The 144,179-nt window shown below is 41.2% G+C and overlaps 4 protein-coding genes across 8 annotated transcripts; 2 read left to right on the forward strand and 2 right to left on the reverse strand.

Moving 5' to 3' along the window:
• Nucleotides 1-3,396: 3,396 nt before the first annotated feature.
• On the reverse strand, nucleotides 3,397-34,422 carry xxylt1 (xyloside xylosyltransferase 1). Its single transcript, XM_071521658.1, has 5 exons — nucleotides 34,300-34,422; nucleotides 33,007-33,681; nucleotides 27,375-27,522; nucleotides 18,238-18,370; nucleotides 3,397-6,149 (listed from the first exon to the last, which is right to left on the reverse strand). The coding sequence occupies exons 2-5, from the start codon at nucleotides 33,544-33,546 to the stop codon at nucleotides 5,753-5,755; spliced, it is 1,218 nt and encodes a 405-aa protein (XP_071377759.1). The 5' UTR covers nucleotides 33,547-33,681; nucleotides 34,300-34,422; the 3' UTR covers nucleotides 3,397-5,752.
• Nucleotides 34,423-35,266: 844 nt separating this feature from the next.
• LOC139645810 (serine/arginine-rich splicing factor 11-like) lies at nucleotides 35,267-43,420 on the forward strand. Of its 4 annotated transcripts, none has more exons than XM_071521654.1 (12): nucleotides 35,267-35,615; nucleotides 36,622-36,755; nucleotides 38,735-38,844; nucleotides 39,345-39,455; nucleotides 39,549-39,595; nucleotides 39,694-39,827; nucleotides 40,160-40,241; nucleotides 40,364-40,477; nucleotides 40,753-40,842; nucleotides 40,973-41,044; nucleotides 41,162-41,339; nucleotides 42,459-43,420. In XM_071521654.1, exons 1-12 carry the CDS (start codon nucleotides 35,494-35,496, stop codon nucleotides 42,663-42,665), a joined length of 1,401 nt encoding a protein of 466 aa, XP_071377755.1. In that variant the 5' UTR covers nucleotides 35,267-35,493; the 3' UTR covers nucleotides 42,666-43,420. The 4 variants fall into 4 exon arrangements, with proteins under 4 accessions (XP_071377755.1, XP_071377756.1, XP_071377757.1 ...); XM_071521655.1 differs by having other exon boundaries at nucleotides 39,351-39,455; XM_071521656.1 differs by having other exon boundaries at nucleotides 39,366-39,455.
• A 111-nt stretch (nucleotides 43,421-43,531) lies between these two features.
• On the reverse strand, nucleotides 43,532-80,203 carry LOC139645807 (ankyrin repeat domain-containing protein 13C). 2 transcript variants are annotated; one of them, XM_071521649.1, is made up of 14 exons: nucleotides 79,771-80,203; nucleotides 79,561-79,662; nucleotides 77,443-77,484; nucleotides 69,757-69,861; nucleotides 63,342-63,427; nucleotides 61,349-61,394; nucleotides 58,849-58,915; nucleotides 54,603-54,747; nucleotides 53,836-53,967; nucleotides 52,310-52,471; nucleotides 48,385-48,464; nucleotides 47,447-47,545; nucleotides 46,625-46,725; nucleotides 43,532-46,324 (listed from the first exon to the last, which is right to left on the reverse strand). In XM_071521649.1, the coding sequence occupies exons 1-14, from the start codon at nucleotides 79,955-79,957 to the stop codon at nucleotides 46,194-46,196; spliced, it is 1,485 nt and encodes a 494-aa protein (XP_071377750.1). In that variant the 5' UTR covers nucleotides 79,958-80,203; the 3' UTR covers nucleotides 43,532-46,193. The 2 variants fall into 2 exon arrangements, with proteins under 2 accessions (XP_071377750.1, XP_071377749.1); XM_071521648.1 differs by having other exon boundaries at nucleotides 79,561-80,203.
• A 7,066-nt stretch (nucleotides 80,204-87,269) lies between these two features.
• Nucleotides 87,270-99,237, forward strand: LOC139645808 (cystathionine gamma-lyase-like). Its single transcript, XM_071521651.1, has 12 exons — nucleotides 87,270-87,522; nucleotides 87,876-87,957; nucleotides 88,098-88,193; nucleotides 88,400-88,509; nucleotides 89,379-89,513; nucleotides 89,654-89,711; nucleotides 89,903-89,980; nucleotides 91,081-91,233; nucleotides 92,397-92,518; nucleotides 94,053-94,105; nucleotides 94,918-95,056; nucleotides 97,520-99,237. The coding sequence occupies exons 1-12, from the start codon at nucleotides 87,352-87,354 to the stop codon at nucleotides 97,535-97,537; spliced, it is 1,215 nt and encodes a 404-aa protein (XP_071377752.1). The 5' UTR covers nucleotides 87,270-87,351; the 3' UTR covers nucleotides 97,538-99,237.
• Nucleotides 99,238-144,179: the final 44,942 nt, after the last annotated feature.

The following is a 144,179-nucleotide window of genomic DNA, read 5'->3' on the forward strand; positions in this document are numbered from 1 at the left end:
CACACTTGTTTGTGCGACAGCTGCGTTTCAGGACCAGAAAAGACATTAGTTTTGGATTTGACATGGTCTGGATGTTCAGATGTTCAAAGTCTGCAGCATTTCATTTATTTTGCAACGTAAAAGCCATTTCCTGCCTTTCTGCCATATTATCTCCCAAGCATACGCCAGCAGTTTGAAATGTTGGGTTTTGTGTGACGGGACACTGCTGTGATTTCATGTTTGTCCTCAAGGCACCTCAGTGTGAGGTTTCTGCTGATAGTAATGGTTCTGTGCTCTCAGCATGTTTATCAAGAACTGTTTGTGTGAACAGTGAGTGAAGGAAGGAAGGGATGAATGCGTCGAACATTGCTTTATCATGCTAATGCTAGCACGCCTCCTGGGGAGTAGCTCCAGGTTTTTGTAATCCACTGTTATTCTGTCTGGTGGCTGACAGCAGGCAAAACAAAACTTAAGGTGCCAAACCCAAACAAACAAATAATGTTTGATATATTCATTCACTGCCTCTTTTTTGCAGTGATGGATTGTACCTCTCAGCAAGTAGTGGGAGTCAGCAATAGTGTGTGTGTGGAATGGGAGTTCCACACTGGGAGTCAGCAATAGTGTGTGTGTGGAGTGGAATGGATTGGAAGAGACTGGAGGTGACGCAGACAGTGGATGTGGATGTGAAAGTTAACAGTGTTTTTCCTGTTAGTACAAAGCAGCTGCAGTGTTTAGAACCCTAATAATAACAATGATAATAAATATTATTAATAATAATAACATTAATATGAATACTAATATTACCTCTTACCAGCCACCAGAGTTTCAGTATCATAGCCTACTGTTCCAGTCCCTCTTGGACTCAAACATTCTTACACATGCCCAATATGTACTAAATAGACCAAATCTGAGTTTGTAAGTTGATAAGTAAGTGATCAGCTAAGTGTGAGTCATTAAGGAACCAGTTAGGTTGGCAGATTGGCTGCAATTTCTGAGGGTGGAATGAGCTATATGTGTCCTCTTGCTTCATCTAGCCAAAACCCAGTTTAAGTGTCATTATGTGGATATGTAACAACAATCAGCTCCTAAACACAGGAAAGGATGCAAAACAAATGTTGTGTTTGCAAATAGGCCTGCTGTCCATGGCAATTAGCTAATGTTACCATAAAATGCAACATGGCTAGTAGTTTAGCCAAGCTGAGCAAGTGTCATATCAGCAAGCATGACAGCTGGACAGCTGCAAAGAGACAGTTCCAAAGATATACTCAGAGACATAGCTATGATAATGTTGCCATTTTAAGATACTACTGTTACTGTATTGTTGCTGTCAGCTAGCAATGCTAACATAAAGACTTGCAAAACTTGCTAAATGTAACGTTACAGTATCTGTGCAAAGATGAAGGTAAAACTATAGCACCGAGATAGTAAGGCTCAGGAATTAATTGAATGCACTTGGAAAAAACAATGACAAATCATAGAACAAAGTGAAATGTAATTTCAGCTTCTCATAGGCAGAAACCTTGAAACCACACCAGGTTTGCGTGTGCATCTCCCACTGTTTCCAAACAAGAAACCCATCTATATGTCACCTGTATGAAATCCTGTTTTGGATTTGTTTGCTAGTAGCACTTTGTAAGTTTGTGCTTAATAACTATTATGTGCGCAAGCTTCTCCAGTCTTCCAGATTGAATTTGTGTTAAGAGCCAAATCAATTTCCAAAGTGAGTCATGATGTAGAGTCTAAAATCACATCTCTTCTTTTGTCCTAACCTGTTTTTTGTGTAGAACTGGGTCACAGCTTCATGGCCAAGGTAAAATCTGGTCCCGGAGCAAAAGCACTGACTGAAAAGCACTACTGAGATCACAAACAGAGGATTTGATTGAGTTGGATTTGGTGCAGCAACAGAGTGTGTTTGCTGAATGGTTAGTAGTCACCTTGAGAGACAAATGACTAATGGTAGGAGCCGAGGTGTGTGTGAGCATATGCCCATGCACGTGTCCGTATGCCGTCCAATTTGTTTGTGTGTACGTCTGTAGGAGTATCTTCATGTGATGTTTCTGCTGGCCTTGACTGCGTACACGCAAGGCTTTGATGCAGAGTGAGTCACTCTATGAATAGCACTTGCAGCAGCAATGGAATCTGTGGAGCCTTGGCATTGCCTCTCCTGTCACAATCTGGAGGAGATAGAGAGCTGCAGAGAAACCTTTTAACTCTCACCAAGAGCTGGATCAAGCTGCATGTGTTTCTTGGCTAAAGCATCAAGAGAGCCAGCATGGTGTTCTGTTCATTCTGAGGATAAATGCACACTGTGTGTTTGTGAATGAATCTCTGGACTTTACGAATCACAGCGCTAACCTGAACCCTAACCCAGACTAGTAGGCTAGATAGCCTAGGGTTATGCCCAACCCAATACAACTTTATCTTTGGACTGTAATACAATGCAGTGGACTGGAACTTCAAGGTAGACATGTGAGTCAGAGTGTAAAAAGCCACTGTTAAAGGCACAATCCATAGCTGCAGTATGGCATCCTCCTGTCTGTGATACAACTAGCAAGGGCACACAAACAGGTGATAGACAGTTTTGACACAAAATTGGAAATATGGATACACTTTTCCATTTGGCCCAAGGCGTCTGCCGTCTATTTTGTCTGACGAAACTGTATCGACAACGCTTCTCCTCAGTCGTTCCTCATTTGCCTAAATTAGGCCCATTTTCCTATTTTTTGTGTATGTAAAAAAAAAATGCAGTTTCTCAGAGTGCTTGCCATCATTCAAAAGAATGTCAATATTACTAAGGGAGGTGATGGGATCTGCTTTTTGTGAGGGAGAGCAATCTCATTTCAATATGGACAAGACACAAAAGATGCACATTCATGCTAGATGTAAATATAATCCAGCTAATCTAGATATGAGATGCTCTAATCACAGGTGTAAAGTGGGCACAAAGTGTTTGCCATTTCGGTGTCAGCCTGTGCGGGGGTCAGGGCCGATTGATCTTGTGGGTTTTCCATTACCTATGGATGGGCGACCTGCCTGTGTCTGTAAAAATGGGTGAGGGAAAGAGGTCATGTCTAGCATTGTAACAGAAAAATGAGTACGCATGCATGGGTGGGCACATTTGTATTACTAGAAATGCAAGAGTGTTCTATAGACTTGCATTCATTCCCTTGCATGTAATTCTAACCCTGACCTTCAAAGGGTGCACTTTTTTAAAATGAAAACTGACAAAATGGTACTCACAAGGATGGAAATGCTCTCTAACAGTTCCCATCCCACCCACACAAACAAACCAAAAGACCATCTTGTAGGTGAGCTCTTTAAAAATGAAAGTGAAAATAATACAATTAATGTTAGTATGTATATATATAGATATATATAATTTATTTAGCAAAGAAAAAAAATACAATATTGCTTTTACAAATTTTGAAGAGTAACCATACCGGACACATATACACAAGTAAATTATAATGAAATAATGTAAAGAAAGAAGTCTGAACAAAATGGAGTGAATGCTAAACTTACAACACAATGGGCATGTGCAGTAACTCTGTTAAAGGTCATCGAGTTTTTAAAATAAAAAATTAAAAGACTGTGTAAGGGAAAGCATTTACAGTATAGAAGGCTGCTCTTTGTCGTGTCAGTGAAGGAAACATGGCACCTTTGAGTTCTTACAATGAATGTAGGAGCATGCTCATCCACTTACTGGTACAGAACAGGCATACCAACACATACAACTTGTCATGGACACATACACGGGGACAAGCATTGGACAAAATAAAAAAAGATTAAAAAAAGTTATATTCATGAATTAACAAAGAATGAATGACCCATAATTCAGAAAAATTAAATATTAAAACCTATCAACCTTGAGTGGACAAAACCCTTCATGATAAAACATCCAAGCAGGTCCCTGAAGTGGTGAAGTGCAATGAGGAATTAGGAGTGGAGGATAATATAATATGAGATGACATGACCTGGCTTCATGTTTGCTTCCCACTCACACAGTTGTACGCATTCACACCTGGGAGCTGCCCAGAATAGCTATCTTCAACTGTTTGCCACTAAGCAGCTCCAAAGGAGAAAAAAACAGGGTTGAAGTGCCTTGCTCAAGGGCATCTCCATGGTAGTTGTTGAGGGAGGAGAAAGTGTTCTTCATTCACTTTAACCAACAAGCTTCCAATCACACACCTGCATCTGTAACCTCTTGGCTACTGCCTAATATTAATGAAATATATACCCAAATTCATTTTTTATGCTCGATTATGTATTTACTATCATAACATATCATTATCATTTCCAAATATCTTTTAGATTATTTATCTGGCTACAGAATTGCATCCATCAACCGCACCCCAACAACTACTGACTCACCTTGTTCCACCATTTCTACTGCTAGATAACTGCTGTGAAGCATTTATTCCAAGAATCCAGAAGAAGAAAAAAAGAGGTCAGGTTCAGAGTGAATTCAAGGAAGTTTAGTGATTTGAAATAGTCATTAATCGCAAATGGCCTTCAATGCCCCGTATAGATTCCTTTGATGGTGCAAGCCATTCAGGTGCTTTATTCTTACTGTGAGTGTGTGTATGCGCGCATCACCTCAGACAATTTTCCCCAAGTGCTGTCTGATGAATATTGAGTGTTGACATTTCTTTGAAAGAAAGTGTCAGTTCAGTGAGCACAGCGAGGAAGCTCAAAAGTGGGTCAGTGTCTGAAGTCACGCGCCTAGCCGCATCGCTCTTTCTGAAACGTATGTGTGTGTGCTTTTGTGAGTGTGTGTTTGGCCGCAGGTGAACTGCAAGTGCAGGGTATCAACAACAACTATCATTGCCATCATTGCTAACCATTCTCTCCCCAAGCCCTCCTCCACCTACCGGATCTATTTTCTTTCCTCTCCTACCTACAGAAAGACAGGCTTGAATGGAACGGTGCCAGTGTGTTGTGCCTTGAGCCCACGTGGCTTCGCAAACTGGAATCCAGCGGTGGTAAACAAAAGCCCCCTCTTCCTCCACAGGCCACCTGGGTGGGAGGTGAATGGCAACAGATTAGCCCTCACCTGGTGTGGTGTTTGAGGAAGATAATATGATGCAAGGGGAACCTGGGCCATTGAGAGAAAGCTTGAGGAAGTGAGAGACAGAGAGCAAGTGGAGTGAGGGAATCGGAGAGAAAAAAATATGCGTCATCTGTTTATAGTGGCTGCCAAACATTAATTAACCTCATATTCATTACAGATAATATTTTGACTGATGTGAGCAATATAAATTTCCAAGGAATTAAATTAAATAGGAAATAATTGCACTATTTGGTAGTGCACAGCATGGCTCAGTGCTCTTTTTGGACTCTTCCCAAAACAATCTTGTACCAAAGTCAATGAAATCTTATAAGGAGTAATGAACAAAAACATGAGAAAAACAAAAGAACTAATTTACTTGACATAAGAGCCACATTCTCATTGTACAATGGTTTAGGAAGGCATTGATGAGCTGTACTGTCTGTACATGCCACTGTACTTGTGTGCAAGTGTGTATGGAAGTGACTATGGTTGATGCTGTCTGGTTTCTGAGTCTTAAAAAAAGTGAAACGCTTCAGTAGCCCTCCGACCAGCAGGGGGCAGAGCCAGTGACTGCAGAGGCAGTAGAGTGATCAAACAGGACAAATGTATAATGTATGCATAATCCTTCCTCTCAACCCAAAGAAATATCTGAGAATTCCCTTCAGTTTTACTGCAGTAGTCCATGAACTACTTTTTAGGTCCAGCACCAGCCCAGTCCACACCTCAGTCATCTGGTATGGGGGTGTTACAGTTCCCATGGTAGATATAGACAGGTCCGTCACAGCGATAGTACAACTGAAACACGTCTCCGTATCCGTGCTCCCTCCACCAGGTGCACAGCTGGCGGTTCCAGCCACAGGCCAAGGCATAGAACAGTTCAGGGTGCTCCATGCCGATCATGGTGAAGAAGTCCTGATCCCCAAGGTGGCCCCTGAAACGGTACTGGTCAGCTAGCTTGGCCACATTGCCAGGCTCCAGCAGCTGGTTGTAGAGGGCTGAGGCCCTCATGGCCCCCAGGTCCAATAACATCACACCGCTGTTGAAGCCAGGAAGGCCATCAGGAGGAGGTTCCCCTACTTTGCTCTGGGTGTTCTCCTTACGATACTGCCAGAAGGTGTGTCTGTGGGGGAGAAAGAGAGGTGTAGGGTTTCGGTTAGTCGTGGTGATATTCCTCAATCAAGGAAGAGAGGATGGCACTAACATTTCTAGGGTTAAAGGTTCCGTCCATGGCACCAGCACTGCCAGGGTTAGGGTTAGTTTGATTGTCTCTGGAGCTACTCTCTAAACATATATGTACTCATGCTGCTGTAAGGCACTTGGGAAAACATGTTAAACTGGGTAATATAAGATGCAGTAAAAATCCAATAGTAGGCTATGACTTTAACATACAGGTGCAGAAAAGTCAAGAACCAAATGGTTAAAAAAAGGTATCATGCCAAATAGGCCTGAAATCAGGAAATCTGAACTCAAGCCCTTCTCACACTGTGGGAAACTTGTAGACCAATGGTGAAATGTCTCATTCACGTGTGTTTGGGCTGATCTACAGTCAGAGGAGTGAAGGGCAGCTCTGTTTCTGTCCAAGCCTGCTGAACAAACAGTACTGCGGCCCAAAACAGGAAGAGAGCCAGTCCAGGAGCAGGTTGGAGTGCCAGAGGCTCATGCCAACTCAGCACCCAATTCTGCCAACACACCAACTCCGAAGTAGCTACAGCACTGGACATACAGTGTGTGTGTGTGTGTGTGTGTGTGTGTGTGTGTGTGTGTGTGTGTGTGTGTGTGTGTTCTATCACTACTACATTTCTATTACTGACAGATATACTGAACCAACAAAGTGTCCTGGTGGCTCAGTTGGCTAAAGCCTGCTGCACACTACATAACTTTAGGCCCAATTTAGCTGTCCCATACAGCTAAACTGTGTTTTTCTTTGTTTTGCATGTTGGCTTGACTGGGTTGTGATTGACAGAGGGCGGGTCCTAACATAACCGCAAACAATGTTAGCTATTGGTTGAAAGATTTATTTTGGAGAGGAAAACGTGAAAATCGGACACATAGTGACCCAGAAGCATTATCTTGCCTCCTCTTGTTTACAAGCAGAAACCTGTGTACGGAGCTTCTTTCAAAATGTAAAAGTTTATAGCTTGCTATTAGCATTCTGATGCAACTTTGCAAAATGTGATTGTTGACTTTTCAATCACAGTGATGTATTACCTTTAGCGAGTGAATTTTAAGTCTCAGGAGTTGTTTTCTATGCCGCTTGGAATTGAATGGGAGTGAATAAGACTGATTTAATAATATTTTTAATTGTGGTGCATGCATGTAATAAGAGTCAGAATTAACATTAAAAAGGGATGGAAAATGAAAACAATGATCAAAAAACTGCAGGAATCACGCTGGAGTGTCCTTCAAGTTATGACTTAAGTACTTAACCTCCCACCTAACATCTATAGAACTGGTTAACAACTAGCATTAAGATTACTCAAAGAATCTAATCTTCAAGGGATTTATTGTCTTTCTGCAGCAGCTCCAGTCTAGGAGGTAAGAAACTTGGTAGTCTGGCTGTGTGTGTTTGCTCAGCTGTGGTTAGCCTAAGGGACCAGACTGTGACTTTCAAAAAGTTCAGCTTCATACCATCCCCTATGGCTCACACAGCCTCAACCTCCACCTTCCTCCAACATTCATCTCTGCACTTGATGAGCATGGAGCGAATTAAGGCTACTTAAAATGGATGAAGAATCACTTCAATACCAATAAGTCAATACCATACGTCAATACCAATAAGCGTAGCCCCTGCTCAGCAAACAAATGCAAAGCAAAAAAAACATACCTGCCAAGAAGGGTCTCATAAGCATCATGTCTTTACAAGAAACAGCCTGGGCCAGTTAGGCCAGGAAAATCCTGGATAAAGTGTAATGGATGGAGATTCATCGGTAGGAATTTAAAAATGAGGGTAAATTCCATGATAATGTCCACTGCTGGTGTCACAGCATTGAGGGGGACAGAAGAAATCAATAATTAAGACTAACTGACTTTGAAGTGAGTGACAAGAAATGACATAAATGTGTCATTTGGTTGATGATTTTAGCCAATAGTCTTATAATAGGCATGAATGTATATACTTTTAGTGTGTGCCACTGAGGGCACTGGACCTATATCTCTGGCCATGTGCTAACTATTGAGCTATACAGGAACATGAGGAGAATTTGGGAAATAATGGTTACAGCACCACTTACAGTGGGGAGTTTCCATGGCTGAGTTAGCCACTGATCTACAGTACAAGTTATGCGGTTATGGGTGTGGAGCTTGAAAGCTTGCTAAATGAGTGGATTTTCATCATGGTTTACTTATGTTCTCAAGTTTTTGCATGCTCTTAGGGCAGAGGTTTTGTCATTTGAGAATGTAGCCTGGAATCTCTGGTATGTTTGCATGGATATGCACACTGACAGGCACACTTCAGTTCTGGTATATTGGCTGAGCGAAGCCAAACATACCGTCATCCTGCAGAAAGTTTGAAGAAAAAGCAGTGAAAACACAGGGAGGGTGAAACGCAGTGCATCCTTCATGACCTCTCTCTATGCATCTAGCCCCTTCCTCACTGTCTCTTATCGATGTTCTTAACTCCCTCTCTCGTCCTTCTTGAAAGGAGGCATTGAGGACAGAGCTTCAGAGGAGCAGTAGGGCTCACAGGGAGATTGACTCTTAAGTTAGGAAAACAACAGAGCCTGCCCTTAAAGCACTTTACTCTCAGTGGACATCACTACAAGCTATACTGCACAAAGGGACCTGAGTGGCGATTGGCATGAAAACATGTTTTACTTTGTTGCTGCACGTGACTCCAATTTTGACAAAGAGCTTCTGAGCATCTCTCAGGCACTCCTGGGTATGGTCTTCTGAGCATCTCAACTGTATATACCCCTGGGTATGGCTGCTGTGCTTTGTATCACTAAATACACCAGAAATTTCCCTTATGATCATCATATTTCATCTTCCCCTTGAACTTTAAAAGAGGATGAAAAAATTAGAAAAGGTGTGAAAACCAAGTCATGGTCAGCCATATAATTTCTAGCCAGCATCTACTAGCTCAATTCAGATCAAAAACGTCTTAATATTTAGGATGAGCAGAATAAAGCAGATGCGATTCAGAGAAGGGCAACTACTGCTCTTGCTGATAGGAGAGACATAATGGATTTGTCTAAAACATGCAGAAGAATGAGGTAAGGGTGTGCAGTAACACAAGAGGCTTAAAAGACTGCCCAGATACAACCCATTAATACAATGAGCAATCTCACCACAAGCCTTTTTCTTTTAGCACTGAATGTCAGGGTACCTGAGCAGCATTTGTTCCTTGATAAATGTCAAAGCTATTTATCTTTGAAAATTAATGTAATTCTAATGGAGTGAAAAAAGCCTAAATGGAAAAACACAGGGTGACATGATTGTCTACGCTGGTCATTTTCACACTGTGTTCATGATTCCTGCAGTTGATATATTTCTATCAAGACCATGGAGACCGTGGGTTTCTGTGCTGTGGGTGTAACTTCAGTAGTTTTTTTTTTCTCTGGCTTTCTTGAAGTGTCCACTTCAAGAAAGTACAAAATGCTCTATTCTGTGTACTGGCTTGCTAAAAGCCAATGCAGTGAGATTTTTTCACCCCTGCTGAACACAAGGATGAATGGGGAAAAAAGAACCTCTCTTGCAAGCATGCACATGTTTGCCCACACACACTTCACAGTATTGAAATAATTCTAAGTATAGACCGACCCTCTGGAAAATCTTCTGAGAATGAAATATTCATGGATAAATGCTCTGGCTTAAAACACATGGGGATGGAAGATTGATATCATGGTACAGTACAGATGAGCAAAGCTGTTGCAGGGCAGTCAGCAACTTTGTTAAAGAATACGGATCACCTCTTAAGTCATCTTGTTTCTAAAGTGAATGCATAAGTGAAATTTATAAGCAGCCACCCTGTTCTACATGCAAATTAATTGGCCTAGCCTTCTTGGTGCAAATAAACAGCAGTGGGAAAATTGTGAAGAGGAGGATGATTAGGCTTCTTACTGTACATGCGTCCTCACTCTGCAGCTAAGTCAAATCTAGTGGGACCAGTGGATTCTCTCCGTCATGCTCTGCTTTTATGGCTGACCTATATATAGCAGCTCCACTGTACTTGTTCACATAATCTTACAGTCTCTTGGTTTGGTAGCTGGGGACTTGTGGCCCCCATGGATCATTTGTCTCTCTTAAGTCATGCGTTGGGTCTACGTGCACCGAGACACATTTAGGGTGAGCACGGTCAGCAAGAGGAACGTTTACACAGCCTCTTCTCTTCGTATGTTGAATGTGCTTAGTTCACATGACAGCTATATTTGATTTATACCATACACGGGATGGGAAACACATCAGATCCATACTGTCACAGAAGACAGCGAAGCAGATGTAAACAGAGGCAAATTGGGTTAATATTTGAATTTCCGTCACTCAGGCTGAGTTTGATAGGGAGGTTTAACACAAGATTTGCTGTTAGCACTGACTGACGCTGACTGGCTGTACACAAATGATTCTGCGTAATGTTCATGATGACAGACACATTCCACACACACCTGCAGTAAAATATCAGAGACTGCAGGTGGGGAATGTCTTTCATCCATGTGACATTATGCAGCATCATAATGTTAGACACTTTGTTTTTCTACAGTCCTTGAGTGACTGAAGAATATTCTCCAGAATATTCCCCAAATGATCTTTTAAATATGAAACTTGAAATTTGACATCTATTGACATTACTGCAAGCCTTGTTTTAAAAATGTACAACACTTCACTTCAGGTACAACACTACGCTTCGATTACAGTTCAACTTTAACATCACAAAACAGCAAAAATCTTTCATAAATCTGCTCGCATTTTCTAGGAATTCGGATGCAAAAACTTCATTTGCAGTGAGCTCATTAAAATATATCAACAGCACAAAATGGACATGAAAATAGTTCCAATAAAATTCTTACATAAGGAACATCAGGAAGTGTTTACAATAAAGGACTGCAGGCTCGATGCACAAAGGCATGTGTTTACAATTACGAGTGTACCAGAACCCTCTCCCTCATATCAAATACCTCTCTGTTGTTTTCATCCCAAATTCATGAAGCAATGAAGGAGCCTGGACAGAGTTTGCCCAACATTACATAACCACAACCTGTGTGCTCACATAAAGGGACATAGGCTGACTGCAATACATACACTACCAGTCAAAAGTTTGGACACATACATTTTTCTTCATTTTTACTTCCACATTTTAGAATAATAGTAGAGACATCAAAACTATGAAATAACACAAATGGAATTATGCAGTGACCAAAAAAAAAGTGTTAAACAAATCAAAACTATCTTATATTTTAGATTCTTTAAAGCAGCCACCATTTGCCTTGATGGAAAGGCAAAAACTTTCATACATAGGCATCAACTTCTCTATTTATATTTGTCTAAGAAACAAATTTCAAGCATTTAAGCATAAGCCTTTAGATCAAACACAGTACATTCAATAAGATGTGTCCAAACTTTGACTCTTGCACATTGGTCGTGTCCCTCCCTGTGTGCGTTCTGATGTCTGATGCTGGAGTACTTTTCCAAACTGGTCACCTCGACCTTTGAGTAATAGCTTGATTTGAGAGACTGGGACATACTGCAGCACTGTTCCCTGGCAGAATGTCTTTATAAACAGCATTTTCTGTTCCTCTATGGCTGTACACCCAAAAAAGTTTCAGTGTAACCTCTTAGCTAAGATCGGCATTCCTAAAAGTGCCTCCCCCTGCGGTCTGCAAGTTCACAGAGCCATCGTCGCCTGCCTCTAATTTTCACTGCCAGCCTCTCAAGTGAAGTGTCCCTCTCACTCCAAAAAGAACGGCAAGCATTAGCAGGCGACAGGGACACTCTGTGCTGCTACATCATCCAAATCTGTCCACTTTGTTCAGAACGAGAAACGGCCTAATCTCTGAAAGCTGCTTAAAACACTCCTGCTGATAGAGGGGGGTCTGGTTCGGGGGTAAACAAATGAAATGTCTGGTCCTTTTCATCACCGAGCCGTTTGGCAGACTGAAGCAGGTATATCAGAGTTCCAGCACTGACAGGAAAGGGAAGCCATTCAGCAAGAAAGCCCGAAGGTGCTGGCGCCTACTTAAAAATCTAACTTTACAGAATCGTTAGCTACAAAATCAAGCGCTTCCTGACCCCCAACACAAAAACAAAACCCTTTCAAAAGAAATTCTCTCGAGCCAAGTTGGAGTGTGTACTGTGAAGTGTGTCATGAATCAATGCAGTCATGGCACACATTTTAAAAAGTTGGCTTATTCTAGTGTATAATACATCTTATAATCTATCCTGATAAGTAAGGGGGCTATGTGATGGTACAATCTTTACAAGACCACTATGTGTCCCACTCGCAAAACCCATTTCACAAATAGATTCAAATCAGAACAAGGATGGAGAAGGATGTCACAGCTTAGAAAGATCTGACTGTATAAAATCTGAAAGATATGCATCCGTCTTCAAAGTGGGAAAACGTGGGATGTAACATACGACAGAAGCTCAAAACCAAAACACATAAACCAAAATAAGAAACGCTGACATGCATCTGGCTATTGTCTCTCCATTGTCAGTGTTTGTGGCTGTCACTCTGACACTTACGTAAGCGGGTCTTGTCTCTCGGGTTTTAAAACGTTACGGATGCAGCTACAGGAGGAAGAGACGGGGCATTTTTTCCAATAATGAACTTTTCATTGGCAGGACGTGCGCTGAATGCAGCTGGTGGGAGGATGCCTTCTCCTGCATAATGCTCTGTCCATTAACACCAGACACGAGTGCGAGCTGAGAGCCCTCTCCACTCAACACAGGAAAACACTCCAGTGGAGAGGATGCACTAGCTAGCTAGCTCACACAAACCAAGTTTCAAACTTAAGATATTACATAATATCTAGTAATTTCCAGTGTATTGGCAATGCTTTAGAACTATCTATATTATACAGTATTCAACATATGCTTTTGGATACAGTTACTCAACAGTGAAGAAATTATAGGCTAAATCACATTTCAATAGGTAGATGATATTAAAAAAGACATTTTTATTGCGCATGTGATTCACTCGATTTATTATAGCTAATTTGGAGACTACTGCTGGCTGGGCAAATAGCAATGTCCTTGAGAGAAACTGCAAACTTCAAAATGTGCTTTGCTGTCAACACATTTTAATTTATTTAAAAAAAAAAAAGGGAATAAAGCAATTGCTGTTTCTGCAATGTGTTTTAAAGCTCCCTTCCTTCAAAGTCTCATTGAGCCCGCTGAACTTGGACAAATAGGCTGGCAGAGTGAGTTATCCTTCATGCCACTGCTGAATGTGCACACTCACAAAAACATACCAACACACACACACACACACACACACGGCCTTGTTGGTCTAACAAGATGGGGAACCGGTTGTGACTTTGGGTTTTGTTTAGATCCCGTAAATCAGCTAGTCAGTGAGGCTGTTTGTGGTAAGTGGCGTGAGCCCCTGCTCCGCTGCCGTGTGTTTTGAGTGTGTGTGTCCGGGCAGACGGGGAGAACATTAGTAGGGGCTTCCCCCGGTCAGTGGACCATTGAGCCGCTACAGTGACAGGACTATGGAGAGGGCAGAGATACAGATCAGTTTGGAGTTCCTGGACCCCTCCGAGGCCTGCCAGGAAAGCCCAGGCTGCATTTCTGAAACCACTTCACCAGAAATATGACATCATCGACACACAGTACACACAGTACACACACACACACACGACAATCTTTAAGTTTTAGGGATATTAGAATTAATTCACATCGAACAGTTCCACATATAATGGACTATTTACTACTGTATACCTGTATATGCAGTTCCAGTACTTATCTGCTGGTGGGCGCCCATGTGTAACCATGCAATAATTAGGATAAACTGCTACATGGGCAAAAAAGTTAACTTGGAAGTGTTTAGATGTTTCTGAAACCTGTGTAGTACCTGGAGAGTAAAGCACTCAGCCTTGTAAAACACTTCTTTAACCACATAATTTACATTAATGCAAATTTCTGTGCAATAGGTTCTTTTGAACGTTAAGCTATTGAACAGCAGATGGAGGAACATTAATCTTATCCATAGGCGCCTCGGGACGGAGAAGAACATGAAACAAAAAGTGCTTTCAAAGCACGTGCAAGATTGATGATATGCAACTCAAGCTAAATTGGATTCTTTCCCTGGCCCTCTCCCCCTGTCTAAAGTATATTGTTTCATTATTTTCCTTTCCTCTGAAGAATGTCCGGAGAGAGGAGTTCAAAGCGCTAGAACAAAAGGTTGTCAATTAAGGCTGGAAGTTTCCTCTCTGTAGACTGGGACAGTGCCCTCTGACACTAGAGTTGAGGTATGAGGGTATATAGAGGGCGACGCTGTTCTTTGCCATTGCAAATTAGGAAACTGGAATGGAGAGACGTGTGTTCAAAAGGGCCGCTTTTGGCACAGAGCACAACCTGTCTCAGCTAAAACCATATTCATTACTGCGCATCCATCACTCTGAGCTCTCTCTCTCAATGTGTGTGTGTGTGTGTGTGTGTGTGTGTGTGTGTGTGTGTGTGTGTGTGTGTGTGTGTGTGTGTGTGTGTGTAGTGGTAGTGAATTATGAGGAAAATTGTTGAGAACGAGTAAAAAGACAAACTATGAAAGCGCCATCACAGCTGTTCACTTACTAACCCCGCCCCCCTTTTAAATTCATACAAACACAAGCAGATTCTTTGTCTCATACACACACACAGTCTGTAAAAACCTGGAGGAGACCACCTGGCTGTATGTTTATCGCAGTAAGCAGCTGCTCCACTAGACAGCCCTTGTAAGCATGACACAGCCGTGGTGTAGTCTTACTCTCCCTCACACACACACACACAAAGTGACGTCCTGTTTTGATGCTGTGCCTGCGTGGAAAGCGGCAAAGCAGTCTAAACGAGCCAGTCGTGTTTGTGTTAGTACCTCTGAGAAAGACAGAAAAATCAGCTGAGGAACAAAGAGCGGGAAAGTCAGAGCCCCTTGTTTACTGCAACACACTCACACACACACACACACACACACACAAAGACAAACATACACACACATCATCTGCTATAGGCTGCACTCCAGAAATCCATTTTGGATATGTGACAGCTGACGTCATGGTTTGATGGATGAAAGTGGTTTGCAGGACTCTTAATCAGACCCGTCTCTGATCATAAGTTAATAAAGGGAAGAAAAACTGGCTCATAGGTGAGCTGAAGTGGGCCGAGACGTACGGGAAGTTGATCCTTACTCATTCGCAAAATGTGTGACTCACTAATTGCCTGGACTTATTTGAAAAGACTGACTGTGCCAATAGAGGCCTAACTTTATCACAATTGTGACAAAGTTAAAAGTGAGACTGATCTCGATTAAGGCTAAACCGGTGAAAAACGTTACCTACCTGAAAACAAGTCAGAACGCGTTTTTTCGCCAAATAAGGTAGTAAATGGCAAAAACCACTGTGAGCACTCATTGACTCAAGATACTGCTGTTTATGGCTCTTACAGACAAGTGCCAGTACACACACTGCTGTGGCACGAGCTGTGTTTATAAAGGAGGATAAGAACAATGGTCTGAGAAAGCTGCCTATTCTTCCTCTTGAGCTGGCGCGCTGCTGCAGGGCTGAGGATGTGAGGAGAGGAAGGAGGGAGGGAGGGAGGGAGGGAGGGAGAGGAGGACAAAAGCGGCGAGAGAAAAGGGAAGAGGAGAGGAGAGGAGAGGGGAAACTGGAGAAAAACAAACAGAAATCGTCGATAGAAAAAGTTCGGTCTCCAGCTCTGCAGTGCCACCAAGGGGTTGCCATGACTTGAAGGCAAAGTGGGCTCAATGGGTCGGCTTGATTGATGTGAATTTTGCAATGAACTCAGGTCAGAATAACCTGGCAGCTGGGATGTAGAGCGTAGCCAGGTGAGAAAAGGTGAGAGGAATCCCATCGGTGTCTTGCAAATACAGTATATTCTTCTACCAGCCCACAGCGCAGCAGGGATGAGCAGATTATTTATTAACTCCAGCCAGGTGTGACATTTCCTGACATGGAGCATCAGTGGCTAGTTAGAGCCTGCCAAATCTTCAATTATTGATCTTGGCATGAGAGACTTATCTACTGAAACTGAACTAGCTTAGTCATGAAGGCCATCCATCACCATCTTTATGCTGCCAGGTAATGGCATGGTTCTGAATTGTTTATGGCTGTTTGATGGCAAGATTTCTCTTTTAATTAGGGGAACGCCACTCAATTTCATACCAACTTAGTCTTTATGCCTGATGACATTAGGGTTTCAAGTCTTAGTTCTCTGGTTTTGGGAGAGATTTATTTAAAACACTGACACTGATGAAGCCCTGATGGGCAAAACGTCTATTGAATAAAACAGACTTTTTATCAGCATGAATGAATGCGGGCCTCCTCTATTTTTGATATGGAGCTACACTAGGTCAACGCACATACTTATTGGACTGTCCCAGGCTGAAGGAATATTATGTGATTACTTAAATTAAGTGCCGTTTCCCTTTAAGTAGATTGTTTCTCCGGGGCTTGACGCATGTTTAATGTGAGGTGACAAATGCCTCAGGGAGGAAAAATGATGGCTGGAAAATGAAGCAGCTTGGGGCCGATGCAAACACACAAAGACCATACAGTACTTCCACTGGCACACAACCTTTTTAAAATGCTTCAGAATACCCAGACAAACCAGTATCCTCACTTTAGAAAGTCCAGACTTGCAGCATTCAATAATCATCAATATTACAACTGAAAGAATAGTCTGTATCCCATTATTTTGTGACCCACATCAAATCCCTCCCCCTACAGCATCTCATTCAGTGAGGCAAAGCGAGAGAGCTAGACAAATGGAGAGTGAACAACATAGAGAGAGGTGAAGAGCAGCTCTCAGCTTCCTGTTGCTGCCCACCCCCCCTCCAAAAAAACAAAAAAAAAGCAAAACACGATGACCTTCAGAACGTTGCAACACTCACATGGAAGTTTCCGTTAGAGCTAGCAAACCTCGCCTGCCCTCACATCCCTCGCCTGCCGCCAGCCTCTCCAATACGTCCCCAGCACCACACACACACACACACACACACACACACCCCCACACTTCACCATTACAAACTCCTCTCTCTCTTCCTCCTTGTCCCCCACACCTTCTTGGACAGTCCGTCTTCCCTTCTTGCTCCAGCCCCCAATCCTGGGTTTATATTTAAAAGTCTTGACAGCGCAGTTCATGGATCTCTCTCTCTCACACACACACACACACACACACACACACCAGAGAGCGCTCCTGTCACTGTCACTTTGATGAGAACCTGAGACTAGTGAGCTCTCACAAATCAAAGGTGCCATCTCCTCTCAGCTTTTAGTGGGCGCCCTCTGACACTGATGGGCCACGTGGCTCCTATCGACCAGAACTCAGACCCACTTCACCACATCTAAAAGCCCTGTCCTTGAATAGGAACACATGGACGACAACGTTACAGGGAGCCCAGGTTTTTTTTTTTTTTTTTTAATATTGCAGCTAGAGGTTTTGAGTTTTGAGTTTTTGTTTGAGGTGTAGAAATGACATGCTGGCAACATCCTCAGTGTTCTTGTGATTCAGTGTCTGAGACTGTGTGAGATACTTCTGATGTTCTTTCTCACTTAGAAACTGCGAGAGAACGTGAGCGAGTACGCGCAAGTGAGACCGATAAAAACTTTCATTTCAATCCATCTGGGGTCAACAGAGTGTGTGAAATTTGTACAGTGGATCAGAAAGTGAGGGAGTGTGTGCTCAAAGACAGAGAGAGAGAGGGAGTAACAGAAAGGACATTGCTAATACGGATGCACTGATCAATAGCCAAGATATAATGGGCCATGCCAAGATATAATGGGTTGTCGGCATTTGAGAATTTCCCCAATACTAAAATTCGACATCAAAAGCCAGTAACATGTCGGAAATCAAAGCAAAGAGACGTCATTTTCTTTTAAATTTAAAATTTAGAAGATGCCATATAAAAAAAAGAGATTATATCACAAGTAGATCTCAAAGTAATAGATTGGTTTAGCGCTCTACAACAGCTGACACAAAGTTTAGTACTTGGTATCAGCACTGAGAAAGTGGCATCAGTGTTTCCCTAATAGCTAATGTGATGAACCAAACCAGCCTACCTGTAGACTGGCTGCATCTCTCTGCTGATGCCTATGACCGCTCCGGGAGGGAAGCGATCAAACTCTTGGAAGAGATCCCTGATGTTGGTCCTGTATTTCAAGTCCAGGTCCAGCTGCACGATGCGCGTCAGACCTGAAAGAAAAGCCCTCCGTTTAAAAAACCATGAAATCATTTTTTATTGCAAAACATTTCATACTGACCTGCCAATGTAAGAGGGAATTTCCAAAACTCTTACAGCAATAGCCTAAAAAAACAAACCAAGATAACCCACAACCTCACCTGTAACTTCACCAAATTCTTACTGAAGATGAGAACTTTGACGAGTTTAAGATTATATAAAGTGCTAATAAACTACAAATGGTCTAAAACTAGAAAGCCCTAGAAAGACAGACATAACTGATGGCTTTTGTTATGTTTGCCAAAAAACATGCAACCAAAGTGACTGATGATGACAGTTGTTTAAGGCATAATATGTGAGCTGTCTATTTTCTAAAATTGATGAGACCAGGAAATGTAGGCCTATTTCTTTTCTCACTCAACACTGCAGGTAGGTTGAATTTATTTTAGACGAATACTTCATTGACAAATAGTACACCATCTAGTGATTAACAGACTACTTACTTAATCATTCTCATACGTAGTTCTAAGACTCCTTTAAAAACCACAGGGTCAGTAAGATTAGACTCTGGCAGACTCCTGAACAGCTGAACATGCTGAACATATGGACTATACAGCAATATATATTAGGGTCATGCAATAGATCATGGACTATGCAGCAATATGAGGGTCATGCATAGGTATACTTGTCTTTCATGTTATTTATATTGTTTACTTCACAAAAGGAATTTCCATGAAAATGTAAAATAAATGTTAGAAATGTGTAGAAAGACGAGCATAGCTGTACATAGCACAAAGTTAATGTTTGGCAGCTGAAAGCCTGCGTACAGTGAAGGATTACCAATGTAACTTGTTCTTTGTGGATAAAATCATAACACCAGTATCCAGGATACACAGACCCTCATCTGTTCATTGTTCCAACTTCCTGTGTTTTGCTGGTTGGCATGGCGATGAAAGGTTGGGAAACACTCAGGGTGCTGGGCTGGTGTGCCATGGACACAACATAATTATTGCATTGATGAAGCACTTGCCATGCCAATTTGAGAGGGACTGTCACAGATGATAAGTAATGCCTGTAATGCCCTGGGGGAGGGGGTTTGGATCTGGGAAGGGTTCGGTGTTAAAAGACATGTTCAAGGAGACTTCAGAGGCTGTTGAGGGAGGGGAGAGCTGTATCCACTTTTGGCATCCAAAATGTCCAAACCAATCCAGCGTGTCAAACTGGTAACATTTGAGGTTCAAAGTTTGTACCTCTAATCTTTAGGCTACTGTACCATCATCCAACCTCTAAGACGGTTTCCTAATATAGATCATCCTCACTTTAAGGTCACAAGAAAAACAACATTCCAATGGTGTCTTGCTTCTGATGTATTTCTGGTTGAAATAGGCGGGACATAAGGCAAGAAGAAACCGTTTAAACGTGGGCGGGTTGGACCATAATAAACATGATAAACATAATAAACATGCTTTTATTGTGAGCTGTCAAAAATCCCAGATTCTTTAAAATGAATATATTCCAGCTACCAGGACACAATCATGGTGTCTTAGGAAGAGGAAGCAGGGTTTTTGGGGGGTGAATATCCAAAAATGCCCCTCCGTACCATGCAGGTTGCAGGTTTTATATGATAGGGGGGGCGTAGGGTGAATTTTTTTTTTGCAATGGTATTATAGATTGGAATTTCTATGTACACTTACTGGTTTGCCATGAAGAAAGACTTTTATTTTTTTTTTTTATTTATACAGCACTTGTCAAAACAAGTGTTACAAAGTGCTATGGATACGCCAGGAAGTAAACGTTATGGGATTTTGATCTAAAAAATAAATAAATAAAAACTTTTGCTAACTTTTTGCCATTTATTGTTAAATAGGCGAACATTATGAAAAGGAGAATTAGCTAACAAGGTGAAAAAGTTATTTTTCACATCATTATGACAAGCTCCTAGCTCCTTCCCGGTAGTTCAGGCCACATGTGTTTTTTGGCTTCACCTGAAAGAAGTCACACACTTTCATGGTGTCTAGGTCTCATTCTGGTGGGGCCACAATAGCCAAGCAAATTCCAAGGCACGACCTGACTGTAAGGGGTGAAACATCACAGGCCAACAGCCTGCACTTGGGGAAAAAAGAAAACACTACCTTGGCCTAAGCTAAGCTCATTGAAGCACGAAACAATACGGGGTGACTGAGGGGACCAGCAGCTTGGTCTGGAGAGATATTTTAGGGCGCCGGTTTCTGTTTAAACAAGTGACAGAAAAAGAAAACTCAGCGAGACAGCATCAGCCTGTTTTCGGTCCTCTCCAAACAAGGAAGCAGCCAATCACAATGCCCTCATGTGCTATGCCAACAGAAAAGGGGCTCGGAAAAGAGTCTCCTCCGAGTGGTCAGCGCTGTTCGTTTGTACTAACCGGCTTTAACAGCGGTAGTATAGCAGGAAGCGGCTCTCTGGCTGTTACAACACTGCGGTATGGTGGGTTTGATGTTATATCTATGACTCAACACAAAGTCCCATGGAGGTGAAAGATCACATGCAATCCAAACCATTCTGTGGCTTCCATCGTGACACCACATAATGCTGTTGGCAGAACGGGAGGTCCTGTATCTGTGACTGAAAGATCACCAGTCAGAATCCCTGGACTGGCTGGGAAACTAGGGGCAGGTGAAGTGAACGAGTAACAATCTCCCCTCCCTCAACAACGACCATCATAGTGCTGTTGAGCAAGGCACTGAAGCCCGATTGCTCAGTAGTGGCAGCTCGCAAATGTGGATGTACCTAAAAATATGAAGCAAGTAGGGATGGGACAATATGCTTATCTCACAATATGATTCGATACACGATACGGGGGTCCACGATTTGATACGATGTAAACGTTATGTGCAGGATTCTGTTTATTTCTGAGCCACACATCATCTAGCAATGGCACTGGTCATCACAAAGTTCAACTAATGAAACTCATTTGTGATTACTAGAGCAGAATAAAATGTAGCTAATATCGCAATTCATTTTTCTGCCACGATACGTAGTGTCATATTTGTGCACTGCGATATACTGAGTTTCGATATATTGTCCCATCCATAGAAGCAAGGCATTGCTGACAAAGAGCATGTGTCCTAAGTGAAAACATTTCATGATAAATGGAAGGCTAGAAAAGAATAATTATCTTGATCAAACATGCAGGACAAATTCTGTAATGTATAGTCATGGTCAATATACAGTGACGTTGTGGCCTTTGTGGGTTTGACTGGTGTTTGCGCACCTTAGGGTAACATTACAGCATGCAAGGTAATGCATGCATGGGAGAGAGAGAGAGAGAGAGACAAGACAGACAAAGAAACAGAAAGAGCTTTTCCCAGTGACAGGGTGGAGCCCAGTAAGAAGACAGTGGACTCTACAGTGCAGAAGACGGACCACACACACAGCACTGCTTTGTTTCAATAATACCTTAACTACTATAGTCTGTGTCTGGAGGAGAACAAGCTTCTCTGTTATCAAATCAGTTCCAGACCAGTTTGGGGATAAAGCTGGAGAATGTTTTTTAAGTACACCATTTGTTAAAACGAGAATAGTCATTTACTTTTGTCTGGCAAGCATGTGTTCCTGTTTGGTTGTTTTACCTCAACTTCCTTCCTCAACCATAAAATTTGCAATTTGACCTCGCCATTTGACAAGACTCCTATTGAATGAAAAGGGATGAGCAGCAATAACAGGGATTTAAATCAATCTCAGCTTTTGATTTTCTCATGTTGTATTGGCCACAGGCCAAGTGGTTTGTGGGTGGTGGAAATGTATTGGAGGAATAATGTCGTTAGGTGGCTTGTAGCTTGCCTGAGGCACTGACCAGATCACACAGTTGTCTTGCGTTTGTCTAAACACCAAAACGGCAACAGCAGAGACAATGTTACCTAACATTACTACAATTTTTTCAGGAAGAAAGTGGGTCAGCCTCATCAAGCCCTGACACTGGTCTTTAAGTGAGCACTTATAGCCTACATGCTAGGTGCATTTAGAGGCTGAGAAAAGCCCTGAGCGCTGAAGGGGGTTGGTCAAATTACATGGACCAGGAGCTAATTTGAACACATTAGCGGCTTCAGCTAATAGCTACACTTGGATAATCAGGGCTCATTACTGTAAAATAAATCAATGTGAACTGTCTGGTCGAAGCAAAACCATTCTTTTCAAATCATATCCATTTCTCCAAATACATAAAATATGGCATCCCATTAGCTTTGAAGTACTCTTTCTTGGCATGCATGAAGTGTAATCTCTAGAGTGGATTTCGGCCAATCTGTTTCGTGTAGCAACATGGTGTTTGTGGGCAGAGGAGGGAAGGCTAATCCAATGTTCTCTACTGAAAGGCAATCTGCACATAGTACAATCTTTATCCTGTGAAGTTCAAGTCGATAGTGGTTAAGGGAGTGATTCTAGATGTCATTTGGTTTGAGACAGATAAATGAGTCCACATGGTGCTGAATATTCACAAAGTAGGGGTGGCAGTGGGCATAAATTGACAACACAGTACTTTCTCCAGTTCATTTTGAGTGAAGGGACTCTATGGACCGGTCACTGCAGAGAGCAGGCTGTATGTAGGTCAGTGAACGCGCCTCACTGTTAGATCAAGGATGAGGAATGGACCGATTCCCCTACTTCCTTGTGGTACAATTCATGGTACAACATGATAATCATAATCACTGAGACCCTCCAGACCACTAATGTATTCGTGAAGGGAATAAAAGAACATCAGAATACCGATACATTTCAGTGATGCCTTTCAGGTGGATGGTGTCATTTCAGTGATTAAGGGTTTGTGGTACCATTTCATTTTATGAATAGTTTAGTTTTTATCCAGTGCAGCTGTGTTCTTGAGTGTTTTCTTCAAAGATATTTGCACAAGCTGATTTTTTCTCTTTTTTCTGTTTTATATGATATCCATATCACAATATTAGCACATGTTAAAAAAAACCAGCATCACATTATGTGTGCTAATAAATAAACAAATAACAATCAGAAGTACGATAAGAATGACCTGGCCAATATTTCAAACCTTGGCTGTATTTGACAGGGCCAACATGTGTTCTTCATCACTGAAAGAGCTATACTCATCCTGCCAGGCTGTGTCCGAATATAAAAAAAAAAAAAAACACATTTTCCCCAGATTCCCCAAATGATTCGGTTCACAGACCGGATTTCCTATATTCAGGTAACTTTTTATGTATAGAATAACATTGAAAATATAGTACAAAACTCAATACAAAAATCAATAAAATGGAGACTGCATTTTTGTTGAAACGCATTTTGTTGACTGTTCGGAAACAGCAGTGGTAGTATAGGACCTAGATTTTTTTGTGTAACTATTTTTTAACGAACAGCCTATTGTATATGCACAGATTTTTAAATTTGATCAAAATATGGGAGAAAATGGGGAGAAATGAGACCACAGGCGAACACCACGAGAAGGGCATGATAATCAGGAGTCTCCCAGGAAAATTGTGAGGGTTGGCAGGTAAGGTGCTTGGCAGGTGTTAACTTTGGACACTGTCGCCAGGTAAAGCCATTGAGCCTGGTCCAGTCCACCAACCCAGTCATGTTCAGCCCAGGCCCGCTATTCTACAGCAATGAACCCACTGGGAAGAGCTATTAGATCTGTATGGGAGAGGGTGGATGGGTCCGCAGATACCGGGTGAACGCGTTTTGTTTAGTTCTCCAGCAACAGGTCTTTCATCCTTACCCTTGAAAAACATGAAAAAAGCAGCACATGGTGTGTATTGGTGTATTGGAAATACGAAAATGTATTAAATGGTCCTCTAACCAAGGGCAACTAGGATGTTTGCGTCTCATCTCGGTCACTGGCAAGGGGCAAATAAAGGTAGAACCTGTGTTGTAATAAATCAGGTTTTTAGACATCTATCTGCAATGTAACTTTAGGCTTGCGCGACAAGCAGCCACCCAGCTACAACCTCATTTCCACGTGTCATCATTCTCACTTTAGCGAAGCAATTCACACATTTGCGATGTCATTCCTAGGCTAGGTGGAAAATGAAGGATGGGGTTGCGAGGGACAGTCAAGCCGCAGCATGCTGAAACCTCTGGGGCTGATGCACAAATATGGAACAGTTATCCATTAACGCACACAATGTGTCTCTTAGGGACTTTATCCGGGATCTAATCATTAGGAAATTAATTACAAGAGAGAAATATTTCCATTGTGCATGTTCATTTCCCCTCCGTCACGGGCAGATGGTGTCACACTTGAGCCCTATTTTTAAGCTGTTTTTCTACCTGACATCTACCATTATGGGCCGCGGTAGTTCTCGCCAAACTATGGCTCAGAATAACAGAATTAACATTTATATTAATTTTGATGATTTTGATGGAAAAACAAATCTAACACTAAACCATATAGCGGTGGGCATACTATCAAACTACTGAATTATCCTGACCAAACTCAGAATGACAAACAAAACACAATATCTGAAATGTGGCTATATTCTTAATGCATCTTTTTAATTGGGTTGCAAGAAGCCAATTCTGCCACTCAGGAAAAGACACACACACCTTGTATGCATGCTCACACACACACACACACACACAACAGGGGGTATGTGTGCAGTAGTCTACACTGGAATGTGTGTGTATGCATGTTCACACACACATTCCAGTGTAGACTACTGCACACATACCCCCTGTTGATGCAAGCATTCTTTGAACAGAAATGGATAAGCAGCTCTGTGTTTTGTGTTGGTTGTCTGGCTAGATTTGAATGTTATTGCTGGACTGCAGACTTTTTTCTTTTAGTTGTTTAAAAAAAGAAAAGACTGCACAGACCCTGAAAGAAGACATATTATATGTCATTCATGTAATTGTAATAATGTAACTGTTATCTCAATGTAAATGTCTGAACAAAAACATTAATTAAAAAAAAAAAGAAAAGAAATGGATAAACACATAGAACAGACATATGGCATGCTAGGTCAGTCACCAAACCAAATCTGGTTGTGTGAGAACCCAAAAAGAAACACACTTCCAATTCAGACAAGTGAAGAATGCTCAAAAGAAAAATAAATTCAACGCAATGGGAAAACATTTTTGATTGTCATTTCAAGAAGCTAGACAAACTCCCAATGTCACATTGACAAAAGTTTTCAAATCGAGCAGAAATAACTCTGAACTCCCATCTTTGAACCACAAATGACTTTTCAGAAGTGACAGCTGAGTGACAACACAACCATGCACTCAAACATTTTTCCTCGGGCAGAATATGAGAATTTTTTCACTTTAAATGACTTTTTTTGCCTAAAGAGATTCATCTTTTTCTTCACAATTTTCCTCTTCTGCTCGTCAAGTGATATCCTACTTACCCTTCTAACAGAAATAGCATACTTAGGTATTCTATGGAAATATTTAAAGAAAGCCTGAACTTGACCTCGGGGTGTGCGAAGCCTGCAAATGGAAAACTAATAAAATGGGGAAATTCAGGTTCCTGCTCACGCTATTGAATTGCCACGCGTATGAAATCTGTTTTATGCATATGAATTCTATTTTAGCAGTGTGCCGAATAAAATGGTGAAACTGATTGCTTAGAAGTGGAAAACAATTGAATAAAAGGAATATATTTGAGCTTCACAGGCACATGCCAAGGAAATGCACCCTCTATTCAAATCTTTGAATAATTATCTCTGAATCTCAACATGAACAGAATATTAGGAACATGTGATGATCTAAATAGCTCACCACATCACACTCTGAGCCAAAGTTTCAAAAATCTCTTCCTCCGGTGGGAGTGCATCACACTGTTTGGAAAACTTTTGTCTGGTTTCAAGGTTTTGTGAGCATGGCAGCCACAGAAAGGTGTCCTGTAGTGAGTTATCGATTCAACCCCCAAAGCCTGTTGCTCCATTTGCAGAGTGCCACCCCATGCTGCACATCCACCGGGGTGTGAAAAGTGCTGGACCACAACACCACATGGACAAAAGTGGAGACCGCTGCCATCAGTCAGTACAAACACGGGGGGCAGCGATGTGGGTAGCAGTGACGGAACAGAACACATCCTGCCTCCCCAGCTCCCCAGGGCCTCTCCAGCCTGCCACGTGTCTGACAGATACCTGGCCATGCTGCCTTTTCCAACTGTGCACCAACACTACTGGGACAGAGAAGTGAGCGCCTGAGCCAGTCTAAAATAGGGTCAACCTGAGAATATAGATAAGTGTTACATGTTTAAACCTATACTAAGATCTTTATGTAAAAATATACCTGTCTTATCAGCCTAAATCACAAAGTGGGGCAATAGAGACGACCATGCCATCCCCACTAACTGACATCTATATAGAAGGTGACATCCCCGGGTACCAAAGATCAGCCAATAGCAGATGGCCAGTTCCCTACTTTTCATTAGGTCTCAGGCTTCACCAGAGATTTGGGTTTGGGGTTTAATTACTCTGTAAGAGGAAAAATACCAACTGTCTCCTAAACAGCAGCGAGCGCTCCATCCAGAGAAAGTTGGACTCACCAATGTTAGATCTTTTGCCTCTCTTGTCCCTTTGGATTCCTTTGGTATAAAGCATCACAGACTGGACAGGTTGGTGAATATGTGTGTGCTGTGCGCAGTTTACTTGTCATGTTGCATGATTTAAAATTTTTCACACAGTTACCCCTTGCTGCCATTTGGGGCAGCCAAAGTGCAAAGCTGCCTTGTGTAGCTTTAAGCTTAAAAATAGTGTAAGCCATCCAAGTTAAAATCACTCACCGGTCACCTTTGGAAACCCTTCAGAGGCCACTTTAACACTCCTGCCTACACTAATTAAATATAGCAGTTCTAATGCACGTTTCTCCTCCACATCCCAGGTATTAAACTGCCAGTTCAATTTTAGGAGAGCAAATTTGATTCAAATGTATAGTTATAATGACAGGGCGTAAATTCTTAACAGCCCTGGGTTCAACCGGCCAAACAAAAGTATTCTAAAAGTAAGCTCAACCAATAGTTGATCAATTGACTGACTGAGGAAGTGTGAGAAAGTGCGTGAGTCTTACTTTCAGGCATGATGTGGTGCATGGCTACAGACAGGAAGAAGATGGCGTCGCTGTAGTAAGCCCCAGAGCCGGCGCTGAAGTGCTTCTGCATGGCCTCGACGATAGGGAAGAGCTTCTGTGTGAGGGCGACCACGTCATGGAACACCACCTGCATGGGAGATTAATACAGAGGAAACATGTCAACTTAAATCACAACATTGACTACTGCAACTTCCAAACTGCAAGAGCATCAGCGAGATTCCTAAACTTGATATTCTGGTGTGTGTGCAACATCCAAGGCCAACACACAAACTGCATCTCAGAGAAAATCTTTCATTTTATTCAAACTGAGCAAATCCTAAAATCCCATTTTGTTTTTCCATTTTTGAGCGTTGAAAATTAAATTATTAGTATGGAGTTCGTCTGAATTTTGTGGAATTTTTGACAGATAAAATGAAATACAAGGCTGAAAGGTGTACAAAATTAATGCTTGTATGAAAATGTATTCTACAATATGCTGTAATGTCTAAGTTAATTTGCAGTTGAAATTCCAATAATTTTGGACATTCATAGAATATTAATTTTGCATCAGGAGTCTACAAATTTTGACTTTATCTTTCTCCTCCGACGCACCTGGCACATACATACGGTTGTGCAAATATAATGTGTAGGATAGAAAAATACAAGAAAATCCAAAATAAAATTAAAAAAATCAGTATGTAGTGTTAAATAGGTGTATATTATGATGTACACCTAAAAGCTAAAAAAGTCATTTCATTCTGACTTACAAAACAATAGCGTGTTATACTGAGTAAATGGTAAGCCTGACTAGAGTGAGTCTCTAGTCCTATTACTCATGCCATATGACAAAACCCAAATCTTCATTAATTGAAGAATTGACTGAGTGCAGAGGGTCTGCCACACAATCATCCTGATCCTCCACACAAATCCCAATGAATGCCATCTTCTCATCTACAGATTCACAGCTCCCTCAATCCCATGAAGCAGCAGTTTCTGCTGTGATCATGTACAGTAGATATCTCTCCAGATTACTGAAAGAGGATTGAAAAAAATACAGTAAGCACCGATTCCCATTAAAGCTTTCATTCCTACAGCAAAATCAACAAATATGTTCGGGACGTATTCCAGATTGGACGGTGGCCTTCTCTGGTTAAGCCCGACAACTAGATAGAGGGTTTAGATAAAACCTGGTCAATATGGCTGTCATATTTTAAATCAGGTCCACGTGTCTGGGATGCCAGACATCATTTAATGATCCCTAAAAGATTAAGGTAAGCCCCTGGGCTGTTTTTGGAAATCAGTGTCCTGGACTGCTGTTGGTATTGTGCTATAATGGCACACAAATCATTGCAGTTGGCTATAAAACAGTTGTATTTCCGAAGCCCCTGATGAAACCCTCACTCACTTAAGATGCATTGGAAACATTTACATATTATGCCTTTAGCAGATGCTCTTGCCAAATCCAGAGTGACTTGCTTTATGTGCAACGGTAGAATATGCTTCAGTTCATGCATCATGGATTATATGTGAAGTGTAACAGATAAAACTAGTACCAAGACAGGAGAATAAAATGGAATAGGATAAATGCTCAAAAGATTGATGGTTGATTCTTCCCTTCTCTCTTTAAAAGCAGAAGCATTACGTACGCTTATTGCTCAGTTATGGACTTTCATTGTATAAAACTGTGGCTTTGATAAAATTAGACTTAAAATCACCAATGGGCAGGAAAAAAAGGTTTCAGGTGACCATGGAAAATCTGGCTTCCACCTTTATAGCATGTGTATTTCTTTCTATTTCCTTGTGTATTTTATAGACTGTGTTGGTTTTTAAGAGCTACCCATGAATAATTCAGAGTAAACACAGCAAAACCAAAAGTTTACTACTTTCAATAACCCTGGCACAATAAATAATGCAACAAGGTCTTAGAAAAGCCTATTTGCTTTACAGCTATCCAACGTCTGCCTCAATTTAGGCAAATGGACTAAAGATTTGACATATGGTGATGATGACAAGGTTAAAGAGCAGGCCATCCAGCTGTGCTGCAATGTGAAAAACTGAACGGATGTTAAGTTTTTCAGTTAGGCTAGGAGTGGGTTTTTGTCTCTTACTATGTTCTTGGGACATTCACGTTACTGTGAGAGTCTTGAGATCAGTTTCAATTAACAACATAATTTTACTGAAGAGAGGTGAAGCCGTCACCACTACTGAAAAAGGAAGGAACATTAACAAATAAAAAGGCTAGCTGCTCTATTCTGGCACAAGGAAAGCTAATCAGTGAGTGCCAATGTGAGAGTATGCCTTGGGCCTGAAAGATTGACTGACCACACCATTACACCATTCAGACTGACATGTACTGGCTGTTGACTGTTCTCTGCACAGTGCAGGATTGCACGCTCCAAACAGTAGCTAGGAGAATGGATGCAATTAGGTGAGAAGAACATTATGTTTTGTTTACAGGCTATTGCTTTTACCGTTTTAGTGGCTATGAGATCACATTGTCTTTTGATTAGCTACACACTGGGCAGTCACAAAAGCAAAACTTCAGTTTGACACCAGTGGACAAAAAAGACTAGAAGGCCTAGCTATGCTGCAAATAATCCAATTAAAGTTTTTCCCAGATATTGCTCTAGTGACTTATTAGGAAGAAAAAAAGGTCACCTATTTTTTGGACACACTGTTGAGCTGCAAATAGCCCAGCAGCATTTTCTATTAAAATTGGAATCTGCTCTGACAAGAAACCTTCTCTCAGCAAAAGCAATACAGCTGGGCAAGTAATATTATTAGCTTGAGTCGTGAACATAGCCTAAACTAACCTAGGAAATAAAATTGGAGCTGCACACAGCTGATTTGAAAAGCTGGACGTGTTTGGTAGCTGCTATTGCGTTGTTGACCTGCTTTTTGAAGGGAAGCCCATATTGAGCAAAGTTTCCTTTTTGACTTTTCCAGCCTGGCTTGTCTGCCACAATCTCTACTGAACAGGGGATGAGAGAGGGACTTGGGTCATGAACATTCACCCCTCTACGTCATCAAACCACGGAAGGACAAATTTAATATGGAACGCATCCTGGTCAGTGGTGGAAACTGTTGCTTAACTATCTTTCACACAAGAGGACCATCATAACATATTTCTTTGTCAATAAGACTCCCCGAGTGCGTTCAGGTTTTAAAATTAGGAATCATTTCTGAGCAAATTACTTAATTCCTGTCAATAGTCTAAATAACGCACTGCTATTTGGGAAGCAATGGGGACAATTTGGCAGTCAAACACTTCATGAAATCATAGCTTGAATGCAGAAAGACTCAAGTGTGTCGTGTCATTGGAAGTGTGTGAATGATGGTCAGCAGTAATGAGCATGGCCCTTGGGCAGTGTGACTCTACAGGCTGTATGTTCCGAATGTCAAGGGGGTCTTTGAATTTGCCACTGTTGGAAAGTCATGGAGGTTGAGATTCTTGCATAACCACCATCTTGTCCTCATGCTCCCCCGAGATGAATAATTAAAATGAATGAGGGTAGGGATGAGCAGACGAGGATGTCAACATGCTCATACACTGCCCAAGTCAGCCCTCGGGGAGTTCCCATCCCATTTGTAACTTTGGCAGGACTTTGTGTGTGTCTGTTATGTGCATGTCAGCAGAGACAGAACGTGGTTGTGCCTGTTTCAGTGGTGGCAGCACATTATTTCATGCTTCATCATCTCAAAAACTCCATGTTTGAAACCAGTGGTCTGGAATGACACCATGAGGATGACAAAAACATCGGCTCGCACAGGAAATCACTGGGTATGCAGCCTGCAACTACGGGCTGGGCACAGGCTGTTCCAGTGTGTGCAGCATGTAACTTTGATAAGGCAGCAAGCTGTGTAAGTGAGTTATGAGCACAGATTCCCCGATGCCAGTCTGCACGCCTGGATTACTGCATGGAGGGCAACTGCTACCAACCACCAAGGGCATCAGAGCGCTGGGCTGGTGTGCAGATAAACTTCCAATATCTCATTAAATTCAATTGGAAAATGTGTCATTGTGGACACAATTATTCTGATAATACACCCTAAATTTGCAAGTGACATCTTAGTTATTCTTGGTGCTTTGCTGTGGGTGTTCCATGCAAATTTATGTACGCTGTGTTAGCAATTTGCACTTTGTTTACTGAGCGGTGTTAGTTTCCTGCCATGCAACTCAGCCTGCTACACAGCAGTGCACTCTGCTTCTATGCACATGATGCCTTTGCTGATTGGCCTCTTGTTGACTGCTATTAATGTAAACATAACCGAACAGAATTTATGATATAATGTTAATATAATAAACAGCCAAAGTTATGAGCCCTCATACTCTTGTATCTGCTGTATTATTTTGTAATATTCCAAATCCTACTGATTGTCACCAGTACTTTGTAGTCCTCCTCTTTAACAAATTTGCATTGCATCTTGATTAACTTCAGTTTGTAGTTGTACATTGAAAAATTGTTTGTATTGTTTTGTTTGCATAACGTATCTGAAGGGTGGAGGGTGTTAATCCTAGGGGGATAATCTCTGCATGTCACTGTGGTCTCTCTTTTGGAGGACCTAAGAGATTTTGTCTGGTCATCTCCTTAGATATCAGTGTAGCTGCTCTCACCGCACTGCTCCATGACAAGACAAATCTGAGCAGTTCATCACGGCTTGTCCAGTACCCTTCATATTGCATTACACTGTATTACACAGTTCAGTGGCGCTCCTAAAGAGAGTTTGAGCAGGGTTTGACTTGGAAAGTGGGGAGGGTGAAATGAACAGGGAGTAATCTGACCCTCTGGCTCAAAACTGCCTAGATGCTAAGCTGAGCAAACCTCTAGTCAATCCAAAGCAGGCAGAGGATCAGCCTAAGCTAACGCAGAGCTGCGACATCCCTACCAGATGATGAAGATGATGAGATATTCCTGGGGGGGGAACAGGGCTGGAAGGCAAGGGAGGATTTGGGAAGGGATAAGCAAGTTGTAAACAAGTTTGTTATCTTGTGCTCTGTGAGGCATACAAAAGAAGGGGGGGGTGGGGCAGGGCATCGCATCAAACAGAAAGAGCAAGACAGAGGCGACATAATCCTCTCTTTTGGCAGAAAGAACACAGACGGGGAGGGATATCTCCAACAGTGAGGGTAGTTTGGCAGGCCAACACTGCCCCCGTGTGTTTCAAAACACATGGCATAAATACGCTTTGGTGCAATCTCCAGCCAGTGTGTTTCTCCAAAAGGAGGCTTATGTTCCTGAGGTTAGAGCCTGGAGTCTTTAATTGCTGAACCCTAAAACAGCGATGTGCAATGAATCTACATCAGTACAACTACATCAATAAACCAGTATGGCTGGGTGTCACTGGAAAGATCCAATTACTGCCTCTAAAATTCTATTTTTTCCAATATTGGTCCTTATTTAATGACTGTACATTTCATTATGCTACAGAGTAAATTATCTGTTTCACTAAATAGAAAAAGACCACACTCAAATGATTTCTTCAAAACAAAGCACCGATGAGAAGAAGAAAATTGTAGTTCTCGTTGTAAGAATCAAACATTTCGAAGATTTTTAATACTTTGAAATTGATAGATACCCGAGATTGGTACAGTGCCAATAGATATTGTGTTAGGATACCCAACCCTACCTACCTCGTACTTAAATGTTGCGTCCAGGAGAAATTCCAGCAGCATCCTCTCTCCCAGTTCTTGGCTGGCCTGGTCGCTCACAAAGTGAAGAACGAGCACCTCTCCCTCCAGGAAGCGGCCATGCTTGACCATGGACAACATGGCCACCCTGAACTTCTCCTGCAGGCTCCGGCTCTTGTCCACCTTGGTGAACATCATGAGCGCGTGGTAGTGCTGGTCGCCCACAGCCTCACTGTCCGCTCTCCTGAACCTGCTGTCCTCGCTCTCTTCTCCTGCGTCTCGCTCCTCCCCTCCTTCCTCTTCAGATCCGTCCGGGTGCGGCAGCCTGGTGTCCAAAGTCAGGTCTGCGTCGTTTCTGTTGGCGTTGTGGCTGGCCTGCGTGTGCTTGATGCGCTTGGTGGTGCTGGAGAAATTCTGCTTCTCTGAGCCAAAGTAGTAAAAAGCTACAACGGCAAGCGCTGCGGCCAGAAGCAGGACGAACTGATAGGACTTGAATGTGCTGATCCTACCCATGGTGCCGGCTACCACTCTCAGGACGCCCATATCTCCCAACCACCTTGTAATCCTGTTGATGTCATGGGACGGGAGATGGGAATAAACCCACCATCTTGTGTCTTTCTAGTTCACTGTCATTTTTCAGAAGTAAGCTTAGTCTTATCAACAGAGACAGGCCTTTTCCTGTAAGAGAAAGAAAAGTCATTTTCAGCCCAAGCCTAGAGGGAAGAGGAGTGGGACAGACAGAAGTAACACTTGGTGCTCTTGTGGATTAAGAAAACTAAAGTCCTTAAATGTATAGGTGCTCATTGGGAGCAGGATTCACATCTATAGAAAACTGAGATACTAGCTCGACGATTGAAAACCTCCACTGAGAAAAAAAAGTAAACTAATCCAAGGCTCTCTAAATCCAGTAAAAGGAGGGAAGAGACTAAAAGCTTGAAATTTAAAGAGCCTTTATTGTCAGTTATTTTCAGTCCAAGCCTAGAGGGGAAGAGGAGTGGATTTGGACTTGTTTAACTTGAATGCAAAAGCAATAACAACGGCTCTAAATTCGTGTCTTGACATGTTAAGCGTTATCTACAATAACTTTATTTGCCAGAGCCCTGCAGCCAGGCAGTGTTGTAATTTCGCGCCACGGCTGACAGTCTAGACAACAACATGCACAGTACCTCGATTACGGAGTTTGGCTAAATCAGTAACGTCAGTCGACCCATGCACGTCGATGCTTGCAAATCCGTGAAGTTATTGCCATGCCCAGAAAATAAACCGTTACTAGAAGAGTAGTAGCCATGCACTCACCTGTTTCAAACCGTAACGTTAGCTCTCAGCAGTTTCATCTTGACAGCTTGCTCGGGCTTTGGCTGACTTACAGCTTTCAGGATTCCTGAGCTTACGAAGCAACATGTTTTGCTAGTAATGTATTACAATGCATTTTTATTGTCGCTGCCGTCCGTTACCGAGCACAAAGCAACCCCCAGAAGAAACAACCACACTGCAAAGCTACACAACGCTGGGTGTTGACAAGCTGGCTAGCTACGATGCTAATTACAAGCAACGGCAATGCGCTTATGTGCGTCGCTGACTTGCCCTCCCCCCACTCAGTTCGTTAAACCCAATTCTACGAGGGCCGTATGATTGTTTAAAATTGGTGACAAAGATTTAGACAGTTATATAGTTTACAACTATTACTTGGTTTGAATATGTATTTAGTTGGAGTAAAAATAAATGGTATATCGGGGAAACTACTACAAAATATGTTGTGACACAACATTAGCCACACCCACTTTTGGTTCAGCCGTATTCCGATTGTCATGCTGCCTTTCCGTGCTGTCGGAAATGTTGGAATTATAAGTGGACCGCATATGAACCACCCATCAATGACTGGGAAAGTGGGAATTTTGCAGATATGCGACGTTTAGCGGGCGGGGACCATGGAAGTTGTGTCTACAAGTTATGGCAAAAGAGCAGCATTTCATTATTTCTTATTGTTTGGCATTCCATGCGATTAATTACTAAATATATTTTCCTCTTTTCCTGATGCGCATTTTCTCCTCTTCGTTCTGCATCTGCGGCGCAAAGTATCACTGAGCTGCCTGATTTCTAAAATAACACAATTTCCCGAAAACTACGTTTGGCACATGATTCATTTGCTATTACTCTTAACCAAAAGCACGTGAATCCAAGTCGTGTTTACGACGTCAAACCTTAGAAATATGAGCTTACGAGGAGTACATGAACGCAGCATCACTTCTCACGACATTGTCGACAACGGCATTGTTGCTCCATGCTCACGGTAGTCGTCTCTAGCTAATGTTAGCCACCTTGTATTTACAAGAAAGATGCTCGTTTTTGTATTTGCCTGATGTTTAATTTTAGTTTGAAGACGTTACAAATACTTAAGTATTGTATACGTTACCTAGCTTGACTTTTCTGTGTTAAAATTAAGCTACATCGCTAGCAAAACGCAAGCTAGCTTGCTAACGACTCGCGAAAATGAATTCCAACACGAACGTAATTCAGGTGACAAATGTCTCTCCGAGCACCACGTCCGAACAAATGAGAACTCTGTTTGGATTCCTCGGAAATATAGAAGAGCTCAAATTATTTCCACCCGAGTGAGTATTTTGGACAACAAATGAGTGAAATGGTTTCTCTTTCGGCTTACGCGGCTCTTGCTGTTTTGTACTTGAGGCCTGTAGCGGCGAGCTGGCCTTGTTGCACGCAAAATGTTTGCCCGCGCCTTGGTGAATGCAGAAGCTAACATAGCAGCTAGCTAGCTAAACCAGAAACTGCTCAGACTCCTTGCACACGAGGGACCCATAATGAGATGTTCTCCTTAGAATATTGTTGTTATTGATGATTAATCTAGTACACAGTTGAACATCGATCTCCACTGTAGATGCCTGAGATAACAAGGACAGAGAGTTAAAGCTATTGTTAAAGCACCATAGCTAGTACATTCTCTCTTTGCATGTATGCTAACTTTTATTAAGTAGAAAAAGTAGTGGAATACAATTTCATTGTGTCACTGACCCCCTCAACAACCCCTGGGGATCTCCGGGTCCCACTTTGGGCACTACTGAGCTAAACTGCAATAGTTAATTATGCTTTAATGTTTACATTAGCTAGTTACAGCAGGGGATAATTAAGTGTTCTCTGCTTTGTTTTCCCCCTGTCGAAATACACCTGGCTACTCTGCAGGTAGGAAATGGGAGACTGCATTTTGGCGGGAGGTAGATGGGAGGACACCACTAGAAAGATTCAGATTTTATTTACATTTTAGATTTAAGGTATTTAGCTGAGGCTCTTATCCAGTATTAATGCAACAGTATGAATAGCAGCTAAGCCTCAATTTCAAGTACACCCACATTACAAGCAGCCAACAGGAAGAAGGTCAAGGGTCAAAGTCTTAGTGCCCTGACAATATTCCTGTGACCCTGAAATGATTATGTAAGAGTGCTAAGGATGGGGTTTACTTCAAGATGAACCATATTAGACTGAGTAGAGGATGCATTGTCCCCAGGGACTTAAACTCATTCATCCTTTGAACTCCGTTTGAAGAGGGCATGTCGGGTATCCTTGTTTGTATTCTTTGCACAACATATTTGTATTTTCTTCCAGTGACTCTCCCTTGCCTGTGACTTCACGTGTCTGTTTTGTAAAGTTCCATGAGTCTGAGTCGGTGGGAGTGTCCCAGCACCTGACGAACACCGTCTTTGTGGACAGAGCCTTGATTGTTGTCCCATTCGCTGAAGGTGGGTGCTTATTTTGTTCTTGTCTCACTCACTTGACTATCTATGAACATACAACACAAATTTTGTAGGTGTATTTTGATAGAATTGCAAACACTATCTGAGCCATTGTGAATTATATTGACCAAGCAAAGTTAGCTAAGCTTTTCATTGCTTGGCAGTTCTAGGTTTGTAAAAGGGAAATGTACATTTGTGCCCATGTCTTACAATCTAGCCTTTTTTGTAAACTTCTCTCTCTGTTATTTGTGTTGTGGTTTTCATAGTGGACAAGTCATTTGCAGAGAGCCCCTTCCTTGCTGGCTGAAAGTGGTCCTCTGCTGCCATCAGGAGATTAGAAAAATTAATGGCACCAGGCTCGCAAGCCCCTTCTCACTCTTGTTCTTCAGTAAAATATTAACTGTCTTTTTTTCTCTCTGTTTAAGGCATCTTTTCATAAAAAGATTAGCCACACAACTCTAAGCAAAATGGGGGGTGCAGGGCAATCAAAGTACCTCACATCTGAAATAAAGGGATTTGAAAGATTTTTCCAAATTTCATTTGTTTCAATCAGTAGGCATGCACCAAACACAAAGCATGCAAGGTAGATTAACTAATCAGTTATGCATGCTAGAATGGATTTGGAAGTTGTGTATCATTATCATTTAGTCATTTCCAGCAGATGCTCTGGAAGGTTATCATCACATAATTTGGCTATTAATTATAAGCACTGCCTTTGGCTTTTACTTGCTTCATGTGCCAAATTCTTATAATATTATTCTACACTGTGCATCTATTTTCCCAAATTTGCACTAACATACTGGAGGTAAAAGTAGTCTTAAGCCTCTGCTTGATGTTGCAGTGAAATGCTTTTTATTGACCCTCTCCACACATGACTCTGAAAGGGTTGAGTGAATCTCACGTTTAACGGTGGTGTTTCTTTTGTTGTTGTGTTTTACAGTTCTTTTTCCTGGTTCAGCCAGCCCTATATACCAGGCCCTGCTGAAAATGCCACCAACAGTTTTGTCTTCTGCAGCCTTATCCTGTTTCTCAAGTGTCCTTTCTGTCGTGTGTGTGTGTGCGCGTATGTGTGTGTCTGTCTCTCTCTCTCCGTTAAAATCAAAATTGTTGGATTCGAAAATAGCCTGTTTTCAGATTGCACAACCATGGATCACCATCTCCATAAGATTTTCCCTTTGATTTTATTGTTCTGTGTTTTGTTTCTCTTCAGCATTGGGCACATTGTTTACGATTCTATCAGGGCTTTTGCTGGAAATAGCCCTTACTTGATAGAACCTGTTCAGTGCAATTTATCCTCAACTTTGTTTGCTGTTTTTTAGCAAGTTACTGTTGGCTAAAACCTAGCAGTACTATATCTGCTTAGCACTGTATATGGATGCCATGTAAGTGTTGCGGTGGGCAAAGTACAAACTAGCCACCAGCAAAAGCCCAGAAAAGGCAATATGACTGAACCTTTTCTGTTTTTTGTATTGGTAATGGTAAGTGATGCACCATAAGTGATGAATTGTACCCTATTGTCTACACCCAAATCATGAACTTTGTTTTCTGTATCTCGATGTTTTTTGTGTGCTTTATAGCGAAGCAGCCGGCGCGAGTCGCTTGTTCATAAAACATCTAATGAAAGTTGAGAGCACATCCCACTGGACAACCGGCTGTGCTTGCTTACGTTTGGTTCATGACTTAAAAAACAAGTACAGGTGATAAAATCTTGGCAGTGTTGACCACAGTGTGTATTGTGACTTTTGAAATCATAGCTGCTAATCCTACAATCATACTTTGAAGAAAAAAAAAGTCAGGGATCAACATTTACAGACAAGACAAAAAACTGGAATGTGTTTTGTTTTGGTTTGTTTTTTTGTTTTTTTTGCTACATAACTCTCTCGTGGTAAGAGTAGTTAGACTGAGGTGGCTTGTCTGTAAGTCTTGTCTGAGTGTAGTAGATGTTGGCTTGGAGCGTGCACTGATACGTTGTTGTTTCTCTCCAGGAGTTATTCCTGATGAATCTAAAGCTCTGTCGCTGCTAGCTCCAGCCAATGCCGTGGCAGGAATGATGCCTGGGGGAGGCCTTCTCCCAACACCCAATCCTTTGGCATCAGTAAGTGTTTACATTCACCTGTCTTGAAAGCCTATGTTGTGCTTATGATCTCTGCGGACAGGTATTTTGGGTCTCTCTTTGACATAGCTTGAAGTATCTTGGAAATATCTAAAAAGTATATCAAAGTGTCATCCTATATAAAGGTTATTACTAAATCTAAGCCAGATTTGTGAAAAATCGCCTTTATTGCCAAAATCATGTGATGTTGATTTTTCATCTAATTTTCTGTGATGCATGCAAAGCAAAATGTAATTTCTATCTATCCATTATTCAAGGTTTGGGTGTAATTAATACAACTTAAATTTCTATAAAAATCCACAGGACTTTATAGAAGGGAGAGGGGGCATATTAGAAAATGGGTTTAACTTTCACTGTAGCCAGAATTAAACTTTAAAGTCAAATTTCTCACAGTACCATAAGCACAAAAAATGCAGTTTTTTTTACTATGGGTGGCCCTGGAACCCATAACCATGATAGAGTTTGCAGTGTTTGTGTGTTAGTGTCAGTATCAAATGTTCCAGATGGGAGGGACACCATTTGGAGGTCTGGGAGGTCCCAACATGGAGCAGATGGCTGCCATGGGAATGCCTGGACCAAACATGAACCCCCAGGTTAGGACTTGACCAGTTGCATTCATAATCACTGCAGATTTGTATTAAAAAAATCTTATATCAAATGGATAATATCCTAATTCTCTTCTTCAGGCTCTTTCTGCTGACTTCCTGAAGCTCATGCAGTCCATGGACCCCAAGTAAGAAACTAATAACCTCCTCATCCAATGTTTTCAGTGCAACGGGCCTCACCTAAATATTTTTAAGACAATAATCCAATTCATTGATGCCTCTGCAGATTGAATCCCATGGCAGCTGGACTGAACTTGAACCCAGGGATGAAGGCCGACGCGTCCAATAAGGAGATTGAGGAAGCCATGAAGAGAGTTCGAGAGGCTCAGTCACTCATTTCTGCAGCTATTGAGCCAGGAAGTGAGTACTGTGTCTCTTTTAGTCCCCCACTATGAGATCGGGTCCAGGAACTATAGTTTGGTCTCCATCTTGGCATCCATTTGTCCGTCTGTCACGCACAAAGTCTTAGACACCGCAATCCAGATTTTGTGGTTATTTTATGGTGTATTTATGGTACATTATTGGGTGAAAATGTTAATGTCTTGTGTTTTTTTTTTATTAAACTGTGTGGATTATGCTAATAGAATTTAGCTCAGTCAGATGTAGAATATTTGTTCCGTTATGTGGGCGATCCCACTACCTGGTAAATATACTCATCAGTTCATGCTTTTGTTTTATCGTCGTTTTTGCAGATAAGAAGGATGACAAGCGTAAACATTCCCGCTCCCGCTCCCGGTCACGACGCAGGAGGTCCAGGTCTCGCTCAAAACACAGGTGAGACCGCTGTCTGACAAGTCCTAGTTTCTGGTCTATCAATGCAATGAAACAAATAACGTCTTGTGGTGTGTGCACCTGAAAGATTATCATATGGTAAAACTTTGTCACCTTTGCGGCAGACGATCGAAGAGCAGGTCTCGGCGGAGGTCCCACTCCAGAAGCAGGAGGAGGTCCAAGAGCCCACGGAGGAGGAGGTCCCACTCCCGAGACCGAAGCCGCCGCAGTAGATCTAGGTCAGTGTCTCCTCTCTTGTCCTTAAAAACAAGATAACTTCCATTTTTGATGATGCAGAATTTGACCTGCAGTTTTAAGATGCAGTTTTGCTACATACATAATACTTCATCAACCTGCTACACATTCATACAGTTACACACATCCACATGCAGATCAAAAGTCCTCTACTGTTTGGACACTGAGAAACTTGGGCATTTGTTCCACTTGTCTAACAATTATATATAAGTGCTCTTCTGATTCTATTGTTTTCCTTGCTTGTGTCTTCCTTGTCCAGGGACAGGAGGAAGGAGGAGAAGTCTAAGAAACGGTCGAAGACGCCTCCCAAGAGCTACAGTAGTGCTAGGAGGTCTCGAAGCATCAGCCGGTGAGTGGCACAGTGTGGAACAGTGTTTTTATATGCCGAAATGCAGGCACACCTCAGTTTGAACTAAGACAACAATGACAGGGGTAAACAATTATGTGGGTGTTTTGTTTCTCTTAATTGCCCTACCCAGGAGACGCAGGCGAAGCCGCACCGCATCTCGGTCCCCAAAGAGGAAGCTTTCCAGGTCGCCATCGCCCAGACGGTGAGTACAGTACAGTCTTCCTTCCTTTATTTGGAATACAGGAAATAAATATAATATCAGTATGGGAGATCCAGTGGTTTTTCAACCTTAAAGATCATGTATTTGTCCTGTACACAGCCACAAGAAAGAGAAAAAGAAGGACAAGGAACGGGAGAAGGACCGGGACAGAGAGAGGAGGGAGGACAGGGACCGGAGCCGAGACGAAAGAGAACGCTCCACCAGTAAGAAGAAGAAGAGCAAAGACAAGGAGAGAGATCGGGACCGCAAGTCTGATAGTGAGAAAGGAGATGTCAAGGTTTGTATGAGAGATGGGGTTTCTTATTATATTTATTGGCAGTTCATCTAAAGTCACGCAACTGACTGGCGATAAATTAGAAATATGTCAAAAACTCAAATAATTGACAGCTCCCTTAAGCCAGACACACTCTTCATGACCTAAGATCTCTGTGCCGCTCGCATCAATCAACCGTCTGTCCTGTCATTTCTTGTCTCGTCGATTGTAGTATCGCTGCCCTGCGGAAACGAGTGAAGCATGACTGTTTTTCGCCTGATTGTGCTAAAAAATGGAGATTAAGAGGGAAGAGCAGTTCGCAGCACTTACTGTGTGTGCACTCATTTGTTCTGAAAAAGAATAAAACTAGACGCCAATTTTGAGGAGAGAATGGCTGGGGAGATGCAGGCAGCCTGGGTTGTCTGTGCTGCAGAGAGAGTTGGAGGTAAATTATAAAGTGCAAACAAAATAGGTAGCTAGACTGCATTGTTTGATGTTCTGACACAGTAGGAACACAGTATCGGCAAGGGAATATCATTCCATAACAAAATATTTCTCAATATTTTCACAAAAGAAAAAAGAAAAATAAATTAAAAAAAAAATTTCTTCCACCTGGCCCCCTCCTCTCTAGTATTGCAGACAAAATCAAACATGTTTTAAAATCTACAGAGGTCTGAATGGGTCAGACTGCTTCTGTGACCGGCTCGAGCTTAAGATTTGGCGCTCCTAGTTTACTCCGGAATGAGGATTTTGTCTCGGATCTCAGCTGTCTGGGACAGCTACATCGGGCCTAAAGTCATGTAGTGTGTGCCTGGCTTTATCGGTACACACCAGGAGATGGATCATCGCATGGTTAATAAATACAGTATATGCAAGTTGCCCGTTTGCATTCATAATGATGAGCCATGATGGGAAATTAGTGTTTTGCTCAGGCAATTCTATATGTAATTTGAATTTACATACATATTACATCTAGTATTTTTTTCAACCAGTGCCTTATCCAGCAATCCATTAATAGTTCTTTAAATGTTCCCAGTTTTATTGGATTCTAAATGCAACATGTAATGCAACACTCCCTAAAGTAGAGTTGTCATGTTCATCCACTGTGAAGCTCAGCCTTTAACCCTCTTTTTGTCGGAACAGGTGACCAGGGATTATGACGAGGAGGAGCAGGGTTACGACAGCGAAAAAGAAGGAGAGGAGGAAGACGACGAGAGGAAGAGCGACTCGGACTCTGCCTCGTCCCCCAAAGCCCCGGAGGAGCTGGAGAGAGCCGAGGGAGAAATGCCCAAGAAGTCCAAACTAAACGGAGACGATCACCATCAGGAGGACATGGAGATGAGCGACTGAGAATATCCCAGAGGCTGAAACAAACCGCAACTTTCCACTGTCCTTTTTTTTTGTTTTGTTTTTTAAAAATAGGCCACAAAACTTCTGTGCCTGATCACTTAAAGTTAAAAATGTGATTTGTAGTCTTAACTGCAGAAGGGGGGGGGAGGTGTACAGGTGTTTTGCATTTTAGATTCTCTCAACAGAGAAATGATGTTGTTTGGGATAGTCAAATTTATCTCTGTATTGGACAGAGCGTCTAGTGAGCATGTGTAGGAAAACGGTCACAAATAACTTTTTGTAAAGAAAACGGTGGGAAAAAACGAAGAAAAATGAGTAACATTAGACATGGTTTTAAATTGTCAAATTGCTGTACTTGTTTGTTTTAAGGCCCTATTTAATTTTTTTTCCCCCAAATTTCCATTTGTCTTCAGAACTTTTAGTCATCCTGACAGAATATACAGCATTTTCTACTGAAATGCTGTTTCTCTCAATATTTTACTAGACAGGATTTCCCTTGCCCATTCAGACTGTTATCAAATAACGCCCAGCACCACGTTGCATTTGGTGCAGGGCAGCTTTTTTATTTTTTTGCTCTGTTGGGAGGCCTAACCAATTTGCGTTAACGGTAATTCACTCGATCCTATTGCAGCTGTCCCACCTATTTCACAACCCCCTGTAAATGTACACTGTAGATCAAAATGAGTGTTGCTGCAATTAAATACCTTGTCTGCAATATGTTTTACAAAGGAAGCTAATAAAATTGGGTCAAACTATCTTTACTTGTGTGTTGGTATGTGATAGAGGAAAGGAAAATTAGCTCCTGCTCATGCTATCAGTGATGGTCAGGATGTGGAAAAACATGGAGTCCACAGGTTCCATTCAGATATGTGGGATTTTTATTTTAGTACATTTTATACGAAAATAGTGTGGCAGGCTTATACAAGGGTTCTTGCTGTACAACTGGCATGATGTAGATGCATGAATACATAAAACATGTAAGATTCAAGCAGCTGAAGCCGTAGGAAGGAGCATAAAATAACATGTAAAGCGTACGTAAGTGAGGAGGCACACTTCCATTGGCTGCACTAGCCAGTAGTGAGGAATGGAATCGTGATGGGAGGAGGGGGGGGAAACAAAAAGTACTGTATTTGGCTACACTGATATTGAATATGGATATAAATACGCATGTTCCACCATGAGTGCCTGGCTGCTGAACAACACCTTGGAAACCAAATTGTCAGTTAGGACTCCAGCGGCAGCCAAGCTTAGGAATGAACTAAAGTAAAGCATAACATTCTGCAGAATACCTATTTGGATCAGCATCGACCGTTTCAGCAGCTAAAAAGATCCGGTAAAGTTAATGATGAGCTCTTCCTGCCCAAGTCAGTGTCAACACTTCCTGGACTGCAAATTTCTACTGGATGAATTTCCCCAGGAACCTTGGTGCTTTGTGCTCTTCTCCCTGTGGAAATTTCACGGTTCCATACATGTGAAAAGGGGGTTCATAAAGTTTATCAAATGTGGAATAAAAAAAAAAAAAAGGTAACACAATACGAGAATTAATAGATTCTTTTTTTAAACCAGCACAAAAGTATGTACAAAAATAGCAACTGCCACCATGGTACAAACCAATAAACTCTTGAATTAACTCACATGACACTTTACATTAAAAAAAATCCACAACTCTTCCTCTTGCAGAGGACACCTTAATCCCATCAACATAAGGAAAATAAGAAAGGAGAAAGTAAAAGACAAAAGCAATAAAAATCCATAAAACCGATGTATTTACACATTGCGCGGGGGAAAGGCCCGTTTTTTTGTTACGTGTAAAAATGGCATGAACATTGTACTTCAACATCATTCACTCATTCCCTAATGTCTACAGATAACTGAAAAAAAATGTACAACCCCCTGGTTTGATTCTTTTAGCTGGATTGTAGTTTGTTACATAGTTTACAAAGGTAGAATAAGAAGAAAAAAACAAGGCTTAGACGTCATAACTTATAATGCCACACTCGCTGCCAGTCAAACAGAAAGAGAAGAAGACTCTGTGGTACCATTAAAATTTGCAGCATTTCTAGCGTTGCCTCGATGAAACTAGATTTCAAACGCAGTACAAAGGGTTGAGGATCACACCATGACTGCCATTATGAACTCAGCTGAGTGCAGAGTAGCTGTAGTGAATCTAAATAGTGCCCAAAAGTTCAGTGATGCTACTCCACGCTCAGGATAGTCCTTGTTACACAAAAAAAAAAAAAGCAAAACAGTTTTGTATCACTTGTGGAACTCTAACTTTTAGGTTGTTAAGCTGCAAAAGTAGCTGTTTTATTAAAATTCACCACCGTTTATTTTCATTTTTCTGACTTTTCTCAATGAAAGTCTCAATTTGATGATGTCACAGGATTGCATTTTCCGTGACGTTAAAGTCACAATGAAACTGCATTTTGAGAGTATCTTGCTTCCTTAAATGTGATGGATTTCCTGTTGAAACAGGATGTTGGGGGCGGGACATAACGCAGGGAGGGACCATTAAAAAGTGTAAAGTGTATCTGTTAGAGAAAGGCAGTTGTATTTGATAGGAAGGACAGGGGGGGGATTTAAAAAACAAATCTGTGATTGTTTATTGGTTGGAAATTTGGTTGGAAACCACTAAAGGTTTTCCATTTTCCAGGAAGTAAAAATAATTAGATTTTGATATAAAAAATCCAATAAAATATATATTTATTGTTTCGGTGCGACTTTAAAGCTAAAAATGCAAATCTCAAAACGACAAACATCTTGGGAATTTTTCCGGAAAATGCCAACTTTTGCAGAATAAAAACCTAAAAAGTCAATTCTGGTTTCAAACTTCCTCTTCAACATCCCACACACAGTAACTTCAGTGCTTCACTACAGGTCAGTTAAACACAATCCCTTTATAAACATTACGTACATACTTACACACATAGCATCAACTGAATTGGTACTCCCTCTCCTACTTAAAACCCTCGTGCAGAAAATGTGTCAGCTCCTCCGTCACTCACTGTAACTTCAATGCCCTTTCCTTTTCGTGGACGAGGCGTTCAGGCGCTCTCAGGTGTCCAGTGAACGCGGTTACATGCACTCCCTGCCTCCTGTGCTGGGTTGAACCGAATCCGAAAGGTGAGAGCAAATGTAGAACCTGCAACACTATGATCCAAAACACTTTTAATTCAATACAAAATGTCAACCTCTCCTGCCACAGTCTGAGATTATACAATTTTTTTGTCATAGAAACTGTATTTTAGGTCTGGTTGTCTTGCTGCTGTATTATGAGGCATCTGCCCTGCTGAAGTGTCCTTGAGCAAGGCACTGAATCCCTACCAGCCTCAGGTTGCTGCTCTGTAGCCGAGCCTGACCTCTGACCTCCCTGGGGGAAAAAAAAAAAATCTTTGTTGGGGACCCATAAACTGCCATAATTATTTATTCTTTCCTCTTCAACTCGGTTTTTCTTTTGCATTAAAACAAAGATGTTTTGGAGCATAATGTTCTACGTTGGCTTCCTTGCCGGACGTCCAGCCTGAGAGGTTAAAGGTCAGGGAAGCGGCTGGGGTCTTCTTTGTACTCGTTGGGGATGGTGAAAATGGACTCGTCGAACTCGTCGTAGCGAAACTCCTGAAACGTCACCGTGGCTGTGATGGTGGGAAAGACGGGGATGTCTGCGGGGAGGCGGGAGCGGTGGCAGAAATTAGACTTTTATAGATCTTAAGAGGCGTACTTTGACATTCTGAACTATTCTAATTGGTTTATTTTTATTCAGACACCTGTCAAGGAAATGCTTCTATATTTCTCCTTTAGTTTCTTTAAAGTAATAACTAAACTGTGAAAGACTCGACTAGAATTTAAAGCATCCCTTAAAACATCCCTTTCAACCCAATTACCGCATCGTTTCAGTACGCTGATCCCATATATATTCAAATAACCATGCAGATATGCTTGTTTGGATTACATCAACTTACCGAGTTTGACAGGAAAGCCGGGGGGGAGCTTCATCTGAACAAACTCCCTGAGTTTATTAAAGTGCTTGAAGGGTGCAATCACCTCCAGAACATTTAATAACCTGAGGGGAAACACATCCAGCAGACGGTGTCAGACAGACTCAACTCATTCTGAGCAAATATCACACACGTATTGCGTCATGACTGCAAGTCCAGAGCAATTTAAAACTACTTTCCCCGATGATTAACCTTAAGTCGTGTGACTGTAGGGCTGAAATTATGGGAAAAATGATAATGCCGATTATTTGGCTAGATACTGTAATCATGATAATTCATTTCGATGATTTTAGGCGCAAAATTTTACATGTTTTGCAAATTCTATAAATTGCGTGACCATTTTAAACTACAGTGGACATAGTAAGTGAAATCAAATGTTGCTGGTTTAGCATGATGATTATTAACCATGGAAACTAAAATTACAAAATAAAATTATACATGATTAATTATGCAGTCCAATGTAACTGACTAGTCTAAAAACAGAATGACATAAATGACAGCTCTTACTGAGTTTGTCAAAAACATTCAACCCATTTACAACCGATGTGATGATGACTTAATTTCTTGTCCATTAAGTTATTTATAAGCCCTTGGCGTCTCGCTGTCTTTTCTACTATGTTTTATCACTTAAATTTAACTAAACTAAAACCAGCCCTAGCACTGTCCAAACATCTTAAGTGTCAACACCGGTATCATTACCACCCAGGTCCCAGGAAAGAATTAACATGAAAGTTATCTTGCCGCCTGCTTATCAATAACTGTCTAGACTTTGAGAGGAAGACTTACGATTCAATGCCCAGAGGGAAGTCTTGACTCATGGCTACCGTGGCTTTGAAGTTCTTCTTGCTCTCTTTGCAGACCAGCTCTCTGCCGAGATGAGGCGCTCTGAGGGGGGAGAGGAGAGACGACCTGTCAGAATATCATCCCACAATAACAACTCACCAAGTAGGACTTTGAAGTTGCTATTCTGCAAAAGCGGACATATTCCTTAAATTTTCCAATATTTATGACAGTTTTATGAGTTTTGACTGATACTGTGAGTTATCAAGAAGGGAATAATTGTTCCCCGCCCTCTGTCTTCATGTTCTTTCTCCTAAACCAGAGGTGTCAAACTGCGATCCTCGAGGGCCGAAGTCCTGCGGGGTTTTTGATCTTTTCATGAACTCGAGGACTGCAGTTTGAAGGTAACTACCATAGCCTTGATCAATTATGTAAAACAACCGACCCTGAACGTGACAACCATGATACACAGATGTTTGTAGGTGAACCTTTAGGGCTCTATTTTGGTGACGGGGAAGTGATACTTTGATATACATTCCTTAAACAGGAGAAAATAAGATACATAAATATAAGATTTTTCATTCTTTCTAACTGTATACACACATGTGGCTGTGGCTGAATGATTGTTATCCAATGCAGAACTGTCAGTACACGCCATGACTTCGCTTTGAGCCGTGTGCCATTGATTCACAAAAATATACAGCCTTTACGTGAAATCTATTAATCAATTTGAAGAAAGTGACACCAACTCTTGCCAAATGACGGACCAAGTTAAAATAAATGAAGGTACTTGGTACTACAAACAACGGTGACTGGAAGGACAACAGGAAATTTAAGTCCTCGGTTCACAAAATGATAACACTTCTACGAACTTCAGGTAACTTCTATAGCTCTATAGTGGACGGGAAATTACCCCTCATTTGTTTAAACACAAAGATACCTACTTTCCATTGTCAGCAGAGATGTATTCTTCCCAGGAAATAGTGTTGGGTGACGGGGGAGTTAGAGATTGCCTCCTCGCCGGCTGAAGAGTGCGGAGGAAAAAACAACATGTCAAGGATAGAGCCCAGACTAAACAACTGCAGAGTCACACATAACAAACACCACAAGGAGAAACAAAAGGCTCACAGCAAGGTCGAGACCAGACAAAACAAAAACCACAACACAACTCATCAAACTCAGAATCGGGATAATTTGAAAGAACCAGTGTTCTTGCACTGGATTGTAAATTTGTAAAATATGTAAGCTGCAAACATCTGTTCATCTCTAAATCTGTCAATAATCACACAAGGAATTCTCAAAACACTATATTAGCATTATGCAGACGCTCTGTCTTTTGTTTTATTGTATTTATATTTTGTTCTTTGCTGCTGAAATGACCCACTTTCCCCTCTGTGATCAATAATGTTAAACTTATTTTAACTGAGCAATACAATGCACAGCACAGCTCCGACCACTAGATGGCCTCAGCGCATCACTAAAGTGACTGAACTCTTGTGTAAAAACTGTACAAAGTGTAACATAAAGGACTGAATTACTATGCAGCTGAAATAACACTGTGTATAACTAAACATCAGTGGAGGCAAAATCCTTAGGCAGTTTCAACACAGCGTGTTCTTTGTGTCAACTCGGTTCACATTTACTTACATACTTCCCCTTAATCCTAGTGTTTTTGCATTCAGCCTAGACTACCACTTATTCAAACTGCCACTGCATGACACATTGTACCAGGCCACAATCAGTATGCTATAAACATAGCATAGTTCAGTCTAACTTCAGTAAGTCATTTCACCTTCTAATCCATATTTATAGCTGCAACATGAAACAGTTTTGACACTGAAATAATAAATGAATCAAATACATTACACATTATTCTGGCTAGATCCGCCCGTTTGCCTGAAATTGGCTTTTTGATGATGTTAGGGACATTTTGGTGTCTGTACCATTTGCTGTGAGTGTGTGTCATATGGTTGTGGCCAGTGGTGAGTTGTGTTGTGGCCATGAAGGAGAGGCTAGCGCCCATAGCTACAATAGCAGAAAGTAGTACAAAAAGAAAGTAAAGCTTAACTAAACATGTGGTAAACAAGACCTTTTCAAATAAATGGTGAACATCAGCGTTGTTGTTTTTTTTTGTGGAGCCTGTGGTGGCTTTACAGGTGCCAGCGACCTCAGCTACCTCAGCCTCAGGCTAGAGGTAACTGGCTTTTTCAAGTTAGACAGCCTCATCAAAATGGGTCACAAGTGTTGGAGCGGGAACTTGACTGACTGTGGGGGAGGAGGGTGGGACTGACAACACACTTTGCTGCCTCGAGGTCGAAAAGTGGCATTTGCTATCATTAGTCACTGCATAATTCCATTTGTGTAATTTCATAGCTCTGATATCTTTACTATTATTCTAAAATGTGGAAAATAGTAAAAATAAAGAAAAATGTGTTGTGTCCAAACATTTAACTGGTAGTGTATGATAAGACAGCAGGCAGACGGCCCTCTGCCATCAGCTTTCCCTCAATCCTAACTACACTGCAGTCACCACAGAATTGTTTTGGTGTTTTCACGGTGGGCCGCGGCCTCACGAGCGCTCGCTCCCACGCTGTGTGTGACCGCTCCGCTGTGTTGTTGTGATGAGAACAGAGTACACACCGCCCGCGGGGCCCTGATCTGCTGGTATGCCGGTCCCGCCTGCCGGCCTCGCCCCCTTTCTGTCACTCCGTGGCACCAGTGGGTTTTAGCCTTCATCCGTCTGATCAATAGTGCCGAGCCCCGTCATAAAGCCCCCCACGCTTCCCTGTGTCCACAGGCGCGGAGCTGACCCGCTCGCCCCTCTCCGCCCCCCCGCCCCCCCGGCTGCCCTCCATTCGGCCTCCATCCCTGCGGTAAACACAGCTACGTCACAGAAACTGGCCTGCCCAGCTATTTTTCTGTCACCTACTTCCATCTATCATTTTCCATCGAGGGCGGAAGAAACAACCGGCATGGCATCGACACTAGAGCCCACAAAAGACACACATACACACACAGGATTTAAAGGCATAATCAGCTTTTTTTTCTTTTTTTTTCTTTTTTTTCGGTAAAACATTAGGCCAGTGGGTATTGATTCAAATAGACACAGACTGTAAAGAGACTCTGACATACAACAGAACACATTGATGAGACAAAGCCTCGCACAGAACAAGGAAAACAACCAAGCAGTTAAAAGGCATCCATTGAGTGTTGTGCGGCTTTGTTTTCACTGTGTGACTGGCTTTATGCATAGTGTTTAGACAAGGGCTTGCTAAGCAAACTCTGGAACATACTGCAGTGAAGGGACGGTGGGTGGGAGCATCAGCTCTGTGAACAAGCCGCAGCTGTGCCGCTTTCACCGCTAGGTGGCGACGCTACGCCTCAAATCCATGCAGAGTGGATAGGGGAGGGGGTCGTCCTGTCTCACAAACAACGGTGACTGGGGCAGCTTTTCATTTCAAAGTTATGTCCGAAACAAATAAAACTTCAAAGAAACAACAGCGGGGAGTCAGACGGAGGTATTTTTTAATAAACCATGCAAAGTTGATCAAAAGAGTCTGGTGTTGAAGGTGGAGACCAAGTCCATGCTGTTTCTACAGGTTTCATCTTACTACAGATAGAGCAGTGAGTGTTGTGAGGTTTATTTGTCTGAGATCCTACCCCAAGAGCCCAGCGGGACAGGACAGTTTCAGGATTGGACTGGCGGTTACGCTGCAGGTGCAAGTAAACAGGATCTTTACACACCAACTCGCTAATAACTTCCTACCAGTGAGTCACAAAGTAACTGTAAGAGTGGAGATGCATATACACATTCCTTCAGTCCAGGGCCGAGTGTGAGTTAGCAAAAACTCGGTAAGACCCGCCCCGCACTCTATTAGCTGCCTCTTCTTCTTTCATAGTGACAAAAACTAAGGCAGACAAAAGATCTATTTTGTAATCTACCCAATGAAAATCCACCTCGCCTCTGAAACTTTGTCACTATAAATGGCACAATAGAAGGCAGATAATATGGTGCGGTTTTTAGCAGATTATTCAAACTCTTTACTCCTTTAGTTCAGATCATTTGGTACAGGTGAGAACAATGCCATTCGAGTGTGACTGCCACCAAATAAAGACACTGAGACACCTGAAAACACGAGTCTCAGTCCAAGAGAACTATGGTGCGGTTTACTCATTTTACGACGGTCTCTCTCTTAACTGGTATGAACACCAGAGAAGGTAAATTACAGCAAAGAGCACAGACAAGTCCATCATGCTTAGCTAAAGTTACAGGAAATCGGATTTGTTTTGATGTTCTCTAACCTCGTGCCATGACGGCTTACCAAAACTTGTGAGTCCATGTGACTTTTGCTTACAGGCCCTGGTTTGCACGTAATCGGGCAGTGTGAACTTAAAGAAATCAAAAATGCAACAAAGTAAACGTTTCCGCTATGGTTTAGACCAAAGAAAACAAACTGTAGGTGTGAGCTGCTATTTAAAGACATGTGTAACTGCAGTGCGAGTGTTATCGTGTTGAAATGACATGTTTTAGTCACTTTTTGGGTTCAACTGTCAGACAGTGTGTTTGCCCCATTGATGTGTGTCAGACAGCAGCGCTCCCGGTGCACTGAAGGTACATCAAGCTCTACAGTGAAGTAAGTGATGAAAGTTTGAACAGAATCAATCGTCATGATGGCAAAAACTAGGAAAATAAGGTCCAGGTTGAAAATAACCGGAATTATCCTTTAAGCATGGTGGATGCCTGCCAACATGGGGGTTTAAACCCCGATCCTCTGGCTGAACAGCGGTCTCCCTACTCACTCGCCACCCTACTGCCCTTTGACAAGTGACAAAGATCATGAGCCAGTCCATGGAAGTATGAGGACTCACCTCAAAGTTCTGCTCGATGAGGTTCCCTCCTTTGCTCAGGCTCTCCATGATGGCTTTGTTCCTCAAGATGTCCTCCTCGCTCAGGTGCTCCCGCCTCTTCCTGGACTCCAGCACCAGGCCGTTCACCGAGTAGAAATCCGCCAGGAAGTTTCCCACGCGTTCCTGCAGAGACGGGGAACAGCGACAACAAGCCCTCCTGCTGAGTCACCAATTTCCCCTTTAATACATCTCAAAAGGACAAAGGACAGAGACGAGAGAAAGCAATAGCCACATATCACATTCGCCGCCTCCATGCCCCCCACCCAGTTTGTGTTGTTTTCACCCCCTGAGCCTATCACCTGTAGTTCTTTCCTGGGGTTTCACTGCTGCTCCTGTGTTTAGGTTACCGTCTCTGCTGCCTTTCAACTTTGTTTTTTTGGGGAGGGAGATGTAGCAGGAAATATCATCAGGAATGTAGACATTCTTTACAGCATTGAATAACAGTTACCAAACAAGGGGTCACATAACTATTTGAGTAGAGGGGGGAGAAGACGAGAAGAGACAGATCTGCTAAGTAACATTTGTACGTCATACCAATAAAAGCATAACTGTGGCAAAATTTGTATGAAACGAAAATAGGTAGCCGAAAACTGTCCATTCTAGTCCAGGTTGAAGACCAGTTGTGCCCACTGGCTTTGGAACGGCCTGCCTGAGGAGCTTAAACTGGACTCAGACTGCAGGACTTAAAAAATCCCACATTTACAGAATCTAACCCTTCCTTCCAGTTTTCTCTCATAAAATCTATATTCCTTCAGATTTGTATGTAGGGTTTGGAACGTCAGACCTATAAATGCTACTTATTCCTATTAAAGGCTTAGCTGATGAAGACTCTGATATACAGCTGGTTTGAATACTGTTGACAAAATGCAGTAAGTCGCTTTGGACAAAAGCGTCTGCTAAATGACGTAATGTAATGTAATGTAATGTAATGGACCTCTCAAATCATGCAAACACATGCATTCTCACGAAGTGTTCTCATGCGGAGACAGGCTCAAAACAGGCATGGAGACAATACTGAAAATGTGTGCAATTATAACCAGTGAGAAAGGAAAGAAAAGGGTGGAACGCAGAGTGTGGATTAAAAATGACAGGCCAGACACGGGCAGCAGAGGCTATCAGTTCTGCAGTGAGAGCTGGAGGTAAGTCCAAGTTGTGTTGCCTTGTTAAAATGTAACCGTTAGCAAGTGGCCTGGTCAGCCTTTGGCTTGTTACAAAGTAGCAAACAGGGATTTTCTTGTTGTAAATCATCTGTTGTACAATACATTCTGCTATATTCCCATTAAGTGACCCATTTGCAAAATTCCCTGGTACTCCCTGACTTCCCCAGAGAATTTAGCGATTCCCTGACTGAATACAAAATTCCATGATATTCGAGAATTTCCACAGTCAGTTGGAACTGTGAGAGCAGGAGTAGTGTTTGTATAAGTAGTACTAGTAGTGGTGGTGGTTGTAGTAATAGTATAACAACAAGAACTACTGGCACCAACCGTCTTGTCCTCTCTGAACAGCCAGCCAGTCTGCGCCCTGGAGAAAGTGATGGACTTGGTGGAGAGAGTGGCGGAGTACACATCGCTGCTCATTAGGATGTCCACCTCCTCCTCCGTCTCCATCTCTGACTCCTGAAATTAAGGTTGGAGTTAGGAAACTCTGGAGGCCTCCACACACTCAGGCTGTCAATGACACAAAATTTAAAAGAACACTTAAATATTCTAAGTTTGAGTTGGTCACTTTTTTTCCCCTGGACACTCGTTAGGTTGTGCAAAAAAAAAATCTAGCGGTGCCCCCTGGTTTCCATGAGGAATCCTATCAGTGCTAACAAGCCATTCGGGAACCTTAAGGGCAAAAGTAGAAACGTGGTAGAAAGTGGTGGAAAAGACTAAAATTCAAAATGTCAAAATGTAATCCTTTAACAGCTTTAAGCCACTGACCAACAAATAAATTAGTTCATTGCTTTGACTGTGACCAAATACAGGGATTTGTTTTCACAACTGAGAACCGTTTGCTTTTCTCCTGCCTAAAAAAACATTTCTGACAAGTGCTAACAGGAAGCTGCCACCTATTTTTTTTCTTTTAGAAATTTTCACCAGGGGAGGAGACAGGAGACTAACAATTGTGTCCAGTAGTATTATTTTATGTTATATAGTGACTGGTACATCTCAAAATTCATCCATTCATCAATTTCACTATTTTTCCAGCCAATTGGATATTCAAAACAGAAGTATTTTTATGGTATGTGTATGGTGTGGATATGAACCTCATGGTGTATCCGCTGGTAGACTTTCTGTTCGTTGTCAAGCACCACGAAAGACTCGGAGGGGATGGCATCGCCGTTGAAGATGAAGCTGAGGTCACCACGCTGGCACTTCATATCCGTGAAGTCTATCAGGGTGGTGTCCAGTCTACACACACACACACACACACACATACACGGAAGAAGAAGGTAAAGGGGTTTACTGTGAGGGCATTAGGAACAGAAGATGAGGAAAGGAAAATAGAGGAAGACAGCGAGAGAGGTCAACCAAAAAGCGTAAAGAAAAAAAAAAATGTGAAAAGTGAATGAAAAAGATATGAGAAAAGGGAGAAGGTGAGAAGTTTAACTGTGATCTCAAAGCCTTTAAGAAACAGCAACACAACACAAGTGTAAGCAAAAGAGAAAAAAAAAAAAAAAAAAAAAAACGTTTTCACTGTGAGGAGAATGTCAAACTTTGGCTCAGAAAGCTGAGAGGCATCGTGTGTGCTAATCGTTGCCATGGGAGACGTACAGCCCATTTCTGTTTTCAACGAAAGCTTCTTTTTCTTTTTTAACTTTGTCAAAGCCGGTAGTCGTGGAACGAGACGTGACAGCAAAGAGAATAACTGAGCTCCGTGTGAAGACCAGACACAAAGTGGTAGGTATGAGAAGGGTGACGGGGTTGACACACTGTACCGCTAGAATGTAAATGAACTCGCGGTGATAGTTTCTTTCAGTCTCCCTCTGTCTGTCTGTCTCTCTTTCTCCCTGCAGCTCCGGGATAATAAGAGGACATTTTGAATACCAAATGAGACAGCCAGGAGCGCTTCTGGAGAATGATGACAAGCTCGGCATCAAGGCTAACTGGCACAGGTATGTGTGCCAGGCCAGCATGCAGAAACACACACACACACACATACACACACACACAAACGCTGGTTTGGACGCTCTCATGTACGGAGTTAACTAAAAATTTCCATGTTCAAATTTTGTTAATTTGTAAGTTAATTTAAGTGACCTAAATATAGAGAATGTGAGTGTGTGTGTGTGTAGTTTGTGACCAGGGAGCAATTTGCATTTTTTGCACTACCTCTGCTTTTGATTTCCATACCTCTGATCATCAAATTAAACATTAAAACATAACCTGTCAGTGAATAAAATACATTGATTTCTCCAATCTGACAGTAGCTGGAGCAAACAACTTCCAAAAAAACATTGTGGAGTTTTTCTCCCTTTTCACGCATCACGATTATAGAAGTGGGCTAGTTTCCAGCTCATAATTATGCAGAGATGTGGATAAAAGAAGGGCGACACTCTGCCGATGAGCCATCTACAGGGAAAAGTGTAAAAAAAAATAAAAAAATGAGGAGGACCATCATCAACGCAAATTGTTTTGCTAAAAGAATGGCAAGCAATAAATCTTACGCCACAACTGAATAGGCTGTAAATTAGTTTTCATTTGACCATACAACCTTGTCTCTCCTGATTGAAATTAGGCATAATGAAAGCCTATATGCTAAATTATCGTGTTAGATTGGCTAACTAGCCTTTTTCTTATTCAGTGCCATTCCCGTATTTGGCATAAAGTGAGCATTGCTGCTGTCCATAAACAGACTGACACTAGCACACCATAGCCGGCATCACCTGGGGCCAGAGGCATCACACTGTGGATTCAAGCATCCTCTAACAGAGCCACTGTATCATTACACAATGCACCACTATACATTGTGAGTCATAACAGCCTATCGATTGATCACATGAGTAGGTCTAATTTATGATCTTATGTGCATTAGTCCTATGCCCACATTACTGTTAAGATATGGTGACTTAATAATGTGTACCGTAAACCTATTTAGTTGTGCTAGAATAAATATCAGGCTTGCAGAAAAAAAAGGATGTTAACGCACACATCTATGAATGTTACATTTATCTCTGCTGAGACATAATGGTGCGCTGAAAAGATTAAGGCTCAAAATAAAATGTTGCCCAAATTCCCTCCCCTTGATATTATGCATCTATCTATCCATCTCATCTCCATGTGCATCTCCATGTACATAAAGGATTGTTGTTGTTTATTTTCAAATTGTATGGATAGAATTCTTTGGGGAAAAAATAATACATGTATGATAGGCATTTGCACTTGTATTTTTCATTTTCATACCTCCTTGTGTAAAATATCGCATGATAAAAAAAAATGCATTCCAAAAATACTCCCCTCGCTCCGTTTTTTTTTTTTACAAATCGCGCACCCTGCATGTAACCTAGCAACAAAGTTATTTTATCTGTGTGTGTGTGTGTGTGTATGTATGCATGTATGAATGACAGTGTGCCATAGCTGTGTGAGCTAAACCTCAAGGCTGTTGAACGGCGCCTGGTTTTAGCTTGTTGCAGCTCGGCGTTCATTACCAACAACCAGGGCGGGAAGCACACCACCCCGGATCTGCCGCTGTAGATTCATTGTTGTGACCGGCAGTCAGCATAACAGAGTGTGACGACTTTCTGCCGGCGCCCATTATAAGTGAAATGAGTAGCAGGTTAGACGCTACAGTGAGTCTCTGTCTAAGAGGCTCTGATTTGAACAGGAGCGCAGAAGTAATAGATCTGCGAACGGAGGCCGGGCCGCTCAGCTTCACCGATTTCACACTCTAGTTAACCAAACTAGGTTGTTGCAGGCGCTAAAGGCCATTAACACAGACAGAAGAGGGAAAAAAAAAAGCAGGGGGGTGGGAGGGGGAGTGTGCAGCACAGATAAACTACTATCTCTTAAAAGTTACAAGGTGCCTCAACAAAGATATTTTCTTAAGGTACAAAGCTTTTTACTGCGATAGCACTGTGGGCATTACTCCAGGGAAGCGGTCATAGGGCCGGGTGATATGCTTGAAATCATTATCACAATAAGCATAAGGCTTTCCTTCTACATCAATACACATCACAGTATGGCTCAAGTATGCAAAATCACATGTTGAATAATCAAACTGATGTTCATCCCATTGAACCGAATGGTAATGTTAGGGTATGATGTCAATCAAAACTGAAATTTTCAAATAATATTCCTTAAAATGTTTCATACCTCATTTTGTCAGAGTTATTAAATAAAATTTGCTTGTTATCATCAAATTAGACGACAGAACTGTGTGTCACAACTTCCCAAAATCACCTTATCATGATGAAATGATTCCACCGAAAGACAATAAACAATAATAAATTATCGCCCAGCCCTAAGTAGTTGTATGCAAGAGTAGCTGAACTAAGCTGGTTGTTGAAATTAGACTGACGTGACTCAACAGGACAGCATATCTATCTGTTGTCAATCTATAGTGGCTCAAACAAAGACAACCTTGTTTCAGGGCCAACAGGCTGAGGAATCCTTGGAATGTCTGTTATTGTGTTATGTTATTGTTCAAGCCTCAGGAGAGTTGGCTTCAAACGGTAAAAATGTATATATGATATTACGGTTACATGTCATATCAAAGGAATAATTCGCCCCCGAAATGAAAATTAATCAGAAATTCCACTGAAGTTTGCATGAAAACCAGACACAGCGAGTTTGCCCGCATAGGTCTGTCTCGGCCTTCTTCCAAACATTGTCCCATATAGTCTGGAGGAAGGCTCAGATGGCACTACTACTGTGTCTGTTTTCACTGACATGGGGGTGAATACTGAATTTTCATTTTGGGCTGAACTGCTCCTTTAAGCAGCCAAAAACCCCCATTAATAACTACTATAAAACACAGCTGGAAAAACAGCTCATGTGGTGGATCAGACCATTTTCTCAGGCGGCATCAGGTCACGCTCACATCTCCCTATCCATCTCACAACAAGACCAAAGAGATGATGCAATGATTCAGCTTTATCTTTACGAACCTGCAGATCCAGATTCTCTAAATAATGAGGAAGAGGTTATTTAGCCCAGACACCATGGTAGGAAAGACACCCGATCTGTACCCAAAGCTATCATTTAATACTGGTTCTACACACTGAAACTATATATGAATACTAAAAGATATTATTGGTATCATTGCTAACATTGGCTGTCTCCTTGTATATCTCTGACTAATTTATAGCCAGTGTCAGGAAAAGAGAAACATGTAGATTGATACGTTTCAAAACTGGAATGTAATTGAATTCTCATACTATTTAGATGCTTTTTATATGCACACAAGGCCGCAAATCACATATTTACAAGCCAGTCGTGGAACTACCTTTCCACGGGCTTTCAAACATCACTCATCTTTCTTGAAAAGCGTTAGATTTCGTTGACTTGACTTGCCTGATGTTGATGCCCTGCTTGTAGATCTTACACGCGTCTGAAGGCAGGATTCTGGAGAGCAAAGGCACTGCAACATGAAAAGAGGACATGTGAAAATGCAGCCTGAAAACGCCTAAATTTAGAAACTCCACTTAATAATGAAGATCACCATCCACTTCAAAGCTTCTATAGTGTATAGCCCTGTAGACTGCAGGGGCCATATAGCAGCAATAACTTCTAGTTCTGTGGCTAAATATTTAATAACTCTCACAACCCTCGCTGGGGTAAGTCATTGGGAAAAAAAAAACGGTTTCTTTACTTCTGTGCCAACATTGTACAAATCTCAAGACACAAAAAGAGGAATTCGAAAAAGTCCTAAATAATTCTGTCAAGGACTGCATCAAAGAACAAACTTCTGTTACAAATCCGAGCGGCTCTTCCCAGCCCAGCGCTGTGTAGCACATGTAGCCTAGTTAGGCCTGAAGGGGCGGGCCAGAAATCCCTCTGACGGCAGCACAGATCACTAGACTACGTGTTGGTTTAGACCCGATTCTTCTCCAAGCACAGAAATCATTTTGTAGGCCTCCCCGGCCTACAAATACAGTTTTCAGATCTCTATCCCTGCATCAAAGCCTTTAGATATTTTTTACAACATTTCCTATGCAAGAGGGAAGACTCGTCCTTCCTCACCGGGGTGGGGGATTAACCGCTGTTCGCTAATGCTGGTAAATCTCGACTGTCTACCAGACATTTGGCAGGTGACTGACTGCGGTTTAGAGGTCTCGTCTAAAAATACATTTGGCTGATAAAATAGCAAAAGTGGCTGGTGAACAGCCAAGGGAGATTTAGAAGTTGCCTTTCTGCCCTATTCCTCACCTCACTTATTTACCAGTCTGCAAGGCCTGGCCCCAACTATTCAACAAATGGGAAATTTGTTCGTTAGGTTGACATTCAAATCTAAATTTAGGACTCCAGAGTGATTCTTCTTGGCCTATACAGCTTCTTTGGTCATCTAACACAAGGCATTGAAGCTAGAGATGCAAACGCAAAAAGTGTGTGGTAATATTTAGAAATAACAGGCGATAAGACGTAGGTTCAGTGCCAAGTATGCGACCCCTGATCAATAATCTGTCATCTGTAAGTACTGGTGAAGAAAAATCTGTTTGTTCAATAAAACATTGTTTGAAAACTAAGTTACGTTGTCATTTCAGCTTTCCCATCAACATTAAAATAAAGGGAGATTGTAAATCATTCACGTGGGTTGGTAAAGTGTAAGTTTATCCGCACAACAGTGTACTGCTCCTAGATATTTATTCACTAAATAAATATCTGCGTCAGGTGTGTCTGTCACCTGCAACATTACCAATACAAAGTCTACACTCACTGGACGTATTTTTAACTGCAATAATTAACTTGCACTTCAGGCTTTGAGGATTTGGTAGCAATGCCTAGTTAAGAAACGTTTTGTTTTTTACATATTATTGTTTTGAACCAGTAAGGCCTGCTACTGAGAGCGACTATTCAAGTGTTCGTTCGTAGTATTCGAAGCTTGTAAAATGGCATTCGGGCCCCTCCACCATCATCTGCATTGTTCTATACTCCTCCTCTTCCTCTCTGTCTATCTCATGCCCATGCTCTCCATGACGATGCATAACCACACTCTACAGACACGTGTTTGTGTGTGAAAAGGGTGGGAAATAAGCAAAGTGCGTGCCCATTATATAACCTTCCCAAACACGTCAATAATTTACAAGAGACATTGTGCACACAGCGTTCAGTCCGGGCTCGAACTCTGAGGCCCGACACATGCTGCAACACTGAACGTATACTTGTAGCGTGCTTCTGTTTAGTCTGCTGTCACACAGTGTGTCTTGTCTGTATTACATGCAGAGTCCTGTATTGTGTAAATGTCTGAGAATGTGTCAGCAGCACCCATTAACCAAGGCAAATTCCATGTGCACCCAATGCGAATTGTGAAACAACTCTGGTTCTGATCTTTGCCTCAATAACTCATCTACTTCTAATGAAATGACCTGAGTGGACATATTTGAATTGGATATACTTAGGACGACAGGAATCATACAACATAGTAATCTGTCTCTGTGGGAATGCTGCATTTCCAAAGCTTTTTTGACAGAAGCATGCATGTCAGGAAGAACATCCACGTTGGAAGGCGGTAATGTCTATCCACAGCCACCAGGGGGAGCGCTCTTCAGCATGTAGCCACTGGCCACTCCCACAGTGCATCACCCTCAGGGCGCCAGGTAAACAACCTCTCACAACTGTTTCCTTATTAACCAGATGGCCTTCTGACACCGACAGCGCTCGTGGACTTTGACATATTCCGTCACATTTTCCTCTTCAACACACCCATGTATTGGTATTTCAGACTAAACTCCTTATCTAGGACACACAGGCCATTTTCCAGTGTGGATAATGTCTGTGAAACAGACAGTCTGGGAGTGTTTTCTGTCTGTCCACCTCTTGATTGTGGGATAGCAGAAGGGGAAAGCTGACTCACCCCAGCTTTGGAAGTCCCAGTGAAGCTCCAAGTAAAAGTCTCCAAGCTGCAAATGAAGAGAAAGAAAAGTAAATCGCAAGTAAAATTGTATAAATGAGAATAAGATGGAGAAAAGAAAAGAAGAAGACATGCAGAGCTCTAGATCATTAAAATGCTGAATAGTTGCTCATGTTAAAAGCTCTTTGGGAAACAGAAAATTATAATACTGACAACTGGCAATGCCTTGTATATGGAACAAAGAAAGAGAAACGGGTCATTCTACAAACAATAAAAAAGACAACTTTGTGAGGTGGAAAAAAAATAGTGTACCAAAGTGTTTCAGTCTATATGCCATTATCAGGGTAAACTAAGTGTGTGGACAGCCTGGTGGCAAGCAGCTTTTTTTTTTTATTTACTTAAAAAAAAAAGCATAGATAGCATTCATAAATTCATCTCATCATCATCGCTGGTCGTCTCAATCCCTCTTTCAGTGATGATGATGTAATGCTGGAAGAGCATCATGGCTTCTCAGATCTATATAATCCCTGAGAGATGATGATGATGATGATAATGCAGAGAAAAATCAATCTCTGACATCTCAGCTGCATCACCCAGGAAGGATCGCATCATTGTGTGTCTGAGCAGCGCGGGGCGGGCTGACCGTCGGGCCAGGACCGGTACAGAAGACTACATTCAGGACTAACACTGGCTGGGTATTTGCGTCCGGGCCCCTGGGCACTGGAAAAATGGTGGCATCTTTTCAGTGACCTCTTTAAAACACACAGGGTGTTACAGAATTTGTTCTTGCCTTTTTTATGTTATATTATTTTGTTTTATTTTTCTCTGGCACCTTTATTGTTCATCTTAAAGTGATTCTGATTATATACAAATACATTCATTGAACTTAGCATTATCCTCCACCAGTGTTGGGGTTGTTATATCCCCCCCAAGAAAAGTAATTAGTTACACTACTTGTTATATTACTTTTGCGTTACACCCTAAAGCGATTGCACTAGGCTTACTTGTGTTCATTGAGCCGATAAATACTGACCTTTCAGTGATTACTGAAATTGGAGCAGTAATGCCTCACTTTACTCCGTTACAGGAAAAAGTAATGTGATTACAGTAACGCATCTCTTGTTAACACGTTGCCCCCAACACTGTCCTCCACACAGTGTTTCTCCTTTTCCTCTCTGCCACTTGTTTCCTTGCTCCCTAACTCTCCTGGGGGAGGGGGGGAGGGGGGAAGTGGGGCTCAGCTGACCTGGCAGTGCTCTGTGCCAACGGCTCCAGATGATTACGCCTACAGTTTGGCCTCGATAACGTCATGCCAGCACTGGAAGGCACTCAGAACAGCCTGTCTGTCAGTCTGCAGGCGCTTAAATGTTTACTGTGTGTGTGTGTGTGATGTTCTGTGTGTGACGTCAGGCCAGACAGCCACAACAGCACCGGGGGGCTCCTTTTAGTGTTGAACACATGTCTGAGAGTTGGAGCAGCTGAACACTTTGTGTGTGTGTCTGTGTGTGTGTGCGTGTCCTGTTCACGACTGTCCCTCCCGGGTCTGCTTTGTTGTGATGACAGTAATTAGTGAATAAATGACTAACTTGACTGGCTCTGGGAGGGATGTTTATACTTGTGGGTCTGTGAAACTGTCTGTATCTGTGGATGTGCATTTGTACATCTGACCGTGTGTGTGTGTGTGTGTGTGTGTGTGTGTGTGTGTGTGTGTGTGTGTGTGTGTGCTTTCACTGCATGCAGCAGCAGCCACTGGGACAGCTTGCTAGAGTTCATTTGGAGAGGAGAGGAGAGGAGAGCAGGAGGAGAGGAGAGGAGAGGAGAGGAGAGGAGAGGAGAGGAGAGGAGAGGAGAGGAGAGGAGAGGAGAGGAGAGGAGAGGAGGAGAATGATAAGTGAGAAAAGCCTATGACTGGGGAAGAGAAGGGTGGCAATAGGATGACAGGGGCAGCAGCATTAGAGAGAACAGAGAGCAGACAGCAAAGTAGAGGACTGCGCACTTCTTTCAGGGCTTTCAGCAGCTTGGGCCTCTTGTCCTCCACACTCTCCCTGGACTGCTGCTTCAGCTTCCTCAGCAGCGCTGTGACTGAAGGACAGAGAGAAACAGAGAGAGGGAGAAAAAGAGACGCAGAGGTGAGATCAAAAGCATCAATGATGACTGGCTTTTTCTAAGTGCTGAAATGAAGAGGAGGGATTGTTACAACGTCTGAATGAGACTGCAGTGTGTGTGTGTGTGTGTGCTGCTAGAGTTATAATTAAGATTAGGTTTATGTTAGGGTAAGGTTAAGAAGGTTAAGGTAAGTTTAGGGTTAGGACTTGGGTTTTGAGTTAAATGAGAATACCAGTGTCATTGAGAGCTATAGTCCAATTACTACTGTCTTTGTCTAGTTTACATTTCCCTCATTCATTTTGCAATGCATGCCATATGCAATTACATTTTGTACTATTTACTCATTTTTACAGTGGCAAACCTGGCTTGAAAGTAACTGCTGTCCCGGCTAACAAAGACACCCTAAATAAAAAGGATGTGACAGTAAAGTTTGTAAGGCGGCATGTTTTGAGGGATTATTTCCTGGAGGAGACTTCCATTTCTTTTTGTGGGTGTCAGGCGACTGACAGTAAGCAGAGTGTAATGCAATGCGTGCTTTGACATGAAAACACTCAACTCAGCACGATGACATAACGACAGAACAGAAACTCTGACAAAACCAAATTAAGGCCCCATGTTTACTGTGATGGATTGTCTAGCTCAGGCAATTTTCAAGTGTGCGGAAGTTGTATTTCATTCTGTACAAGGTCCTCACAAGTATAGGAATACAGACTATGCATGTGGTGTGTATGTATGTCATGACTGTAACAGCTGTAACAAAGCATCACACTACACAAATCACACCAACACTGAGATGTGTGCTGTAAACAAAGGAACAGAAAGTCCACACACAGTAACAGCAGCAGCTGGTTCAGAGATACGCTGACTCCCTGCAGCCAGATAGGACACTCCCGGCTGCATCGGGCCAATCCCAGCGCACCGCCTGCAGGGATCAAAATGCTCCAGGAAGTTCAAAGGGATCGAGTCCGGGAGATGAACATATAAAGTTGCCCGCTAATGAGGTGCGCCTTTAAGCTCCTTAATGACCTGGGGGAGCCACATACTCACAGGAGACTTTTAACCACGACGGTCCAGATTAACAAGCTTTCACAGCGATTTAGCCCATTGGCTGGCTGCGTGCGAGAGGCTTGCTTGTTTTTATAGGAGTAACAAGGCTAAAGAAAAAAAAAAAAAGGGAGCCACACCCAAGCGTTTATTTAAGCTTTAGGGGTGTTTATGAGGGAGTGGGGGCATCAGTTGCTCAGTAGAGCTAATTGTGCTGCTTTGAGGGAGCCGGGGAGGATTAAATGACAACATTCTGTGCCAATTATAGACTAATGGAAACAGAGGCAAAAAAAAAAAAAAAAATGTTCAGCTTGTGACAACCCAGATCATCCTACACTTCAAGTGAAGGCAGATAATGGGACTAAAAGGAATAGTGGATATATGCCTCAGTCATTGCATGCAGGGAGCTCCTGTATGCACGTGTCGAGTTGACGTACACAAACATGTTGTTCATGTTGTCTAACTGGTGCGCCCCACCGGGCTCAGGGGAGCGCACAGGGGGCTGGGGACTCAGTGCTGACGCTAAAACTAGGCCAAATGAGAACACAGGCACACACACACACAAGCAGATACACCAATGCACACTGACGCGAACACGGGGCGAGGGTGTCTTTGTGGCCCGGCTGCCTAATGAGTGTGGACAGGCTCCGGATGGGGGCTCCTCCTGATCCTCGCCGCCTCTCAGCAGCGCAGGAAAGGGAGTACAAGCTCACCATCTGCCCACGGACCACCCAGCGAACACGGGCACAGAGGGACCACACACACCGTCTTCCACGCTAAACCAAGCCGACTCTCGCCACGTTGGCACAAAGTCGCCCCGATACTGATTAGGGCATTTTCCTGGCATTAATTAGGTGAGTGATCTCAGCAATTTCACCCCTACACACTAATGGACAGAGACAGAGTTAGGACAATGTTGTTCGAACAGTCTTTGTATCAGCACAAAGCCCAACCATTTAATAATCAGGTCTTGGCGTGACTGGACAACTGCTGCTGGCCAGTTTCAAAGAATTTGAGAATAGTCACAACAAAACTGTGTCAATATATTGACACAGGTAAGCTGCAGGGTCGCTGTTTGATAGAAGCTATGATTTGCTAACAGTAAGACAGGCAGGCCTCTCTGAATTTAGAGCCGGGCAATAATACAATACACAACATAATAATACAAGACAATAATCATTGTTCATCGTTTTTCAATAGAATACTGTTGTGAAATAATGATATTGAGTTACCCTGATAAACAATTCTATTGTCTATATTAATGATAAAAAGCAAATTTGATTTGACAAATTAGGGGGAACTGAAAATTTCAGTTTTATCATACTTTATAATACAATGCAGTTGAAAATGATGAACATCAATTTGATTAGTTAACATGTGATTTTGGATGTGTTAGCAGTATTGTTATATATCGATAAAGAAATAATTTCTCATGATTATAGTGATATTAGTTTTGCCTGTATTGACCATCCCTAGTGGCATTAAACCAGGCCTGTAATACAAGCGAAGGACAAATAGACTTTCAGAATAGAAAGGAATCCTCAAACAATGGTTGTTTACCTGCCAAAGTGGCTGGAAGAGTAGACAAACTGACTAGACAATGAAAATCTATTAGGGCTTGTCTAGCGGTGCTTGGTGATAATTTCCCACAGATCAGGTCCTGGGTCACCTGGCCTGACCCGGAACTTCTGAAGACAAATATAACGCTGCCATGTTTCCCCCGACTGAAGTCCAGACTTTGATAATTAACCATGGCCTTAAAAACAAGAAAGCTTCCTTTTGGATAAGTTCATAGCCACAGGGTTACAGTGTGCCGAAAACTATGCTAAACATCTAAATGAGAGTCATTTGGTGGCTTTGATATCATGAAAGGATAGGAAGCAACAAAAACATAAATTTTTTTAACACATTATCATGATGATTTAGATAGTAGGCAAATATTATCCCAACTGAGGCTAAGGCAAGGAGGAACGGAAGAGACAGTGGAGATCTTATGAGACAGACTAGGCCTTCTGAATATAGAGAAAAAAATATTAATTATGAGAAATTAGTGACAGTGCAAGTAAAGGCTTTTTCTTTTGACAGTTAGTTATAAAAAACCAAAAGCTAGTTATAAAAAACCAAAAGCAAAACCATATCTTCTTAGTTAAGGTCCATATGTTACGGTGCTTAGCTTTCACACCACTATTCAAAGTACTACCTGCTGAAATTCAGATTAGCTCAAGCTACGGTTTTCGGCAGCTAGCCTTGGGTCTACTCCCATACCTGACAGCCAAGCACCAAGCCCGTTACTGTCTGACACCCACATGGAAAAATAGTTCCCTGTCTAATAAACACCAACACGACTGTGACGGCCTTCAGATGAGCTCATGAAGCTGACAACACAGCTGTGTGAGGAGAAGGCAACTGAGGACAGAAATAGCTCTTCCTGAACAAAACACATGACAAAGTCTATTTCCAAGCCACATTTTGCCTCCTTGCTCAGATGTTCAGCCATCAGTGACAAAACTGAGTTGACAAATTATACGTCAAATTAGAACAAATAAGGGTTGACATCGAATTAGGAGGAATCAGAAGCACGGGCTAAGAATAACACAGCAACAACCCTGAGCTAAAGTTTTCAGCTAATCACACTCAACAGACTGTTTGTTTAATAAAGAACCACTTACACTAGACTGACAACACTCATTGAGAACTGCTGAAATCCAGACCTCTACTCCTACATAAATGTAATGCTAGCAGCTTTCAGTGCTTTTACTGGCCAGGACATTAGCATGCCAGCAAAGCAAACAAAGCTCCTAGGTCCCTACTTCCCTCACACACTCCTGACAAGCGCTGAGTCAGCTCATATTGCAGAACTGCTAGGCAGTGCTTTGCTAGGCTAACCCTATAAAAGGACTCAACGTTTATTGCGCTGAACAGGGAAAACAGCCACAGTTGCCCTCACCCCTCTCCTCTCATGCCATAATGGCAGCCAGGTAAAACTATATAAGGCCAGGCCAAGTCCAATCGTTTTACAATGTGCAGGATCAGCTGTTTCCGAGTGAAATGCTGGGAAACAGGGTGATTCACTGTAGCTGTGGTAATAGAGGTAATTTGGAGATTCAAAGAAGAACTAAAAGCAGGCGAACAGAGTTCTGAACAAAGAGAGCTAGAGCTTTCCAGCCAAGAAAAAGCAAGTTGCATCACTCAAAATACACGTCTTGTGACTACATTGCATTCTGGTCTACTGAGGCTACTGTCAGTGGATAAACTGGTATCTCTGCCTCTTCTGTGATGGATTTCTCCCTGTATGATTGTTGTCGGTGCCCGTCGGTGCAAAGAAGCCCTTGCTCTTGTATTATGAGGGACTGACACCAAAACCTGACGTTTACCAATTTTCAGAGTTTTTACACTATTAAATCCCATTGCAACTCCGCTGGAAATATCTAGATTTGATGTCATGTCATCTACACTTGACGAGTCATCCACGGAAATAAGAAAAATACACCTTCAAACAACAAAATGCAAGGTACATCAACAATAGCTTATGTGTTTTTTTTCCTTTAACATGTTAAGAGTGTTGACTGCACTGTGTTTATACAACATCGATTTGCTATATTGCTATATTTCTGTGCTGTATCCCATTACCATTTGCTGCTGCACTGACCCAACTTCCTATCATTAAAGTTTAATGTTATCTGCTGAAATAAGAGCAAAACTGAATTTTTCCAGATAATTCCTCTTGGTGAGGGATCAAAAGTGCGGTCGGAGTTCAACAAGTTTGCGGTAAAAAGTGGGACTTCTACAATGGCTACATCTGAAGCTTCTTGGTTTTGACCCAGCGGGTGCAGAGGAGGGGCAAACCTCTCATCTGGCCTCTCCAGAAAAATCAAAGCCGGCCCAGGGAGGAGTAGGAGGCGGCCAGGGGTTTTTAGGATCTGAGACCCAGTGTTCCTCGAGTGTGAGAATGGCCAGTCAGCTGAAAACGGGTGATGCTGCCAGGACTCCTACCGCTGCTGTGGCCCACACAAGTTCACAAGGCCAGAACACAGTGAACCTGAGAAGAAAAGCGGCTTTGATACATGCTTGAGGCATTCCCCCGTTAATCCGGTATTCATTAGGTCATTCAATAATTACTTTGATATAGCCGATTTAAACTAACCACCTGCTGACTGACACCCATTTTGTGTGTTTCAATGTCTCTTCTTGTGGAAAATAAGATGCAAAACAGAGGGAGCACAGCAGCTGTCTAGTTTGGGAGGGTCAGGGTTCGGTCCCAGGCTGCGGGACCCCTGTGACGCTCCCTATGAAGCTCAACCACGTAGGACAACAAAACCTGTTTTCATGCCTCCCTGTTCCCATGACCAGCATGTCAAGAGCTTTAGAAAGACTGGGCAAAATGCACGTTTCCATGTAAAAATATGCCAGAGAGTGTCAAAACACTTTGCACTTTACTCAAAAGTCTAACACAAAGATTCGAAAGAGGGAAGGGGGGTGTTACGACTGATAAGATGGAAAGGAAGAGTTCATTTCCAAAGCACTATAAATCAATTTTTGGAAAAACTCATTACCAGAGGTTCATCATTCAATATGTCTAAAACAGGAGTGCCACGCTGCAAAAGTGTTCGCAATTTGTCAGCCAAGGACTCCATCCATTACCTACCATCCCGCAAAAACTACCAAGATTGGCTTTAATTTTGTGTCATTGATCATTTTATAAAGGGTGACGTCACTAGTCATGGTGGACATGTCATTTTGGAATGAAACTCCTCTCTTTTTAAAAACATAATACATTCCAGGGGCTGTTTAATCACAGTTTAAGCTGGGCTGTGACTGTGGGTGGAAAATGGGCAAGAGAGGGGCCTGACAGGAACCAGCCTATGAGGAGAGAGAGGAACATCTAATGAATTGCCTTTCATCAGAGTACAAAAGCCAGAGAGCCTTGAGGAATGTCCCCTCTCTCTCTCTCTCTCGGGGACAAAGGGGGGCAGCTCTGCTTCACGGCCACACTGGGAGGCAATGACGTGGAGGAATGTGCAGAGGCATTTGTTGATTTGCATCTGTTGATCTGTCTGTTTTATCCCCTCCCTTCGCCGTTTTCACACAAGCAGTGCATCAAGCTGCCTGTGAAAGCTAAACTGCCCCCTTGAAACCAATTCAAGCTAGATTGTTTTCGATAAGTGAGCTGGCCGAGAATCATCGTCTAAGTCTGAGGAAGTGGCAGGGGCGGGGTTTCCACGCCCTGCGCTCTCAGTGCATCGTCAGTCACGGATGCTTACTCATCTGTCGGTCTCCGTAGCTAATGGCCTCGGCGAGGGGACTCCATCCCTGAGCGTTCTTCACCTTCACCGGTGCATTGTGGGCCAGCAGCAGATGGGCGCACTCTGTGAGAAAGACAGACAGACAGAGAGACAGATGATAACGTAAATGATAATGATAAGTTTACCTGCGCAGCGCTTTTCTAAAAAAAAGTTTACAAAGCGCTTCACAATCAAGATGAACAAAGGACACAGAAACGTGGTTACACAAGAAAAGGACAGCCGCAAAAACAAAGATACAGCAGTGGCAGGGGAAGCATCATTACATAAAAACATGGCTGTAGCAATGGGAGGGCATCCCAAAGAGTAGGCGCTCTGATGGCGAACACCAAGTCTCCTTTAGTCCTAAGTCTAGATTTAGGAATGACCAGAAGGCCGCTGCTCAGGGATCTACGGCTGCGCTCAGACTCATAAGGGGTTAACAGGTCAGAGATTTAACTGGGTTCAAACCTATCTGTGTGTTAAAAATGATCAGCAAAGTCTCAACGGTGGCTCTGAAGCTAATTGGTAACCAGTGAAGTGATACCAGAATTGGGTGATTTTTTCTGTCTCTTAGCACCAGTTAAAATCCTGCCTGCTGCATTCTGCACCAGCGGGAGGCAGTGGAGACACTTTTGATTAAGGCATGAATAACAAGAGTTGCAGCAGTTTAGGTGAGAGGAAATAAAAGTACAAATGACTTTTTTCTAGTTTGCGGAGCGATAAATGCGGCTTAATTGTGGAGATAGTTCTTAACTGAAAAAAACAAGACTGCACGACTCTTCAAAGCTTGGGCCGGCATCCTAGGATTCTGGCAACTAGACCGGCTAGAGACAGAAAGAGAGACAGATAAACAGGTGGATAGACAGAGAGAGATAGTAATTCACTCAAATGGCCTTTATTAAAGGTCATTAAACAGAGCTAGGGAGTACAAAGATGAGGACAGCGCCAGTGTGGGCGAGTAGCCTAAGTTCTGATGTCTCGCCTAACGGACAATTCATCAATAGCTTATCTGATTTGCACCACATCCGCTAGTAAAGCCTGTGCGGATCTGCAATGACGACATAGGCAAAGCAAGGGAAAGCAGCAAGGAGGTAGTGAATGCACATCCAAAACACCGACCACAACACAAAAGGCGACAACATAGAACAAAGATAACTGCACTGCTTCTACATCACAAATGTACAGCCAGGCAACAGCAAACTAACCCCCAAAAATCTTTAAAAACAAAAGTGCTTCTGTGTTACTTTATTTACTATATCCTGGTGCCTCAGGGAAGTTGATACTGATGAGTAAACATCCCACATTTACCGTGAGCTACTTCCTGTCAGCTCTCCTGACGTTGCCATGGCGATACAAGCATTTAATTCAAACTCAGCAGCACCCCATCAAACAGACAAAAATGCCAGGGAAACTAATTTTAACTCCATGCCAACACTGTGCCCGTGTCATAACGAGCTCTAATTTTGTGTTCGACTTGCCTTCCCGAGGGAACACAACCAAAAATGAAACGTCTGTGGTGCCTCCTGGCTTCACTTCCATCTTCTCTGCTGTCCTGCTCAAACACTGTCACGTTTTGCTATAGATTTAATACATTTATTCCACTTATCCGACAACTTTGCAGTATATTCTGATGGTGCAGGCTACTAGCTTTAAATAGGTATGACAGAAGTTTTGCTGTAGCATTTGATCAATGATCTAAACTTAAGCCTGGCGTTATGGAGGGACAGACTGTGTGTAGGATTGAGATGAAAATAAAACTGTTAACCAAAGGGCCATATGGTCCCTACTACTATACGAGTTTGAGCAGCATACAATCTATACTGCTCTAAAAGGAAGGAAGGATTCTGAGGAATAAAATGTCAAAGATCACAACGTACGTCCCCTGGGATTCTGTGGAGTAACTGTCAGAAGTCTGCTTGCTATTCTGTCAGTGGGAAAACAGCCAGGGTCTTATCCCTTTTCTATGGGAAGATCAGCAGTGAGTGTGATACAGAATCCCTCCACTTTCTGGGCACCGTGTCAACAAACTACAGTGAGCCAAAATGGAGCTTGTTGTTCCAGCTCAGCTGTCAGTTTTGTCGTGACATCATTAATTAAAATGGTGGCTTCTGTACAACCCAGCGCAGGGCAGAAGCGGTCAAAGTCTGGTGCCAAACAGGCGGGTCAATATGCATTGACAGCGGTTCATATGCAAAGCATAGGCTAAGTGGAACCGCTAAACAGTCTGTTGTTGAGTGGATATCTAGGTCACTTAATGTGGCAGGAACTTGGGCCTTATCACTGCTGTCTGGCCAGGCGTTTCAAAGGACGACTCTGATCATTTAGGGCAACAAAAGCCACACGGTGCTCTTGTGTATTGTTGGACAATACTGTCTTTCTTTCATCGCAGGCCTTTGGACAAGCCCTATTTGTCGTCTGAACAAATTCAAAATGGTAATGGCTCTCATGTTCAGACTTGTTGCTCTGCCAAACATCAGTGGCAATGCTATTAAAAAACTGCCTCAAGTGATATGCTCACAGAACCTCAGGTTTCGGTGTCAAGAACTAGTGTTGTAAGATAAGATTTTAAAAAATAACCTATTGTCTATTGAAGAGAGGACATATCCAACCCTTAGTGACATTGTCCCATAGTCTAACATGCCACATCACCCACCTGATCTACATACCCACTATGTTTTATTAATGACGACCAGGCCAGGGTCTCATGCATTCTTTATGGAAAGAGGAATACATTTTGAAAGTCTTCCCAATTAAACATATTATACATTCAACAAAGAGCAGCATGGGTATCCCGAGAGTGTAATTACAAGCAAATAAAGAGAAATGCTTAAGTTGGGACGGCACCTAAAGCGGTTATATTCTACAGAAATTATCAGCACAACTCCAAAGCTGCAATGTACAGTTGGCTTCAAGGTGGGAGCATGGGAAGCATTGTTGCCGGTGGAAATAAACCTGAAAAAAAGACCCAAAAGCCCAGTGGGATTTCATTGTGTTCACACCAGGGGAGCAGCCAGTGTTCAAAGCCTTGGCCTATGCCGAGCCTGCATGCGCTTTCTGCTTTAATTTCTAGCTAATTTTACTTGAAGTGTTCTGCATGTTATGTGTCGAATATTGCCAATGGGCTGACCACTTCAGACAGAGTGGTTAATATTGGCCATAATGTATGCTTCAATGAAATATAAGTTGTGTTGGCACCAGACGAGGGTGGTTGCAGCTGTGTTGCAGCTCGCTAAAAAGCCTTGCATCTGCAGAAGAGAGAAAGCAAATGTCCGTGCATGTGAGCGCTGCATTAGCCCGCTGCGTGCCGGAGCGGCTGATAACAGAGGTTAACGTGGAGAAAACGCTGGCGGCTAAATGCACAAGCACTCCGTCTTGCATTAACCCAACCCTCTGACCTATATCTCACCCTGCTGAATCCAGTGATTGTGTAAAAATAATGACAACATTCAGCAAATATACATTACATAACCATATACTGAACAGACACGACATGTTTCCTATGATTCAAAGCTGCTAGCTTCAGGTCTGGGCTTGGCGTTCCAGGGAAAAGGAGTTTTCCATACTTTAAAATATATCTCAAAAATTGCATGAGCAGGGTTCCAGTGTTTAGGATCTGCCCCGCTTGACTTAAATGAAAGGCTTTCTCCTGAAGTGCAACTCAATTTGTAGGCCAAGGATTTTGAAACTGAAACTCCTCACCCTCTAGAGAAATGACTGCAGCCATCTGCAATTTGGGAACTACAATAGACAATTTCAGTATGTTTTCAATTGACTGTGCTGTAGGATCGAAACGTTGTCACTATTAAACTTTTGTGGCATGGAGCAAGTGTGCAGGCGTTACTCCTCCTTTCATTGACACAGTTTTCTGATAGCCTTGCACCTACGTGATGTGCGTATAATTACTCTCCTGTGCAGCCATACAGGCTACTACTGCTAGGTGAGAGCGACATTATCTAGGTAAAAAGCCATCCTAAAACTGATTCCCTATGAACTTTGACAGTTTGATCAATATCTGTGAACATAAACACTTCTGTCCCGAAGCCACAATCCAGAGCGCCAAGCCCCTAATCTTCAACATCATCAACAAACAAGAGACAAAGCTGCTCCACTGACAATGAAATGTAAACTGACTTTGGAGAATGTTTGTTTGAGCTTCAACATCCAGATGAACAGTTCATTGTAGTGGTAATATTTATGAAGCAGAAATCCTGAAATTATGAAAGCCTTCATCTCCATAAAAATCCAAGCATAAAAAAGAAATCTAGGTTGTCATTAACAGTTAGATCTTGTCATATTGTTTGAGCTTTGACATCAGGATGAACAATTCATTGCTTATGTGGATGGAACAATTCACTGTAGTGGTAGTCGTCATGAAGCAGAAAATCTGCCTACATCAAATATGTTGTCATTTACAGTTAGACACTATCATACTGTGTAATGGCTGTTGTGTGTGGACACCAGCAGAGCTAGCTGACTGTTTAGTGGCATCAGGGAATCTTTAAATAAACATCATCAAAAGAGTCGTGGCTTCCTGATTTCTAACTTGGGGACAACTCGCTCACATTCCTAAATCTAGACTGAGCGGTGCATGATCACAGGAGTGAGATGTAAATTATGATTTAGAATAGATTTCCCCTTTCAATAGCAGAGCAACTAAAACCGTTGTTAAGAGTTGGTGCTTTCCTTACAGGATCCCTGGCAAAAAAAACAAAAAACAAAACAACTGCTGGGCATTAACTTGAATCGAAAATAGCTGCCTCGACACATGAACATTTTGCCTATAACTCATTAGCCATAGCCTGCTTTCCGTTTCAATCTGATCTGCAAGTCGTGAAAGTATTGATAAAACCCGAGTCCCCCGTGGGTCTGTGTGCTGATTGTATGTGCGGCAGCTGTGCGCGGCTCCTGACCGAGCCAAACGCCAATCTGACAGGGGAGAGAGGGAGGGAGAGAGAGAGGGAGAGAGCAGGATGGAGGAATGGTGCGCTAATCTAATGCCCTCACGCTACACTACGTGCATCGGCTGCAGATGGGACACTTGTCAAGAGGCTCCGTAGGCTGTGAAGTCCCCCCGCCCCCCCACCCCCCCGTTTCAACAGAGGCTGAGCACATCCACAAAATGGCTTTCTCGATCCTAAAACTGCTCTTTTTTTAGTGACGACCTGATAAAATACACTTTGTGCGTCGTTGCACTGGAAATGTACGCTGACTCTGCCTGGCTGGCACACGCCGGCTTATCTTTGTGGCCAAGTAAGCACTGCAACAGATGTCACGACCGGCGGCCGCGAGGAAAACGCGCTCATTTTCTATCCTTTGGAGGGGAACGCAACAGAACACAGGCTTCGTCTCATGCCTTTGACAGTGGCGTCGCCCCAAAACTGAGTGTGAAATATTTACTGTGCTGGTATTGCCTGCAAGATCCAAATTTCCACAGATTGCATTCAGTCCCTGATGGAAACAAAGTGTCACATACAGCACTCCTCCAGAAAAAGCATTCATTACAAAAGGAAAAATCCACCCTTGGCTACTGTTAGATATCATCAATCTGTGATGTTCAGTGCATTGCAGGAGTTATTTTGTGGTGAAGAATTGTTTGCTTTTTTGTTGCGCCCACTTTCCCTCAACCTGCCTTGTGTACACTTCAGCTAGTGATTTCCCAGCAATACTTTCAAAAGAAAACCCTAGAGAAGGAGGTTCTCTACATGTAGGTGGAGAGAGTGACAGCAACAGTCCAGTGAGTTTTTACAGTCAACAAAGAAATGAGCATGGAGAGAGAACAATGCGGTGCCCAGTTGTTCACATTCTGCAAAAGCCATCAAAGAAGGCGTTGTAGTGCGTACACTACCAATGACAGATCCACCAAGATGGAAGCTGCAGCTGCATTGCATTCTGGTCTACTGATGCTACTGTCTCCCTACTGGAGAAATTGGTATTTGTGCCTCTTCTACAATGGATTTCTCCCTGTATGATTGTTGAATGTCGGTGCAAAATGGTGAGTCTAGAAACGGACACCAAAACCTGATGTTTATTGCTGATGTTTTAGATAGCAGAAAAATTGTTTTACTATCAAACTCCATTGTAGCTGTACTGCAAGTATCTTGACGTGACATCATATTTGGCCAGTTATCTGCAATAAGCAATAAGAAAAATACCCCACCAAACAACAAAAAGGACCAAGAAATGCAAGGTACATCGCTCAGTTGTTTTTAAACAGTGCTGTTTCAGGGTGGATTTTTCCTTTGAGAGACTAGCAGGAAAAACAGCAATCATCACATCACTGGCCAGCGACTCATCATCACAAACAGACTATTGACATGCACCACTGTAGTCTGGTGCACAACACACATACACACACACACACAAAGGGAGTGCCTCTTGTCCTTCCCATCCCAACAGAGCTGCCACACCCAGACTATGATCTCATGCTGTAGCCTTTAGCATGTCTGGCCAGTGCATCCCTGGAGGACGGGGCAGCCGCACCAGCTACAGCTAGGCTACCTCATTAGCACAATCAATGCCATAGCGTCCCATCCGCCACTAGGCTTCTATACTCCACTAACAGAGTTTGTGATAGGCGGTGACAGGGCCTATACTCCGGCGACAACAATTGAATTTTGCGAATGTGGAATCAATTGAAACCCATGCTCCAATGACAGACACTAAACAAATGGGAATAGGCAGCACAAGTAACCCTACGCTCCAATCGTTCGCTGAGAGCCCTCTGCAAAAAAAAAAAAAGGGCATTAATTTTTCAATAGCATGTTCTGAGTCTCCTGGAGAAATTAAATGTAGGCATCAACTCACAAAAGGGCCGCTGCATTAATATTTTATGCGCAGGCATGCTTTCAGTTGAGCCGGTGTAACTCAACTGAAAACAGATTTGTGTACTAAAGGCTTCTACAGAGCCCTGAGAGGTCATAACATATTCATCTTATGCTCTAAACTGTTATTCCAGGGTCTGTTGTGTAAACTGTATCATGAGTATTAAACATGCCAAAAATCAGCATCATTTTTACTTGCAGTCACTTTTTTGTGATTAATTCATACCCTACTCAATAACTTCCACCTCATCATCAAGAGAGATTACAGCTGACAAAAACTGATAACACTATGCACTGAGCACACATTATGAAAGTTGAAAATGACCTCTCTTATCTCAACTAATTATCCTCTTTGCCATCTTCAATCTGTTACAGCGTTTGCCAACGGTGCCACATCAATCTCAGCGAGAGACTGGAGCCACTGAAAAGATCCTCTTTCTTGCAGTGTAATCATTATCTAATCCCCACTAATGGAGACACAGTCCGTTCTGACATAGACCACTGCTTATCTGGTGGCATTAGAGGGAAGGAAGTTTAAAAAAAAAAAAATAAAGGTTTCCTGTTCACTCGCATTTTTGACCAGGCAGAGATCCACAACCTCAACCTCTTTATACATGCATGAGCATCTTGCCTTCTGGGCTTTGTGTGCTGATCTGTGATAAACGTCTGGCGGTGTTTTGTCAGAAAAATATTACAGACAGAGACAGACAAATAAACTCAGACAGACAGACAGACAGAGACAAACAAAGGCAGGCAGACAATCAGAGAGAGACAGATGGAAAGGCAGAGAGAGATGGACAGAAAATGGCGAAAACACAGACACGCATCTGTAACCATTACCCACCTTTGTGGCCCATCATGACAGCGAGATGCAAGGGTGTGTTTCCTGCAGCGGGCAAAGAAAAAAAACACAGAGAGATTATAGGCTGTCTTTGTTACTCACAGTAAGAAACAAAAGTAATACCTGTGACAAGCGCTTTGTGTTTTGAGCTATCACACTCAGGGTGAAATTGCAGTTTAAATTGAGAGGCATAATCCACTAAATTGCAAGTGGTGTGAAAGGCATAGGCTTAGTGTGTGTGTGTGTGTGTGTGTGTGTGTGTGTGTGTGGCCTACTACCATGACAAATATTACACGCCTAAAAGGCAATTACCCTACTGCACTCCAAAACTCAGTTGCATTTAGCAGGAGGGGGCATGGCTTGTCGAGAGGCACAAATTAAACGCTGATAGGTTTAGACGCAACAGAAGGTGTGAGAAATCTTTTCTACAGAAGGGTCAGATGCTAAAGGTGCATTTGGGGGAAAATAACAAGTGTATCGGGTGTGTAACGCCACGTCTTTTCTTCCCAGGATGTGAAAAATGCCCCGTAAGCACCGGAGAATCCCTCAAGAAGAGGAAGCCAGAAAGAGCCAGATCAGCTCCACCAAGCTTCTCCTGCCTCAGACCTCCAGCTGGAGAGAGCGGGCAGCCGTCCAGAGCCGAGCCGGCCCGCGCTGCAGAAACCCTTATGTGGGTGAAAATTCAAGCTGGGGATTAGCCAGCCGTCCCGCTGGACACTGGGATAAAACTGCACACAGAGAGGGCATTGGCACAACAGAGGCCATTTCAGGCCACAAGGATGTGGAGTGTAGGCTTGAGGTTAGGAAGAAGGATGGGATTGTAGTTCAAGAGGCTGTCCCAAACCAGAATATCACAGGTTGAATCCCAGCCAGTGTGTGTGTGTGTGTGTGTGTGTGTCCTTCAACTGCCATTTGCCCTGCCCAAATATCCCTAAGGAAGACAATGAATCCCTCCCTGTGCTGCCACTTTAGCTCAGATGAAGAGCATCAGCTACTGTATATGCATAAACTTTACATTAGATATATCTGCTTAATACATGACTAATGTTGGGCAGATGGGAAGAACGACACTGCCTTATTTATTCTTCTAGACCTGCAAAGCGTAAGTCAATATATGACAACTACACATTCACACGGGAAACCAGGCGGACTCCCACTCCTGAATATTTACTATAAAAGGTCTTGTTCTCGTGGATCCGGTGAGCTCGGCGTCAGCCCTGCACTCGCTGAAAGGTGAACTGATAGGTGAGTAAACAAAAAAACGATGCCACTGGGCCATGCCGGCCGCCGTCAGGGTCGGAGAAACTCTTGGAAAAAAAAAAAACATAAAAAAAATACAGGCTTGTGTTCCAAAAACAACACCGAGGCGGACGTCCCGACACCTGACTGCATCAAAGCCTTCGAACTGAGCTATAAGACGGACCGCATTCAAGGCATTCCATTCGCCACAGTCAGCAGAGGGTAGGCCTCGTCTTTTGTTTTCGGGGAGTGAGGTGGATCGGCTGCAGACGCCCCAGAGGAACAAACGCAAGCTTCTCCAAAGAACCAGGATCAGTCAGGGTGGTTTCTTTGGGGAAATTGTGGATGAGGACTTGGCTGGGCTTTTCGCCTTGGAGAAGAGGTGATGTAAGTCAGAGGCTCACAAAGTCTTTCATGCAAAGAAACCCCAACATACTGTAGACCCATGTTAGACCACAGACCCCCCATTTCATAAGATTTCATCCCAAGGAACCCTATGAGAAGAATTTTGTCTGATTGAGTAGTGGATTGCACTGGTGTCTGTGGGGAGGGGGCAGTGAAACTTATGATCAAAACAACCATCCTTGTACATTTTTCATTGTGTTAACCTATGGGGTGTTAAATCATAGTGAAGTTAGACTAGTCCTCATTTTGCCTGGGACCACTTGGAGACCCTCTCAAGGCCTCCTGGAGGTCTCCGGACCCCACTTTGGGAACCAGTGACCTAAGGTGTTGGCCCTCGCCTACCTGCACTTCTGCTGGAGACTGCTGGCCTATAAAAGTGAGCTTGTGCGCTCGCTGAAATGGGCGGACTGTGGTGGGTTTTGCTATAGAGATCCTGTCATTTACTGGGCTGCTGTGATGAGCAGCTAGTGGACTCACCATGGACATCTTTCTGGGCGATGTTCTGCGTCCGTATGAGCGAAGACAGGCGTCGGACATCTCCTTTAAACACACACTCGTGCACTGGGAAGTCTTGCCCGGTTCGGATGATGGGGTTTTTGTTGTTGTCATCGACGACATCGGCCGTTGACAGTGTGTTTGTGTTAGCATTTATCTGCGACTGCTGATTCTGGTGTTGCTGCTGTTGCTGTTGCTGCTGCGTGGATGGCGACTTGATTAACTTGTGATTGCTGAAGATCTTACTCGCTCTGCTCTTGTTATTCGTCTTGGTTGCGGTGAACGTCCCGGTTGCCGCCTCCTCGTCCGGCTCCAGTAAATCCTCCTCCTTGCTCGGTTTGTGGTCCTTGCGCAGGGAGCGGATCTTCTCTCCGGTCATTTTCTAAACAGTTGACGGTGAAGCAGAGGGTGCCGTCGTCGACGATGACCCTCCGGGCGAACAGATGCGATTCGCCAGTGGTACTTCACGCAAAAACTGGAAATTGCACAACATGAAAACAACTAATCCTCCGCCGAACATACAAAAACAACACGTCAGTCGGAGACAAACGAGTAGCAGCTCCCGCTCGCCTGTTTTAAATGAATAGAAAACTGTTCGCTTTCCTCTTGTTGCCGAAACTGTCCCTAGTTGCTGCACAACACAAGCGACTCCAGCATCATTTGACTAGTACGGAAGATTCATCTGCCGTCTTCCGCCTCGCAGTATCGCGAGAGTTCGCAAAGGTTACAATCGGTCATGATCGCTGTAATACTCCTTTGATACAAAGTATCCAAACTCCTATGACACAATGTATTCAAACGTATAATACTAATAATGATAATAACAATAATAAAAAAATATATAATAATAATAATAATAACAACAACAACAATAATAATAATAATAATAATAATAATAATAAGTATTAATAATGTAAAATGATTATTTGTACAGGATGTGATTATATCTGTGTTTTACTATATTGCTGAGCAATACTACTACTACTAGTAGTAATAATAATATGTATTATTGATTATTAATAATATACAATAATTATTTGTAGAGGATGCAGTTATTTCTGTTATTTAATACTACAACTTAATAATAACAATAACAACAATAATTTGTCTTATTAATTAATAATTTGCATAGAAACATACATAGAAATTATTATTAGCAATAGTAGTAGTACTTGTATTAGTAGTGGTAGTAGTGGTGTTGCTCAATATTTAAAAAATAAAACACACAGATGACCATATCCTCTAAACTTAACTTTAAACTTCCATACCATTTAGTAGTGAGTGTTTGCATGACCGATAAGCAGCTGGAGTTTTAGTGAGGAGGCAGAGACATCTGTTGAGCCAAAACTGTGGCATTTATTCACCATGTCGACAACATTAATCAGTGCACACAATGAGAGCAATGAGGGAATTAAGACCACTCCTTACCAAACAGACTGTCTGTTTGGTAAGGAGTGGTCTTAATTCCCTTCACTACTAACAACTGATAGAATTTCCTGCGGTAAGCTGACATCCCACATGTTCTACAGAACTGTGAAACCTGTGTGTACATGCCTGGCCATGCAAACCGACTAGCAATCGGGACTTCTGAAATGTGAGGCACCAACCCGTTGCCCAAGGAACAGAATCACCAAGTTCCGTGACTTTCTGCCTGACACTGTGTGGTAATGCTAAGGATTCAGGACCTTTCCTTTGTGCTGATAGAGAATGCCATTTTTGATGTAGTTCAAGTTCAATAACTTTATTTGTCCCCGGTCGGGCAATTGGTTATGCAGCAGTGGGACACATACATTTCACACACATAAAACACAGGGCACATAAATACAGCCAAAAGACATAAATACACAGTAAAAATATGCAGTCAATTAAAAAGATACAACGTTATGCAGACAACTACCTTTTCCTCCTAGAATTAAGGAGGGAGATGGCAGAGGGTATGAAGGAGTGTTTGTATCTGTTGGTTTTAGCTGGTGGAAGTCTGAGGGGGGAACCAGATGGCAGAAACTGAAACTGTTGATGTAAAGGATGGGAACAATCCGACAGGATGGATTCTGCTTTCTTATATAACTGTTTGTTGTCCTGCAGAGTTTCCTGTGCAGTGCCAGTTATTTTGCTACAGACATTAACCACCTTAGTGAGTACATTTTTGTGTTTTACCTTGAGAGATTGATACCAGCAGATAAAGGAGAAAGTGAGCACAGACTCAATAAAAGATTGATAGTGTCGGTAGTGTCCTCAGTGTGACCTATCTCATTGCGCTGGTAGCACCTAACATCTTCCCTAGACCTGGATGTAGATTTCTTTAGTAGAGGCTTGCTAGGAGTGAATTGCTTGGTGCTACAGGAAAACTCCTACCCTGTGCTTGACTACCCCTCCCACCCCCATGGACTTTACTCTGTCTGGTGAGCTTGCTGTCCTGGCGCTCCTGCTCCCCTTCCTGGCTGACATGAAGGCTTTCGCTAGACGGGCAGCCTCCTCTGCACTCTTGGGGTCAGTCTCCTGGATCCAGACCTCCAGCTCCAGAAGAACCATCCTCAAAAACTGTCCCAGAATCATAATTTCTGAAATGTCTTTAGTCCTTAACAGGCCTGTATCAGAGGGTCTAATCATTTATGCCCTAAAGCTATAGAATATGATGAAGATATATGAAGACACTTAGCCCCTTGTATGAACTTTATCTGAGACTGTGGTCTGTGTAGATTTTGTTTATTTGTTTGTGTTTGTGTACGTTTTTATATGTTTTGTTTAAATCTGCTGCTCAGGTGTATATGTTTGTAGTGATTACTTCTTGTAATACCTGTTTGAATTTTGGTAATGCAATAAAAAAAATATCTATTTTAATGAACTGTGGGTGGCAGCAATACACCTCGTTGTATATAATCTGCTGAAAACTGACAAGAAGAAGAAGAAGGCGACATCTTTTGCCTGAGTAGGAGACAACTAGCAAATATGCTGCTGTCAACATTGTCATCATCATCATTATAACAAGCAACAACAATCAGAATGTAGCCTACAAAATGGCAAAAAGAGTCAATAAATACACCTACAATATTAATCAACTTGTGCAATTACTCTGTGTGAAAATGTTCAAGGGAGGAAGTAACAAATTACATTTACTCCAGTTGCTGTAATTGAGTAGCTTTTTTGTGTACTTTTACTTTTGTGAGTATTTTTTGAAGTCAGTAATTTTACTTTTAATTAAGTACATCTTAAGTACATCTTAAGTAGTGTACTTCATGACATTTTAAATCACATCTACAGTGTTACAGAGGACACAGCATCAGACACTGGACAAATTGACAAATTGTGAAGCCATTCACAGCAAAGAAGAGAAGAGTAATCTGGCTTTACTTTGTGCAATTTATTTTGTATTTTCACATTTTTCCAATTAAAAGAATGTAGTTCAGATTCTGTGCTCTCGTCCTTTTATTTTCAATTGCACAGAAAATATCACATCTAACACATTCTCTTTTCTAATAGGTAACTCGGTAACTTTTACTCAGAGTACATTTTAAATTACCTGATTTGTTATGTGTATTACAAACTATTTAAATGTTAGAACCAGAGTGAAATTCTGTTCTTAAAAAGTTATGAAAACAATACTGAAGCAGACTATTTTTCCAGTGGAACACAGATAATTGCTCAGCCCAGATTTCTGCCTTTTGAAACATCTCATGTACAAAGCAATTGTCATTCTCTTTTATTCAGTATAGAAGACTTGAACAAAGTACAGTAACTGCACTGATACAAAATTATCACTTTGTGTGCGTGTGTGTGTGTATTGTCCTCTGTCTCTGTGTGTAGTGTAATCTTACAAAAAGAAACAACACCAGCAGTACGATTCAAAGCTAAAGTGCCATGCTTAGATAGCAGACTAAACTATGAGAAAAACAAATTATTCCATTTTACAGTCAGTCAGTTTTCTAAAGATGATTTTGTTGACTCAGTCACTATCATCTTTTAAATCACTTACTTTTTACTTTTTATAAAGGTCTTTTATAATCTTTGTCTTTTACTCTTTTTTTCTTGTTGCCTTGTGTTACTTTACGTGTTCCATTTTTTTTTTTATCCCTATGGCTGGGAATATTAATTTACTTTATTTAATTCCATTTGACATATTTATTCATTAGAACAGTTGGGCACAGATGTTATCCATCTCTTTCCCATACCCACTGTTACAATCTACTTAACGTGTTGAAATTGTTGGCAGCATATGTTTACATCATCCGACATTTACTTACAGTGTATTGTTTTTATTGTTTGCTTATTTTATTATTTTCTACCATTTTACTTCATCTTTTTATATTCTAGTTGTGTGCTTGTATGATATTTCCTTTTCCCCGGTGAATCATAGCCTATTAGTTTTATCCAAGCCCCCAGGAACAGCTCTGGGCTGTGCGGCGATTTTGGCGTAGTGGCCAAGCCCGGTATTGCAAGTCACGTGACGCCATGGGGCCCAAAAAGACTTTTTCCCATAGAGATACATGGGGAAAGAAACACCTGTAAAACTCCGGGAAAATTTTTCTAGGTGTAGTACATAGTCCAAATGGAGTCTTTGAATTATCAATTTTGAAATCATTGGGTCCATTCTTCCTTGGAAGCCACCAAGAGCTGTATAAAGCTGTATTTTCTGGAGCTCCGTGAACGCGCCTCTAGGCCACGGGAACGCTCCGTGCGCATTCACCGCTTCTACTTCCACTGTTGACAAGCTATCCAGCTAGCTGATTGTTAGCGGAGGCTTTTAGCTGCATGTGATCAAACTAGATCACATTAAACTCAACCTACACGTCCGCCGACACTTAGGTTTAACAGGCAAGACTTAAGAACAATAACGGATGGTTTCTAATTTGTTTTTGTTTCTCTCTTGATTAAATAGGTCGCTTGCAAGCTAGCTAACGTTATAACATTGCTGTAGTTAACCAGCTACATGTAGCATATGCAGTTATATGCACCTACTTACTATTGTATATTTATTTACATCTCAAAATTCTCCGTTCACAGACTATGCCTATGTACTTTTCTTTATCCTATTAAAGTTATGAATATATTTGGGCTTTGATGGTTGTTCTCATTTCTATTACTGTCTGTAAATTTATATTTAGATGTCCAATTTGAGTTAACCTGCTTGAGTTACTGATAATGTCTATTATGTAAATGGAATTGAGTCTTCTTCCAACCAGGTGTGTTTCTGGGCACTGCATAGGAAGATCAAGCTTATAGAAATTTTGCTATGACAGTCTAGATAGTGTAACACTTGCAAACTCAAATAAACCTTGGTGTGACACAACAAACCTAGAATATTCCCAATGATAATAATTTAACTGATTTTTTTTTCACTAGCAAACCTTACATCTAAGTTGCATATTGCAAACCTATCTTCATACACTGTTCATATAGGACTGTGTTTGATAAGAGTACCAATATTTATGTCATGACTAAATGTTGTGAGGTGACCCACCTTTGATCCAGTGTAGTTCAGTCCCATGGATTAAATCAATACATGCAGCAGAATAATAATGGCTACAAGTAATACTATCTATACACTGAGGCAACAGCAAGTTGGTTAACTTGGACTATGTGGTCTAGATGTGTGGCTTTAGTCAATATTGTCAGAAATTACTCACACTGTTGTAAGTGTAATAACGTAATTGTAATAACCAAGGTAAGATGGAGATGGAAAAGTAATTTGAGGGCAATGGACTACAGAGTGATGACATCTAAGACTTATTTAAGAGATGATCCAAGACAAACTGTTATATGTAAAGTAAAGATTTATTTCAAAACACGTTCCATTCTACATGTTAAATACATGTAGACATCATAAATAAGTTAATTTCTTTGGGAGCATTTTCCAGAGAAGTGTCAGTGGTTCTTGAAGAGCAGGAGTTTCTGTAACAGAAGAAACTGCAGTAAGTATCTGCGGCTCAGTGTCTGACAGAAAACAGTTAGCATACATCATCATGATGATTACAGCACAGGGTGAAAAGTACTTAATTTGTGAAGCACTGGCTCCAGTAGAGGTGAAAAAGCTACCAAGTCATTACTATCTATGACCGATGTGAACCATCTCACATCGATAATGCTCTAAATTAAGTTCAAAATAAATCTCCTCACCTGGTTAAGCGAGAGTAAACCACTGACATGGACCTGGCTAGCGATGTGTAGCATGAACTTGACTCCCTGTGAGAAACACAAGACAACGTTCAGCACAAGTGGAGCAACACAAGTGGAGCATACATCACAAATGCAAAGTTTAGTCTATGATCTAACCAACATTTCTATGTTTAACTGAGTTTAATTTGTTTAACTTGCCTGACGTTAACCCATGGTTATGTTAGCTGACTCCGTCTCGTTATGCTAACCTTTATTACCATCGTTAGCTTAGCTCAACTTTATCCAGACTGAATCACTTCACATCGGATGTAAGATTTATACAAATAAAGCAAATGTTCTGTGATTGAATAAATGATAGAGTCATACCTGGACGACGGTTTCCCCGAAGAGCCGAGTCTGCAGCAGCAACAGTCAATCAGAAGCTAGAACCTAGAACCTAGAAAGCTGCACATGAACGCGCCGTTGTCACGGACGCTACGAGAACGCCGCTTGACTCGTTCATGTGGGATAGGCGGGGCCAAGAAAAACACTACTGCGCAGGTGCTGTCGGCCACGGAAGTAGGAGTCGTAGAAACTTTTTCGGCGTATGCGCTGGGTGAGCAACTTTCATTGGAATGAATGGGCCGCCATCTTTGAATGCCTCATCCATAGTTTAATACATCCATGGTTTTATCGCTGCGGTGACCTTATTTCCCCACGGGGGTTTCATCTTATCTCATGTTTAAATACACTGCTCTGGATGTGATTGGCTATTTGTTACAAACTCCGCCTCTTTCATAGCTGATAGGTAACAGAGCCAGTTAATAAGCAGTTATCCGGGGTCGCCAGTGTTAGGTTTTGTGACTGTGTTGATGAGACACAGGCAGCCTGGCAGGAGCCGGCGGGACTGAAGCAGAGCTCTCGCTCCCCCTATGGACCAAAAATGGAAATATTGTGAGGCGTTATGAAAAGATTTCTTGGTTCTGCTATCCTTGGTAAAGACTTGCACAGACAGGAAATAGTTTCACTGTGAAGGTCCTCATTTAAATTTAGTAAAAACCACTGGTCAGAAGAGTAGGCTCCATCAACTGTAGGCTATCCTATGTCAGCCCCTCTCTCACTGGAAGACTGAAGCAGGAGTTAGTAGTTTGGATTATAAACCTGCTGGTTTGATATTGGACTGTTGCTTTTTGGAGTGCTGATATAGAAATGTATTGCTTTGTTCTCTATTTTAAGACTTTGAGTGGATTTTGACTTTATACATTGTTGCCAAGTATGTTGCTGGTCTGCCACGTCAGTGTTTGTCGAGATGCTTTTTTTGGCCAGGCCCAACGAAGTACCGGTTTGAATAAAATGAAATAAGAATAAGACACGTAAAATAAGGACATGTCCCCTTCCTGTCTGTACCCGACCTGACTCAAACTATACGTATATTGCATCAGTGCTTTATAAAAAAAAAATGCATGCAAACAACATGTGCGTTAGCAGGGGTCACGCGGGTCACGCCCCTATTCAACCACCAATCAGCGCCGCCCAGTCCTTGTAGATGAGCGCTGATTGGGTCAAACGCGAGTAGCGTAGCGCTCCTCTCTGTTAAATCACACTTACCAAGATCACTGAACGGTAAAACATACACATCCTGCTCTCTCGGGGGGACCTGGGCTGCATTTTGGGGAACACATGGCTTCAGAACACAACGACCTGTTCGCCGGATTCCGGACGGCCTTTAAATCGTTTGCTACAGAGGCGATCCACGTCGGTCAAGAGCCGGAACAATGGAAGTCAATGGCCGTGGTGCCTCCGATTTCCCTTTCTACCACGTTCAAGCAGTACGGACCTGGAAACCATGCTGTAAGTAGGATCTGTTCACCCGCTGTCTGTCCTGGGTATTTTATGGGGCATTTCCCTGGCCGGCAGCGCGCGAGTGTGAAAGCAGCTGCTCCGCAGACTCCCCCCTCCCTCCGGTTAGGAAGCGTTTAAAGAGATCCACCAGTGGGGATTTAATGGTGACAAATAAACAACGAAGCATAAAGGCTTTTTCGGTGTTCTAGTGCTGCTGGACATCAGAACATAACGATGACCTGCTGCTTTCTATAACAGCTCCTTATTGACGATATGACAATTCCCTGGTCGTTGGAACATAATTTGTTACTAAATAATTCATGGATTTTCGCTACTGATGGTATGCTGATATTATTCTGTAGGGATTTGAATACAGTCGGAGTGGAAACCCCACAAGAAACTGTCTTGAGAAGGCTGTGGCAGCTCTGGATGGGGCAAAGCACTGTAAGTAAGGCACTCATGGTCAATAGCGATAAATGCAGACAGAGACCACTGCCCGATTAGTCAGACATTTGAATGTCACATGAGGGCACAGTGGCCTATGTGTTGTCTCTGGATGTATCATTAACCGCGTCTCCCTGCAGGCCTTGCTCTCGCCTCAGGACTGGCAGCAACAATGACTATCACCCACATGCTCAAGGCTGGCGACGGTATCGTCTGCATGGATGATGTGTATGGAGGTAAGGGATGGCCTGATGTAGCTTTGAGACTTGTGTAAAAAAAAAACTATGATTCGTTCTGAAATGAAATAAAAGTAAAATACACTTATTCCCCTCATCTGTGTTTTTGAAATATTGACTGAATTTTTTTAAGCATGTTTCCCCCCAAAATGTATATATAGCCTAAACTAAGGGGGCAAAATTTTAATGACACTTTTTATCACTAGGCACAAATCGCTACTTTCAAAGGGTCGCTGCTCCACTTGGACTGGGAGTGACTTTGGTTGATTGTACGAAACCGGAGTTGCTCAAGGCTGCTCTCAAGCCCAATACTAAGGTAAGGCTGGGAACTGTGCGGTAGGCGATAGGGTTGTAATCAATATCACGATAATCAAGGACTTCCAAGGACTTTTTTTTTCGATATCGGTATATAGGGGCCTATTACATGTGGCTATATGCAAAATCACATGTTTAATTATCAAGTTGATGTTCATGGCATTGAACTGCATGGTAATGTTATGGGTGATGTCAAACAAAACTTCAAAAAAAGTCATAATATTCCTTAAAATATGTTATACCTCAGTTTTTAAATAAAGTGTGCTTGTTATTATCAGTTTAGACAACAGAAGTGTGTATCTTGATATCACAATATCATCATATCACATAAGATTCCACTGAAAAACCATAATATTGAATTATTGTCCGACATTTTACAGTGCTGTATGTTGTTTGTCTGCAACTTTTCTGTTTGTCATTAGTGCCACTTAATGCCTCTTTTTAGAAAGATTTTTGAAAGATTATTATCTTGTTAAATAAATGTTGAACAAAACTGTAGTCAAAACCAAAGTTAAAGTTGCCTCTTGCAGCCCAATTTCTCTGCTCCTTACCAACCTTGGCATTCTTACTTGGGTTTCCTTGCCATTTGTGCAAAAGTGCACCCAGTGAATCAACACTTTAATGACTCTTTTGAGCTTGTTGAGTCCAAGTCATGAGGTAATAGCTGTGATAGAAGCCAACAACTGACGTGTTGAAAAAGACATGCAGACAGCTCTCTTTATTTCGCTCTCTTTGTTTAGGTTCTGAGCCAGCGTTGCCCAACCCCAGACCTCAGCTCCAAAGCTCTAAAACAAGTCTTTGCCTCCAACAAACAGGTTTCTGAACAAGGTGTTTAATTTTAATGACATGCTCTCATTTTTCCTTTTGTAGCTGGTGTGGATTGAAACTCCTACCAACCCCACCATGAAAGTTGTAGACATCAAGACCTGTGCTGAGGTGGTTCACAACCACAACAAGGACATAGTGGTGGTAGTGGACAACACCTTCATGTCTGCCTATTTCCAGGTGTGTGTGTGTGTGTTAGAGAATGTTGCAGTGCACGCTCTCTTGATTTTAAAACCAATTTAACCACTTCCTGTAATTACATTCCCGTTCATGTGGAAAGATGTCTGTTGATCAGCCCGTGTTTGCTCCTGTGTCTCTAGCGCCCTTTGGCTTTGGGAGCTGACATCTGCATGTATTCAGCCACCAAGTACATGAATGGTGGGTACACACATGCATACATGAATGTTTGCTAAAATACATTTTTAATTTGGACTTGATAAAATGGCAGCCATAGTAACAACAAGTAGGTACACATAAAAACATTCTTTTCCTGCTCCACTAAGATGTACTTTTAATTTGGACTTGATAAAATGCAAACCTTAGTCTTATTCCCCTCATTTAATCTGCAGGTCACAGTGACGTGGTCATGGGCCTGGTCTCAGTGAACCGGGAGGATCTGTATGAGCGACTGAAATTTCTACAGAACGGTGAGTAGAAGAAATTGAGTTACACTTGGAGTCTGCCGAATGTTCTAAAGAAAATCTTTTGATACATAAAAACCAGTACGTTTTGGCAAAAAGCCTTCATCAGGTTACACTACAAAGACAGTGGATCTTAAATACCTTTCTAAAATGACAACCTTAATGGACTCATGCGGCATTCACACCATCAGATTTACTGTAAATACAAGCTTCTGTCCGGGGAAAAAACGTTCACATTAGCCTCTTAGTGGTAAATACAAGCAGGATATGGGAATTTGTTGTAGGCTTCGATGTCTCCTGGAACTAGACCTCCCATCCAGCTGTAGGTCTTTGGGTCAAATAGTCTGGTTAGGACCAGGCAAGATATCTCCCACTTGGCGTCATGAATTGTCGAAGTGTGTCAACACCTCAACACAGGCGGCAAACATGGTAGCGAATCCACCGATGTAGGCAGTTCATTGGAATAAAAATCAAAAATATCCATTAAGTTCCCCACTAATACAATCAACTTTACTTAAGAAAAGATAAATTCCTGAATAAAAATGATTTTGGATGTGGGAGGTGAACATGTGAATGCTTCAAAGTTGTAGCAATGCGATGTCGTCTTGTTCTTCCGATATGATGTGAACGCAGCATTAGACCAGTCAGAGTATAGGCCACATGTCAAAGGTCAATGTCTAGGTGTTATCAGTGAAGTTTTAAACCTGCTACCTATAGGGCCAGGAACAATAAAACAATCGCATACATCCAAGGATAACAAAAGACATAAAGCACCTGTAGAACATCATTCACATTAAAGCCCAGAACGGGGACTAAACATTTATCTCGTACAACTGAAATGAAGCGTAGAGATTTTAGAAATGCTGCGTGTCAGACATTCCCCCAACGTCTTGTTCTGCTGCACTTATTCAGTGGAGCAGTTATTTCAACCTGACCTACATTCGCTCATCAAACACCCAAAACATGCTCCTGAGGCCAAGCTTCTGCACCCAGTCCTAAACCCTTTCAGAAAGGAGTCTTTGTCTATGTTTGCCATTGTTGTACGCCTGATCTGGGTTTTTGCGAGGCTTTGTAACCCTTCTTCATGTGATCTCGCCCTGGTTCAGCCCTGGGTGCCGTGCCGTCTCCCTTTGACTGCTACCTGTGTAACCGCGGGCTGAAGACGCTACACCTGAGGATGGAGCAGCACTTCAAGAACGCCATGGCCGCCGCCAAGTTCCTGGAGGCGGACCCCAGGGTGGACCGTGTCATCTTCCCAGGTGACCTCCCAGGGGTGGAGTGTAGCGTTATCAACGTTAAATGTGTTGGTTATATAGTTATTCATTACTCCTATTATACCAGTTATGATACAAGACTATTATTACTCAGTATTACATAGTGATACAAACTCTTGTACCTTACACTAGGTAGAGCAAACTTACTGGAACAGTGAAATGCTCTACAAGCAACAGGATTCCTGAAGTCACTTTTTAGTTTCATGGCATGAAGCACAATGTCACATTTCATGAAACACTCAGAGGTCTGAGTCGTTTGCTGTGCACAATGTAAAGTGCCAGTTTGGTTTCATTTGGTCTGAATCATGGTAGAAAAGTTTACTTTGTTGCGCTTTTGTATTTGGTTTGTTAAGGTTCACACTGTCCACACTGGGGGGGGGGGATCAAAACAAATCTGATTCCAGTCCGTGTATCTTTAGCGTGACGGACTTGTCTGCACTCTTTGCCGTAATTAACCTTCTGTGGTGTTCATACAATTAAAGAACACATGAAGAAACAGCAGAATATGAGCATCAGTCCAGACTGCGGTTTGCCCTCATTTAATTTTGTTACACTAGGCTTTCCAAGCATGAGGAACTGCTGACTATCAGATATCAACATTCGTCTCCTTATACCCATGAAACATCATCAATGTCATTTAGGGTTTTTTCCTATGTTTGGGTGAGATTATGTTCTCACTCCTAACGCACACCACACTCAGATTGCTGGGAAATATGTGTGGAAACATACAATTAACAAAGTGTGGTTGAACCTGTACGAACCTGCTCTGCACTCTAAACAACACGACCTGTATCTCCAGTTACTTCTCTCTCCTTTTTGTTAGTTGAATTCACTATAACTGGCAATTATAGGATTTTCTGACCTTGGATTTAGATTCCTTATTTTTGTTACAGCTGAGATAGTGACAAACATATTCTATGAGTGCCTGTTAACATCTGTGTGGTGTTATTTTTTTTGGAAAGAATGATTTTTGAGTCATTTCTAGAACAAAAGTTCCCATCTCCATTTAACTTAATGGATGCTGAAAACGTTGAAGCTCAGTATCACAGAACTATCCTGAAGACAGATGGAACCTTACAATTCTAAGCTCATAATTTATTTATTATTCTTTTTTTATTTTTCTTTATTTTTTCGCTCCCTTGATGCAGGCCTGCCCTCTCACCCCCAGCATGAGCTGATGAAGCGACAGTGCACCGGATGCCCGGGGATGATCACCTTCTACATCAAGGGAAACATGGAGCACGCCTCCACCTTCCTCAGCAGCCTCAAGGTGATTTGACTTGGGAGGTTTTATTTGGTTTTGTTTAGTTTTTGGTTTTATGTTTATCAAGTGGGTGGCGGTAGCTTAAGGCCCGCTCATGAAATTAATAATGATAAAACTCCATTAAATGTACTTGGACTGTACCTGGAAAACGGTGTATCTTTAATGGTGACATCATGCCTAACCAGGAGGCCCCTCCGCCCCTCCCATCAAATCAAACTGCCCTTCTCTTCCTAACTGATCTCCCATTGTTTCACACTTCTGAATCATTATGCCTCACCCCAACATCCTGTTTCAACATAAAACACGTCAAATTAAGGAAGTAAGATGCCATTGTCATGGTGCCATAAAGCTAGTTTTGACTGGTTCGAAGGTAGTAGACTGGTGTGAATTATAAGTAATGCTGGTGCTGCTGAAGAAGAGCATGCTCAACAAAACCTACATCGCCCATAATAATGATTATTTCCCCCTTTTTAAAATGTGCTCCAAAAATTGATTTTAGAAGTCCATTAATAAATCATTATGTCCAGAAAGTTCTGATACCTTGGTCAAAAGGTATAAGGTCATATGAACAAGACTGAACAACCCATGATAATTATACTTGGAGCACTTTAAGGAGATGTGTAATAAGAGGCGACCTCGTTCTTCTAGAAGACAACAAGTTGATATTTTGTCAAGTCCACTTGGTCAGTGTTACCTTCTGTTATCTATGAGATTTGAACATTCCAGGCTCTCAGTTCTGTGAGAAACACACAAGATACTTTTAGAGTTTGGACTTATAACGGTGAAGCAGATTCAGTATTCTTGAGTAGGTTTTGTTGCATGCTCAACAAATCGACCATAATAATTATTATTTCCCCCTTTTTCTATCTGGATGATTACACAGAGTTCTATAGTGTTGAATATTCATGATTATGTTCATACAGATAGAATATAATAAAGCTATTGGTCAAAAGGTATAAGGTCATGTGAACAAGACTGAACAACCCATGATAATTATACTTGGAGCACTTTAAGGAGATGTGTAATAATCAATCAATCAATCAAATCAAACTTTATTTATATAGCACCTTTCATACAGGTTAGTGCAGTTCAAAGTGCCTCACAGATGACTGACAAGTGGACAATTAGACAGAACACATGTAGACCGTAAAAACAATTTGAGACCAATGCAAAAATAAAAAATGATGACAATGCAATACAATAAAAATAGATTTAAAAGCAAAAATATATAATATTAATAAAATAACAGATGAAATAAAATAGGATAAAATTTGACTATGGTGTTATCGACCTCTATGGTGTTATCTATGAGATTTGAACATTCAGATCTGTGAGAAACACACAAAATGTTAACCCCAACCCTCCATGTACCCGCCATTAGTAAGTCTAAAAATGTAAACTTTACCAAACCACAAAATTTAGTGGCTTGAGTAGTTGTAATTAGTCTCATCTGTAGCCAATGATTGTGATTCTTGACTTGATGTGCTTATTATTTGCACTACTCTATCAGCTCATGATTCCTGTTATCTTTTGATTTCAGGTGTTTGCAATTGCTGAGAGCCTTGGAGGTTATGAAAGTTTAGCAGAACATCCGTAAGTATCCAAGAGACGCTCCTTACATGAACGTTAGATTGATGCCATGATGAGTCATCATTTCTACATTCATTATTCTGTTCATGGTCAGTTCATGGTCGTTTGTGTACAGGAAGTCTGTTAAACTTGGTCAGATTCTGTTTAGGAAAGCAGATGGCATGTAAAAACATTTCTAAGAAAATCATGTATTGCTTTATGAAATAAGAATTTCATTTGTAAAGAACATTTACAAATATAGGAAACAACAAATCAAACAATACTTGAGATTTATTGTCTACACAAAGCCTTTGACAAAACAGTCCAAAACCAACATGGCAAAGTAATGTATTAAATTCAAACAAATAAGAAATTAGTATAAGTTCAATCAAGTTATACAAAGGTACATTGTATAACTTGATACATGGATACACTCAAATGCAAATTTATAAAACTTTTTAGAAACTTTACTTCTTTCATTCAGCAAAGAGAGGTAAAAAAAAAGTGTTGTTTTTGGAAACTGTATTGAATTCAGAGTTATCAGAACCGGTGTAAATTAAAAAAAAATACGAGCTCTGTTTTACTCTAATAAACACAATTTCACATGCAAAATTGTCGAAGTGGAAATGGGGAGTTTCTCTGAGCTGCACTAATGAAGAGCACCACAAGGGGCAGCAGCGACCAAGAGGAAACCCTACTCACACTGACAAGGACTTTATTCAGCGTTTCACAAACTGACTTTAATCAAGACACGCAAGCAAAAAAGCATCAAGTTGTTGTTGTTATGGCTATATAACACTAATATCTGAGTTTCTCTGCCTGCTTTGATACTTTAGGGCAGTGATGACCCATGCATCAGTGCCAGAAAAAGAGAGGAGTGTCCTGGGGATCAGTGACACGCTGATTAGACTCTCTGTGGGCCTGGAGGATGAGGCGGACATCATTGAGGACCTGGAGCAGGCGCTGACAGCCGCTGTGAGTACCACACATCCCACTGAGGATCACCAGGACAGTTCTTCACAAGCAATAGATCTGGTTTGTTATCATCCAGAATCCAGCCGTAAGAAACTACACCAAGTTTTTTTGGAGATTAGATTGAAAATGGCCTTTCTCTCCCTGACTCATATTCCATTGGTTTAGACTTTTGAATGATCCCTCACTGTTATGTCCCGTCCCAACATCCTGTTTCAACAAGAAATGCATCAAATCAAGGAAGTAAAGATGTGGTCTTCATGGGGTCTTTAAGTGCTCTGTAACCCCACTGCTCCACCACGACTCGCTTTACACCCTGAGCTTTACAGCTTTAAAGCTGAAAGGCCCAGACAGTGAACGTCTGGCCTGCTAATCATTAATCGGAGCATAAATACGGCCATGTCTGTTTGTACTCTACCAGTCCAAGGTTACATCTAATCTTTCAAACATTTACTCATGCTCTCAAGTTTCCAGGTGAGTTTTTTTTTTAACAATTAGAGTGGATGATCAAATGGATAGCAAACAAGTAAATTAATAAACTCTTGGGGTTAAAGGAACTGTTCCCATTTTCAGTTGAAGACTAGCAACCTGCCACCTCTGTACTTTCACAACGCATATTTCTTTGAAAGCGTGTTCCTTAACTCTAACCTTCCTTATATTTTGGGATTTTTTTTTTCGGTCTGCACAGTGCAGCATGAGGTGTGTCTGTCAAATGAAGACAAATAGGGGCCCGGTCAAGAAGTGGCAATTACCTCGGGAACATTTTTGTATGGAGTGCGCCTGGCCAGGAAGGATTGCAGACCGGGATTGAGTTAGGCACGCAGTGGTTTTCACGCTGTGCGCTCCCAGGAGGGCCGTGCCGTATCTACCCATCCAATAAACCCTCTCTCTCCTCGCTGCATGGCCAGATTCACCATGCATCTTGATGGGGGCTTGGGGGGGGGGGGGGGGATTCTGTAGGTCTGCTGTTGACTGGGGCCAAGTCCCTCACAGCATGGGCCATTGGGTATATTGCTGCATTTGCACTTGCTCAGCATATCCATGATTGTCTATCATTATGTGAAAAATCATTATAGATTCATACACACACACACACTCTCTGTCTTTTATATTTTTAGCGAAAGTTGATTTATTGGGTTTATGCACTTGCTTGGTGCTTTGCCTTGGAAAAAAATGCGAACTATTTCTGCTTTATGAGACATAGTTGGCTCAGGATGAGTACCACAGTGTTCCCAGAATCGACTTTCTTCAAGTTCGCTGCTCAGTTTCAGCTTTTCTCCTCACTATATATTGCTGAGCACCTTTTCCCCTCAGTTCTGGCGTGGCTAGTCCAGACATCTGCATTTTTATCCTCCTTCTCTCTCTCTCTCTCTCTCTCTCTCTCTCTCTCTCTCTCTCTCTCTCTCTCTCTCTCTCTCTCTCTCTCTCTCTCTCAGCTGGCCTAGACCTCTGAGGTTTTATTACTTCTCTCTGTTTTCTCTCTCAGCCCTGGCATGACTAGTCTAGACAGCTGAAGTTTTATCACACCTATATGCGAAGGAGATTTTGATTGCTTGAATCTTTTTTTTTATTTTTTGTGTTCAGATTGGAAAGTTTTTGGATTGGATTTTCATGTATATTTTCTATTCTTGTGTACAGAAACAAAACATTGAAATTAATTAAATGGCCAGCATGCGATGGCTCATTTAACACCATTTTACCTGACGAAGACACAAGTTGGATCAAAACATCTGGGCAATAATTAGTGCTAATTGAGCTTGAGTGTGCTGGTTTGGATGCATCACCTCTAATTCACCTGCCATTGCATTGCTAGCAGGGGATATTGACTTTCTCACATGATGCAGCAGTATATGGCTTGCAGCTCCTCTCCTCAGGATACACATAATGTTTCTGAAGCGCTCTGCTGCCCATCTGTAGCAAATGGAAATTAAATGGAGACAGATATCTCTAATAATTGTCTGTGGTCCCAGGAAAAGGCATCTCTGATGGGTGAAGCGCTTAATCAGATACGGCGGCAGGTCAGATCGGGGCACGATTAGATTTCCGGTCAAGCATCCTCATCCTTTTGAATCACAAACTTGGACCAGATCAAGCATTTAGGACTCCCCCAAAGGTTAGGCGCCATCTAGGATGTTATAGCTGAAGGTGCAAATTCTGGGGTGTTTTATTGAGCCTCTGCGTTAGGCCTTCTGCTAAACTACTTTTGGCTCGCCTCCGTCTCAGACTTTTGGCACAGGGCCTGCCTTAACTGATCAGGCTTCAGCCGCCATGAGGAGGAATGATGATAGTGACTGTGCTCCTTTCCCCTCGCTCTCAAGAAAATGTGTGCTGTCATTTTGGAAAGTCGCCATGTTGATTTGACCGTAGATTTGGGTTGTCATCTCTGTTGCTTCCTGCATGTGGATTGGATTGAATATCGATTTCATTTGCCAATTTTGTCTTTTCCCCTTTTTTTTCTTTGAACAGTATCCAAAGAAGCAGTAAAATGTCTTCAGGGCGTCACTGAGGCGGCTGTGGAATCAGATGAAGACGTGACGAAGACGGGAGGTACCGGAGCTTTGCAGATCAACAGATGGTACCTCAATTCAGCACAAACAGTGTAGATTTACCTATCAGGGAACAACCTGCTCTTCAAAAAAAAGGAAAAAAAAGAATGATATTCTCTGTGAATAATTAACATCATTTTTACATACGTTTCTTTTTAATGCTGATTTTACTAGACAAACATGATTTGTAATCTTTTATTTATCTTATGGTACCTCTTTTGCTTTGTTTTCATGTTTGTGTTTTTGTTTGACTTTTTGTTATGTTTGGAGGGCTTTGATGGGGCAAAGTGATAGAAGGTCCTATTCAATCAAACTGGTATAATCAAAACGTATTTGTCTTAAGATGGCAGCATCCTGGTCTGATGTCATTACCCATCCTGCAGTGCAAAAGGTCCAAAGATGAACAAAAAATGCATAACGAGACAGCTGATCACGTTTAAGTCTATGATATGTAAACTTAAATGTGAGTATTTATGAATTTCTTCCCATCCACTTGATTCATAATTGTAATTGTTTGTTTTGCGCTGATTACTGACTTGGCAGAAAAAACAATCGCAACCCACGTTGACTTGAAGGACCCCCCACAGTCATGAATATTTATGAGCATACCACTGGTGTAAGGAGACTCATTATAACATTATATCTTGTCTCTTTCTCCATCTTGGCTGCCAACATCTGCTCAGAGATTTCAGAGGCCGTTCAGAAGCATTGCATCATGGGATGGGCTTGCAGGGCTGAATGTCGCACCAGGAAGCTGCCCTCTTTACAAATCATCTCTCACTCTCTCAAAATCTGCTCACAGCATTTCATTAATTTAGTTGCAGAGGCAAAGGAGTAATTGGATACCAGTTTTATTTGACTAGAACTCAATCTTACGCTTCATCAAGTGTATGCCTAGAAAAGGGAAGGAGGGGAAGCAAATTCCCCAAGTTAGTCGAATCAGGACATTGAGGGAGCGTCTGGGACAGGCTTGCTCTCGCCTTTTTTTTTTTTTTTTTTTGAAGCAGATTTTCCTGGCAATGAATAGTGTTGTGAGGTTTTTGAAGTAACATAACTGAGGGCTGTTACAGGGTTACTTCTCAGAACAATGTTTTAAAAAAAAAAAAAAAAGAAAAAAAAAAAGTTCCATGTATGTTCCTGAACTCCACACAAAACCCTTGAGTTTATGACAAAAACAACATTTCTCCCTGCTCAGGACTGTCAGCAAAGCCAGGTTTTTTTTTTTTTTTGTATCTGTGGTGAGAAAAAGGGTTTTTACTTGGACGCTCTCTCAGTCGCATATCGCATAACTGCTCAAGTATACGCTTCATTTGGGAGAGACTACTCTTGATCAATGTCATTTATGTGACCACCAAATCCATTAAAATCAGTTTGCAGTACAAGTCTCCGTGTCTCTCGCTTCCTCTGAACCGTCCCCTGTACAAACACAAGCACTGTAATTGTGAGTGCAGCTTCAGTAACCATGGCAAGTCAATATGCCACATTCAATTTAGCCCGGATAGTGCTAGGCTGCACACAGGGACTTCAGTTGATAGATAGCTTAAGATGGGTCAAATGAGCCAGTCAGAGTCCTAATGACCAAACTATCAATAACATTTCCTTAAGGAGATGGACGAACATTTAGTTATGTGTAGAAGACTAATTCTCATCCCTAAGTATTTGGTTCAGTGCGATCTTTTTATTTCCTGTCACCTACAACCATGTGATGGAGTTTTTGTACTAGCTTGCAAAGGAGCCATTCTCTCTTTAGGAAAGCGCTACTTGTGGCCTCTGCGCTTTGTCAAATCAGTTCGAATTTGCAAGCTGAAGTTGGAAGTGTTAATTTAGCAACCGCCGTAATACTTCACAGGACTTTACACAAGCTGGCAGGTCCGGCCGAATTCCGTTTAGAAAAGAAATCGGGGGGGAAATGGGGGGGGGGGGGGGTCAGGATGGGAAGGGCAGGAGGTGGCGATGCATTTAAAAGTAGAGGTGCTCCTGCAGTGAAGGGGATTACGCATTCAGCTCTGCTTCCTTCTGCTTCCTGGCACATCCAGCCTTGACACAACCGGTGGGATCTCGCGTCACCGACTGTCTGGTTAGACTTCCCTAGAAAACATCTTCATTCAATAGAGATTCTGGGCATTTGTCAAACCCCCCTGTCAGCCAGAGGGTTTCTGCAACTCTCTCTCTCTCTCTGTCTCTCTCTCTCTCTATCTCTATCTCAGCAGTGTGGAACATGGAGGCACAGCGACGGCACACTGAAGGAAAACTGTGAGCAGAAGCGAAGTGTGTGTGGCTGCACTGTGGCCGCCTGAGGTTTTACTGAAGTGGTTTATTAAGCACATGACATGGGAAGATTACCCACCGCCAAATTATGTGTGCTATCACCAGTTTACACAATGAGATATGGGGCAAAAGTCTTAAATGTAAACAGAAAGTGGCTTTTATGATTCATGATTTCCAAACCAATGTCTGGTTTCAATCCATTATCTCACAGTTTGAAAAGAAACCACCCACTTGTATTCATCCCAGGCCATTTGCACCAGATCACATCTGAAGTGATAAATGATATGCATGTAAGCAAACCTGTAGATAAGAGGTTTAAAGCTCCAATGGGCGACTTTGTAGATTGGCGGCTAAAAATGTCAGCAACTGTTTGAGTTATTTGACTTCAATACCCAGAAATCCTGAAACTAAAATAAATAAACTGCACACAGCATGCTCATGATCAGTAACCTAGCCGGTCTGTGATGTTTATACCAAAGGAAACCAAAGGGATGAGAAAGGCAAAAGATCTAATCTTGCTGGGTCCAGCTTTCTCTGGGTGAAGCGCTTGCTCACTGCTGTTCAGGAGACTTTGTATTTCAAGTGATGTTGAACTTTGGAAGAAATCCGGCCATAGGAAACGTATTCCAATTCTGGTGTTACACTTGTTCGAACTGAAAGGTTTAATAACATAAAGAAAGCGATTCACTTAACCACACGTGAGCAACAATACTAGTTTTTTTTTAATATATTGTCAGAATCTGCTTTGTTTGTGTTTGTTTATGTGCTAAAAGTGTGATTTTGAGACCTGTTCCGTCATACAATGGCAGGCAGTGATTGGAGAGAGAAAAAAAAACAATTCTCCAATCGGAGCCTCGGAGCAACAGATAACAGAGACTTGCCGATTTTTGGGTTACGTCATGGCTAGGAAGCTACACAACCCAAGGTACTACCAAAGTTCAAAATCAGTTTAAGTTTTGATTCATCATTTCCTGTGCGTGAAGATGATTTCCTGCCAGTGAAATACCAGAATTTAATTTGGGTGATTAAGGTGAATCTATAATGTCTCAATTATGGGACACTCTTAACCATTGCAGCTCTACTCTATGATTTAGGCTGATAACACATTTATGATATTTTTTACAAAGGAAATCATCACCAGCATTAAGTGATATTCTGAGATCCATACTATTGTGGTATAAACCAAGGAAAGGATAGAGCAAGGCTGCACAACATTTATTGTACTGGGCAGGGTTCGACTGATACATGATTTTACTGGTAACCGGAAAACAAATTTTACTGTAGCCATAATGTAGCCATTGTTCATGATTTACTTTGTTGTCTGTCTGTGTAATTCAGTTTTATAACACCTATCTAGACCAAGTTCCCAACCAGAGCACTAAAACATGCCTTTGTTCTGGGAGTTGCACTTTCTCAAAGGTCTCGTAAAGTAAATCTGTATCTGATGAAGCACTGGAGGAGAGAGACAGTGATTGTCCTGATGAGATAATGATAAAACCGTCCCTGAACCCATTAACCCTCTCCTACATCGACTCCTTTGTTAGTACAGAGGAGAGACTGGGATTGAAGAGCAAAAGCGCACTGCAAAATATGACAAGCTGTCCAGTGATTTCATGTAGTTTCCAGACCTATCAAGCTTGTTTTGTGATATTTTTAGTCAAATTATCTAAATGCACTGGCAGATAATCCTGCTGGTTTCAATACATTTCACTTGATACTTGCCAGTTTGACTTCTTTTTAAGAAATCATCATAAAACAATGAAGAAAATGTTGAAACAAGAAACTTTCTCCAAGACAATTTCACTTTTATCAAGTAAATGTCCTGAAACAAGTTACATTATCCTGAAAAAAAAGAAAACAAATTTTGAAACTGGTAATGTTATCTGCCAGTGCAGTAAGATGATTTCACTAAAAAAATCCTAAAAATAAGCTTGATAAGTCTGGATACAAGATAAAATAACTTGTTAGTTTTTGTAGTGTGCTACAGTGTATGTACTGTGTATTTGTTCCATGTAAATTGCTGATGGTTCTTGAAAGGGTAAAACATCAATAAAACTCTTTAGTTGAGTAAAGTGCCATCATCTGTGTCCAACACCATGAGTCCTTGTGCAAATGCAGATCTTGTTATCAGTGTCGCAATTTCCCATATATATTGGCGAAGTGTCAATATCATCCATTAATATCAGTTGCACTGCTGATGTATCGGTCACGCTCTTATACTTTACATTGAACAGACTGAAGTAAATGGAATTAGATGGAGGCCAAATGAACTGAACAAAAACGACTCCAAAGTGGCTGACCTTCAGAGTATTAGACATCATATGCAGTCTTATGTGGTTTAGCTCTCTTGTAATGGGGGTCCATGTTGATGTTCATCTTTATAGCATGTCTGCCATGCCTTGTTCATCATTATAAATGGTCCTGCAGTCCTGAATGTCAGCCCTGCCACTTCTTATACCGCTGCACTGTAAACACACAGTTTAATCTCACACTTGACTTGATTCAAAGCAGAGTGAAGATGGACAGCCAATGATTTTCATTTATTACTCATCTGTGGTTTAAAGAGCAATTTTCGTCTCGGTTTTCACTTGCTATGTAATTTGGCCGCAGACTGACCGTTATTCCTTTTTTGTGGATTCAAGGGTTCAGGTGGCAGCGGAGTGATAACAGAACACAATAAGTGGTGATCGGTACGCTAAGAGCATATGTATTTTTAGGTCCGTTAAGATAAAGCAGCCCAAGTTTCATCGACATTGTGTTGTACCAATTCTCACGTGTGCATAGAAAGATAATTGCTTGTCTGAAGGGTTTCATCCAATCACATTTCTTCCTGCTGTCAGTCACACAGCATGTTTCCAGGAACAAGGAATGGACGTAATTATGATGATGTTTTTATTTGAAGGTTTTTGTTTGTTCATTTATAAGTTGAGCAGGTTTGTTAAGCCTGCAGCCCATGAAACCTGTTCCACACCCACAACAGAATTTCAACAGGGCTGTAAAATAGACATTTGACACAACAGTGGCTTTTTGAAGGTAGAAGGTTTATGCCTGATAAGTACGGAAGAGCATTAGGGCCACGTGAAAAATGTATTTGAGTTCTGAGATTAATTCTGATTTTGAGATTTGAGATTAAAGTCAGAATTCTGATTTTAATCTCAAAATTCCGACTTTATTGTCAGAATTCTGAGATTAATCTTAATATGAAATTAATCATTTTTCACGTGGCCCTAATCTTCTTCTGTAGACAAGGACAGACTGTTTCTCTTAAAACATTTTTGTGTTTATTATACAGTTCAAAGTAGAGAGAGAGACAGGAAAGTTTGGCAGATGACATGTGACAAAGGTCCTGGGCCAGATTCAAACCCAGGACGTCAGGTTCACATGGAACGTGCCTTAGACCACTGAGCCACTCAGGCTGTTATTCTAATATGACTGCTGAACCCTGCTGTTAAGTATAATGATGATAAGGCTGGAAGGGCAAAACCATTAAGCATCCGCAAGGCAAAAAGTATAATCAAATGTCCTCTGAGGAAGAGCATCAAATGGAAAAGATAAATGCTTTGACCCTGTTTTTCAAAAAACATATTGACTCATTTTATGAAGACTTGTTGAGGTAAAATTCCATAAAGATGATCTTTTGAGCAACTGACGCATGTCCTGACGCATGTCCTCTATCATTAGGCGAGGTGTAATCAGAGGTAGAGTGTGTGCTTTGCCTGTATGGGACCACATGCTCCATAGTCTGGTGGACACTTCTATCCAAATTACCATGAGTGCATTCATTTTTAGCATGGGTTGCCCCAGTGAGAATCAAACCCTTTACCATTGTAGTGTTAATGCCAAGCTCTATCCATTGAGCTAAGAAATGTATTTATAAATATATTTATATATATTTATAAATTTATTATATGTAATATTTCTGATTTTTTCAAATTTTTGTGAAATGCTGAATCTTTTTCAGCCTCCTCTAATAATCAAATGAACAACCTTCAAAGGGAAAAAGAAGGACAGTCTGAAAAAGTGAGATTTGTTCAGATGTTGGGATTTATTTCAGTGCTGCAGTCTGAGCCGAGCTTTGGGAACATTTTCATGTGTGGAAAAAAAAACATGAGATGCAGAGAGTTAGATTGTTCATCACATGAACTACCACTGGAATGTTCATCCAAATGAAGCCATTGTCATGGTAACACATCATCTTTCTGAGTCTCATACAGGAAATCAACACTGATTTCCATGACAACATAATCGATCATCATACGGCAGCCATTGTAAGTGTAGAACAAGAAAAAGGTACTTTTGCAAACCCCCTGTAGAGTAGGTAGACAAAAGGTGCGTAGGAGGAAATACGTGCAAACAATGTAGAACAGACTCCCACACACTTTCAGAGTTGCAGTTAAACTTTTAATATAATGTTTCGGTTGTCAGACCTTCATCAGGCATTAAGTGTAAGTGCAAGCCATATGTGAAATAGTCAAATGACGAGAAGAAGCGTGAAGATTTCAGTGACCATTCTATCAATTCAAATTCTATGATTGTGGCATTCACTGTGCATCACCACAGCTGGTTTGTTTTTCATCTTTGTTGAAGACATGAGACATTATGAATGGTGTGGAAGCAGCTGTCACTTCTTATTGTCATAGATTGGTTAAGTGTGTGTGTTACGTTTACGTCAGCAGCAACAGTTTGTTTGGAATAAACAGAAGAAGAAGAACTGGGTAGTTAGCATGAGCAGCGATAGCCACCATGACTGAACAAAGAAAAGAAAAAAGAAGAAAAAGAGTGCCACCGACAGAAACTCAAACTGCATCAACAGAAAATCCAAGGAAAAAGACATGACAGTACTGCCAATACTGTTTGATTGACAGGTGATCTCTGGGAAGTGCAGTGCAGAAACATCACAGCAATGAGCTCTTAGCAACAAAGATGTCACAAAAAAAAAAAGATATGCAGCTCATGAACTACATAGCATGTTGAGCCTCTATCAATCATCAAGGAGTGTACCAACCCATCTTAACGCTAATCTGTCCAAAAACTTTGAAGATTTCAAATTGATGAGAGAGAAGAGAGGTGTGTGTGTGTGTGTGTGTGCGCGCACGCGTGTGTGTACATGCCTATGAGCTCTCACCATGCCAAGCAAAGGTTAATGCATATGCAATGTTCTCTTTACTTTGGGCTAAAATCTGCATCATGCCATCACAGCATGTCGCTCTCTCATATGCATAGGCATGTGGAAATAAATCAAGCAGAAAATTGCCTGTTGTTTTTCATTAATTCACTCCATCTGCTGTAAGTTAGCCCAGAAACTACATTCAATCTTTTAACTTTGCTAAGGAGCGATCAATATCCTGTACATTTGCTGCACTGCTTCCTCAGAAAGAACACAGATCTAGAGTATTTCCTGGAGATGCCATTGATCTCTGAAGTTGACAGCTCCTCACTGCTTAACATGGAGGAGATGTATGCCTTGGCAGGTTGAGCTGAAGAGAATGTTTTCTCTGTTTCTGACCCCGTTGACGTGAGGTGGCGTATTAATTATTCACACACTCAGGTGTGTTGTGCTGTTGAAAGAATAGCCATAGCAATTTCTCTCTCCTTTTCCCCTCAACCCAGATCCATCTCAATCTGGTCTTTCATTTTTCCCCAGAAGTCCTTGTCCTTGCTGTTGTAAATCCATCATCCGGTAAGAAAAAAATCCCATCCAGATCACATAAGAGTTGTGCCGGACCGCCTTCCGCCTCTCTGTCTTTACAGATGAATCTGACCCTGAGTCATCTGAACCACTGTGACTCACAGCCTGCAGAACAGCAGATTAGCAGATACTGAGACAGCTAGCCCAAACACTAGGACTAATGTTTTGTTGAACAAGATGACATCTCAGAGTGTTGTGACAATGGAAAGCTTGCAGATGGAGACAACTGTTTAAAATTGTTAATATTCCTTGTAAATGAATGCCAGTCTTGCCCAAGCCAAATGGAGAAAGTTTGGCTTATCACAACACAAGATCTGTGATATAAAATGTTTTTTCCTGGAACTATATAAATACAGGTCCCTACTGCGTCAGTCCAGTGGCTCATCTTTTTCAGCTTCACAGTATATTAATATAGTCAATAAATAAAGTCAGTAAACATATAACATTATAACAGTAGCTTAAACAATATTCATATGGTTGCACTTACTGGGCAGCTCCCAGGTGTGAATGTGTGAAACTGTGTGAATATGAAGCAGGTCAGTGCTGGAAAAGAGAATGCTTAGTCAGCTTTCCACAGGTTAAAAAAATAATAATAATAAAAAAAAAATCTATAAATGAAGCAGAATGAGTTTAAATTGCTGGATCACCAACATTACAAGAGAGCAGCAATGAGGAGTGCAACAGACAATAGGTGTGAGAAAATATTCCTTCGATTTTAGAGTGATTATGATAGAAAAGTGTAAGGAAAGGAAATAGGAGCTGAACAGAGAGGTAGAAAGGGAGAAAGAGGTAGAAATAGACAAAGTGTTGCTATTTGCTTATTAAGCTGTGTATACATTCTGTGTATACGATGCTTATTGCAAAGGACTCTTCTTGAGGTGTTGTTGGTAAACTGCAGAAATCTGACATCCTGGTGCATTTTTTTGCCATCATCCCTTTAATTTCATTTTTACTTACATCTTTTAACATTTTTTGACCAAATTTCCCCTCAGGGATCAATAAAGTTAATCCTATCTGATGCTACTTTACCGAACATGACAGAAAACAACCAGATTTTGGAGGCTGGCTGAATTTGTCCAACATTTTATTTTTGTTTTTTTCTGACAAACTTGCGTCAAAGATGAATAGCAGCTCCTGTCTAATTTCGAGCCCCTTGAAAGCCGAGAGAGAGAGAGAGAGACCTTTCTCCTCAACAGCATGTTCTGGTACCTGCCTACCTGATGATGAAAGACTTTTTGTTCTGTTCCGTAAATTTCTCTGACGCACACAGATACTCAGCACAGACCTTAACAGACTAATTCATTCCGGTGTCATGGTGTCATGGAGAGGGAAGGTACATGAAAAAAGTAAAAAAAAACAACCTCGATAATTTGAGCTGGAATGTACAAACTCTCTGTGAGGCAATGGGCGCTACTGATGTTGGATTTCACAGTGATGCTCCTCAAACAATTTTGTGGACATAATGAGAATCCAAAGGATGAGATTTTTACCATTCTCTACCCAAGGGAGCCTTATGTTGTCTTTTGAAAAGCACCAATAATGTTCATTTGTGAAACACTACCAAACCAATAACTGCTTGTTACGGAGATATGGGTTTTATACAAACGGCAGTAACGATAAGCCCACAGAGCTTGTGTGGGAGAAAAATCCCTCTTGAGATGCAAGCACTTCAACGCACAAGTCCCTCAGGGAGCCGATCACAGCATCTGGATCTGCATATCAACAGTGTGCAGGGGTTGGATCTGCTTGTGGAGCGTTACCTGCTGTTTTGTTGAGCCTTCATGGCATTTATCAAGTTGAGCTTGGCTGTCACTCACTTTCCCATTTCAGCCTACTTTACTCCCACTGAAAGCACTGTGAAAAGAGTTGAGCAAAATGTGTGTTCAGTGATTGGAGCATGCAAGTTTAATTGTTAAGTCGAACAGGACTTTAAAATAGGTACACTTAAAAGCTTGTAGATGTCCTGCATCTATCTGACTTTAGTACTGTGTACCCAAGGGTGAGAGGACAGGGATTCTAGATAAAACAAGACACTCAACAACTACTACTGCAGCTTGACACCAAGTTAATTTATGAATTAACTTGAGGTGAAGGGAACAAACTGGAAACTAAACTTCTTGTCGAGTCAGGGATAATCATAGGTGGTTATAAGTCTCTGCGAAGGGCAGCTCCGCTAACGCCTGGGGGGACACACAAAAGAGATTAATGTGCTGATCCTTGGTCTTGTCCTGCTTCAAGTCCCTTGTGGGGCCGAATCCCTGGAGAAAGGAGAGAAAAGAGAGAGAGAGAGGTCCTCCAGGCCATGCCCCAACACTTTATGTGTTCCTGCTGGTTAATTGATATCTTGCCGTGAGGCATTTACATCGGCCCCAGGGTCCTAACCCACTGCCAGGAGAGATTAGGCACAGATCTGTAGCCTGTGACCAAACAAAAGAGACACTGACACTGTGAGCAGGGACAGATATACATAGCCTAGACACTAATTGCTGTTCGACTATAGCTGACCCAGGTCTGTGCTCAGAGGGGCTGCAGGGTGTGGGCCAGGCGTGGGCCAGCGTGTGGGCCAGGCGTGGGCCAGGTGTGGGCCAGGTGTGGGCCAGGTGTGGGCCAGGCGTGGGCTAGGGTTTGGACCAGGTGTGGGCCAGGTGTGGGCCAGGTGTGTGCCAGGGTGTGGACCAGGTGTGGACGGGGCGACAGATTCCCTGCAGCACCTGCCCTGTCTTCCTCCTGTGGCTCTGTCCTTGGTGCTGATCTTCATGGCTCCTCCTGTGCTGTGGAGCTCACCTTGGTGCTGCAGGGACTCTGCAGGTCTGTGTTCTCTCACCTCATGGGATGCAACGAGTGGTAACCGCTGAAGAAGAGCCCCCTTCATGCATTTATCTTGCATCCATCTTGCAATTGTACTCTATACAGTCGTAGCCATTGTATAAGTACTTCTGCATTTTGCATCTGTCCTGTATTAAAGGACACACCTAACACTTAAACAGTGTTAAAAACAGCGATGCACCTTGCATTTCTGGGTCCATTTAGTTGTTTGGTGCTGTATTTTTCTTATTCCCACAGATAACTTGCCAAATGTAGGTGATGTGACGTCATGTTGAGATATTTCCAGCGCAGCTACATTGGATTTTAATAGCAGAAAATTTTTCAGCGATCTAAAACATCGAATGTCAGGTTTTGGTGTCAGTCGCTCAGAATCAAACAGCAAGGCCTTCTTTCTAGACTCACCATTTTGCACCTATTTTCAACAATTATACAGGTAGAAATCCATTGTAGAAGAGGCAGAGAGACGAATTGCTCCACTAACAGTAGCCTCAGTAGACCATAATGCAATGCAGCTACAAGACGTTGTGTTTTGAGTAAGCGGCACAGCTGCTATCGCGATTGCTTCTCCACTTAAGCATATAATCCACAGCAGAACGATCATGTTTTCAAGTTGTTTATATGCCCATATGCCCACTTTTGTTTGAAAGCAACACATTCACGCTCCTTCTCTAGGGGTTGTCCAAAGTCATTATGGGAATTGTAGGAACTCACTAACTTTAGTAGATGTAGACAAGTCAGGTTGAGGAAAAGTGGACACACCAAAAAGGTAAATTAACACTTCAACACAAAATAAGTTTGAAAAGTATCTGAGGGTGGATTTTTCCTTTAAGATTACAGGCAAACACTGTACATTGTAAAACAAAACTATACTGTCTCTCAGCCAACTAATTACAAGCCCAAATCTTGAGGGTTTCTTTTTCCAAACAATTCCTCTTTTTATGAAGCACAAGGGCAGCATTAGTTCAGTACGTATGCAGTAAAAAGTGAGACTTATGTGGTTTTGTTAAGAAAAATAATCCGTATGTACAAATGCGTACACTTTATTTCAGATCTCCTCGCATACCCATAAATTACCTTTAGAGGCAAAGTGAACTAACATTGTACTTAGAAGATTCTTCTTTATATTGTAAATAAGGTGTGAGGGTTGGACCACCACAGCTTCAATTACTTTCTAGCTTCAAACGATGTCTTCCTCCTTGAATACTATTTATTCAGTAGTAAACACAAACGTTTTTGATTTTTCAGAGGTTCAGTTCAGTGTGATTAATGCCAATGAGCTGTTTGACAGTTAAATAGTCAGTTACAAATGTTGACAGAGTGTATGATTATAGTTTCCCGAAATTTCACTCTGAATATTTATATCAGGATGAAAATGGCAGAGATAAAAATGCCATTAAAGGCTTATAATAATGTGGCAGCTTTTTTTTATGTATAGTAGAGCACATTTTTATCCCACATTTAACATCATCTTCAACTTTGTACACTTAGAGTAATGAAATTGATCCAAAGCCAATATCATCATATCCTTTAGGCCTTAAAAGCCTGAGGTAATATTCCTAATACTTATTCTGTCTCTTTGCATCGATTTTCTCTTCCAGTTCTCTTCAAAATCTGCCACTATTTTATAAATGGATCTACGTGATGTTTGTATACAAAAAACACAGAATTTCATGCCAGTGATTGATGCAACGACAAGAATTAATTTCTTTTTGGGATTTAAAATGTTGTAGTTTGCAGTACTCCAATTAATTATTGATCCTTGCCCTGCTTTGGGAGGTTTGTGCTTTGTTTCAATGCTGAAAAAAAAGAACAAAAAACCCGCAATTCAGTCTGGAGACACTTTTCAAGCTCACAATTCAGAAGCTAACCAGACCTTGAACATATGAACACACTGAAAGGATGGTAGTGGAAGAATCCAACAAGCACAGCAATACAGTTAGCAAACAATGAAATGTGGACATTGATTGGCTCGAAGATAATACCTGCTGATCCCATCACATGTATTGACAAAGGTGTGTTAGGACAGTGCCAGAAAAGACTTCCTGAAGCAAGAGAAAGCTGGACTAGGTAAGATGTTTATGTAGAAATACATTTGTCTTATCAGCCTAAATCACAAAGTGGGGCTGCAACAGAGAAGATGCTGTAGATTTGCCCTGTTTGCCCATAGTAAAACTCTGGTGTTGGGTATGAACACTAGTGGGAAAACATCTGCATCTACACAAAGTGACAAAGCAAAACTTAAGCACAAAATACAAACTGGCTTCTAAACAGCAGTGAGCATGCAGTGCTCTGTCCAGAGAAAGCTGGACTCACCAACATTAGATCTTTTCCTCTCTCATCTCTTTGGTTTCTTTTGTATAAAGCATCACAGACTGGCTGGGCTGGTAAACATGAGCGTGCTGTGTGACGTTTACTGACGTCATGTTACAGGATTTCTGGGTATTTAAGTTCAATTTTTTCAAACAGTTAGCTCTCACTGCTGTTTGGAGCCTCCGGTGTGCAAACTTGCCTTGTGCAGCTTTAAACTCAAAATTAAACACGCAGGATAACTTGAAGCTGGGGAAAGGGTCAATGTCAAACTGCGACTGAAATGTGAAGGTACCAGACTCTGGCTTGAGTTGGAAAGCAATGAGTCAGCAACATAGCAGATTACCTGGACCGAGAGCGTGTTTGAGTTATAAGACCCTTTACTCACACAGACAGATCTGCTATGGTATTGAATTTATTGTTTGAGGGTGTGTGGCAAAATGAAAATGCTCTGATAATCTAATGAAGGCATGTTTCGGTTTCCTTTTTCTGGAAGGACATTACTAACACTTTGTGGTTCAGCTCATATTCTAATGGAACACAGCAGTGTTGTCGTCCAAGGCTAGAAAATGAGCCAGAGAGTCGACTGGAACATTGTGTTACTAATGCTGAAACACACTAAGGGCATTTTGACTTCAGAGGAGCATGTGAACCAGCAGACACCCTCTGATCTGAAACTCTGCTTATTTCTGTCACAGCATCCATCAAAACACAATCCTTCGGGGTGCAGCAAGAATACAGAAAGCTACATTGAACACCACATACAGTATCTAGCCCCTCATTAGCCTACTGAGATGAGAACTAGCTGTTTTGATCGGTTATGAAGAATAATATCATATAATTTGTAGCATGCTAAAGTAGCCATTGTAAAAATTAAATTAAATAGTCTTGAAAACATTTAACCCAATGCAAGATTGATTGGATTATTTGATGGTATCACATTTTCTCAAAGTCATACTGCAGGTTGAAAACCAACCTAAGTTGATGAATTAACATACCATAATTGATTATGTTAATTTGATTACAAATGTGGTCCCCACTCTCCAGATCAATGGGCATAAAATCAATTTGAAACGATTGCCTGATTTGCATCATGACAAACAGCGAAGCAAAATGTACTACCAAGCTTCTGAGATGTAATCACACAGATCAAAGAACTAAGTAAGTGGAGAGAGAATAGCAGAAACCAGCATCAATACTCCCAAAGACTGTGTCTTGCAAGAATTGATCAGCTCATATCCATTGGCTAGATCATAGTTTACTTTCACTGTAGTTTAGTTTAGTATTTAGCATAAACACATCACTGATGACTGTAGTGAATCAATTCTGAAATAATAATAGGATGTTTACCAATACAGAGGTAACCATGTAACTGTATAATGTGCTAAAGAATACGTCTATGTCTACATAGAAACATGGTTGGGATATTCATGATGGTCCTATAATTATAACTCCTATTATCATTAGAGGAGTTTTGTTGAATTAGCCTCACCAGAATGATGCATGTTTAGAGTAATGCATTCTCCACATTACACCGGTGACCCTTTCTAGACTCTTGGTCGATTTCTGTAACACAAAGAGCTATTTATTGCTTGGGTATAATGATGAAAAAAGAGCTGCTTTCCAATGATGTAAGACACACCTCATTAATGCTGAATCTGCATTCTTGACAGCATTTGACAGCAAACAACAACATCAATTTACTATGCCATTAAGAGTACTGCTTATTCTCCTAGACCACAGGGCATTTTTACAACCGTAGCAAAGCATTCATGGAGCTAATAGGAGTTTGTTATGGGCCAGTGGTGCCATATTCATAGATGATTTGTTTCTCAAATTCTTGCACTGCAGTATGAGAGTCTAATAAATCGTGGACTAATCCTCATGCTTTTCCTTTTGCTTCCTGCTCTGGGTCAGAATAGTGTCCTTTCCATTGCAATAGATCATAAAAAGTGGGGTGCATCCAGTCACAGTATATGGTAAATTCTTGTTAAGGAGTGCGATGTGAGACACTCTATTGCACAGCCAAAACCTTCAAGTCCAAATGTACTATAAATCAGATTTATGTCTGTGTTTCTACTCACCGGTTCTCCTTCTTGGTCTTCACTTTGCCTGTGACCTTTTCCAGGTGAAATAATATAATCTGCTTTAAGAGTCACTGACCACATTTAAGGCTCAGTAAAGGTTTATGAGCCAAGTTTAGATTCTACATAATGCAGGCTGTAAATAAGCATTTCCAACATTCCACATGCTCCTAGAGGATAGCCTGGTCATACATATTTGATGTAAATTGATTGAACCAATGAATTCTCTGTAATAAAGCTCTCTTTCCCCAGGCAGGTGGCTTGAAGACAGATGGGACCTTAACCTCATTTAACCTCACAGCGGGCCAACGACCACCAACCACCTTGACCGGGTCAGGTGTGACCTACAGCAATGTTGCTATATTTAAACATATATACATGCATGAAGCCATTTGTGTTGAAGAGTGTGAACTACAGAACATAATATACATCTTGAGAAATGCTCACAACAAGGAACTGATGTGAACAGCAAAAAACAACAGGGAGTCACATTTTTTCAATTCCAACCTGGACCACGTGGATATGAGCTACAAAATCTGAATCCCGACACATGTGACCAACATTCGACTTTGAATTTGAGCACTTAAATTAAGAGTTTGTCTCCGTTTCCTTTTTTTGTGACCAAATTTTTATTGGTTTTTCTTTTTACTTTCATTAGTTTGTCTCTGTTTCCATGACAATAAGTAAATCTTACATCATTCACCTCAGACAGCTGTAATAATGTTGGCGCCCACGGCAGCCACTTAGAGAGACACAGAGACACAAAACTTGAAGGCACATACTGTAACAGAAATGTGATTGAAGAAAGCATAACTGTTATTACTCTGTGCATGTCTTTTCAGCATCTCTGCCAGTTCATATTGGTATCATGTATGGGTTACATCCTAGAATGCATATGAGCGGTCATCCAAAAAAAAAAAAAAACAGATATAATCATCAATTTAGAATTGAGCACGGAGGCCTGTAGTGTGAACCTAGCCTTATTCATGAGCAAACTCACACAAATAGACTATATATAGGAGCTATTACTCTGAGGAGCAAAGTTCAGAAGTATCCACCACTGTGCTCGAAACAAGGTGCTGTGTGTTTGTCCGCAGACACAAAATCAATTTGCTCTAACCCTATCACCCACCTTTATTGCAATTAAGTTAAAATTGGAAAGAATGCTACTTATTAAGGAGCCAATTCCCTTCCAGGGCCTGAGCAGGAATGCGGCCACTCAGACTAAAGTGAGAATTGGCTTCAATGCAGCACCCGCTCCCAGCTGAGGTGAACGCTGCTGCAGACATCTGAACAGCATACATCAGAGTATAACCTCTGCCTTCTGCACCTCTCCATTATTCCTGTGTGTTATTGAACTTGGTCCCGTAATAGTATTTTCCCCAAGCAGCTATTTTATTTTGTATAGATTGGAGTCAACATGCCTGACATTGTGGTGGTATTTCACGGGCGAATGTTCCCGTCCTTGATGAGCATTTGATGTGCAGAGAATATCACGACCCTTCAAACGTGCTCCGCTCACCAAGGCAGTGGATGAAGATGTGAGGTGATTTATTAGGAAATCCCACCAACCTCAACTCCTGAAAAGCCTGATGGAAATATTCACACTGTTACATGCAGGATTTAGAGAAAATCAGAACACATGAGTGCCTTTGAGTTTGAGGTTTCTCTTTGAAGGATCAAGCTCCTACGCTGTCCAGTTATTTGCAATTTGGCCCGAGTGAATATACCCAGGAGATAGATTCACAGACAGAAGTGTGTGTTGGATGAAAACCAAGCGTCTGCATCTCGGTTTATACTGCCTTTTATACGTGAACTGAATGATGAGAAACTGTTGTTTTTTTAAAATATCTGTTCTCAACACCTGGCAATTAGTCTTTTGTACTTCTGGCTTAAACTTGAGAGAGCACACTATGCCCTTGGTGAACTGTTGAGTGGACATTGAAGCCTCTACTGTTTCTATATACTTTTTATACTATAGGCTATTTGTATTGCTAGGATAATATTGATACCTCATAGTCTATAGCTATCTCTTTTCTAAACAGGCCTTAAAGAAGCCAGCATTTCAGTCTTGCCTTGATGTGTGTTTTGTTTTGTTCTTTTTTATTTTACATCACTACTAACCCTAACCACCGCTTGGAGTTTTTGTTGCACAATTTTTTTTTAGAAGCAGAGCTGCTCTGGAGGCAGAAATTATCTCATTGGTTGAGTTAAACCTCAATAGGCAGAGCCAAAGATCCACAGTTTTTCTGTCTGAGTAACATTAGACTGAAGCCCAGTGAACAACACAATGCAATCTAACCATACTAAGTTATCTAGGTCAGTGGTTCTCAACCTTTTCCACATCAAGGACCCCTAATTTAGTCCACATTAGGGCCACGGACCCCCATTTGATGCAATTTTGTCCCTCAGACCCAAATCTGAAAATATTTTGGATTTTGTCCAAAACTTCATGACTATCTGTATTGTAGGGAGAGAGATAACAGTGAAACTATGATCAAAATAGTCAGTCTCCTACATTCTATAATTGTTCTTGTAAATGAAATAATGAAGTTCAGCACTTCATCAATTTGCTGGGGACCCCCTGGGATGCCCTCAAGGACCCCTGGTGGTCCCCAGACCCCACGTTGAGAACCACTGATCTAAGTTAGCTAGTTAGCCTAGCTGCCCTTCCAAGTTCAAACTAGCCATATAGCCTATAGCTATCTAGGTTAGCTAATTAGCTAGCTGCTGACCTTCCAACATCATGAATGCTGTGGTAATGAATGACTGAAAAAAACAGAAGTCATTGTTATATATATATTGTATATATAGCAGTCAAGTTTGCCAGTAAGCTAACAGGTGCTCCGAAAAACTGTGGCTCTTGGCTCCGCCCACTGAGGTTTAGCTAATGAGATTTTTTCTGCCTCCAAGAAATATTTGTATAACTAAAATTTAGGAGAAATCCTAAATAAATATAAACATCTGATATTATCTTCTTATAAAGATGTGTACAGTCTTGATGAAAGCTCATGATAAATTGATGAGGAATGGAAAGTGGAATAGTTAATAAATACCAAACACGGTCAAGGTGATGGTTAGGTGAACATTATTGTTCTCGGATGTTTAATGGCGTTTGTCATCGTGCTCTCTACCAACCAAATCTGATTTATGATTGACTGCTGCGTTAAAAATAAACTCTATGGGAATGTCCTTGGGAGCAGTTTATAAGCCCCACTATCCTCGATGTTCAGACATAAATCTTTGTGATATTTATTTTTGACCAACTTGTCTCTTCACAAAAACATTAGTCAATGTTTTGACTCTCACTCTCACCTCCACTGTTTTTATCTTGTTAATGCTGTCAGTGCTTTCCAGGAATATGGAGCTCACTTTCTAATAACTCTGTTGTTGTTCTGCAACAATTTAATTGACTTTTAATTCAGTGTCAAGATGAATTATACTGATCTGTCACGAAATTTATTTTTGTCATTATTTTGCCCCAGAGTCTCAGCATAATTGATCAGATTCACCTGAAAAATGAGCCAGCAGCTGTCAGCATTATTAACTAAAAAATATTTAAGCAATATTTGACTTTGGAACAACCTGCCTGAGTAAATACAATTAGCAAACTAAGTATCTCCTTCTGTATCTACAATCTCTGATAATTTGTAAACTTGCATTTAACAAAACACTTGTTATTGCTCTCTCTTAATGAGCTATGGAGCCAGCAGCACAAGTCTTCTATTGTTTGGAGGTGTCATTACTTTGTTTAATGAAGGTTTAAATGGGTTTTGGAGCATTTATTCCTAAATTGCTCTTTCTTTAATGTGATTTTGACTGTAGTCTGACTCTGCACATTGTTGTATGTTATTGGTCTGTAACCCTGAAAAAGAGATTCTTGATCTCAGTGGACTAACCTGATTAAATTAAGTTTAAATAAAGCAAATATATTTTTTACAGCACTTGTTAAACTTTGCTAGGAACACTGTGATACAAATTTAGTTATTCTCATTAATGAAATTGTTTGAATGCCAACTTCAAACCCATTCATCCAGAATATGACATTTCATTATCTGTATCTGGGGTTTTTCTTTTTCCTCTGGCAATATGAAATGACGAGTAAGTTCTCTCCAGATCGCTCTAGAAGCTGCTCCCCATGACCTTTATCACTATCAGTCTCTGCTGGCAGGTAGCAGTGACACTGGCAGCGATGAACTCTGAGGAATGGCAGCCTTGACCACTGAACCGTTAACGGCCGCACGACACAGAAGCCATCCAGTCCGCCGTCTGTCACTGACACATGCTATGCTGTCAACAACGCACCCAACTCAAAAACTGACCAGAACCATTTCTCAGTGGATGAAATGCATGTTGAATCGATCAACCCCCTTGAAAAACACAACTACTTTGGCCACAGTGTTTTTTTTCTGAACATTAGGAAGAAAAAGAACTCGGCAAGAATTTGATGGACGGCAACGCACGGGAGGTTGCCAAGTTCAACTAAGCAACCTCCTTTCAACTTGGCAACATACTTTCACAGTATGATAGTATGATACAGTGAAAACAGCTTTGAACTTAAGTCAGAAATATATGTCCTGATTTCACAAGATGATGCAGGTAGCAGCTATGGACGACAGCAGATATCTTCTCACCTTCCATTTTGGCACTATATTTATTTATATTATATTTATATTTACATGGGTTTTCAATGCCAGTGCTGGCTGTCATATCAACATCAATTCAAAGTCTAAATGTTTGCTTGGAAGACTAGAAGTGTGCACTGGCCTCTGGTATTACATCTGTTACATATAACATTAATCCAAAGGAAAAACTGGACTATCACTAAACAGGAGCAATCCTCCAACCGCAACTTTCTGTGCATCACCAATGTATGCAATGTATTTCTTTTCCCAGCTAATTAGATATTTCAGGTGTGATGCCTATCAACAAATGTATGTGAATGTTAGTTGGCATACAAATTAACAAATGCTTTTGTTAATTGCTACATGTTTTCCAGGCAGTAAACTTTATTTTATAACACTGCCAGTGTACACTCAAACTCACCTACTCTTTATGTGGTGTAAACAGATCTTGTGCACACTGGTAAAATCAATAAAGGGTGAAACCGTATGAAAACATGTTTGATTACTGTTTTGCAATATATAGAAACCCTTCTTATGTAACTAACTGCAATAAGAGCAGCTGCCTTTTACAGAGCAAAAACAACCATTATCCCCATCAGTCAAGCTAATAAAACCCCTAAATTCATCTGGCCCTACCTCGCCTGATTGTAGCCATCTGGTAGAAACTGCAGGCCAGCTCAGTCACAGGAACATTGATATGGATGACTTTATGAAGACGTCTGTGCAGCGAACAGTAAAATATTCAGGGTCTCACCTACTGCTAATTTGTTTAAACAGCAGCTCCAGCTTCCCGGGGCAGCATTAACTCCATCTGTTGTGAGGGCAGGCAATGTCTGGGGAGAAAGCACTAATCACCACAACATCCAGTCATTACAGTCAGGATTGATTATGGATCTGCATGTGGTCTTACACAGCATGATTTTAACTGAGCAGTTAGCAATTAGCAAACCTCGACGTGGGGGCTAATGCTTACTATCAAAGTATCTGGAACACACGCTGGGAGCGATGCACAGATACAGTATGGGTCACTTAAGGAAACGTGTCAGTTTATTTGTTTTCATAAGAACACAGCTGGGGTTTTGGTTCAAATGAGAGCTTGAGTCCTGTGCATCCAATATAACATGGAACTGTGGTCCAGCTTGCTAACTGGAGTTTTAATTCTACAAATATTTTTTGGAAGCAGAGCTGCTCTGAAGGCAGAAATAATGTCACTGGTTGAGTTAAACCTCAATGGGCGGAGCCAAAGAACCGGTTTCTCTGGTTGAGTACTAATTCATCTTGTGAGGCCAGACCTCAAGATAAATTGAGTTGGATTGGCTGGATTGGCTGGATTGGCTGTCAATCACTGGCGCTTTGAAATCACGTCACGGTAGATTACGTCACCATGTGCCAGATTTTGTTTTCTTCAGCAAATTTCAACTCCAAACAGGAGATATTAATTTTAATTTTAGACTGTGTTAATTTGTACTTTCCAAGTAAGCCTCTCGTCTAGCCTTACCCCCAAGAATTAAAACTTTAAAATGTCTTTAAAAAGACCAAATCCTCCCTCGACATCTTCAAATATATCATTAATGAATACACTGAATAAAACAGGACTGATAACACGTCCTTGTAGAGTTCCATTCTCTATTTCTACAACTTTTTAATAAGCCCACCCACTTGAATTGTCCTCTCTTTGAAGAAAATCTTTAATACAGCTGGAAATTATGGAAGGATTCATGCAACTTGATTAATATAATTTTCTTCCACACTGTATCATAAGCCTTTTCAATATTCAGAAATACAGCAACCACCACCTCCTTATTAACAAAGGCTTGCAGTAAAACCCAATGTTGACGTAGATCGTAAATCCATTTTGGTACTTGGCAGAAAATACCTTGCTCTCTAGAAAATGAAGTCTATTAGTTACCATTCTTTCCATTATCATATATTATACTGATGTTAATGTTATAGGACGGTAAGCGTTTGAACCACCAAAGCTTTCACTCTTTAGGCAACTTGCCCACTGCCACAAATCTTACTCAGATGTTTTTGTTCCTGTCCAAATCCAGACCAAAAAAGCAATCAAAATGATCATATCCAAATCCAACAATTATGCGTGTTCACTACAATCAAGTTTATTACATAAGATGCTAAATTTCACTCAAAGGAAATGAGTGATCTAGCTTTGTTCTGGAAAATTAACTGTAAAAATCATCTCAGAAGTAGCATATCAATAGAATATCATTCAGATGTTTTACCTCATAACATAAACCATCTCTCCTCGGAGCAGTATTGGCTACATTCTGAATATAATCCCTCAATTAATTCATAGTGAAATATACATTTACAGGATCATCATTCTCTACTCTCCACTCGGTTTCCAGTTTGCAATGTTCTTTTTCTAACATTTAATGTCTTCTTCTCATCCCTCCTCTTCCTGCTCTATGGACTGTTTGAAACACACAAATCAGCCATCACCTTGTTACAAACTGCTTCATCTACTCGTTCAGATAGAACAGGCATGGAAGATCCCCTGCATCAGCCTGAACTACTGACCACATCTGTATAATTGGAGTATCAGGGCCCAGTGTTTCACAAAACCTTATCCAGCAGACAGACTTTTCCTGTACTCAATTGCATGACTTGACATTGGAAATGTTCTTAACTTTCCAGATGCTTCATTCCTTTTTCTAAAAGCTAGATTGCATTCTTTATTCCACCATGGAAGAATCTCACAAGATTTCTTGCTTTCCTTCGATGACAATAGATAAGTGGAACTACTGCACACTTTTGAATTCTTAGAGAGGTGCTGGAGGCGAAGGATAAACTTGTTCAAAATAGAGGAAACTTCATTGCAAAGCTCACATTTACTGACAAAATTGAAAAGCTTGAATCCGGACAGTATACAAGCGAAGTGACAAGACTCACTTCTGACTACTTCTGTCTTCACTGAAAACACTGTTAGGCAGACTAGACTGCGTCAATGAGTGTCTCACATTCAGACCAATATATTTTTTTCTGTTTGATTTAGGCAAAGCCAGATGTGTCCTTAAGTCCTCATGTATGAGAGTAATGCTACTTTTATATATATCTGCTATCTTTCGGCCAGCTTAATAGTTCCTAGGCATAATTATTCTTGTTTACTCAGTATAAAGGCATGTAACTAGCAACATGTAAATTGATGTCCAAGAAGGTATTAGCTGCATGTGAAACCGCTGCAAATATTTGTTTGATCTCAACTCCTTTTCATTTTTGGTGGCTTTCAACACATCTACACTAAACGCTAAAAAGGATCTTCCTCAATCATGATCAAATCAGGTGGCAATGGAGTCACAATCATGGGGCTATTCACACCTATCTGGTTGGTCTGGCCAAGTTTTCTGCAGCTGCTTGAATGTGGAATTTACATCCCTAGTACGATGCCATATGGTCCACCACAATTGCAGCACTTAGGAAAAGACCCAGTGCAGTCTGTGGGCCCACCACCTCCCCCTCATATCGGCTCTGGCCACATTATGCCATACATGCCCACATCTTTGGCACTTAAAACATCTCAAATGTGTCTTCTCATATTCTTTTACCTGATTTTCCCCAAGTGGATCAATAAAGTATTATCTTATCTGATATGTCATACAAGTGTTCGGCACAATCTTGCCCACAAATGTAAGAAGCACTGTTGTTGAAGTGTTTTAAATCAAGAGAGCTCAACCACCTTACTTCCCTCTATATTCTTAACGATGTCAGATACAGCTACATAAATCACCTCTTGACCCCTGGTTTCCCACTGGAATGAAACACTGAACTGCTTCTTTACCCACAGCTTGTCCACCCTCAATGTTTCTGCCCACTGTTCCTTACTTTTACAGAGAACCATTAGCAAACCATTTGCCAAGATTCTCACATGCAATTTATCCCCAGTCTCTTTCCGCAAAAATGTATGGATCTGAACCACTTTCTTTTCGCCTGAACAAGATCTTATCTCTTCTGATACATCTCCCTTTTTCATCATCTTAATAGTTCCTTCACCCATAGCTGCTTATTTATCACCTGATGCTTATCAGGTGATAAATGTTTATGCTTATTACTCTTTTTCTGGACTGTCATCCATTCCTCCTCTTCCTCCATTAACCCCAAACTGCAACAACCTAACCTAACTTCTATCCTACCTAATCTTAGTCAAATTAGTAAAAGGAGATCGAAAATCAAGAACAGAAAAGGTAAAAGTGAAAGAGAACCAATAACATGCACACACAACTACACTTTTTGTTGGTTTACTTGTTTGTTTTATTTGATTTTTTTCTTCATCTTTTTCAATCCAGTAGCTGCTTGTGTGGCTTAGTGGTTAGAAATCTCAGCCTGAAACCAAAATGCCAAAACGGTTTGATCCCCATCTGATGTCCATCTCTGCCAAAGTGCCAACACCTGGATCTTACACCTCCGACCCCTCTGGTGAAATATGTAATTAAACTGCATAATATGGTAATTGCAATTGGAAACAAACGAACAAAAAAGCATCAAGCGTGTCAAAACAGGAAGGGATAAAGCCAAGCATATGTATTCAGTTCTTTCATACAGAAACGGAACAAAACAGCAATCAAAAATCAATAAAACCATCAGAGCCCCCCCGCATGTCCTCATTATTTCATTACCTCCTTTACCACTTGCTGGGTTCGATAATTCATTTTCATTGGAGATGACCCAAACTGTAATGCACCAATCAAAGTAGCCTTTTTAGCATGCATGTTGCAGTCCTCTGATTCAGCTGGCATGCGTGTGCCTGGGCAATTAGCTTCCATTTGGTCCAAGATCGGCTCATTGGAATTCAGTTCACTGTCGGGTCAGGAACATGAGACCTTGTGCTGATTTACTGTAACCATTACATGGACAGGAAACAAGATGCTGGGAAATCTTAATGGGCATGTGCAATCCAGGGAAAGAGAAGATTCTTCCCTTTTTTATTTAGGAATGTTGTGGTGTTGGATTGGTGGTGGATGAGTGGGCGATGTTTCGCTGTGGAAATCAAAATGTTGTTTACTGTCGTTCAGGTACATCCCCAATGCTAAAATCTCCACTGGCTCTCCACTGTTCTCAAATGCCTCCATAATCACACATCCAAAATCCCTTCTATTGTGTAAGTCGTAATTATACTAGCTGTGGAGTTTTCTTGTATACCCGCTTAGTATTGATTTCAGCATTCGTGTAACTACAGTGAGATGCTCTGACATGATGAGATTGCTGGGGCTGGAGCAGCGGTCCACCACTAATGGTAACACAATAACCTGCAATGGCCTCCTTCCACCAAGCCAGCCGTCTGTTTTAATGTAATTGGTTTATGATTTACTGAAATGTGTGAGTCAGTAACAGCCTTAGCTAACTCGCGCCCTCCAATCCAAAAACCTGCCTTCTATTGAGCAGGCCAGTCAACTTTGATGCCAAAAGCCCTTTTCATACGCTGCATGTGGCTAGATGCTATAGCTTTATTGATTTATCTCTGTTTCTGCTCCATTATATCCCAATTCAAGCTGAAAGGCCAGCACACATTTCCTTGTGTGGAGCAAGCTGAAAAATGCACAGCTTCTCGAAGGCTGAACTGCGTCCCCATAACATTTGTTGCAAGTTGCTATGTAAGTCCAACCAAGTCTAAACATCCTCCACTATAAGGCCAGATTCAAGTAAGTTTAGGATGGAGTCTGAGGATGAATGTCAGTAGATGGTGCTGTAATGATAATGCCCTTCCTCCTTATCTACAGTCAAATTACAGACTCTGGAGACTCTCAATGATCCCAGAAATGTCAAAAGTTCCCCATTGCCAGAATTTAGCAGACTTTAAAATAGTGACAGATAGTGTGGTGGAGTCTGTAGTATAATTTGAAGATAAGGAATCCCTATTCACAAACAGTAATCCATTCAGTCCTTTCAAGTGAAAAGAACACGCTGCAAGTGAGGGGAAAATAGCATTAACACACACTTGCATCTCAGCAGCTCTTTTGTCAGAACTACAGCAGGAGAGTGGAGAAGATAAGGCTCCGAGAGGATTTCCATGGAAACCACAGGACTGCTGGTACACCGCAGTACTTTTGGTCATTTACTCCCAATAACTAGTTAATAAGAATTGAGCTTTGTGCCCTGGCCCTGCTGTGTTTGGACCATGACTAATCCACCTGTGAAACAATTAGAAAGCGGTCCGTTTGCACAGTGAGCTCCAGCGGACACATTTCCATTACTGGCATGCAGACTTTATCATCTCCCATGAAAGGATTTAGTCTCATAAAAACTGATGCAAGGCTGTTAAACTGTTTGATTACTTTATTGAACCATCTGCATGCAGAGTGACCATGAAATGAAATTCCTCTGTGACTCTGTGTGAGGTACACAAATTTGCCGCTTTGTTTTTTCCAGTTTTTTCAACTGTTCCCAAGTGGCTCAAAGGAATAGAGAATGTGGAGTTAATAGTTTAAATCCTCACACCCGCTAGAAAAGTGATTAACACTCTCCCAATGTTAAACAACTTCTGCCGAGTTCCCCTTGAGCAAGGCATTTAACCTGAGACTTCTGTACAGCTGCTAAAGCCTGGTTGTACTGGGCAACTCCTACATGTGAATGTGTATAGCTGTATAAATGTGAAGCAGAGAGAAAGAGAAAAAAGAGCATCAAGTGCTTTCATGGGTAAAAAATGATTATGTGATACTTTGTTTATCTCTGTAGGGAAATGCTCTTTTCACTTCCCCCTCCACAGGGGAGGTCAGAGGTCAAAGGTCAGTTACAGCTACAAAGCCCCTGAAGCTGGTAGGGATGCAGTGCTTTGCTCAAGGGCACTTCAGCAGGTTGGATGCTGGTCGACACAGGGGTTTGAACCTGCCTCCTCTAGTTCACCAATAGTCTCCCCACTCACCCTGCTGCCCAAAAATAAATGTTAAAGAAATGAAAAATGACTTAATCATCTTTTTTTTTTAGCTCATTCTAACTATCATATGATACAGCTATTTGACAATTTATGCAAAACAAATGACTGCAATTTTATTTTATTGTGTTGTTATATCAAAATCTCATTACTTTTACTCTGGAAAATTGAAAATCTTTATTGGTGACTTCATCAAGAGGCAACATAAAATTTAGTTTATTTATATAGCCCTTTATCACAAGCATGTCTCAAAGGACTTTACATACCACATCATATCCATACATCAGTATATATCATACTACTTCATATACATACTAAATACACTATATCATATACCATACTACACACAAACACACTCACACCTACAAAACCATCACAGACTTTCTAACAATCCCACCCATCCATCATTCCCATCAGAAAAAAAAGTGTCTATAACTGATATCCCATTGGTTTACACTTTTGAATGATCCCTCTGCGCATTATGTCCTGCCCCATTATGCTTTTTCAACAGGAGGGAATGAAGGTGTTTTATTGTGACTTTTTGGCGGGCCGAACTCTGTCAGGTTGGCTCACAGCAGACGTCCAAACTGAAGATGAACCTGTTGCTCCTCTGAGATCTGAGCTGATATGTTGCATCAGTGATGACTTACTGCTATCATGTTTATACAGCTATTCCTCCTGACCCGTCGCTGTCCATCTGTGCAGTCACAAACATCGGACTATCTTGTTACACTTAGATGCAGGCGGCCTGTTCCTTTGTGTTCTTTTTCCTCAGGCTGTTATGTCTCACTGCAGGCTCAGAGAACAATGAATTTAGATTTCTGGTCATGCTTTCCACATTTTAAACTGAGTAAAATGAATCGTCAGGAGAATACAAGCCGCACACAGAGGTCGTTCATTATTGGAACAATGGTCAGCAGTTTTCCATGGCAGGAGGGAGGGGGGGGATGAGCAGGAAAACAACAACTTTCACAGGAGGACAAGGGTTCAAACCCTCGTTTTGGCAAGCGTCCGCCCTGCTTAAGTATCCTTGAGCAAGACACTGAATCCCTACCAGCTCCAGGGGGGCAGTTGCATAAAAATAGACCCAGTCTTAGACTTAAATCTGACATAAGCATAAGGATGATTTCTCTAGGAAATTGCAGTTGCTCCACTACTTTTCGATTGTTGTAGATCTCTAATGGGTTGTTTCTATTTCTAAAGACTCAATCTCTTCTTAAGGCTCTCAAAAAACAAAGATTTGCCTATGACTAACTACAGTAAATTTACCACTCTGACGGTTAGGCCGACTCGTTGCCATAGCAACAAAGTTCTTAACTCAAGCTTAACTCAAGCTTAGGCTAACTTTCCTGTCTCAAAATAAGTCAGTCTTCATATCATTCATATTAACTAGTCTAGGCTAGTCTAACCTGAGAATCTAAGACCAGTCTATGGCTTGGACTAGTCTTAAACTATAAACCATCACAGTATTTATCTTGTTACATTTGATTTAACCATTGTTTTTCATTCACATTATCTTTCTTCTGGCTGCCTAGCTTTGCTGCAGGTTCAGATAACAATGAATTGAGATTTCTGGTCATCCTCTCCACATTTCAGCCTGGGTAAATTGCATTGTCGGGAAAATACAAGCTGCACACAGTGGTCATTCATTGTTTAAACAATGGTTGACAGTTCACCAGTCAATCAAAGCATTTATTGTGGTCACTAAACATTCTGTAGCATAAGGATGGTTTCTCTAGGAAATTGCAGTCGCTCCACAACTTTTCGATTGTTGTAAATCTCTAATGGGTTGTTCATGTTTCAAAAGACTCAATCTCTTCTTAAGGCTCTCAAAAACCAAAGATTTGCCATCTTGTATGACTAACTACAGTAAACTTTTCAGCCTGGGTAAATTGCATTGTCGGGAAAATACAAGCTGCACACAGTGGTCATTCATTGTTTAAACAATGGCTGACAGTTCACCAGTCAATCAAAGCATTTATTGTGGTCACTAAACATTCTGTCTATATTTGCAAAGCAGTCACTATCAGTCCATGTGTCCTACAGCTCTTTATTCTTAGCATTTGGCACAGGTAGATAATATGCATACATTTGGTTTGATAAGTGAATCATTATTTGTTTAATGTTGTTTAATTTTTGCTTTCCTGAAATTAGATGTTTTGACATTTGATGTTCAAATGAATCATGAAAAGAAAGATCCGCTCCTTTCCTCTCTTTCATGTATCACTCTGTTTATTCAGCTGACATCTGACAACCAACGTTATAAAAAGAAAGAGCATGTGATTACACAAGCAGCCTATGATTTAAAAGAGTAATGAGCCCCTGGAGGTGACGCTGACATGTTGTTGAAAATAAATATTTTTCTTAATAAACCTGGATGCTTAATTATTGCTAAAGTGTGTTGTTAATTAAATCTGCAATGTGAGGTGTGACCTGTGGAGGAGGGAACATGGGTAAGGGGCTTTAAGTAGTGAGGGAGTTTGTGTTGTGTTCCTATGACTTTCAATTAAATTACCAAAAAGAGAGCTGGGTTGGGGAATCAAGAAAAAAAAATACAAAGCTTATATAACATTTCCAGGGTTCAGCAGATTTCTAAACAGAAATGTCATTACTATAATTATCATTGCAGTTATTTCATAAGTGAAGGGCAGTGTCGGTGTCAGTCAATGAATCATAGCCTTTCAGTTCAGATCTCTCTTTACAAATATTCCAGGACAGGTTGACTGACGTGAAAAATATGTCATCTGCATATTTAGATGGGAAATAATAAATGTTTGTGCAAATCTGTACCAAGATGACGTTGAATTCATTGGTCAGATAAACATCATCAGGACAAACATCCCCACCTGCGCAAGCCACAGAGAGAACACCCTGCATTTAGATCAGTCGATTATAATTACCAAGCTTGCTGCAAGTACTGACATCTATTTGTGAAGCGGTAAACCTTGTTCTGCAGTGACAACATGAAATACAACCTCATATAAACATCTTTTGTTTTCGTTGACAGCAAAGTACTTACATGATCATTTTATGGCATCGTTTCATAGACTATTTGCCTTATTATGTTATTACATATTACACATTTTTTAACCGTTATTTATTCAGGGAAAGTTTACTCGGCATGCAAGCTATTTTTCTGACAGATTTCCATCAGATTTATTCTGCCAGAATCTTCTAGGAAACTTTGCAGTAAATTACAATATGCCCTTATTTTTTGTAATGTTGCAACACATCTCCAGCACATGGTGTGTGAGAAACATGATGACTGCTCTACCCGAGTGACTTAGTCTGGTTTATGAGAAACATGATGACTCTAAAATAGCTTCTTTAGATAGCACTACCCAAGTGACTTAGTCTGGTTTGTGTCTCAGTCCCTGCTGACTGTTGATGACAGCTTCTTGGCTTCTCGGTCACACTCGTTGACCAATAGCACTCACGCTGAGGATAAAAGAGATAACAGGCTGCAGTGGCACCGCTCTAACCTGGGCTTCTGGGTGGGCAACCAGCCTGGCCGGTTGGTAGACGGTGACAGAAGCTTTTCCACTCCATTTCTCCCTGAATGTCTCACCTGCTTTGGGACGGCTGCAGGGATTTAAGCAGCCAACCATCTCTGCTGGCCGGTGGAGCAGAGGAGCTTTGCTTTCCTTTAACAGGACAAAGGCAGACATGGGAATATAACTAATATATAAGTAGAAGGCACTCAGTAGAGCGCAAACCTCTGCCAACGCTGAACGATTCTCCAACTTGCAAAGCTGTTGCTGTTTGATCTTCCAGCAAAACAGCATGTGAATGCAACACTGTTTAGAATGTCGGACCTTCCCACCAGCACATGAACGCAGCATAATAGTTTTGGCTTAAAAATGAAAATTGTCTAATGGCAGAAATCCCAGATCTGGATCACCACCAAATCCTAATCAGCTGATACTTATCTGTCCACCAAGTTTCAGCCAAGTCCATTTGTAGCTTTTTAAGATATCTTGCTATAATGATAACAATAAACTTTACTTGTTTAGCCCTTTCCAGAATGGAGTAACAATGTACTTTACAGACAATAAAACAAAACAATCATAAATAAAAGCCAGCAATAAAAATATCAGAATGAATTACAAACAGGGTTAAATGTCAATAACACAACGGAAATAAAATAGCTTATAAAAACCAACTTCATAAAAGCCTGTCTAAAATAAATTTTAAGAAATGATTTAAATGATAACAGTGTTTTTGGCAGCCGAAGCTCCTCAGGCAGAGTTTTCCAAAGCAAACCGAAGTCAAACAGGATAAGAGTGAAGAAGAGAGAGAGAGAGAAAAGTTTCCATTCATGTGATTTCTCAAGGAACATGCATCAATCTGTCGTCTCCATCCAAACCACGACAAATCTCTGCTTTCTAAATGCTGCAAAGGTAATTACGGCAGATCCAGATGGGTTTCAGGAAGAGGAGACTCCAAGGAGATTCTGGCATCCAAGATGGCTCAGTGCCATTTGGGCCCAATGGAGCCACTTGCAATTTGCATTCCCTCTTTAGAGCCCACACAGCATGGACTTATTGCAGACTGGAAAGCATTGCAATTTATTTCACTGTAGCATCTCGCTAATGGATTCCAAGGCTTTTGGTCATTGAGAAATAAACCACAGTGACCCTCAGTATATCCCACTGGGACACTCAGATATTATTCAACATGTTTCAGGGCATTAAAGTTGAAAGCTGCATTTCACTGACTTCCTTCAATGAGTCATGATAAACACCAGCAAAGAAGAAATGAGAAATGACAATGAAAGAGATGAAAGAAGAGATGACAATGTTAACAATTTAGTAGTTTATCCTGTTCTATACCTTGCTGTGAAAATTAGAATGAAATCACTTCAGTCTGATGTGTGCCCATAAATATTCAATGCGAACCCACAAATTCTACAGTGAGTGGTGAATTTTAATCATTGTGGTTTACTTTGCAATTCAAAGGCAGTAAAAAGTTTTGAGCTCATGCTCCGGAGTGAAGTTTATCTCCAACTTTTCACACGTTACCTTTTATCTGATGCAATTAGTTTCCCTTGGCATTTTGGACAATGAAATTTCACATGGAAGTGAAATGAGAAATTTTCTGCAAGTTCAGCCTGTTGTTGAGATATCTTAAATAACTAATCACCCTGCTATAGAGGACACAGAAAAAACACATAGTGCTTTTGGATTCTGCGCATGAGGCAGGCCAGGTTACTCTACTTATTTCATGCTAAGCAGCAGCTGTGTCCTTTTGGAGGCTTGCCCTATATAACCTTCAGCTGGATGTCCTCAATGCTATATTTTGTTAGTACAGCATGACGACATCAATCAAGGTGAACTAGATAATGGCTGGACATGTCAAGGAACCAACATTTTCAAGTGATTTTGTTATCCTGTTGCCTATAGACAAGAAAATACTGGAGGTTTTAGCTGTGCAGAGATATAAGGAGAAAAATATTCCTTCAAACAGTGAAACTGCATGCAGCACAAGACTGTAAAAGTGGTCTTATTGTGTTTTCCTGTTATTCTCTCACACATGTCAAGTCAAGTCAGTAGTGCATTGAAGGAAAGAGAACTTGTTGTGAAGTGATACATAGTGTTGCAGGCGAAAGACAATCCTGTGGTGGAGGGATAATGTTTTTTTCTGCCTTCCCTTTGATTAATTACCGTTCCTCCACAGTAATGCACTCCGGAGAGCCGCACAAAACGCTCCAGTCCTTCGCTGAAAACTCTGTGGCCTCCAATTATGTTTGGTCAGCTGTGAAAATTGCCTGGACGCCTCCGTCGTATCAGGACACTGCACCGCTTCTTCCAACAAAGTGTGAATTAAGTTTGGGATATATTTATTTTATATGGACTGTAACTGCATGCCTCTGATCTGACAATGATGCATCACAAACTCTACTGTTTCCAGGACAAGGATGAATTGAGAGAGGCTGTTATGGGACATTACACCATCATTTACTATATATATAGAATAGAATAGAGTAAGATAGTTTTTAAACATTAAACTGGTAATCTGTGGGATTCTTGTTTTTTTGTATTTTGATCTTTGGTGCTAAGCGCTGTGGGCGGTACTGCAGTGTCTTTTTCCTTGGATTTTCTGTTGATGCAGTTTGAGTTTCTGTAGGTGGTGCTCTTTTCTTTGTCTGTTCAGCCATGTTGACCATCACTTCTCATGCTAACTACGCAGTTCTTCTTCCTCTATTTATTCCAAACAAACCGCTGTTGCCGCTGCTGCTGGAAATGGGAAAGCCCTACCCGATGTTTGGAGCAGAAAATGTAAAAGCTTTGATGAACTGGATATACATAGGTTGAATCACTGTGGTAGAGAGTAGCAACTCGGAATTTACTTACATGAAAATGCGTCAGATTATGCTTCATCAAACCAGAGAAAAATGCCTGAGTTGATAGTGACAGACACATCCATCAGATTCACTCCAGTTCTGCGGTAGACAAAGCGCCTCATCTCATTCAGTTACTCCCCTCAGAGTTATTGTTCTGCTTCCGGCGCTGCCTACCTTTGACAGTGTAATTTAGCTGGGTATTTTAGAGAGGCTCGGTCCTCCTGTAAATCTGTGTCGTATGATTCCACCCAACAAAAGGAGGACTCTTCACATAATGGACACCACAGACAACAATCCGCCATCTGTCTTGATTGCGGTGTTTTGGCAGAATTTGAGAGTGAATTTCGGGTTGCGTGCACAGACGACAGATAAACCACCCGCTTCATAAACAACAAGGTCGCACTTATCAAGATACTGAGGACTGATTGAAGGGCAAGTGGAAGGAAGAAGCTGATTATAAACAAGACAACAACACACACAATATAGTAAAACTTCAGAGGACCAGTGAAAGAAAAGTTTCCCGACAACCAAAGTTCTTCAGGCTCTTAAATCCAATGACGGTGATTCATAGAAGCCTCAAATTTTATTTAACTTTGGCACTGTGGTTTTTTCCTCCATTAAGCTAAATGTAAGCCAAACCCTGAGTCATTTTAATGTTAGATTAATGACAGAGACCGTTATTAATATTTTACCAACTGACTGACTCTTGTGTGATGCATTTGATTAAAGGGGCATTTAATCTGTGATTTCTATCTACCTCTGTTGGCGAACAGTAGGAAACGCAACAAAATCAAGATAAGTCAAGTCAATTTGTATAGCACTTAATCACAGTTACAGCCTCAAAGGGCTTCACAACGCTCACGTTATGAAACAATTAATGAAATTATTACTGTTTTGTCATTTGCTGTTTTGGCTTGAGAACGAGGCTTTTTATGATCATTCGCTCATGCACAGCACCTTCCTCCAGAAATCTCAGCACCTGGCCAAGTAAACGTTGAGTCATTGGTATTGATCAAAAACCCTATCAACCCCCTGCAGATATATTATGGTCATTTTTTGCTATGGGGCAGTAAAAACCATATTTATGCCCCATTTAAAATGAACAAATGGTCTTCTGTATAAAATTCACCTTTAACAGGAGACTTCCTTCCCTCTACTCCCCACAGCCTTCTTCTCTGATGGCGTTAGTACACATTGCTATGGATCTTCTTTGAAAGAGCCAGCTAATGAGAAATGAGAGGTCAAACTCGGGCTTTAGGTTTTGTTCTGCCTTAAAATGTCAACATAACTCCACGGACATTCCGTTAGATTGCTTCTGAGAAAATACCAAGTGATCAGGAGGGATCTGACCTTATACTTCCTCTGACATTTCAGTGCTTCAGTGCCGGCACCTGTGACCTGCATGGCCAAAATATATATTTCTTATACATCAGGGAAGTCGCTGTACTCTTCTCCTTGATCCCTATATCAACGATTAATGATTGATACATCGATAAATCTCTCCAGGAGCAGCCCTAATATAAACTAAACTCTTATATTTTAAATTCAATCGCACACCCAGCACAACATGAGTCAGCATACTCTACCCCTCGCTTTAATAATAGTCAAGGTAATTTCAAGAATAAATTCTCCTGGGCCCCATTATACCCTCTTGGCATGGGTAAATGTAATGAGACGAGATGGGGCTTCTAACTTGGCCGCAGACTTTGAAGCACTCACACGTTATACCTTGCATTGTGAAAAATAAAGAGTCAAGGTTTGCATTCAGAGTGTGATCCAAGAGTCTCATGGGAAAAATCTCAAGTTTTCCACACATTGCTTAAAGTGTTTTCCATCTGCAACCGTAAAGACCAGAGGGACGGACTGAGAGACCAGTTGGTGAGGAAGACCACCATCAGCCTCCTTCATGTCGTTCAGTTAAAATTTAGCATTTCAGGCGTTCCATTATCTTGACTCCTGTTCACCCTTTCAACAAAATGTCACAGGATCACTATGTATGTGTTTTTTTAATGCGCTGCTGGGTGAATTTCATTTCTCACTGTGGATTCATGAGGCTTAGTCTAACCTTGGATCAATCTAATCTAAAACCTGCCTATCAAAATATCATCAGATCAATAAATCCTTTGAGAAGAACAGTATAGTGTTGCTTGATAATAAGTGTGATGTTGTTTTTATAAAGTTTACTTGCCTTTTCCAAGGTCAATATATTTCTCATTGCAGTTAATAGCATTCCATTGGAAATGAACAATGACTTGGTTGTACATTAAAGCGCAATTTTCATTGTATTTTCTGCTCTGATGCCATTATTATTATTTTTTTTGTGATCAACTTTTTTTAATTTAAAGGAAAAGTTAGTACACAACATTCAGTATGTGTACTCCCCCCCCCCCCCAAACACATCCCGTCTCAACTCCCCACCCCTCCCTCATCTTCCCTCCCCCTCATGGCGACCGATCCCCCCAACCCAACCACATACCCAACACAGATCTCTATGGATCAATTATCAAAAGGAAATGGCAAAAGGAAATGATTATGAAATATTTTCCCATAGCTACAAAATAAAGTAAATCCAACACAATGAAAAAAAAAAAAAAAAACACAAGACAAGAATACATATATACATCCATACATACACACACATACATATACAGTATATCTATATACGTATATATACAATATATATGGTACAGATACATATATATACTCATACACATACATACATTAGATTGTTATCCAGTATTATTTTATAATCAAATGGCAGCGTTCAAAGGGAGCTTGTATAATGCTTCAGTTGTGGCTAAGGTTTCTGTCCAAGCTGAGATAGTTTTTCCACTGGCACCATGCATTTTGGCTACAGAGAGCTCCATATTTATCATATCAAGGTAAGTATTAGTATGAGGTGACTGCCAACGGACAGCTAACATCTTCATAGCAGCTATTAGTCCAGCTAATGTTATGCGTCTCTGTAAATGTGTCAGATCTAAGGTTGACATATCATTAAGAAGCGAGATAATAGGAAGACAAGGAATGTGAACACTTAGAATCTTTGATAGGGTAAAAGAAACTTGCCTCCAAAAAGGGGCTACATCTCTGCAGTCCCAAAATATATGCATAAATGAGCCAGTCTGACTGTCTGAGCAGAGGTCACAAATTGGGGAATGAATAAGTTTCATGAGGTGACGTTTTCTGGGTGTAAGATAGGTTCTACGAATGAAATTGAAGTGTATTTGTTGATGATTTGGGTTCTAAGAAGAAACAACAATGGATTTCCATTTCCTAGCCCAGCTACTATCATCCAAAGGTATCCCCAGATACCTAGACCACACCTGCTGAATATACAGAGATCTATGAATAGCTGTTGTGAGTAAAGAGTAAAGTTCTGACACTAGGCCCTTTGTCTGACCTTGTTTGTATAGGATTTTGTGTATGGTATGTGTAGTGAGTGACGTGCTCCATGGAATACCATAAGCCTTCATTGATGATCGTAGTTGGAGATACTGGAAAAATAATGACGCAGGTAGATTGAAAGCACTACGTAAGTCATTAAAAGAACGGAGACCAGTATTATAATAAATATCTGCTAGAACATGTATACCTTTATCCCTCCACACTGGAAATGAGAATGGGACAGCTCCTGAGAGGAGTGAATAATTATGAAAAACTGGACTGTTTAAGTGCCATTTCTGAATTGTATTCAATTCTTTTTCTGTTTTATGGCATATTTTGATACAAACGTTTTCCATTTAGTTTCTCAACAATAATTATACTCTGAAATGATAGACAGGTAATTTACTCATCCTGGAGGGAAATTCAATTATCACAGCAGCAACAAACGTGGGACACCATAAACAATATAACAACACACAATTAAATTGTGTTAAGTTATAATTAAAGCAAACAAGCTTAACAACGTCTCAGCTAGATGCCTAGCTAGGCTACATGTTGCCTGGCTATGAGTTGCCTAGCAACAACAAAGCGGAGATATACAGTATATATATTATTTTACTTGCACAGGTGAAAACAGCTGCTGACAAAAGCTGACACTTAAAGCTTTTATGCTTTTACGTATAGATATTTCACATTAACACACATACTTTCAAAGACAGTATTGTACAGAAATAATAGATTGATGATGCATTTAGAGCATAGACCTTTCTGAATCTGAGAGGAGGACTGAGGGAGTTAAAGTTAAAGTTGCATTTTCACAACAATAAAACTTTGACTTCCTTTAATTAATTAGCTTCCAACCAATAAAGAAAATTACTTCCTCAAGTGCTGTAAACAGTTAAGTTTGAAAGAAATATATGCCTCTATAACTATGGTGCACTGGGGGAATGCTGTACAATCCCTCAACCTAACTGACAGATATAACACAGTAAAAGACTGTTTGTGTTTGGTGTGGATGAGTGGAACTGTTGGAGCGTGAGGCGAGGTGTTGCTGATAAACCGCATATGTGCTTAGTCAACATTCCCTCCATACATAATGTTTAAACAAATATCTCTGAAACGCTTTCTAATGTTCCATCATTTATATCGGCCCATGTGAAGACAACAGTGCTTCAGGCTCAGTGGAAATATTTGTTTCATCCCACATCTGTTGAGCTCCTCCGGCAATGATGAACATGACCAGAAAATGCTGACCAATTTCTGCCCATTTTGCATTTTTGCTATTGAAGGCAAAATATAGCTAGATGTAATGCCAGGACATTTAAAAATGCCAGTCATGGTGCGGATGTTCCCAATGATGAGGAAGCTTTAATTTTATTTTATTGCATTGTAACTTCGGTATAAAATGACTATCACAGCGATTCTCTGTAAAATACATCTATTTTTATGTCCTATAAAGACTTGAGAGCTTACACTGTGGCTGTAATGATATCATTCAGTGGAGCACATTTGCAGTTAATGCTGATTTTTAGAAGCCAAGGGTATGTTTCTCACCAGTAATCTGAAAAAAAAAATGGACATTACCGCCAAGAAACCACTTCAGTTTCATATTTCTATCAATAGGGAACTGCTAATTATGTATGTTACTTTAAATGACTGTTTGCGATGCTCATATATAGACAAATGAATTAAGAGTGGTGAATGAGAAAACCCATTAGATGGATTGGCATGAGGAGCAGCAGACTGTCCTTCTCTGGCAGATTACAGAACGTCTCGACCTTCTCTGTAACATTACATTATGTTTCAAGGCAAAGACACAAGGTCAACAGATAGCTCAGAGATGCCGATTCACACTGATATAATATTTGTCCTATAATAATAGATGTGTTAAAATCCATTAAATTCCACTTCCACTACAGAGGTTGTCTTGACTTGCTAAATGTTGTACAAACATTACGATATTATATCAAATAAAAGACAGTTAAACAAATCAAATGCATTCAATCATAATGTATGTATCACAATTACATGTTATGCATCAAATACCACCTGAAAGGTCCCTTTAACACTTTATGATATTTAGTATTGATATATAACACTACGTGTAATCTCAGATATGTGGTAAGAAAAACAAAACATCACAGAATTTCACAGAATTTCATTGAATTAAATTCAGCTTCCAAAGTTGAATTGTAATTGATGAGTTCATTAATGAATTGACTCCAACCCTGATAAATAGACAGACAGACAGATAGATAGATAGACAGACAGATAGATAGATAGATAGATAGATAGTTGAAACTTTATTGAAGGATAAAACCCCTTGAAATGAATCATCTCGTTTTCAAGGGGGTCCCATAAACAAACAACAATACAATAAGAAAACAAAAACAAAACAAAGGATTACAAGTATACACACACAACACAAAGGCTCACACACACCCAACTCCAAACCCCACATCCCTTCCCCACAAACCACAGGATCAAGTACACACTACCAGAAGTGATAAATATTGCAATACCATATCAGATCAGTCATAGATAGTGGTAGACAGACAGGGGTTGGGGGTTAAGTGCCTTGCTGAAGGGCACCTCAGCCGCAGCTGTTAATGGACGACAGAGTGTTACTCATTTATTGTCCCTGCTACTTCCCCTTTTCCCCTAAAACGACACGCGATGCCAAATGGAAATGACGTTATGGGCACATTAGTGAATGGGTCGTTTCTATTCATACCTTGTGCCCCCCCAAAAAAAAAATCATATTACATTCTCTCTTGGGAGGATGTAAAACGACCATTACAAAATGGCTGTAGGTTGGAGCGGTGACAACAAGCAAACGATTGTTCTCTTTATATCACAAAGTGTACAGGATGCAAAACTCTCATCGCAAATATCTGAAAAATAACTTGAGCTAACGTTTTTATGACCCCCCCCCCCCCCGCAGACATTTTTCGACCGGAGAACAATCAATGACAACATATTCTGCGACATGATATATGGGATTTAATGATGTCTGAGAAAACAACAGGATATCGTGATCGACATCATTAGGGAGGCCAGATTCCAGAGTGGCTTTGTGAATGGCATTTTACTGTAAATGCAAGCCCAGCGGCTGTTTCTCTCACACAGCACTGCTCTTTGTTATCCATTCACTCCATTTGTTCTCCCGCTTGGCAGAAGAGTGATGTCTTGGTTTGCCTGTACACCTTGTCCTCCCACACCGTGACCTCTTCTTGTAATAGTTCCCGGTGGAAAAAGAGAGAAAAAAAAACAAATGACCTTACTTGTTCAACCCTTTCCTGTGTGTCTTGGAAAGTTGTTATCATTTCCAGTATTTTGCTGGTAAACAGCCTTCTGCACTCGCATGATAATTCAAGTGCAGAAGTCAGTCGCTGTGATACAAACGAACAAGGCTTTCTGAAATCACCTTGAAATTAGAGTTGTGTTTTTAATGGGACTCATCAGATTGAGGAGAATCGCTAGTGATAAAAGCGTCAGTAGTGACATTTAGAAAGGAGAGTATATTCACTCAAGTACTGTACTGAAGTACAATTTTGAGGTACTGGCACATTACTCGAGTGTTTCCATTTTGTGAGACATTATACTTTTACTCCACTACATTTCAGAGGGAAATATTGTACTTTTTACTTCACTACATTTATCTGATGGCTGTAGTTACTTTGCAGAATAAGGTTTTACATTCAAAACATACAATAAGCAAAGGAGTAAAGGATTTGAGTACTTTTCCCACCACAGCCAGTAGTCAGATATTACAGTAATACCATGTTGATTAAGGTGAACTTTGCAATGTTAAAGTTTACGGCCACACATTCATTCATTCATTTGACATGGTGTAAGAATTAGAGCCCGACCGATACCGATATTATGGATTAAAAAAATTCCGATATATATATATATATGATATATCAGCCAATATTCTTTGTATATACTATATATATATACAAAATATATTCATAAACACACATTTTTTGCAATGATCCCTCAAATGTGGTTATCAAACACTTGTGACAAAGATATGTAATGGAGGCAGGATATTTTACAGTTTAACAATAAACTTTATTATCCAAAATGAGTCTGACATCAGTGCACTGAACAGTACACTTCACTTCACTTATTATAAATAAAAAAAACACAAATAGAACAAAAACAGTATTGGGTCCTTGGTGAAGTAGTCCCACACCTTACTTCTTCCACCCTCAGCCATCTGTAAAAAAAAAAAAATATAAATAAAAACGTGTGAGACATTAACTGAATTATATATTTGAGCTGGAACCAAACTAGTTTGCATTGCATGTTCTATTCTATATTCTATTCTAAATAGCTTAATCTTCACTAATGAATTTATCTTTATATTTAGGTATATCAAAAATCATGATGATTTCATGATGACTGGACAATCGGTCATGAAGTTATAACAATTTAGCTGACAGATGTCCTCTTTAGAAATATTTCGCTGTTAATGTATAACGTTAACGGTCACAAACAGTAACTCATGGTTCGCTTCTGCCGAGTCAAGAGATGAACAGCGACAGCGGTGTTACACCGTATTTGGTATACACGTGCAGGGGAAACTTTCAACGGTGGAAGACTTGTTTTTATGGAGCCCCTAAATTCCCAAAAGGTGATTTTTTTTTATCTTGTGCGCACAAGATAGAGCCCACCCACTCTAGTTAGGACACCTGCATATGTGTACCAAGTTTCGTCAAAATCGGACAAACGGTGTAGGAGTTAAGGCCTTTAAAGTAAAACCTTTAATTATAGCGCCCCCTTCAGGCCGATTGGGTAAATATTTCTGGACCTAGCAATGGTTACCAATATCTGTCATTGGGCCAAATTTCATGCCTCTGCGATGTACCAACTCACGGGAATTTGCACCAACGTGGAAGAACAATAGTGAATAATACACCAGCACAAAAACAATAGGGTTTCAGCCCTATGGACTTGAGCCCCTGATGAGTGAAGTCACTGGCAAAAGTCTGATGTCCTCTAGTCTCTACCAGTGGTGGAAGAAGTACTCAGATCTTTTAAAAAATTTTCAATTACAAGTAAAAGTCCTACATTCAAAATCTTAAGTATAAGTACATAAGTAAGTACTGTCAGCAAAATGTACTAAAGTGTCAAAAGTAAAAGTACTCATTATGCAAAATGGCCCAATTTAGAGTGCTATATTTATCATAGATAAATTATTGGAATATTGCTTCATTGACATGTACATGTGAGCAGCGATTTAATGTTGTCATGGTAGAGTTCATTTCAACACATGATACTGTTGAATAGTCTAATCTATGTATAACAATTTATATATAACAAACTGATCATATATTTTACATATAAAATATTGATCTGAAAAGTAACTAGTGACTATAGCTGTGAAATAAATGCAGTGGAGTAAAAAGTACAATACAGCGTTTACACGACACGCCACCAATCCGGAAGTCTTGGAGATACTGAACATAAACAATGCAATGAACTCACAACTGTTCCTGATTATTGTTGCTCAAAATGGTCACTTATTGCCGTGTTTTTGGCTGTACTAATCGGTCGGACCGGGAAAAGCATTTGGAGTACTTCAGATTGCCAAAAGTTATTACAAATCAGGGAGCAGAGTGCAAAAAATTGTCTGAGGAAAGGAGGCGTTTGTGGTTGGCCAAACTGAACCAGGATTTCCACGGCAAGAATCTTGACAACATTCGAGTTTGTTCTGTGCATTTCTTGTCAGGTAGGTTAAATATTAATAACAGCAACTCTTAACTAATTTTATAGTGCAATAGTATGCAAGCATATTGATATTAAGCTGCTTTTTCTTGCATTCTTGGCTGAATATCTGATTCTGATCTCATTTCATAGCCTACTACGGTAGTACAAGACTTCTATAGTTTCTAAAATGTAGCTTCAAAAGTGTGCTATATTTCTCATTATTGTATTCCAGGTAAAAAGTCTGACCTGTACAAGAAGGATGAGCCAGAGTGGGTGCCATCTGTTGATATGACAGGAAAGCAAGATCCGCAACCACCTAAAGAAACACTGATGTCACCGAACCCAGCAGAAACTGAAGGTTGATGCCGCCCATTCCTCGCTTCTTATGGACATACCAGCTGCCGATGATTCTACCACAAGCAGTGATAATGTGTGCAGTGTAAGGACTCAAACTGAAATGACTGGTGATTTTATTGATTCTATGACCAGTGAACTTCAAAATCTGAGAACGGAAAACATTCAGTTGCGTTCTGATGTGGAACATTTGCCCTCTTCCTATGACCAAAGTGCATTTGTGGGTAAAGATGAAAAGGTTTTATTTTTCACTGGGCTACCTACATTCCAGATTGTGTTAGCACTCTTTACATATCTTAGTCCCCATCTCCCTGGGAAGAAGTCACTTAATCCATTCAAGGTGCTGATGCTGACATTGATGCGACTAAGGCTTAATGTTTCTACAACCTTCCTGTCTTATGTGTCAATAGCCACTGCTTCTAGGGTATTCACTGATGTCATGTTTATTCGCATGAAACCACTTGTTATATGGCCAGAAAGAGAACAATTGCAAAAAACCATGCCAATGCAATTCAGAAAACATTTTGGGAAAAAATGTGTTGTTATTTTTGACTGCTTTGAGGTTTTCATAGATCGTCCATCTAACCTTATAGCCAGGGCAGAAACATGGTCTTCCTACAAGCACCATAACACAGTTAAATTTTTGATTGGTATTACAACACAGGGCACAGTCTCTTACATATCAAATGCATGGGGAGGAAGAGTTAGTGATAAGTACATAACCGAAAACTGTGGCTTTTTGGACAACATTGTTCCTGGTGATTTAGTTCTCGCTGACCGTGGCTTTGATATTCAGGACACTTTAGGTTGCATAATGGCTCAGGTAAAAATCCCAGCCTTTACTAGTGGGACTCTTCAGTTGACTTAGAAACCACAAGGAAAATTGCTCATGTTAGGATTCATGTTGAGCGTGTGATTGGTAGTGTGCGCCAGAAATATTGTATTTTGGAGGGGACATTGCCGATTAATTTCTTGATGTGCAAGGATAATGACAGTTTTTGTACCATAGACAAGATTGGACTTGTTTGTTGTGCTCTGGTGAACCTTTGCCCATCAGTTGTTGATTTTAACTGAAGTGTCTTGTTTTAGGCTATGTAGATCAGCAAAATCATTGTAAAGTCATTGTTAATAGTATTGTTGTGTGATACAATACACACAGTATTCCATTCTCATCAGAGAGAGAGAATACAGAGAATATACAGAGAATACTGTAATATCAGAACACTTGAATAACAGAACAGTTTTGTTTGCAATGTAATGAGTTTGACAACTTTACTAATCAGAATACCGTTCTAAGATGTACAAAAAATTTTTCTCATGTAATTCTGAAATAAAATTCTAACAAAAACAGTTATCAATGAAAATTATTCAAAGAACACACATTACATTTTCAAAATGGCTTGGCTACACCAAGCCATTTAGCCAACCACAGTCCAGAAACATGTCCTCAAGCACCTCAGGCACTTTGTTTGGACATAGCGAGCCTTGACTTCTCTTCTCTTCAAGACAAACAATCTGTTCTGTGACCGCAGAGAACGTCAACAGAGAAGTGTAGGCTGACCGAAGGAGCCGGGGAATTGGAGAGACCTTGTACCACAACACAAATTGGCAGCAGACTCTGAAAAGACAGGGTGGAACCTTGAGCGCTCGCAATTCACATGAAGCTAAAAATGCAGCTGAGGCTCGGCTATGTCCGCGCAGATCCCCAGATCCCCCTTTAAATGGATGAAGTCCATGAAAGAGGAGGCTTGACATGTCTGTTCCTGTGAATGGTCACTGTGCCCAAGGTCAAAGCCCACCCCCATACATTTTTACACACACACACACAAACACACACACGCACACACACGCACACACACACACACACACACACACACTTTTATACACAGAAACACCGATATTGGTCTTTTATTAAATAAAAAATAAAAATCAGATATCAGCCAGCTGCTGTGGCATAAAATGTGGCATGGAAAATGTATTGGAGTGCTCTGAATCTACACATACTGTACAGTAGACGCAGTGCAATCCATTTCACATTTCAAACGCGCACTTCAGAGTGTACTTGTGTGTCGGCTGCTGCTATTTAAACTCTGAACCGTAATGTCATCCATACCTAAATACAGCCGTACAGCATACAAGCAAGGACACACCAAACGGTAAACTAAATGAAATGACAATAGCTTACCCCTTGTCTGTAGTTAGCTATTTCCAAATAACTAAATGACAGCTCAAGGGATTAGTTATATCGATGGCCTACACATAGGGATGGAGAGTCGACTCCGAGTCAATTCTTGATTCCATCACATCGCTTCTGAGAATCGATTCTACCAATAAACAGAATTAGAGTTGACACCTGTTGCTGCATCAACTCCAAACTCTGGAATTGAAGAAACATGTTTAATTTAAACAAATTTGTAATTAATTAATTACCTATCTATCTATACTAATCTGGGTTTGATTGCCTCGGTCTGATCCATTTCACAACAAGTGGGGAGGGGGGAGGGAATAATTTAAGGCTCATTGGTTGAATGCCAACTGACATAAAACACATTTTTATGTTGATTTTCATTTGCAATCGTAATAAATTTAGAATCGATTTAGAATTCCATCACAAGGAGTCAGACTCGTCCATCCCTACCTACACAAAGGGCCGCGTTTCAACAATGGGGAGTCAGTTAGGGACATAGAGTGTTCTTGGAAAAATCTAACCCTAACAGACACCAATCCAACATGATCTGAATCTGACACCTTTCTGGCAAAACTCAGCTGCGGGCCTTGGTCATTATATCCACACCTTGAAATCTTCACAGCCTCGCACCTTTCACTGTCAGATCACACCGGCAGCATCACGCCAGTTGGGTGAAAATCTAATCGCGATACCGAACGTGCTTTGTGCATATCAGCCCTCGTCTCTTGATCTATCACCATGTGAAAACTAAAATCCACTCGTCACCTGACGCTCGGTAGCGCCCTAATGAGCTGTTATTGGCTTATGAGCACAAAGAAAGAGAACATCGTGCTATAAAGAGACGAGAAATCAGACTTCGCTTCACATACACCGTGGGGGACGATGGAAACAGCTGATAATCAGTTATTAGGTGGTGATGAGAAAGCCTTTATACTCTATCTCTGAGGATTATTATGCCTCCAGTGCTATGGATTGATGAGAAATCTGACTTCATAATTTCCTGACTCAGTGGGAAGGTATGAAACTGAACATAATGTGAATCATCTGCTAAGCCGCGTTGAGTCCCGCAAGCGTTACAATGCTTTCCTCTTCCTCTCTAAAAACCAAAGATGAGGCCAGATAACAAGTGTCACTGTGGCTCAAGCAAGTTTCTATGAGTGTGTGTGTGTGTGTGTGTGTGTGTATGTGTCCTTCTGCCTGTTTGTGAGTACACATTCAGTGCTTTGTCTGCCTCCCTCACTTCCTCTCACTCATTTTCACAGCAGAGTCTCGGGGTATTGGTGATGTTGTTCAGACAGAGCAGAAAATCGCCTGCTGAGAACCACCTCGAGGCTACACACCGGTGTCACACTCATCAAGCTTACACTCTTCCTGTCTTCCCACACTCTCAGCTACCCTTCCCAGAATCCCTCAGCCTCTGACACAGGGCTGGAGAGTTATAGACATTTTGTATTTATTTTCCTATAGCACATTCATATAGTCATGTGTCACAGGAATGTTGTTGGGACACTACGGCTCTGACTCTTGCACTCCTTGCTGTAATGTTGGTGAACAAGGAATTGCAGCCTACTGTTGCACTCTTTGGAAATTGCTGTAATTCAGAGCATCAGTTCAATGGCTGAAATGTAATCAATTACAGGCAGTTGCCTGTAATTGAACTACAGTAATTGAAAAAGTAATTTAAAATGCTAACTCTAATCAGTGACCATAAATGTTTATGTTACCTTGAAAATTGGAAATTTCTAGGAGACAGAGCTGCTCCTGAGGCAGAAATAATTTCATTGGTTGAATTAAACTTCAGTGGATAGAGCCAAAGCAAGTGCATTCATGTGCTATCAGACATATCGGGGGAAAAAAATCAGAAACATTACTTTCCTACTTGGAAATTTCATATAAATGCCCTCCAAA

The sequence above is a fragment of the Centroberyx affinis genome, unplaced genomic scaffold (genome assembly GCF_046629955.1).
Source record: "Centroberyx affinis isolate AG114_WGS23_722 - 3 ecotype Tasmania unplaced genomic scaffold, CSIRO-AGI_Caff_v1 ptg000910l_1, whole genome shotgun sequence".
In the NCBI taxonomy this organism is placed as follows: domain Eukaryota; kingdom Metazoa; phylum Chordata; class Actinopteri; order Beryciformes; family Berycidae; genus Centroberyx; species Centroberyx affinis.

Excerpts from the sequence above, each read along its gene's own strand:
- LOC139645810 (XM_071521654.1), top strand. The coding sequence starts at position 35,494 with ATGAATTCCAACACGAACGTAATTCAGGTGACAAATGTCTCTCCGAGC. Across the intron at positions 40,242-40,363 it reads AGGTCTCGCTCAAAACACAG|ACGATCGAAGAGCAGGTCTC; the intron begins GTGAGACCGCTG and ends CCTTTGCGGCAG. Across the intron at positions 40,843-40,972 it reads AGGTCTCGAAGCATCAGCCG|GAGACGCAGGCGAAGCCGCA; the intron begins GTGAGTGGCACA and ends TGCCCTACCCAG.
- LOC139645808 (XM_071521651.1), top strand. The coding sequence starts at position 87,352 with ATGGCTTCAGAACACAACGACCTGTTCGCCGGATTCCGGACGGCCTTT. Across the intron at positions 88,510-89,378 it reads CTCTCAAGCCCAATACTAAG|CTGGTGTGGATTGAAACTCC; the intron begins GTAAGGCTGGGA and ends TTCCTTTTGTAG. Across the intron at positions 91,234-92,396 it reads GGACCGTGTCATCTTCCCAG|GCCTGCCCTCTCACCCCCAG; the intron begins GTGACCTCCCAG and ends CCCTTGATGCAG.
- LOC139645807 (XM_071521648.1), bottom strand. The coding sequence starts at position 79,957 with ATGACCGGAGAGAAGATCCGCTCCCTGCGCAAGGACCACAAACCGAGC. Across the intron at positions 77,485-79,560 it reads CGCCCAGAAAGATGTCCATG|GAAACACACCCTTGCATCTC; the intron begins GTGAGTCCACTA and ends TGCCCGCTGCAG. Across the intron at positions 58,916-61,348 it reads CTGGGACTTCCAAAGCTGGG|TGCCTTTGCTCTCCAGAATC; the intron begins GTGAGTCAGCTT and ends TTCATGTTGCAG.
- xxylt1 (XM_071521658.1), bottom strand. The coding sequence starts at position 33,546 with ATGGGCGTCCTGAGAGTGGTAGCCGGCACCATGGGTAGGATCAGCACA. Across the intron at positions 27,523-33,006 it reads ACGCAACATTTAAGTACGAG|GTGGTGTTCCATGACGTGGT; the intron begins GTAGGTAGGGTT and ends TCTCCCATGCAG. Across the intron at positions 6,150-18,237 it reads GAGATGCAGCCAGTCTACAG|ACACACCTTCTGGCAGTATC; the intron begins GTAGGCTGGTTT and ends TCTCCCCCACAG.